The sequence below is a fragment of the Telopea speciosissima genome, chromosome 7 (assembly GCF_018873765.1).
Source record: "Telopea speciosissima isolate NSW1024214 ecotype Mountain lineage chromosome 7, Tspe_v1, whole genome shotgun sequence".
Classification (NCBI taxonomy): Eukaryota; Viridiplantae; Streptophyta; class Magnoliopsida; order Proteales; family Proteaceae; genus Telopea; species Telopea speciosissima.
In genome coordinates, this window is record NC_057922.1 from 19,960,711 (window position 1) to 20,101,369 (window position 140,659).

Here is a 140,659-nt window from a genome sequence, read left to right on the forward strand (position 1 = left end):
CCTAAGCTCGACCCAACCCTGACTTAGGGCCAGAAAAATCCAACCCTGACTCGCTCTCAAGGTCTGGTAGGGCTGACCCTGATTGGCCCTGATCATGGGAAAGGAAAAGGAAACACATGGGCTGAAATGGGCCAAGGAGAAAATTATCAATTTTACGTAAAATAACACTGTAATAAAATATATTATATCACTTATTGTCTTCATATATATATATTATATAACAAAATATGGGTGACTTTTAAAATTTATAATATGTATATTATATTTATATATAAAAATATATATTTTATAATATAACATAAAACAGGGTTTGGGTGGACAGGCCAAACTTGCACCCCTAGTACTTCCTCCTTGCAAAACTACATATTCACTATGTTGGTTAAATAGATTCAAAATAGTGATTCTCTCTACCCATGTATGCTTCTTGACATTTATACAGAAGTGTGATTTTCTCTACCATGTATGCTTTTGGACATTTATACTCCTGAACTCCACCATCCGCCTCCTATCTACATGTCTAATATTCTTCACCCTTCCCTGCAATCCAACCCCAACGATGCTTCACCGCCACTTCTTCTTCTTCCCCGCCTTTTCACCCACCTTTCCCCTGCCTTCTTGCCCCTCTCACCCCTACTTCAACACCGCATCCCCGCGACCATCCCCACTCTCCTGCTCCTGAAACTTCTTCTTCAACTGCCCTCACCCACCCTTTCCCTGCAGCCCCAGCCCTACTCTGTCCCCATGACCACCATGCTTTCCTTCTTCTTCAACCGTTCCCACCCTTGTCCCCGCATATTCTCACTCTCAAATTGGCTGGTGCCACCACCATCTCTCACAAGTGGAATTGTTAGCTTTTCATCGCCCAAAATGACATGATGGGTAGAAGAAGTTCCTTGAGATCCGACTCAAATATGCAATTGAGTATGATGGATGAACTCTGATAAAGTGGGTCTGCGAGGTAAGAGAACCAAGACATGGCTCAGTATAGTCTCGACTATGAAATTGGTTGCAAATGACTCGAGATGTCACACCAATGGCACTCAAGGGGTCGTTCGCTTGTCTCAATTTTTTTCAATTCCGCTCGGCGCTTGTGGTTGCAAAGTCTGTTGTGGCTAAGGATATTTAGAGGGCCGTTGTTGCTACGGTTGGTCCTCTCCCTCATCAACCTATTCACCATCACCACCACCGGTGATCCCAGCTTCATCTCCAAGTTTCACTGTTGCTACGGCTGGTCTTCCAGGGATCGTAAGTTTTGTTTCGATCAAATAAAAGCCATTGTTAAACTTTGTGCAACCCTACTCCTTGAGCTCGCAAGTTCTATCCTTGACATCTCTCTCTCTCTCTCTCTGAGTGCTCTGCACCTTCGCCATTGTTTTTTTGTTGTCAATGAATGTATTGCGTCTTTTTTGTATTTGCAAAGAGCAGTGGGCGATGGTAGGGGCAAGTTGCAGGTGGCGGTATAACAAGGGGACGCTTGCGAAGAAGGGAGAATAGAGGCGGGGCATGGTTCAGGGTGCAACGTGAGAGGGGTCAGAGTTGCAGCAACAGTGGGGTATGCGGAGAAGCGAGGATAGGGGTGTGGAGTGCTTACGGAGAAGAGAGAATATGGGTGGGTGGGTGGGTGGGTGGGTGGGGTGGGTTCCAACAAGGGGTGGGGGCCCTTAGGGTAGGGGTGTCAATGGGTCGGGTTGGGCTGGCTTGTCCTAAACCCTAACCCAACCCTAGGGGCCTTAACCTAAACCCAAGCCCAACCCAACCCTACCAGGGCTTAAGATACCCTCAACCCTACCCGACCCTGCCAGGGTTTTCCCTATCCCGACCCGACCCTGATTGACCCTGACCTGTCTTGGCCCTGAGCCCCTGATGTTAAATAAATAATGCTCTATGAATCGTTGAGAAAAAACCACAAAAAACTCAGCAGATGGGATCTCTCCTCTTGGTGGACTTGGTTTCATTGTTAATGAAAGAAAATTCCACAAAAAACTCAGAAGATGGGATCCCTCCTTTCGATGGACTTGGTTTCAATGAAAATTAAGATAGTTCAAAACTATACAATGAAAAGGTTCAAAACTTGAGTTTAGATGAAAAAATTAGACCAAATTAGAGTGAAAAACTTGAATGGAGAGATACATTCAAAGTTAGCGGAGGAATCAAGAAACAGCCTCAAATAAACTAAGACTGCAGAAACAGAAAAACAATCGTGGAGGATTGAACGAGATGGCAAAATAAGAGTGAAGTTGGGGATTTTCATTTAAAGAAATGATCCCACAACAAAATAAAGAAGTTAGCCATTTAAACAAAGAACACACAACGCACAAACACTGAAACCCAATTCACAAATTAGATCAATAAAAAATCATAAGAAAAGGGGGAAAAAACTGAAATGCTTTTCTAGCAAAGAACTATCAAGAGGTGGGAGGGACGCTTCAGAGTTCAGGCTTCAGTACTTTAGCCTCCCCTCCAGCAGTTGAGCAGCGGCGGCAGCTTACTCGTTACTCCCTTCTCAGTTGAAAGAAAAGTTTAAAAATTAAAGATTAAGCTGATGGCCTTTAGGGTTTGGCTTTACAAGCCCTAAGCCCTAAGACCCTAACTGCCGTATTTGCCTTTACCTTAAACGATTAGGATGAATGGAATCATCAAACATGGATGATAGGGTTGTTTTGGTCTTTTGATTTTTGACTTTTTTTTTTTTTTTTGTTTAGGGTAAAGAAGAATAATAATATTAATATCTATATATTTATATATTAAATTATATATAATATATATATTATATATTTCTAAATAATACAGGGCCGGGCCGGGCCGGGCCAAGCTGAACTCGGGGATTAAACCCAAACCCGACCCGACCTTGCCAGGGCCAGACTATTTCTAAACCCAAACCCGCCCTTCGGGCTGAAAAATCAAGGTCCGGACCGGGCCGGGCTCAGGGCAGGTTCGGGCCAGACGGGCTTTTTTGACAGCCCAATGCTGGGGTGGCTAGCGGGTGGGGTGGGATTGCATAAGAAGAAGAAGAGAAAGGGAGGGGAGGGTGGGCTCTTGGGTCGACATGATTGTGGGGGTGGGAGGGGTTGCAAATGGTGATTGGAGAAGGGGAGGTGAAAGGGTAAAATCATCAAAAAGTATATTTGGTTGGGGAAGAACAATGTTTTGTCTAGTTTTGTAAACTCAAACTCCATTTTGGGTAATTTTTTTAAGTAAAACCTTAATTATATAATTTTGTAATGCAAACCTAAAAATGTGTAATAATGTAATTTCCCTTGCAAAGTTTGTTCAAAGGTTGATCTAGAAATCCCTTTTTCATATATCAAGTTTTGGCTTCATTGAAGTTGGCCAACTAATGAAGTGGTATATAAAAAATTTATAAAAAATTCATGAATACAAAGAAGGTCCATGACAATGCTTAGACTAGTAAAAAGATAAACGGTAATAAATGGAAGTGTATATGGTTGATTAAATATGGAATTTGACGAGTGGCCAATCTAGATTGGTTAGGTGAATTAGTCTTTACACAACTCTTACTCATTACTCCAATTAAGTTCAAAATGGTAATTAAAAGGCTTAAGTTTGGTTTCAGGTCAGCTTCAAATCGAATGACCAATCCTATTATTAGGTTTAGTGACCATAATATGACCCATTGAGGGTTAACTCGGTTGGGGGGAGGGCAAGGAAAGTTAAATGAGTTGGCAAGGGACATGAGAAGAATGGGAAAAGAGAAAACATGAAAGGTACTCTCACCTGGTCATATGTTTGGCAATTTGATTGCTTTGTGTTGACCATATGTGATCACTTAGGCTGCATTTTATTCGTTATTAAATATTTTACAAAAAGACTAATTAAATAAAGGGAGAGGGCTCCTGGAAAAGCACCATCATAGAGGCAAATGGGAGTGTGCACGAAAGTATCAATAAGGTGAAATTTTCACCTTTCATGGGGGCAGGGTGGTCATTTCGTGTCCTTTATGTTTGGGCGCAAGGGCCACACTACTTTTTAGGGTTATTTTTTTCTTGATTATATATAACTTTTATTATTTTTTCACCAGTTGACAGTTTTTTGGCATAAGTTTCATTGTAAATGCTAATTTGATTGTTTTGCGTTGACTACATGTGACACATAGTCCTCCATGCTTGCTAATAATATTAATAGTAATGATACCATTATCATTTGGTGAAAAAATCATGAATTTTGAACTAGATGTTTATTTTACTAGACGCCAATACCTTCTTTTTTTTTGGGTACTGTCCAATGAGAATTTTTTTTTTTTGGGTACAAGTCTAATGAGACTTTTAAGTACAACCACAAGAGGAAGAGGGAAAGTTGAATTTGTGACCTATTCGGAGCCTACACTCAAAAAACAAGACACCAACAATTGAATAATCAATTTTCCTCCACTTGTATCTAGTTGGATTACTTTGATATGTAAACCCTTCTAAGACTTCTAGTATAAACTATTGACTAAGACTTGATGGTTTCTACATGCTTAATTAACTTACTTTATAAACATGTTCGTAACCTCTCTTCTCTACCCATGTCAAACTATGGTTGTCTTATGCCACAACGTAGGTTGAACCTTCATTTACTTCGAATGTATAAACGAAAGCGCATCCTTAACTGTACTTTAGGGGTAATAAGGTAAATCCACCAGACTAGTAAAAAATCATTCTTTGCAAGCTTCTATCACCACTACTACCTCTACACCTACAGTCCGTTTGCTATTCTCTTCGATCCCTCCCATCAATGTTTTTGCCCCTCCACTCCCAGCTATTCCGTTTCCACTCAATGTTATCACCCTTTCAATGAATGTGTCGTCAATGTTGGAGGAGAAACCATGTAATAGCTATTAGACATAACAACGTATAGAATGAGAAATCGTTTGATAACCACCTATGCATAAATAAATTTCATAATATTTTTGACAAATGGCCCAAATCATGAAAATTCAGCATTGAAATTAGTTTGTTTTTGTGGTTAAAGAAATTGGCCCAAAGCCCATAGATAGTTTTAGTGGTAGGTGAAGAAATTCTCCTATCACCCATCTTCTTTTCCAATTCAACTCAAAACTACAAGTCTAGTTCTAATTTTTCATCCCCCCGCCCCCCCCCCCCCCGAAATACAACATCAATTTGCGCTCTATGAATCACTAGGAGGGACTGCAATTTGTTATTATAAAGTCAATTAACCCAAGCAAATTGTTACAACACAAGGCAATTATTCCATCCCCAATAGAGAAACCCTTGATAAAACCATTACCGGCCTGCAATTTTCTTTTTAATCCTCCAGATGCATTGTCTCTGTCCTAGCGTCTACCCCCGAATGGCCAAACCTGCCTTTGGAGGATTAAAAAAGAAGAGGTGCAGGCCGGTTACAGTTTTGTCAAGGGTTTCTCTCTTGGGAATGGATTAATTGCTTTGTGTTGAAACGAATTGATTGAGTTAATTGACTTTAATTATTATAACAAATTGTAGGCCCTCCCAGTTGATTCCTAGAACACAAATTGATGTTGTATTTTAGGAAGAAAAAAAAAATAGAAGGGAGACTTGCAACAATAGAGGTTGAAGAAGAAGAATCCCATCTTTTGGTGGTTTTGATTTAATTTGGCAAAGAAGATGGGTGATGGGGGCATTTCTTCACCTACTACCACTAAAACTATATATGGGCCTTGGGCCAATTTAAAACAAACACCTAATTTCAATGTTGAATTACCATGATTTAGACCCATTTGTTCAAACGGGGGTTTCTCATGGGTCTGTTTTGATATCCTTTATGATGCAAGTGAATGTTTTAATGGACTAGCGTGAAACTTAAGCAATAAGTCCACCTTGATCTTGCAAAAAGAAAAACAAGCCGCTAAAATCGATTCCAAGTATTTATTTCATATTATATTGCCAGGATTGTGAGATTTTCTACCGATCTGAGGGAAGCAAAAGTTGAGAGACTTTTAAAAGCTTTCTAAAAGAATAATATTTTGAGAAATTTACAAGTACTTTCCCTGCGGTACTTTAATTATAAATCTACCCATGAGTTTTGAATATTTATGCATACTAATCAAGTTAGGTGTAACTTTTTTATTTTTATCCTCCCAAAGGCGGTGCAGTTTTTCACCGACCCTTATAAAATAAAATAAAAAGGTTTTTGTCAAATGCCCCCTAAAAATGCTTATTTGTCCAAATGTCTCCTTATAAATTTTTTAATTGTAAACTTTCCTTTACTTTTAAAACTTTGTAGCACTTTGGTTCCTATCGTTAATTTGAAACGTTAAATGTTAGTTTGAAGGTATTTAATGATCAAAATGCCCTTACGATAAAAATCTACTAGGATTTAAAAATAAAACGACCAAAATGCCCTCATCTTCTCCAGATGGTTTAGGGTTTGAAACTGAAAATCAAGCCCTAAACCATTTGGGGAAGATGAACCCTCAAATCAAAACTCCAAAATTGAAAATCAAACCTCCAAAATTCAGACTCGCCAGCCCAATCTCTACAAGTAACTGCAAAGATTGTTAATCCAAAGAAGTATGAACGTGCTAAGCACCTCAACATCCACTGCAATCCCTCCATTTCCGTCACCCACTACTACTACTACTCTTGCAAATTCTAGAAACTTAAAAAACCATTCTCTAAAGAAACTAAAACCCATCAACCATCATTCTCTGCTCAATCGCCCTCGCCTTCTCCACCACTCATTTCTTCCTTGCTAGTTCCCTGCTTGAATCTCCATTGGTCGCAAATGCCTGAGGCCTTTTCCAAATGCCCCTAGTTCGACTCAACAATCGGTAATCTAAGACACTATCTAGACTCTTTCCTCTATCAATCCATCGATCATGCCCAATCTCTGCAAGTAATTGCGAATTAGGGGAGTTATATCGTTTGGCTAATTAATTCACATGAAGTTCATCTCTAATTCTGAAAAAAAAAAAACAAAAAAACAAAAAGTACTATCTGGTTCGGGCTGGCGAGTCAGAATTTGAGAACCTTGGGATAATTAATACGAACCTAGTTGCAAAGACGTCTATGGATAGCAGTCTCTCAAAAACCATTGTAGGTTTGCAACCAAAGACTTAAGAGGGGAAAATGCTGACTTTATTAGATTTAACTTTCTTGGTTGTCCTTCATTTTATATTTGAGACTTTGAGTTTATAGAACAGAGAGACCCGCTCGATCGAAGTTGAATTCTCGGGGAGATTTGAAAAGGGCCATATTCATTTTGGAGATTTGATTTTAGGGTTCATTTTTCCCAAATGGTTTAGGGTTTGATTTTCAATTTCAAACCTTAAACCATTTGGAGAAGATGACGGCATTTTGGTTATTTTATTTTTAAATTTTGGTGGATTTTTTTCAGAAGGGCATTTTGGTCATTAGATACCTTAAAACTAACATTTAACGTTTCAAATTAATAGCAGGGACCAAAGTGCTACAAAGTTTTGAAAGTAAAAGGGAGTTTACAATTAGAAAAGTTTTAGGTAGGCATTTGGACAAATGGACATTTTGATGGGGCATTTGACAAAAACCCAAAAAAAAAACCCACCTAAACCCTAACTTCCGGTGACTGAAGCTATTGTCTCAAACCCACCCTGCTCCCGTCCTCTTCTCCGTTATCTTCCCAAATCTTGATTGATTGTTGAAAACTCCATCGAAACTCGAAAGCAATTGCAGCGGCAGGAGTCTCTCTCGGTTCGGCCAGAAAACTACACCTTCTATTACTTCTTTGTGTTTTGATTTCATTCTTCCTGAATGCACTGATCCGCGCCAATTTGTCTTTGCAGAAAACCCTTTGAGCGCTAACCAAAATGGCATCATCAGAATCAGTAGACCCACCTAAGACCCCTTCTCAGAATGACAGTAATGACACTGAAACCACCGTTGTGGAGGAAGAAGGGAAGACTCTGAGCAAAAAGGCGGCCAAGAAGGAAGCCATGAAACAGGAAAAACTAAAGCGTCAACAAGAACAAGCAGCTGCCGCCGCCGCTGCGAATGCTTCTGAATCTGATCCTCTTGCGGGAAATTACGGAGATGTTCCTCTCGTGGACCTGCAATCGAAGGCTGTGAGTGGTCGAAAATGGACGCCAATTGAATTGCTGAACGAAGATTTGAAGGATAAGGAGGTTTTGATTCGTGGGCGAGTGCAGACCACCCGTGCTGTTGCAAAAAGTATAGGGTTTGTGGTGTTGAGAGAGAGAGGTTTTACGGTGCAGTGTGTCGTGACTGTCGCTCCGGAACTCGTTAGTAAACAAATGGTAAAGTTTGCGACGAGCTTGAGCAGGGAATCTTACGTTGACATTGAAGGAATTGTCTCAGTGCCTGAATCTGCAATTAAGAGTACATCACAGCAGGTAATTTTCAATCCGTTTAGTTCAAGGGATTTAGTATCTATTTTTGAGAACACAGGACAAGTGACTCTTCTTTTTACAGGTGGAAGTTCAAGTGAGAAAACTTTATTGCGTTGGCAAAGCTATCCCAAATCTACCTATCAACATTGAGGATGCTGCCCGAAGTGAAGCAGAAATTGAGAAAGCTTTACAGGTACTTTTGTTTGATTTATATTGTGATCATATCTAGTAAATTTGCTGTAGTTTGCAGATAACATGCTTGATGCATTTGTAATAAGCACACACCATATGTTGTATTTTATACCTTACCCATGTATTTTGCATATTTTCATGTAATAATGTGTAGTATTGCATGCTGTAATTTATTCTTCAATATTTAGGCTGAACTGTAGTGCAATGTTTCCAACACTGGTAGTTCTATTGTCTCTGAATTTACTAACCATCATCCTGATATTTTCGGTGTCGATGTTTGGGAAATATCCCAGAAGCGCAGCAAATGTTTCCAATGTTTCTGGCAGTGGAAAGTTCCATTGCTGTGAACACCAAGAACATTCAGAATGCTTCTTCCGAACATCACCAAGCTGTACCTTAGTGTATGAGTTCACAACAGTTGTTACATTTGTTGGGGTCTTTTTCCCCTTATTAATGAATCTTCAACTGAATGGTGCAGGATGGAGAACAACTTGTTCGTGTTAATCAGGACACACGCTTAAACTATAGAGTTCTTGACTTGCGTACACCTGCCAATCAAGCGATTTTTCGTATTCAATGTCAGGTTGAAAATGTAAGTGCATGTCTTCTAGACCAGTTGATCTTCTTGTAATCTTTCAATTTTTGCAAGTTAGTAGTCTTGCTTGTCCACATAATTGAAACCTCTTTGACATGAAAATTGAATTAAGTGAGTATGTATTTACTTTTGATGCCTGATTCTTGGTTTTTTGTTTTTTGGTGAACAAATATGCAAAATATATGATGGGGAGGGGGGGGGGGAGCATTGTTAAATATGTCAATGAAAAGGAATATACATTTTTTTTGAAAGCAAAGATTACGTGGTTTGTTATTAAAATACTTGTATGTTTGAGGAAGGTACTCCCACTGCTAGTATGCTAATAATCTATAGTGCGACCAGGTAAGGTGGATCACTACTGCATGTAAATTCATTTAAGCTTCATTTTTTTCCAGTATAAACCATGTAAAAATAAAAGTTCAGCTAAAATATTTCTAAAAGAAAAAGATTTTACTTGAATTTTTTTTCTTCTTTTTTGCGGTTTCTACTGGTTACACAGAGAGTATTGAGTGACAAATTAGACCGGATGTGGTATATCCAGAGCTGTTTTTGAATGTGTGTGGGATCTTTTCCTGTTCTTGAACATGTTTGGATTGGTCTTGCTGGCCACCGTCCCAGCCACAAGAATGTGCTAATCCACCTGGTCCGCGGAACTTGGATAAGTTCTCCACAGAATGACGAGCTTCTGAAGAACAGTCCCTTCATCGAAACAGGTCCCCGGCATCTGAGGAGTCCGATCATTACTAGTGGTTATGAATCAAAGAATGAAGTTTGGGAAGTGGGAGGGTAGTGCAATATTAACCTCTGTACTGATCGTGAAGTAGGATGGTTTTTAAAACTGGAGTTAGTTCCTGCCACAGGAATGTGCTAATCTGCCTGGTCCGTTGCACTAGAATAAGTTTTCCATGGAATGACATGGTTCTGAAGAACAGTGCCTTCATCGAAACACGATCCCTGCATCTCAGGAGTTCGATTATTACTAGTGGTTATGAATCGAAGAATGAAGATTGGTAAGTGGAAAGAAAGTGCAATATTAACCTGTGTACTGGTCGTGAAGTAGGATGGTTTTAAAACTGGAGTAAGTTGGGTTTGTAGAGGTAATTGCTTACTGCATGAATAATCTAAGATTAAAAAAGTCTGTGAAACATTACTCAAACTAAAATATGTGAAGAGTTTTTCTTAATGTGTGCTTCAAATGATTGTTCCTTTTAATTAGTTGTATGAAACTGTGCCACTACATGGGTCACATTGGCTACTTGATTAAACAAACAAAACATGATTCCCTTGTGGCCTTTAGAAGTCTCAACATCCAATCGGCTTTTGTATGGTGTCCTCTGTTCATCATCTTTTTCTTCTTCCTGGGTCTCGACAATCGGTTTGTTGACAGCTCCTGGGGTAAAATTTGAGTCAATTGAAAATTTTTACAGATGCTTGACTTGGAAATCTTCTTACACATGGTGGTTGAATTGTACTTCCCAGAAGGGCTCCAATTTTTTTTTCTTCATCTATGCATGTCTTCAATCCTACTATTCAGGGAACGCCGGAGGGGGGGGGTTAAGCATCAGAATGTTATTTTGCTTCAAGGCTTCAAGCTTTGAGGCATAGTTGTCAAGGCGGTTAAGCAATCCAAGGCGCTGGAGGGGTGTCTAGGCACTTAGGCAACAAGTCGCTTAGGCGACAAAGGCGCCCCCAAGTGTTATTTTTTATTTTCCCCTTTTCTAACATTATTTAGTATGCTACAATATATACCTTATATCATCAAAAATCAACATTAAGCCTCCTCAAGTCATAAAAAATCAACATTAAGTCACATCAAGTCATAAAAAATCAATATTAAGCCACATCAAGTCATAAAAAATCAGCATAGAACTAGAAGACAACAGAAATGAAGAAGCATGCTATTGAAAGTTTGAAACAATCAAACATACAGTTTGTTTATACTGTTTTTAGAAAATATGATCTTATCTATAAGTAGTTAAATTGTTCTCGATTTAGAGAGATGTTCTTGTTCTCTAAGGAGTTTGGCTAGTGAGATGATTTTATTTTTACATGAGACTTTTAGTATTAGGTAGAGCACAAAACCAACTTTCCAACAAATCCAAAATTGTTTAAATCTGATTTATATTGAAGAAGTTATGTTCCAGGCAAACCTTATTTGGTATGCGCGAATGTTGTCAAAATCGCTCTAAATGAAAATATTTTTTTAAATATCAAAACAAATGAATATTTTACCACACTTTTGGTTTTTAGCATTGTTTTACCATATTAAAATTTATAAAATTTTTAGCTCTGAGAAAAACCCCAACATTAGAAAGTTGAAAATTTTACCTGCTGTCGAAAATCCAGTTTTTGTTTTTGAACGTGTTGACTCTTTATCCTTTTGGAATATGATATGATTTTTTAAACTATTTTTATTGGATTCAAATAGGGGGTATTGTTTATTTATGAATAATATCTTAAGTAAATGAAATACCAAATATAAAAGCATTTACTTAAATGATATTTGGCATAAATAAGGGCTAATACCGGGTTCGATACCAATAAAAGCCAGTGCAAGGCACCTTGCAATAAGGTGGAGATCGCCTAGACCCCAACAAAACTGCCTGGACGCTGAGGCGCTGCCGCCTTGACAACTATGCTTTGAGGTAGAATAAATCTTCATTCTGTTGTGGATCACTTTTTGTTGAATTGAAGTCACATCATTGTTGACCTTGCTACAAACTGTGTGTGATTCTGAAAAATTCTAGCTTTCATGTTGAACCCAATAGCAACTCAAGGTTCCAGGAATTACCTGCAATTAATCATGGTGGTTTGGATTATAGGTTGGTCACATAGGTGACCTGGCCACTTCACATAGAAATATGACAGAAATTGAAGATGCTATCATGCTAAAGGTTACACGATGAATTTATAACACCTTGTGGGTTTCCTGCCAAAGTGTAGGTATTCTGAGTGTTTATGTGTATGTTCCAGGCTGCTACAAACTTAAAAAATTGTAATGTAGCAGGTAGGTCGTAGTTGAATTTATGAACCTTCATGCAGTTTATATGATGACAGAGTTTGCAAAATTAGTAAGTTGGGTTCAACAAGTGAAGATTCCTACTCCTTGTTGGTCCTGAAGGATAGAGGAGGCTAGGTTAGCGGAAAGTTGTTTATTGGTTCAAGGACCCAGGGTAACCTATCTTTTTCAGGGTAAGAAAGGGTAGAGAAAATGCCTCGAGATGGTACATTGTCATACCTGATATTCTTATTCCTTATGAGATAACTGATGGTTGAATTCCACAGTGCTTCATAGATTGTGTCCGTTGTTTGCATGCTTGTCGATTGTTCCTGGGGGGTATAAAGTGTTTTTTATGTTGGAGTAGACACTGTCTCTTTATGAATGGCCTCTCCCATGGTTGGTTATTAAGTTTTAACATATGGATTTAGGTTGGTCATGAAGTTTATGAAGTCTTAACTGACATTGTTAACAATTTTTGTAATTCTGGAGTGACTTGGTGTGCTATTTGGGTAATGTAGTCCTAGGTGGCAAGGAGACCAGCTAGGAGCCAAGCAAAAGGATCTGCTATGAACAGGCAATCCGATTGGGCAGAAAATGGGATTTTAGTCCAAATTAGGGTTAGGGTTGGGTTAGGGTTAGGATTTGAATGGTTGGTTTTGATAGGCAGGTGTAGGGGAAGTTAACAGTGAAGGTCTAGTGATAGATTAATGAATGGAAGTGTGATAATTCAAGTTGCAACAAATTAGGGTTCGGGTTTTTGAAAAGATGAGGGTGAGGGGATCTAGGGTTTAGAGATGGATTTAAGGCAGGGGCTTAAGGTCGAGTTCTCTTTGAGAGAGTCACTCGGCCAGGGTATGGTGGGTTAATGATGGCTGGAAGTGGCTGGGTAGGATTTTAGGGTTTTTGGTAATTAATGGAGATGAGTGGAATTAGGTTTCAATGATGGGATGGGCCTGAAGTTAAGACGAGTGGAGGGAAGGTCGAGAGGGTTCTGTGGTTCAAATATGGTTGATTTCGATGGTGGAATTGATCTGTGAGTGAATTAGGGTTCAGGTATTGGAGAAAATAAAAAAGGGAATGTTAGGGTTAGGCTGTCGAGGGTTTAGAAGTAGAGGATTGGGGATGGGGTTACCTTGGACTTACTTGAAGATGCAGGGGAATGTAGGCAGCAGCAGCGACTTGAAGAAAAATCAAATCTTGCAGCAGGATACTTGAGAGAGAGCTTGTTCGAACCACCCGGGCTTCGCACCGCTAAGTGTTGATTAGATCAAAGGTCCAACATGTAGATTATCTAACCCTAGACTTATTCCTAATGAAAGAAGCCCAGTTTGGTGATAAATCTGCATCATTGGGGGTTAGGCTGTGAAAATATATTTCTTGGAGTTATTAGAGGATAATAGACCTCTTTCCTTTACGAATTGCCCTTTCCTGTAGTGGTTTGTTGTTCCTTGGTGTACATGGTCATAGATGACCTAGCCTCTTAGAAACCATTATTGAGGTGTATGATGCTAAAACTCACAAGTTTAAGGGGGGAAGGGTGCTAACATATATTGCTTGGGGTTTAGTCTTTCCTCTATGAATTTTATTTCCCGCAATAGGTCGTGGTTTCTTGCAAGGTTTAATATTTCGCGATATATCGGTAACTCAGGCCTAACGAGATATCCGAAATATCCGAAATATCGTGAAATATTCCCAAAATATTGCATTTTTTTTGCAATATTTTGGGGGTCCACCTCGGGGGTTATTTGGCCATATCTAGGCCTGAAACTTCATGGACACCCTTATTTAAGATAAATAAACACATTTAAACCATAAAATTTCAAAAACATGAATTGAAATTGGTGTTTTGGGCTTGCACCCTTGATTGACATACGGTCGCCGACCCTAATGTATAAACCTTGGTTAAATACACATTGGTTAGGCAGTTAAATTCTTAAAGACATAAAAGAAATGTAAACAAACTAATTAAAACTAATAAGACATAATTCATAATCATATTCTCATAAACTCCATAATACATTAATTGTCAATAACTCAAAAGTTAAAACTCAATAGCTCAAATGCTTAAAGCCTTAAAGGCAATACAGAAAGTGTCAAAGTCACAACTTTACAAGTTCACAAATTACAACTTATAAGTTACAAGTGCTAATAATAGTTGCTGTGCCTTCCTGGATCAATCTCACTCATACCCCACTGGAGTCGACGTCCATTGTTCTCTGTTTGAAGGACATATGTGGACCACTGTATAGAATTGGAGAAGAAACGAGTGTAGTCATCCACAAGTGTCATGTAAATGGAGTCATCAACATACTGTAGGTATCCAATCCTAGGATATAAACTAGGGTTACCAATCGATCCAGTCAGTGAAGAAGATGATCCACTTTGTGATATGATGTTCTTGCCCGCAAGAGGCGTTGGCATTGGTGCATGTATGGCTTGTGAGGTTGGTAGCTAGTCCCGCTAGGGTATGCAAAGATGTCATCTACAAAAGATGATCCAGTATGTCCCTGGGACTGGGACTGATAGTCATAATCCCCTACCCCAGTAAACTGCCCATATGATGATGATCCATTATCCATATGGAGTGGTATGTGCGTCAAAAGATGGGGCACGCCAATGTCCAGTCGGTCCTCCCTCCCTATCACCCATACTCAAACCACCAACAGAGCTAGATAGGTCATCAATGTCCATGTGATCAGGTTGCAACTGTGTTTGTCGACCCCTACGCTTCTTGCTGTATGGTTGTAGGGGGCGTCCTGAGGGTGGGGGTGCGGGGGCACGTGCTCCGTGGTCCGTATCTTGTGTGGCATGATCAAACTGTCTCTCCAGTGAATCGGAGTGGCTCTACAGGCGCCGTATCCTGGCTTACCACATAATGCTCTCGCATGCCATCAAATTCTTCACCAGCATTACCACCACCAGCATCACCACCACCAGCATCACCATCACCACCACTAGCATCACCATCACCACCATCATCATCATTTGAGGACTTAGACCAGTCTTCATCATCAGCAACATTGCCACCAGTGGGCTGGAATGGTATGGGTAAGGCTTCCCGTGCATGTATCTGACCCTCGTCAGCTATATACTCATCCACATCAGCACCAATCTCAGAAGCTTTCATGGGGTCGGGCCTACCTCCCTCCTCATCCAACACTGGCTCACCTTTATCCCTCACCCAATCCACAATAGGGTCCTCATCGTCTGAGTCAACTTGAAAGATGTCAGCGAGATCAATAGTGCCCCTCTGTCCCTCATGTCCCATGCGTATGTGTTGCAGTTTCAGCCTCAAGTTGTAGTGCACATACACCATGTCAGATAAACATTGAGACCCCAATCTGTTGCGCCTCTTGGAGTGGATGAGTGCAAAGGTACTCCAGTTCCTCTCACAACCAGATGCAGAACATGTTTGGGCAAGGACTTTAATTGCTATTCTTCTTAAGTTCTCAGTCGATTCCCCATACAACACCCACCATTCAGCTGCATTACAAGTTTACAACAAAAAAGACGTGTGTCAAATGTTGTTTCAACTTTCAAATTTCAATACATATGTAATTTAAAACTTAAAAGAATTACCAGCATCACCACGTGCTCTGCCTTGTATCGCAGCCTCAGTTCCAAAACTTCCCAATGCATCCCTAAATACCTTGATCTATACCCATGTGGAAAATTAGTAAGTACTTCTTCACTACTTGTTTGAAAGCATCAATAAGTTGAGTTTCCAAATGAATTGTAAGACTCACCTCATTGTTGCAAATTGCTTGTAGTGCACCATCTGGCTCCAACTTCTTCACTACTTGTTTCACAACATCAATAAGTTGAGTTTCCAACCCAAGCCTATTGTTATATTGATACTTAGGTTCAAGTAGTATGCTGAAATATGACATATAGAATAGAAATATTGTCAAATGCATAGGTAATTAGTAAATAATAATACTATGAATTAGTAAACATAAAACAAATTTACTCACCAGCCTTATGCAGTGGATGCATAAGTCGATTCTCCCAGCGAGCATTGATGATATCTAAGAAGTGTTGGCTACTGCGAGGAGCCACACTGTAGATACTATCTTTCATCAAGTCTATTGCAGCATATAGGATTGGCATGGTTGGGCCCTTCAGAGTGGAGTCAGCAACATGTAGAACTTTAACTACTGGCTCCAAAACTTTCACCACTTTGCTTAGTTTGGTCCAGAAGTCCTCAGATGACATCGTTGTTTGTGCTTCCCTCCCACTTGCAGTCTTGGAACCCTTCCATCCAAACTACTCCTCAAAAGCAAACATACTTCTCAGCCCGGCCTTCTTTGTCTCAATGCTTTTGAGAGCAATGTAGTTGGTGGCAAATCTTGTGATGCCAGGCCTAACCAAGTCACCCCCACATTTTTCCCTCGATAGATTGAGTGCATAGGAGTGGTTGTATACAAAGTTGGTGACTTGTCTTGCACTTTCAACCACAGTCTTCACCAACTTTAACTTTCCCATATCCTTTAGTATTAAGTCAATGCAATGGGCTGCACAAGGAGTCCAGAAGAGCCGGTACTTACTATTGTTCATCATCTTCTCACCGACTAGCTTGAAGCTGCTTCCATTGTCCGTTACAATTTGGACAACATTCTCAATACCCACATCTTTTTCCACTACTTCCTTTAACAATCTATAAATATATTTTCCATCCTTTATCTCTTTGGATGCATCCATAGATTTGAGGAACACTGTCCTCCCATCACAATAAACCATGAAATTGATGATGGACTTTCTTGTAGGCCTAGTCCATCCATCTGCCATTATAGTTACCCCATATATCTCCCACATACTCCTCATCTCACTAATGTACTCATCAATCTCACTCTTTTGTTGAGGTAGATAAACATTCATTACCTCATATGGGGTGGGCCCCTTGAATCCTGGGCCAGCCTCTGCAATGGTATCTATCATGGTATCATAATGGGGGCCTTGTGCAGTGTTTGCTGGGATGGTATGGTATAGCATCCACTTAGCTATTGATTCTTTAACCAATCTCTTCATCCCCTTCCATGATCCTTTGATTCTCGGGTTGATTGCTTCCTTTCTTCTTATGCAATTTAGGATGAGATGCTCGATGGTGGTACTGATGCTATGCTGGTAGAGGTGTTGGGGTTGCCCTCACACTTTGTGATCTTCTAAAAGGATTAAAAGATCTAGAACCTCCAGAACTGCCAGCTCCTCCACTACCCCCTACTCTCTGTCTCTGCTGATCATCTTGAAAACTTACTCTACTCCTTGAAACAGTCCGCCTAAAATCCCTAGCCTCCTCTGCTATTTGTATGTAATCAGGTACTGCAATGTCCTCCTCCTCATCATCATCAGAGGAGTTATCATCATCATCATCATGGCATCGTCTTCCTCCTCCCATCGAACTTCTCATTATATCCTCAAGTTATTCTCTTATCCTTTGCTTGTCAGCCTTCCTCTTATTCTTTCCCCTCAAACTATCACCAATCTCCCTAGCTACTTCAGTAGGGACCATATGACAACCTACAACATCTTTAGATCCTTCAGTCAGATGTTGTTTAAGTCTACTGAACCCACCTCCCATAAATTGCATGTGACAATAGTTACATATAGATTTTCTCTTATCCCCATCAATGGGAGTGCCATGTAACCATGCAATGTCACCCCTATGCTGGCTGGCTGGTCTCTCTTGTTCCCTCTGTTCTCTTCGTTCCCTCTGCCCCCTTTGTTGACTACTTTCCCCCACCTTTTGCTTGCCCTTCGCACGTTGTCTATCACGATCCACCATAATGATACTTGTTTACTGCAATGTAAGTAACACAAATAATTAAAAAACTTAATGTAGATGCACTTCAATTGACACTTTTAGATTACTAATACACTTGTATAGTTATTTAATATTTTTCCCCTAACCCTTATCTTTTTCACATAATTAAAAATAATTTTTTATATATAATGTTAATATAAGTATTGACCTAACACAACAAAACCGAAAATTAGTAAACATAATATACATGTAATGCATTTCAAAACATGTAGAAATAACTTTCATATTTTTTAAACTTAAAACTCATATTTTTCTTTATTTATTTCTGTTTTTTTAAATTAATTAATTATTTTTCTTAATTTTCGAAAATTAAAATAATTATTTAAGAGCAGAAAAATAAATCCGATACCGTGAAGCTGTAGATCGGCCATTTGTGTCTAACATATATTTAATTCATTACCATCTAAGTCATATTACCCCTAATTATTTCCTATTTTAGTTGTAGGAAAATGAATTTTTAAAACCAGAAAAAAAAAAATACATATGGAAAAAAAATTCCGACACCGTGAGGCTGTAGATTGGCCTCCGGTGTCTAACATATATTAATATCATCAACATCCAACAACATTTGTACAAAGTATTTAAAAAAAAAAATAGTTTTAGAGAAATAGAATTTACCTTAAATAGTAGAAAAATGCTTGGATGATGAGCTTAGATGACCCTCCGATGAGTTTCTGGCGATAATGCGTCGAAACTATGAAGATCAATGCTTGGAGAGTGGAAGAAAATCAAGAAGAAGAGAAGAAATGAGGAGAAGAGGAGGAAAAATGAGTTCTGTAGAGGTCTCGGTCGATAACGAAATATGGTTCTTATCACTAAGTGTCACGTGATCTGTTAAGTGAAAATGGAGTTTTTTTCAATATCTCGCGATATATCGAGAATTTACCGAGATATCTCGATATCTCACGAAATATCGACCGAAATATGTAATTTTTTCATTTCGGTTGGACATCTCGTCTCGGACAGGTCGAAATTACCGAAATATGGCGAAATTTCGCCAATATTTCGTGAAATTTTAAACCTTGGTTTCTTGGATTACATATAGGTCATAGGTGACCTAGCCTCTTAGAAACCTGTATGGAGTTCCATGGTGGTAAAGCATAGAAGTTGGACCCCATATCTGCTTGATTTATTATGGATAGGTGTGTGATCAGGACTGTCAATGGATTGGATTTGATCCGGATGTAGTATTCTGATTTGATGAGGGCTTACCGATAAGGGTCTGATTCTATTAGTGAATATATCGAATCTGGATATACCTTGCTAGTTTGGAGACACCTTTTAGTAATTTTTCCTTTTTTTTGGTCAAAGAATACCATTGTCTTGTGATTTTCTTTTTTTTTTTGGGGGGGGGGGGGGAGTCCAATTGTAAGATGTTACATAATTATAGTGGAATGGGTTCAAATTGAATATTCGGATCCATATTGGATTCAAATTTGGACCGCCATGTGCTTGATCCATTGGATTATTGGATCAGCTCCTTACTGATTGGTTTGGGTTTATAATAGGAGGATCCAACTCATAATTGTCAAGGCATCTCCTAGGCGTTCAGGTGCCTTGGTCGCCTAGGCGGGCTCCTTGGACACCTTGTTGGTGTCGGCCTTGCAATTGGACCCCCTCCAACGCCTTGGGTCACCTAGACATTGTGACAACTATGATCCAACTCGAATCTGACCTGTTGAGCCCTATGTGTGATGTAGATCCAAGCCCCCTCAATTTGAAGAAACCACTCTAAGCATAGGGTCATAGTAGGAGCCTTAGAATAGTTCTATACTTAGTTTTATTTTTAAGTTTTTAATTGAACCGGTTCAAATTGGTTGCATCCAATTGGTTCAATTTAAGTTGGTCTAGTTTAAGTGATTTAATTAAGTCTCTTTTATTTTAAGTTACTAGGGACAAATAGGTCTTTTTACCTTTTAAAGTTTAAGTTGTTTTAAGTTTAGCTACTCTCTTACACGCTTTATGAAGGGAAGTTTAAATTATATTAGGATTTTGGCCCTTAGGTCCTTATTAATAGAAAACGTGGGAGGCTCCCCTTACATAATTCAGTTTTAAAAAAAAGTATATTTCGTTTGCTGCTGCCATTGCTGCTGCTGTTGAACTCTACATGAGTTTGCCTTGTGAGTAACATCAAGGTGAAGGGCTGGTGGATCTCCAGACTCCTTGCATCTTGTAGATAGGGAGGTTCTTCTTCAAAGCTGTCTTCATGGTTGCTGCCATTGAAGATCTTCTTAAATCAGTAAGTTATTTACTGTTTCAGCATTCCCCTCTTCTTCTTAATCCTCCAACCCAAGCCTCACCTGCCCTAATCGATCCATATTGTCTCCTCCATTAAAAACCCATCGATGCCCATAAACCCTAATTGTTCTAGAATCTGTCAAGCCTTATTCCTCCATCCAACTTCAACCAAATTTCAATCACAGTCCCCTCTAATCTCCTCCTCCAATCGACCTAGCTTGCAGCCCTATCATAACACTCAAAACCCTAATTCCTCCTCATCTCTGTAAAACCCCAAAACCCTAAAATACAGATCCTATACTTCCAGCCATCAAAACCTAACCAAACTTCGGTCGAACCACCCCCTCACTGCCCTGGACACTCTATCCAAAGCCCTTCTCCAAATTATCATCCTAAACCCTAAATTCTCCACTTTTCCTAATTTCCAAAACCCGAAACCCTAACCCTTATTTCTGAAAATTTTAAATTTTGTTTAAACCTTGTTCAAACCTACACTATTAGCTTCTCCTAGACCTGCCCACTAAAACCATATAATATCCCCATTCTCATAAATCTAACCCTAGGTTTGATCTAAAATACCCCAATCTGTCCCAATCGGCCAGCACCTTTGTGAGGGTCTGATCTACCTGGTTCCTAGTAGGTCTTCTACGTATCTAGGACTACATTAATGTGTGGTTGCGTTTTTGTATGTTTTGGGTTGTGGAGTGGGTGGGTTGAAAATATAATTGCTTTATCCTTTAAGGTGGAGAGGACAATTTCCTATTCACAAATGGGGTTTCCAACTGTGGAGCATGGTTTCTTGAATCATATATTTGTTGTGGATGAACTAGCTGCCTAGATTTCTGGATGGAAATCTAGGATCATCTAGCTTACATGTTGGATTCCCCTGATGCCCTAGGGTGCTTCTTAGCATGTTTTTAAGTTGATTCTTTGGAGTTTGGAAGGATTGGCATGTTGATATCTGGTAAGTAATTTTGAAGTTCTTTAAAGTGACCCTTTCTGATGGTTTGAAGTATAGTGATTAATTCTTTTGTTTTAGTGTAAAGAGGGAAATTGCAATTAGCTTATTTTGTTGGTCTAATGGTTGGTACCTTTTCCTTGATGTCATAATTCATTTTTATCCACTTCCACTTTTAGTAGGGTGATGTTCTTTTTTAAGTGTCAAAAGGGGGGCAAATGGATATTATGGATTTTGCATTATATGCATGGCTGGATGTATTTATTTGGAGGGTTTCCTTTGTCTGAGACTGTCTTTTTTAACTACCAAGTTCTTATTTTAGACTCATCCTGTATCCCAATCCCTCAAAATTTTCTTTGTATTATACTCTTTGTTTTGTCTTGTAAATAAAAACTTATTGGCTGAATCCAGATGCGTCATGTTGCAGATATTCCGGCAGTTTTTGTTATCTGAAGGGTTTGTTGGAATTCACACACCGAAGTTAATAGCAGGTTCAAGTGAAGGTGGTTCGGCTGTTTTTAAACTGGACTATAAAGGTCAACCTGCTTGCCTTGCGCAGTCACCTCAGCTTCACAAGCAAATGGCAATTTGTGGCGACTTTGGGCGTGTTTTTGAAATTGGTCCTGTTTTCAGGGCAGAGGACTCTTTTACACACAGACATTTGTGTGAGTTTACAGGTCTTGATGTTGAAATGGAGATCAAGGAGCACTATTTTGAGGTAAGGTTGGAACTGAGATTCTTATTTGTGGATCTGGAATAAGAAACTGGCACCATCCACCTTTGTAAGAAACTGTGTTAGGGCCAGTAAACCTGGATTCAAAAGTCCTTGGAACAGTACTTTGTCAAGTGATGATATATTATGTTCCACTTGGGATGTTTATCTTATAAACAAAGGTCCTTACCTGGTTGAAATTCAAATACTTCTGTTAACCCTAAGTGGTAAAGTTGGCTTAATTTTTGTCTAACTGTCCATTTTAGGCTGTTGGACTTCATGTATATGTAATTAAGGAATTAAGGAACTGAACTTGTTTGTGTAGGTAATGGACATTGTGGGCTGCTTATTTGTTGCAATGTTCGACAATTTGAATGAGAACTGCAAAAAGGAGCTTGAGGCTATTGGAAGGCAATACCCGTTTGAGCCTCTAAAGGTTTATACATTTTTTAACATCTGAAGCTTCATACCTAGGTTGTGAAAGGTTTCTTTGTTGTTATTACATACTTATGGTACTGATTTCCTTTTTGATGTAACAGTACTTGAGAAAGACTTTGCGCCTTACTTTCCAGGAAGGAGTTCAGATGCTCAAGGTATGGAGATAGAATTTGTTTTTTTTTAATATGAATTGAGGTTGACCTCCTGAATATGAGCCTTTTGGCTCAAAGGGATGTTAGAATGTCTGGACTCCTCTGATTTAAGAAAGGGAAACTCTTAAATATTTTGCTGATCAGGGTTGTCATATATGTGCTGCTTCCAAATTTTCTGCGAGTATTACCAAAAACAAATTGTGGAAGTTTTAATATTATGTCATGCTTTGTTTAATCACTTTATTTATTCTGCCAATTCATGATTTTCTTCTTTCAAATCCAACCCAGCACCTTTTTTTTTTAAAAATGAAACCCAACACCTTAAAAACAGGTACTATTTGTGGTTACTCTTTGTTTAGTCCCTTGCACATTCCATCTACTGTAGTCCTAATTCCTCGAAACCAAAATTTCTCTCATTATTCATACTCTCTTTGCTGGATTGTCAGACCAGCCAAACTCATATGCCAAGTGTTGGTTTGAATTCCTCAACCAACTTCCCTTTTTTGTGCTCCAATGATTTCTTCTCTATAATAGTAATATGGTTGTGCTGTTTTGCGCAGGAAGCTGGTGTAGTAATTGATCCTCTAGGTGATCTAAGCACCGAGGCTGAGAGAAAACTGGGTCAGTTAGTATGTGATAAGTAAGTGATTCCCTCTCTCTATCTATGTATCTAATCTATCTGTGTCTACCTATTGTCCTTTTAACTACATGTTATGGTTAACCAGATTTTGCTTATTAACATAGGTATGGCACCGAGTTCTATATTCTTCATCGGTATCCTTTGGCTGTTCGACCATTTTACACCATGCCATGCTATGATGATCCGGCATACAGTAATTCGTTTGATGTCTTTATTCGAGGTATTGGGAATTTCACTAAAAAGTTTTAAATGCTTTTATTATTCTAGATCTCTGATATTGATTGTAGTCTCATCCTTTAAAAAACTTCGACCATTTTTTAACCTGCTGCTTTCTTGTTCCATCAAGAGATTATATAGATATGACAGGTTTTATTTTTCATAAAGTATTTCTTTTTGTGACCCACATAGTTGTCAAGGTGTGTCCTAGGCGTCCAGGCACCCAGGCGTCTTTTGCTGGAAGGGGCGCCTTGGTTATTTTCCCCTCAGCCATCACCTTGGATCTCCTTGTCACCAGCATCTTTTGGTGGAAGTGGTGCCTTGGTTATTTTCCCCTCAGCCATCGCCTTGGATCTCCTTGTCACCGGTTTCGAGCGAGACAACTTGGTTTCACAGCTGACCAAGACGGAACCTTAGGGGAGTTTAAAAAAATACCTAGTTTGGACCAGTTTCGACCAAAAAATACCAAGTTTCGACCAATTTCAACAATCCAGTTTCGGTAGTTTCGATCAGCCCATCACATGTCGAGTTTTATCGAAAAAGTACCAGGTTTCGACCAGTTTTGACCAAATTTCGGTCTCTGTCTGGTCAAAACCTAGGTCTACACCGAGTTCTTTATCCTTGCCAACAACTGATCAACAGCACAGGAAGGATCTGTTTACTTAATGAAGCAAAACCACCAAACAGAATCCAGACAACTCCAGAACCTAAGGGAAATATTTCTTCCAAATCAAGGAAAGAGAAAACAACAGACTCCTAAAAGGTGTTATGAAATCTGTCCAACAGATGATAAGATTCCTCTTGCCGTCCTTTCCTTTCCTCTACTCATTATTGCTGCATGCACCCTATTCATTTCATTTTTTTAATAGCCCTACGGTTTAAGACGTAACGTGTATAAAGTAAACATAGAAAAGTAGTTTTTAAAAATTCAGCCTCCATAATGTATTACTGGATTTGATTGCTCAAACCAGTAGCCAAAAAAGATCTTTAATCAAAGGATGATTCAAAAGTTGGGATTGGATAGCCTGCTGAAAGTTGCAGCCTAATAAGGGGACATAAAATAAGTTTATTGGTTGATTCCTAGTTGGGATAGGAGTGGGGGTATTATGGTAATTAGGATACTGAAGCAAGGGTTGAGAAGGAAACAATAATCTATCGATCTCAGAAATAATGTAGGCTGAAATAAATAGCTTACTTGGGGATGAAACCAGAATCGGCTATGGTTGAAGGTCTGAAATTGTGCTTTAACGAGGACAGGTGCAGAATGGGAAATATGAGAATATATTCAAATCAGGCCACTGGAATTAGGTCAAATTTGAATCATTCTCCAAACTAGGGTTGATGAAGGTATGATGAAAATCTAAGGTCAATCGGGTGGCTGGTTTGCTTAATCCCGAAAAACACCTATTATGTGATCTTCTAGAAAGGAAGGTTCAAGTTGCAGGTTTGAAGGTCTTGACTTGCTTGTTAATGGATGAAGAAGAGGATATAATAATAAGAACAACAGAAAATAACACTCGGGCTTCACACCGCAAGGTGGTTCGATGGATCAAACACCAACCTACCTTGATCGCACACAAGGGGTTCCTTGATAAAACTCAAGGGATTTCTTCAATGGAGGAGGAGCAGCAAACAAGAAGTATCATGCTTTCCCCTTTACAACCTTATATAAAAAACTCAAAAATAGACACTAAAAAGGAAAGGCCTAACCCAATCCTTAACCAAGTAGGAATCCTAAATTGACTAGGAAAGTAAATAGTAAGGAAACAGACTCAAAACATGGCTGGGCTTATAGAATCCTAATCCAGTCAACTAAAATACTTAATAACAATTACTTGCAACTTAAATTGAATCACATAGAACCGGTTCAACAATTGAACTAATCCAAAACAACTTAAAAATGGCCTAAGTAGAAGAAACTAAGTGTTAATAATAGTAATCCCGTATGCAGCCTTAATACCTATAGTTTAGGCCCATTAAAGTAGCCTATTACATTGAAAACCCATTGGACTAAAGGCCAGAAACATATATAACCCCAACCCCTAAGCTTATTTCCATTAAACTAAGCTTCTTTTGGTGATGTGTCTGCATCACTCCACTGTGTTTCTTTCCTTGCCCTTTAGCCCGGTGGTGAAGTCTCCAGCCGGTGATAGTGGAACTTGGGATCAAGCTCCCCCTGACTTCTCCACCCCCCCTTTCTTTTCCTGGGGGCTTGGGGTTGGGTGTGGAATTGATGAACCCATTTTCCTGGGTAAGGGAGAGGTGTGCAAGGAGAGGGAAGTGGTAATGAAAAGGGATAGTTTTTTTTCTCTAAATTATCAAACTATTCTTATCATTAACATTAATTAATATTGTCTTAAAGTATTCATCCAAAAAAAAAAAAATATTGTCTTAAAGTGCATAATGGGAAATCAATAAAAAGGGGTCTGGCTTCATCCTTAAAATTACGCCCCTTCCCTTAATATAATAGTATGGATTATATATTCCTATGGCATTCTATAACATAGAAATGTGTCTGACTGTCTGCTGTTGTACTCATGCCAAAGCAATTGCGAACTTTGTTAATGTTCTTTTGAAATAATAAGGAAAGCTATCTGCTCCTTTTACACTTCCACTGATTAATATTTTGGGTTGATTTTTCTTGTCATGAACCTGCAGGTGAGGAGATCATTTCTGGTGCTCAGCGTGTTCACATACCGGAGCTTTTGACTACTCGTGCAGAGGCACGTGGCATTGATGTCAAGACGATAACAACATACATTGATTCATTCCGGTATGCTTGGCTATGACACATTCATTTATTGATTTTCCATGATGTCCACCAGTCAAAACAAACTAGTTTTCTGGAGAATTCAGAAATGCATATCTAATCTTTTATATACTCCTTTTCTAAGGTAGTTTTATGGACTCTTGTATAGTACCTACTCCAGTCCCTAACTAGTATGTATTTGACTCGATCGGTTAACATGTATATCACATAGTCATCTATTTTATTCTGCTGGAGGCTCTCCTCTAGCTCCTGCTGTGGATACTTTCTGCTTCGGTTCTGCTTCCTCGTATATTTTCTAACTAATGGCTTAATTTGTCATTCTTTTTTGTAACATTGCTGCAAGCTCCACTACCTTGGTTTGGCAAAAATCTGCATCTTATTTAGCAAAGCAAGAGACTGTTAAATATCCTTATTGCTTTCTAAAATTTTGCTGCATCAAGCAGTATGCATAATGCCGTCTTATTTTTGTTCAATAAATTTTCCTTAACAAGTATTTTGTTGAAGTATTGAATTTCATTGGGTGAGAAGTTGTGTTAATTTTCCTGTTGATGATTGAGTGAATTTTGGAATGTTGATATTAAAGTGGTATTTGTTTTGAAGATTATGTGATACTTATGACTGTTAGTACCAAAATTAAGTTGTTTGGTTGCAATGGGGGGAAAGTTGGATTCCCAATACTTTTCCTGTCTTGCCCTTGATGGCACTCTGTTCTCCCACCCCTCTTCAAAATCCCACCAAAATTTGTGGGACTTTGTGGAATTCACTGGGAGAGTTACAACGGTCACACAAACTCTCTCTCTCAAACACCCAGAGCACGTCAGGTTTCAGAAGTTAAGGGAACATCAAACAGAGCATAGACAGCGACTTTCCGGAATGTTGGAATGGGGCGATATAGACTATTTCAGGAGATGGAGGGTTCAGATTCGCTGGCCTTGTGTGGTTTGTGTGGAGCTGAAGGAGATGAATGCTGAGGAGCAGCAGCAAACGATTGCTGGAGACCATAAATGGAAGAAAGATGAATCACCCTAAAAGGAAGAGATAGAACCTGCCCTCATTACCAGAAACAATTGCTAACTCAATTAATGGAAGAAGACCGGAAACGATTGATCCTAAATCACCGTAAAGGGAAGAGATGAATTACCTGGCATGTTACTTCATCAATTATCTCTGGTGTGCCCAAAAAAAAAAATTGGCATCGGGGCACCTAGGGTATGTATGGCAACCATTCTGTATCAAAAAATTGGTTCCGAGTCAGAATTGATTTTTTCTATTTCTGGAATTTTGGACTTTGGAGTAATTCTGTACCAACAAATATTGTATGGTAAACCTAGTAAAAAAATTAATACTGCTATTACAGAGAAAAGGGTTTGGGTTGAGGTTTGAAGGAATCAAAGCAAAAGAGGGGTTAGTTCTTTAAAGTGCACTTCTATAAAGTCCGATCGCGAACATAAATCATGAAATTGAAAACAGATTAAGGGCAGTCGATCTCCATATGAAAACTAAAGCAAGCAGTACTTCAGATGGTATTAGAAACACTTGGAACCCTAACCAACAATAAGATGAGATTTAAAGCAAAGAAACCTGAAGTGACGGAAGCGATAGACATGCAGATGATATGCAAGAAAACCCAAAAACGGAGGAGAAATGGAAGTGAGCTCAACCGCAGCTTGGATCGATCATCATATTACGGATCTTATTAGCTACTCAACAAGAAGATCAAAAAGGGATTAGAGAGAAGAATCAGAAGTTACGAAAGTCTAAATTATCAAGAGAAATGATCACTCACATAGGCTCGACGACTCAAACGGCTCGGCTTGCTCACAAAAATATAACAAAAGAGAACTTCACGAGGCGAAGCTAATAAGACCCATTTGGATAGAAAATTCGGAACTGCTTGAGTAGAATTCCAGTGCGCAAATCGGTAGAAACCCTAGGTCTTCTAGGGTTTTGATGGGTTGGATGTGAAGGGCTTCTCGATGCTCGCACGAGAGAGAGAGAGAGAGAGAGCTTGTCTATCTTTCTTTTTTTATATGTTTTTTTCCAAATTAAACTTTATCCGCGAAAGGAAGCTTCTCTTCTCTTCTCGGTGGCGAGTTGGAGCTTCAACTTGAGAGTTGCAGAGGTCGAGTTGAGAAGATGGGCTCGGTTTTAGGTTTTGTTATGTTTTGATGGTAAATTCCATCAATGCCCCTGATTTACTTAAGTCCATGTTTTTTCACCGAAAAATTGGTAGAATCAATTCTAAATGGTGTTTCTCAAAAGCTTGCCAGAATCCATTATATCACCCGGTCCGTTTCAAATAATCACAGAAACGGACCGGACAACCCATACATAATCTGTTTCAATTCTGCCCCCAGAATCAGGATAAACACCAAAATCCATTTTTTGGAAGGTTACCATACAGATCCCTAATTACCCACAAAGAAATTTGTGCACCCAACAATTACCAATTATAATTTCAAACATTGTTGCGGTTGTTGACCACTGCCTGCGCTAACACAAACAAACCACCCATCAGCAACTGTAAAATTTATTTTAATCTAAATAAACAGTAGTAGAGATGTTGCTGTTATTTGCCTAAGCACAAGTGGCAGTATGATGGAGAATCTGGTTGGTCCCACTGTAGGCACCTGCAATTGCATTTAATGTACTTAGCCCATCGACAGTGTATGTAACAACGCAAGTATCGACGCCACGAGCAAGGGCACACCTATTTGGGAAGGGCTTGACCACCGCCTGACATGGTTAGATCACCCGCCTCCCGATGATCTATCTGCAAATTCGTTGGTTGATCCATCTGCTTATCCCTCCTCAAAAGGGAATGATGTCCAGATAAAGCCAGTCTGGCGACTTCCACCTCATAGGCTGCTTGACACCCAATGAACGGTGGTACGGTGGAGGCACCGTGAAGCGAGGGAGCTGACCGGAGAAGAGAAGTAAAACTAGTGAAGGACAGATCATCACTGGAGCCTCCGTCATTGGTGGTAGCGCAAACTGAAAAGTTTCTTCATCGTGGCTGAGGAGAAGAGCAGGGGAATATGATCCAAAGGGATGAGCTTTTGCAGAAACAAATGGTGCCGCCTCCATTTCCCAAATTCAGAACCACTACACAGCTGAGGAAGGTGATCGTGTCGAATCGCTTGAAGACCCTCTCAAGCTCTTCCATGTTCTCTAGATAAATTGCCTCTCTCTCTCTCACTGTTACGTGATTGGCTTACCTATCTTGTATGAGATAAGAACGGTAGACTAGGGAGATAATTTAGGAGATAATTTGGCTTAATTAGGAAGTAGCCAAACCTCACTTCTCACAAGATAAAATATAGGAATTTTGGGCTCTACGGAGGAAGCCTTGCCTCGCCCTCTAATCAGAGAAATTTTAGGAAATCCAAGATATTCTTCATTCATTCAAGTTGCTAATACATAGGTTGCAAAAGAATGCAAGTTGCTAATACATAGGTTGCAAAAGAATGCAATTGTTACATAACTGATACATCACCACTAATGCTTAGTTACAACTTATCCCACTCACACACTACTCTACATGCATTGACTTACCCTATACTTGACTCAACCACATCTATCCATAACCACAATATGTAACTAATGTCCATAACTCACAATAATTGCTACTACTACAATTGGCACGTAACATTCCTTCCCCCTTGAAATTATCCTTGTCCTCAAGGACAAACCAAAGTGGCCGTTGTTAGAACTTCTAGGGCCTGGATTGATGTAGATCCCAAGACTAACCGTTGTTAGAACTTCTAGGGCCTGAATTGATTTAGATCCCAAGACTGCTTAGCATCACCAAAGCCGGCCCATCGAACCAGTCTCTAATGGACCAGAACTGGACCAGCTCGAACCAGCCTAGCTGGACCAGATAGAGTCAGCCCAGCTGGCCTTCTAGAAGACCCAAGAGTGTGCTCACGATTTTGACAAGACTGGTCAAAGACCAGTCAAACTCCTAGCTGCCTAGTTTCTAATTTATTTAGTTTATATTTTAGTGTCCGTCCTTCTTTAGAAGGTTGGATTATAAAGCCTTTAGTAGTTTCTAAATTCAGTTAGTTTCTATTTCCCTACTTTCTACTTTCAGTTAGTTTCTATTTTTCTACCTTCCATTGTGTAAGTTTGCCTAAGCTATCAATAGGCCCCTATTGTAAGGAAGGATCACAATTTAATAAATCAAATTTTCAAGCCATGCTTGCCATCGGTTATGGGAGAACATTCCTTGTTCAACAGCTGGGATAGCTGTGGGTGAGAGACCCAGGGCTGAGAATGCCCATCTAATGTAGTCCTAGAATAGAAATTAATCCCACTAGGAACCAAGTAGAACCAAGCTTAGGGTAAGCCTGCTGTTTAGGGCTGATTAGGGGCTGTTTTAGGGCAAAATTAGGGTTTACGATGGGAATTTGGGAATGGGGTTTATAGGGTTTTAATCTGCAGGTTTAGAGGGTCATTATGGTATAAAAATATCTGGATTTGAACAAGTTTTAATTTCCTGCAGAAATTAGGGTTAGGTTTCGGGTTTCGTAAATAAGGTAAACAACTAAAATTATGGTCTAAAGTAGGATTTAGGGGCAGGGGTTAAGGTCGACTGTTAGAGGGGCTAGGGGGAAGATTCGGTTGCAATATGGAAGGTTTCTGATGGCTGAATGTGTCCCAGCAGAAAATTAGGGTTTTTAGGGTTCAATGGAGAAGAGGGATCTTAGGGTTTGGCTGGACAGAATGGGCAGCAGCTAGGGTCGAGTGGAGATGGTGATGAGGGGAAGTTATGGTCCAAATCTGATCAGATTCCAATGGAGGAGCAGATCTGAATCAGAGTTTAGAGTCTTCTAGGGTTTATGAAAATAGGACAGAAGAGAAAAGGAATTGATTGGGGAAGGGAAGAAAGGATAAACAGAAAATAATAAATTCAAACTCACTCTCGAATCCTCTAACAGCAGTTTGAATGGTTGAAGGATGAAGCCACCTTCGAAGAAAGATCCTCCCAGCCGTCACGGCGTAAGGAGTCAACCGGATTCCACCAGTCCCTTTCCACCTTGATAGAACCACAAGGATGCACACTCAACAGAGCAAAACTCAACAGAGCAGGGTAGCAGCTATGGCAGCAAACAAAAAGCTTTTCATTAATCAAATTCGTGTTCAAGGCTTTGCCCCCTTACAACCTTATATAAAAGACTCAAAAATAGACTTTTACTCTAAAAAGGAAAGCCCTAACCCAATTCCTAACCTATTAGGTAACTTAAACTGACTAGGAAACTAAAATAGACTCAAAATAGAGTCCTAATGACTTAAAAACAACTTAAACTACTTAAAATAAAGAAGATTCTCTACTAGCCAATAGGATATAAGAACCTCTTAGCCAATAGGATCACTTCACTTAAATTAGACCAATTGAACCAATTGGATGCAACCAATTTAAACCGGTTCAATCTAAAAATAGGAAAATAAACTAAGTATTGGGCTAATCCCGTATGCAACCTATATGCCCCTAGTTTAGGCTCATTAAAGTGGCCTAATACATAAAAAACCCTTGGGAACAAAGGCCCAACATGTATATAACCCAACCCTAGGCCTATTTCTAAAGAAATAAGCCCTATTTGGTGATCATTCTGCATCACCATCCCTACCCCCTTTCTCCTATCTTCTATCACCCTCCTCTATCTCGACTTCCCTTCTCTTTTCTATCTTCTGTTCTCTGTTGCTGTTTGAAGATTTCTGCCCCCTGCAATTATGACTGCTGCAAGCTCCTGTTGCTGTGCAAGAAGGCTCCGTATAATTGCTGTTGAAGATCAATTTTCAAGATTATTTAGGCTACTCGAACCTTACTGAACCTGGGCCTTGCTTACTGAATTCGATCCCCTGTGATTTCTAATTCTGGGATTCAATCACAGCAGGTTTTGGGAGTTTGTTCTATTCTCTAAGAGGGCCACTCGATCCCTGCTGGGACCCCTATCTGCTGCTCCTATTGCTGCCTGTGCAAACCTTACACCAGATTTGAGACCCCCTTTTGTTCTGTTGTTGCTGCTATTTGAAGCCATACTGTGAGTAGTCTAATTTGCCTTCCTGATTTGAAGTTTATTCTCAGATTTGACTGCTTATCTTTCCGACTAAGTCTGAGTTTATTGGAATTTTAGGACTATTATTAGGACTGTTACCTTCAGTATATAGTCTTACATTATTTAAAGGCTATGGATCAGCATATGGGACCCACATCATGGATCATATGGGAAATTCGAGGTCAAATATCTTTTAAGTGCTGGTCCAGTCTTGGGTCCATTTAGACTATTATTGGGCCCAGCGTCATGGATGAAATGGGAAAGTTATCTCTTCCCCTTGAATTGTTCTTGAAAAAGCATATGTGCACTAGGATGGTGGAAAAGCATGTATTCACGCTCACCTTTCTTGCCAATAAAAGTTAACAATCCACAGAGTCTTGAAATCCCAACAACAAAATTTGCAGTAGCTTCACCAAGGGCCTTCTTAAACGCCTGGGGTTACAAGTGATCCACCACTTCACGCATCTGTAGGAAGAGATCTCGATTCACCATTAATGCTGTTGGAATGAGGAAGTTCAAGCTTGTCCTGTTTGGGTAGCACTAGAATGGAATGTCCGGTCTAAGTAGACTCATTTTGACCGTTGAAGCCGGCTACCAACTGCTCAAGGCGGGTAAGCATCGCCCATAGTTTCTCTTGTCCGATGACAAGGGATGCCACCTTTGCCTTTTAACCTACTAAGCTTTTGCTCCTCTGCCATGTCTGGCTCTGATACCAAGCTGTTACGTGATTGGCTTACCTATCTTGGAAGAGATAAGAACGGTAGACTAGGGAGATAATTTGGCTTAGTTAGGAGGTAGCTGAACCTCACTTCTCATAAAAGAATATAGGGATTTTGGATCTACGGAGGAAGCCATGTAATAAATAGGAATGCAACCGTTACATAACTGGCACATCACCACTAATGCTTAGTTACAACTTATCCCACTCACACACTACTCTACATGCATTCGCTTCCCCTATACTTGACTCGACCACATCTAACCATAATAACCACAATATGTAACTAATGTCCATAACTCATAATAAGTACTACACTACTACTACTACTACTACTACTACTACTACAATTGGCACGTAACACACACGCACACACACACACAGGCACACATTCCCATCCCTCCCAACCAAACGAATTTGGGGTGAAATACTACAGTGGTTCTCCTTTCCTGCCCTTACTCTGTTATTCCACCCCACTATGCATGGGACCATTCCCTTAACTATCCCATCCTATACTCCCCTGCAATAAACACAGCCCAATTAAATTTGTTGTTTCATTGAAATTCCTTGTTACTTAAATTCCAGGTTGACAAATTCAATGGTGTTATTTGTACTTTGAACATGATTTTCTAACACGGTCTGCAACAGGTATGGTGCGCCCCCGCATGGAGGATTTGGAGTTGGGTTGGAGCGTGTCGTGATGCTCTTCTGTGCTCTTAACAACATCCGCAAAACATCGCTTTTCCCTCGTGATCCACTGAGGATTACTCCGTAGAATTTATTTCTCCTTTTTCCATGTCACATTTTCATTGGATTCTTAATCAATATTATGATGGATGTTAACATTTTGCTTTATTGTCAATTATCTTTACACTACCTGTCTTCTGGAGATTATATAGTTAATACTAGCTCAACATACACCAAATGGTTTTCATTTTGCATCTTCATTTTAAGAACACTACAGGGCAGGACCTTTTTTGAGGGCGATTGCTATTGGATTACTATAGGGTGGAATGCTTTTGATTCTTCTGCAGCCCTTCAGAAACGTTTCTTAAACCCATAAATTCTTCTCGCTGAATTATTTTCCAACAGCAGAAAATGTTCCATGAAGGTCCTTTTGAGGCTATGATTTTGTGGAGATCAATGCATATAACCCAACAATGATCTAACAATTTTGATGAAGTGCAACTGTGACAATATAATAAAACCGCATCCTTTGGCACTTGGATTTGGTTTCAATTGTGAGGGCATAATCGCAAAATTTCTCCATCAAGTGCCAGCATGCCATATACCATTGGATTTGCTTTCAATTGTGAGGGCATAATCTCAAAATTTCTCCATCAAGTGACAGCATGCCTTGTACCATCTTGTGAGGCATATTGGTTATTCCTAAGCCAACCTCCCCGGCCAAGGGCCAGAAAGAAAAGTTACTCATTGGCTCCCCCCTCCCTCCCGCCTTTCTTCAAACATTAAGGACTTCAGCTGGCATGTTGTCATAAGTGGCCAGGCAATTTGGTTGTACAAATTCCTTCCTGTCCTTGTCTAATCCATCAATGTCAGAAACAGACAAACCCGGGAAATTTTGGAGTTTGGGATTTAGCTGGAATAGAAGCAATTGAACAACTAAAGATGGGACCTAAAAATGGAAAATTTTGGAAAAGAATCTAAATTTGACCAACATGAACATACGAACCCATTTCATAAGAAGGTTCCAGTACTCATTCAAGCCGGCAAAGCCTTACTCAAGTCAATAACCATTCTCATGTATATGTAGGAGACGTGGATAAAGTATCCCATATTCCCTATTGAGCTGTATGGGAGAGCACATTACCGTTTATGGGCTAAATTTGCAGATGAGGAGGTGAGGTTCACTACTTAGAACTAGGTTTAAATATCATTCTTTTTCTCCTCTCCAAATCATATGACTAATCGTTAAGTAGTACTTGTTCTTGGGTAGTTGTTGCCGGAGATTCAGATGGCTTTCAGTTCCACTGGATATGATCAGATGAAAGCGGTAGCATCAGCAGCAGAGGCTTCAGAAGCACTTGAAAGATAGAATGTGGGGAAGAGATTCTTTGGAGGAGAGAGATTTCAGTTTGTGGATGTTGTGGTTGGTTGGATTGCTTATTAGTTCGAGATAATTGAAGAAGCTGCTTGTTTCAACGTATTTAATTCCGAGAAATTCCCTTCATTCATGGATGAACAACTTCTTTGAAAGCTAATGTCATTAGAGAGAACCTTCCACCTTGCGATGATTTGATTGCCTTTTTCATGATCTTCGACAAGTTAGGGTGGTAAGTACTAGTTTGATCTACCAACACATTATAAGGAAGCCAATTTGATTGTCATGAAACGACATGTTCTCTTTATTCGTTTACCTATTTGTTTTTTTTTTTTTTGTTGGTAGAATCAGTTTTTACTTATTCAAATGAGGCTAAAATTATTAGTCTATCGTTGGAAAGTAAGTTCACATAAGAGATAGCAAAAATGGAAGACTCGACGTTAGCTGGAAGCATGGCCGATAATCCAAATATCTACTATCATACATGTTGGATATGTGTGTCCATCAAACTCCATTTTAGTTGCATTATTATTTTATGTGTTATGTGTTGTTCTAAGGTTATATGTTAAAGTTTCCACAACTAGGGATATTATTGGGTATATTATTTATAGGATTATCACGTTGTATATTTCTCGGAATGTGATTCAAGAATATTGATGTGAGTATTCATATTGTATTTGTATTATACACGATCGAAGTGAGGGTCTTTTATGGATCACCTTCAATTATTAATGCATAGTTATTTCTATGCCCACATACCCTACTGCTATATTTATATTTTGTGCTTCTTGGTATGCTAATGGTTGATGCCTGCACTGGCTATATATAGGTAGGCTAAATTCATGATATGTATTTTGTGCTTCTTGGTATGCCTATGAGAACACATTATAGGATCATACCATTTAGATGACACTCAGTATTTTTATTTTTGGTAAAGATGACACTCAGTATGAGAGATTGCTAAATAGTATTCGCTAGGGAGGAGAGAGAAACACTACATAATTTTTAGCCTATGAATAAGGTTTTTTTGAAGTTCCCAAAATTGCCTCTCTCTCTCGTCTCTCTCCAGGCTTTGAGAGTTAGGGTTTGTGAAACCCTAATTTTGGAAGAGTATATCCGCTGCATTTGATCTCCGTTGCCTATGCAGTGTAGTCAATTCGAGTGTTGCAATCTTTCAAAAAAGTACACTTCTGGGTTTTGTGATAATCCTAAGCCAATCTTGTATTTATTTATTCAAACATGTATTACAGGTTCTACATTGCGGAGGTGCAAATTTTTTTTTGGGTATTCTCCACCGTCAGCATTACTTGAGCCATTTTAACCTCACCCATCCTCAACTCTTCTATAGCCTGTTAGATTCGAAACAATGGTACATGATCCGAGGCACCAATGAGCTAGTGAAATGGTATCAAATATGCAACCACACGTTCGAATTTTTTTTTGTGGTAAATTATGCAACCACATGTTAGGAATCTTTTTTTTTTTTTAAATGGAATCGAAAATGAAAAGGGTTGTGAACTTTGCAAGTTTACACTTGGCAAGCTATTGAAATGTTGGAGGGACTCCTCACTTATACTTATTGGTCAAATTTTAAGAGAAAATGAGCAAATACTATATGAGTTAAAAATGTCTCTAAAGTTATAGAAAAATATGAAAATAACATTAACCTTCGTTATTCTATATTAGAGATTTATGACATCCTTTTAACTTTTCATGACTTTGAACCATTATTTGATCTCATTATATAAATATATATTCCTATTCGACAAAACATTTACCAGTGAGATTGGTGGAGGATTGTCTACAAGTTGAATTTACCAATGTCACCATTTCTTGTCACGTGGCAAATGGTGAACTTTACAAAATTCACTTACCATGGTGAATATTACTAGATTAGGGGATCGACACACTGCCTGTATGATGTGTGGAATCTCCCATGCCCAGCCAATGAGAGCACAGGAGAGAGTTCCAAGCGGTTCATATACAAAGGGACTCACATGTCAAGAAAGAAAAATAGTATGAGAGGGCAAATGATGTGTAAATAATTTTCCCATATTAATATTTTTCTTTGTGTTTGAGGACTAGGGGTGTCAATTGGTCGATTTGGACTGGTTTCTATTTGATTTCACTGGTTTCGATGTGAGAATGAGTGATTTCAATTTGATTTCAGTTTCATATTGGTTTCTCTTATCAGTTTGCTATGGGTACGTTATTGGTTCAAGTCCGGATCCTCTACTTCCATCTACCCGTACTTCTATGTGCGCCCTACACACAATGGGGTGCACAAAGACTGGCTTACCCCTGCCCGAACGCCTTGCCCGAGTGGGGGTAAGGCGGTCTTTGTGCACCCCGTTGTGTGTAGGGCGCACATGAAAGTAGGGGCAAGCGGAAGTAGAGGATATGGATATTATTGGTTCAGTTTACCATGCAAATGTATTCACAAGTCTTAAAAAATATGTTTCCCTTTTTTTTATTATGAATTTTAGATTGGTATCGGGTTTTTTATCGTGTTATATCAATTTAGGTTTGGTTTTGGTCTGATTTTCTCAGATCGGTTGATGTCTTATCGGTATGATTTGGGTTCGGTGTTGAAAAACCAATCCGAAACATGATCCGATAAGGTCATTTTGGTTTCGGTCGATTGGTTCGGTTTCGACGATTCACGACAACTTTTGTATAAGACAGATTTATAAAAGTTTCAAGAACACAGAAATTTATAACTTCTGGAGGATGGACTTTCACCTCAGCTTATTTTTATGGTATGATAAGAAGAGAAGTGTTTGGAAGGGTTAGGGTTTTTTTGGGGGGGGGGGGGGTGGGGGTGGTTGTTGAAGTTTGAAGGGTTGAACCCACATTTTGGGCTTATTGACAGTCCAGCTTGGTTAAAATGTGTTTCGCGGGTTAAAGTAAGAGAGAGAAGAAGAAGACGACTTGCAATCTGGGTGAGGGTGAATGAGAGAGAGAGAGAGAGACAGAGAGAGAGACAGAGAGAGAGAGGTCTTCAAATGGAAGATAGAAGGTCCCATGGGTAAAAGACGAGTGGACGACTGATACAGCAAAGAATAGAAGAAGAATATGTCATCCTCCATAACCTTACAACAGCAAAACGCCATTTTGTGCAGGCAGAAGAAACAAAACCCATCAATCTTCGAAGGTCACAAGAACAAACCCACTAAACAAAAGCAACTGGAAAACAGAAGAGGGCAAGAAGAACAAATAATCAAAGAGAAAACCACTTTTCTCCATCGCTCCTTATCTCTTGGCTTAATTGGTTCCTGGGTTTCTGAAGGGAGAATGAGTTTTGGTCAAAGATTGGACTTTTGATTGGTAAGGCATGTGGATTGGGGACCCATATGAGTTCATGGGCTAAGTAGGCTCTCTTGAGACTCGCGACTTGAGACTTGGGAGAGGCTTTGGAGTTTCAGTTAGGAGACTGTTCAGGTCTTCTGTGGTCATGATGAGCAAACTTGAAATGGTAAGGTTTAACCTTCTATATTCACTTTTCTATTTTAAGAAATATAGTCATTTTGTGCAGCATTTGCTCCAAATTCAGGTTCAGTGAAATTGATAGACTCAAAGATTGCTTATGTTGGTTAGTTTCAGTTACTTAGCTCTACTGATGCAGCTAATGACAATCTTACCAAAATTGACTCTTGAAACTCTTAATCTTTAGTATAAATATATCTTCCTGAATAGATTACACCTTTGTACTTATATTGCGTGTTACAAGGCAGTTCTCTTTGATCTTTTCTGCTACAATTTGCTTAAAAAGGGTTTCTATTTGATGTAGAGAGTAGGCAGTATGCTGCTGGCTTTGAGTAAGCTATAGAGTTCTCTGAGAAAGCTAGAGTTCTTGTGAAACAGAACCAGTTCATCTGGGAAGGGTACTCCAACACTTACAACCGGATATTTAAGGTACTTTTTAGTGTTGATTATAAATTTTTTTTCCGGATCATGTATGGTACTCAGATTTCTTACATTAACATATTAATGACTTCTAGCTTTACCTTATAGAGTTGGTTCTGTCTATGATAAAAATGCAACTTGGGCTGTGTGTGTTCCTGCATCTGAATGTTTCCCTTGAGATTAAATAGATCCATCTAGGATACTGCAGTCATTTAGGGTAAATATCTTTTGGTCCAAGTGCCATTAGCCTACTTCAATTAAGCTTAGTCTAGATATTAGTTAGGAGTTGGTATCTTTGGTTTTGATTTGAAATCACACGTATTGGTCAGTACATCAAAGTGCTTCCAATTAGTCGAACAAGATTTGGAATATGAACTAATTAGGCTCTGATAATTAATTGGAATGTTCACATGTATTGATTGATACAGTAAATGGTCACAAGTAGCTGAAAAGATTTGGAATGTAAGCTTTTGTAATATGTTGGCACGACCTTGTAACCCAAGATTCACCATAGTTTCTCTTTAGGGGAAGATTTTTGAGACCTTGTATGCAAATTAGGCTTTTGCATTTATGTTGTCTTAAGATCAATATCGGTCCTATCAAATTCCTTTGTCATTGATGAATGATACTTCATACTAAAGGAGAAAAGCATAGAACTACGCATGTGAAGATAGAACAAGTGAATGCAGAAAGGGATTACTTCTATGATGAAAAATCTAACTTCAATTTGCATAACATTCCTATGCATTTACTCTCTATCCAATTGGCATTGCAGTTTTATTTTCCTTTACCTTCTCCATTTTGTCATCATCTTTGGTAGTTTCTTATTTAGTTAAGCAAGCTTGGGAGACACAAACCATACCACTGCCATTCTCTCAGAGTGTTTTTTTAGTTAAACTTAAAAACTATATGTTTGGTGGAGCTTGCTTTGACATGCATTCTCCTGTGGAGTTTGTTCCATGTGGAAGACTTGTAGATGGGAATTGAAGTGTTTTCAAATCAGCCAAGCACAAATGCAAGGGCAGAATCATAATTTTGATGGTTTTTTTATTTTTTTATTTTAAAAGTTTAATTTTTATCATTTCTTGTGTCCAATTTATATAATCCTTTGTATATATTTCTTTTATTAATTTTTATTGGATAAGGATTAATGAGTTGGGTTGCGTTGAGTTTCTTTTCATTAACTTGTTTGGCAAATCAAAGTCCTAGTCTGATTTGGAGAATTCTTGGTCTAAGTTGGAGCCATGCCCTTCAATAATTAATGCATATGTGAGAGACTTTCTATTTCATACTATCCAAAGTCTAATATAAAAAAATCTGATCTTGTGGACTATTCTTTTTCACAACTTTCAGTGGTGCTGATGAATTGCCTCTGATGCTAGAGATTGTTGCTGATCTGATTCCTAGGTCTGAGGGTATAAGACTCCTCTATTATTTCCCTTATCTTGTGGAATTTTCTTTGCTTGTATTATTTCTGTGCCTTGGTCAATTGCTTCTGGTTAGACTATTACTTGGGTTCTTTTCTATATGTGAATGGTAAGTTGCTTGGACCCTGTCCTATTATTTCTTTTAACTTCCCTCTGGATGGTATTACAGTCCTATAACGGCATTGGTTTTCACGTCTTAATTTGCAAATATTGATCTTCTTATCTCATGAACATCTTACTAGTCGTAAGCTTCATTCTACTGTCTTTGCTTCCTTTATTGGAATTAACAGTTTCCTCTCTAACACGTAAAAGTACTATTCATTCTTAATAATCAATATACTTTGGTCCTACATCACTTGCATTTGGAGTTGCAGTTTTCACACTGCGGTAAGTGATGTGTCCCCAGTTATGGCTCTCTTCATATTGTCTTTCTATTTGGTAAGGAGGCAAGGCCATTTCATTTTGTTCCATCTAGGACTGTTGATGTTGTTTAGCTTATGCCTTTCTTGAATATCTAAGAGTTCGAGGTGTTTGGTAGTGACTTAATATAAATGGTTGGGCAAGGTAAATCAAGTTCTTTGTGGAAAATCATGCATTCTCATCTCACAAGAGTTAGGTGCTGTTCTATTCCTATTAAACAACATAGAAATTTTAGGAGTCTTTACTGCAGTTCCAGGTTTATTCTGAATGATTTAATTGTAAGGTTGCTGCCACTGAAATGGCTCTCACGACAAATATGACCTCAATGAGAAGCTATTGAATCTCATCTCATAACAAGTGTGATCTCAAGTAGAAAATTACAAAGATGGTTGTATCTGCTATAGTCTTACCATCTTAGTGAACTTTAGGGTTTGATTTCTTTAGTTGATTCTAGTGACTTCTCCATGAATATTTTAAACCAAAAAATGAGAATGCTGGTGAGTCCTTAGCTTCTTTTGTACCCACCACCATGCGTACTGTTAGGTCATCATACTTGTAGCCCTTATGGCGTCCTATATGTTCTATGGCTAAGATAATTAGGTGAGTACAAGATGCACAACTGTAAGTGTAACCTCATTGTTACCCAAATTAGAATAGTAAACCAAATGAAGTTATACTTTGATGGGGGTTAGTTCTAGGTTGTGGATTGGGTTTGAGCTCAACGAGAACCTTAGCTTGGGTTGACCAATGATGCTTGGATTTCAGTTTGTGCTTGAATTTTGCAGAGCTAACCAGTTCTTTGGTATGCATTGGGTTTCCCAATCCATTTACATCTATACTGGTTAGTATATATTTGCATCTGAATTGGCCAAGGACAATACTTCAATAACATCGTATATAGTGGAAGTGTCTTGTACGAGTCTTGGTTGTAATCGTCTTCATTTTTTCCAATTTTTTTTAATCAATTTTCTTTTATCCCCTCCTGCGATATATTATATCTAGGACTTTTTATCTAATCAAACTTCCTGATAAAGTTTGCAGCATGTCTACTTTGCAAATATTTCCATATTAGGAGATTGCGTGTTTGGAAGAATTAAAATTAACAGTGATTATACACTCAATAGTGATAACCATGTCCAACCTGCTTTTTTGAGTGGATTCTCTGACTACGGATGACCTTTGCCGATGGGATTCTGTCATCTGGGTAGCTACTTTGTTTAGATAGTCCTATTTTTAGCCTTTTTCGTTGGCAATGTGAGTCAAATGGGACTCTTTATGGTGTACCTCACACTTTGCAGCAATATTAGTCTTAACCCAAGCTTACCTGACCTAAAGCTGAATTATTCGAGGGTATAATAGTATCTAGGTTTGTGTAAGCATGGGTTTGAATGGTCATCCTGCCTGAATTGATCCCATCCTTACCACATCTTTACAAGATATGGTTACACATCTTTATAAGATATAGTTAGTGAATCATATTGTATAGTTTTAAATTCTCTATTGCTCTCAGAAATAAATATTCCCTCCTAATCATCTTTTGTAATTCTATTTTAAGATGTCAAAAGTCTTGGCAGATCTTGGACCATGCCTGAGAGATACATTGGGTGATCCTGAAAGGCTGAAACTACTACTAGTTTAAATTGAGTGAATGTACATATTCGTGAATTTGATCTGTTACCTGCAATTTGGGGAAGTAATCCATGTGAGAGACTCCATTATAGAAATACGAGTAATAAAAAGAAGTGGCTTGGCTGACAATTCAAGTCAGTCATCATATTGAACATAATGAGCGCGCTATGTTCTGGACCTACATAGATAGCTACAACTGTTCAATGGCCAAGGGTGTACTGGATGATGTAATTACTAAATTTGGGAGAAATATTTAGGAAATTAACTTAGTGTCCATTCATGGGAAAGCAGTTTAACTAACTTGGTTCCACATAACGCGTAATAAAAAGAGAAAAAAATAGAGAAGCCCTTTGGTTCAATTACAAATTTTCTACGCCAGCCAATGGATGTTGCTTGTATTCCAACTTAGTCAGGTTTGTGGTGTTTCTTACTTTCCTCTTATTGCTAAGTTTTTTCAGAGGATTCTCTGATTTTGTTTGCCCATTTTGAGATAGAGTGATCTGATTAATCTGCATGTTATATAGATATAGGAGAAAGCACATCTAGAAATTAAATTCTTAAGTTGGTGTTGATTGCTAATAAATTAGTTGTTCATGAGTGGGCCTCCCGGTAATTGGTTAAGGGTCTACCTATGAAAAATGAAGGTGGTGTAGGAAATTTTGATTTCCTTTGTAAACAAAGTTGATTGTAGTGTTTCCCCATTTTTGGTAGAAGAGTTCTTTTTCTTTAACTCTTTCTTTACAATTGAATATTAAGTAATGGTCTACTGACAAATATCAATAAAAGCATCGATCCAGTACAGTTCAAATATAACGAGTCGTAGGATTGTCATCACATTATAAATATAATTTTCCTTTGTTTTCAGGTTGTGATAGTACAAGGCTGGAAGTATATACAATGGTTGAAACAACAAAATAAGTAGAGATTCATTCAATAAATTCACTTTCCACAGACGACAATATAATTAGGATCGAACCTTCTTTGGGGAACAAAGGGATAGAAACCCTAGCATAGTTAGCTTTCTTTGGTAGGCTAAGTTTGCTTTCTCCCCTACCACCAGAAGTTTCAAGGTTGATGTGCAACAATATGATTCTTTAAATAGCTCTTTGGAATATGCAAAAGCATGAAAATTTATCTGTGGTTCTCAACACCCCCCCCTCTCCGCCAAAAAAAAAAAAGAAGGTAATTTCTTCATATTCCATCTTGCCTTTTGACTTCCTTTTGTACTAACACACCTATTCTGTTTATTTCCAGAAGCTTAGGATAGACATCAAGATCAGAGATGCATCAAATAAAATCTAGAAACTTTGCTGAACTCCTTTCAGAGTCACTTCAATCAGCTGATGAGGTTGTTTCACTTGCCATGGATTCTGAAACTGAACCAGAGATTTTCAATGAATTCGCTGTTTTTGTAGAAAAATTATCATTCATTCTTGACGATTTAAGGGATAATAGCACAGTCATGGACACACTGCCCATCCAAAAGGCCGTTGAGTCACTAGAGAATGAGCTTACGCGTGCTAGGACTGTTATTGAGTCTTCCCATTCAAGAGCATCGGCTAAACAGGTTGAAGACATTACTCATCACCTGGGTAGATGTCTAGGTGTCGTGATCTTGGCAAGCCTTGATGTGTCAGTTGAGATTGAAGAAAAGTATGGAGCTTTACATAAAGAAATGATGAGTGTGAGATTCAATGCAAGTGTTGAGCAGGAATTGGAGTTTGTCAATGACTTGGAAGTGAAAGGGCAGGAGAAGGCAATAGCTGTTCTTGATATTGACAATATTGCATTGCAGCTCAAATATGGAAATGACGAAGAATTCAGGCTTGCACTTTCTGGACTAAGATCACTAATTATTGATAAGATTATTCAGAATGAATGGGTAAACGGTGAAGGTATTATTCCAATTCTGTTGAATCGATTGGCTTCTAGTAACCGGAATGTTCGGTTGAATATAATGGCAATATTGAAAAGCCTTCTAGTGGTGAATGATGAAAACAAGGTAGATAGAAGTAAATTTTACTTAAGCACTTTTTTTCTTAATTTATGATTGATTTTTACTAATTTGTCAGCATCTAAGATTGCTTCTTTATGTAAAGGAGAAAATGGTGGATATCAGTTCCTTGTTGACATTGGTGCGTTCTTTGACTCGGGATGTTGAAGAGCGTAGGGAAGCTGTTGGGATCTTGCTGGCTCTCTCAGAGGTCCCAGCAGTCCGCCGAAGGCTCGGCAGAATACAAGGTTGTATCCTTATGTTGGTTTCCGTGCACAATAGTGACGACCCAAATTCTTCACACGATGCAGGGAAATTGTTGAATGCTTTGTCAAGCAACAATCAGAATGTTCTTCTTATGGCAGAGGCAGGTTACTTCAAGCCTCTTGTAGAATACCTGAAGCAAGGTACTTATAGAGCTGTTTTTCAGCTCTTGCATCTAATTTTTTCTTGGTTCTGTTGTAACTTTTTTATTTAAAATATCATCGTGACCACATTTTCTCAGACCCCGCAGTGGCGGGAGCCTTGTGCATTGAAAACAGCCTCTCTGCGAAGCAGGGATAAGGTTGCGTACATTATGACCCTCCCCACACCCTGCAGTGACGGGAGCCTCGCGCACTGGGTATACCCTTATTGTGACCATATTTTCTGGAATGTGTAAAAGGTGCACTACTCCTTGGATATGATTCTGACCAATGGATTTTGTGCCGTGTCTCACTGTGTACTTAAGATGTGTACTTAAGATACAACTGCTTATATACGTAGGTATTTGTTAGTGACATTATTGTGACCTTAAATTCTTGCTATTCCTGTTCTGTTGACTTTTAGCTTCACAGGAATAAAAGATAAGATGGAGAAAGGGGCAGATTTGTAATTTTATAGTTATAGATTTCACAATTTATACAAGACCAATTCTAGCTTAGGGTAGGATAAATATCTCATAAAATTTTCAGCTCAATGAACGTGAATAACAAAGAGCACTTTGCCTTAGGTGCCTCTGCAGTCTGATATTTTAATGTTGCACCTGGCATGTGTCTCTTCCTTCTTACAACTATGAATGTACCCTTTAACCTTAGGTTAAAATTGCCACATCGAGGTTTCAATGATACAAGCCAGCTAGTTTAGCTATGCGTTCAAGCCTAATGGAAGCACCGTAACAGAGACTTGACTCCATAAACCTACAATTTACTTCTCTTGGGTTAATGGCTAAAAAATCTTTAAGTCTCCTGTTTCTAAGGGCATTCTGAAAGCATTGAATGTGTTAAAATTGACAAAAATCATGTTCCTCCTTTCATCACCTGTTGGATGTTGAGCTATAGGGAATTAAAGTGTATGTATGGCACTGTATCCTCATTTTACTTAGTTTACTGTGAGGTCCCGATACTGTAATTTGTGTGTTCCCTTTATCTTGATAGTTAATTATCAGAATTGGATATGAAGTCATCTTGCTAATAATCACCTAAGTATTGCAAAATTATTCATTCGTCTGATTAAACTCTATACCGTTTATTTTCAGGTTCTGATATGAGTAAGATTCTTATGGCAACAGCACTTTCAAGAATGGAACTCACCGAGCAGAGTAGTGCTGCTCTTGGTGAAGAAGGAGCAATTGAATCCCTTGTCAAAATGTTCAGTTATGGAAAATTTGAAGCCAAGCTCTCTGCTTTGGGTGCCTTACAGAATCTCTCCAGTTTGACTGAAAATGCTCAGCGTTTGATTAATTCAGGCATTGTAATGACTCTGCTCCAGCTCCTTTTCTCAGTCACTTCTGTGCTTATGACCCTCCGAGAACCAGCTTCAGCCATTCTTGCTAGCATTGCCCAGTCCGAATCTATTCTTGTAAACCCAGACATAGCACAACAGATGCTTTCACTTCTACACTTGTTCAGCCCAGTAATTCAGTGTCACCTCTTAAGAGCACTCAACAGTATTACTGGCCATTCCAATACATCGAAGGTTAAATCCAAAATGAAAGAAAATGGTGCATTTGATCTTATCCTACCATTCTTAACTGACGGAAACACAGAAAGCAAAATAGTTGCCTTAAATTTACTGTACAATCTTTATAAAGATTCTCCAAGAGAGTTCTCTGAACAACTTGAAAAGATTCACCTCAATGTTATAATAAATATTATATCAGAATCAGTGTCTGAGGAAGAAAAAGCTGCTGCTCTTGGATTATTGAGTATTATCCCCATTGGCAACAAAAGGGCAACAGAAGTTCTCAAAAGGACACATTTGCTTCCCATTCTGCTCTCATTTCTGGACGTATGCATGCCAACTTCAACACCCACAAGGAGGTGGTTAGTCGAGAGCAGTGCAGCTATATTGATTCGGTTTACGGTTCCTTCAGATAAGAAACTTCAGCAACTAGCTGCAGAACATGGTGTGATCCCCTGGCTTGTGAAGTTGCTCTCGATGGGGTCACCCACTGTCAAATGTAGAGCTGCAACTTCATTAGCTCAGCTGTCACAGAATACTCTTTCTTTAAGCAAATCCAGAGCATCAAAATGGCTTTGTATGCCTCCCTCTCTAGATGCATTTTGTGAACTCCATGATGGCTACTGTTTTGTCAAAAGCACGTTTTGTCTTGTCAAGGCTGGTGCTCTCTCACCACTAATCCAAATTTTGGAAGGTGAAGATAGAGAAGCAGATGAAGCTGTCCTTAGTGCCCTTTCAACTATCTTGCAAGATGAGATCTGGGAAAATGGAAGTAAGGCTATTGCCAAAGCATCTGGTGTTCGTGCCATCATGAGAGTTCTTGAATTAGGAACTGTAAAGGTCCAAGAGAAAGCACTTTGGATTTTGGAAATGACTTTTAGAATCGAGGCTCATAAAGTACAGTATGGTGAAGCTGCTCAAGTGTTGCTCATTGAGCTTGCACAAAAGGGATCTCCAACCTTAAAATCCACAATTGCTAAGATTTTGGCGCATCTTGAGCTCTTGCAGGTGCAATCAAGCTACTTCTAATATGTTTGTATTTAGGTGTATTAATTTTGTTGAGATGAAATTATTTCATGATTGTTTCTATTTTTCCGATTGTTGTTTTTCCCATCTGTTGGTTCATGACTAGATGTGGACATTTGTAGATCTCCTGTGTAATAATTAAGTAGTTAACTGAAAGTGTACATGAAAATGATCTGATTTGAGATAAAAGATGGGGATGGTGGGGGAAAGCATCATCCTCTTTCCGCTAATCCTTACTGCTTGTGGGATAGTGTGAGTTTTCACTGCAATTTCAAATTTTTTCAGGAACTATTTATACCATAGAAATTTGAATCACCAACCTTTGATGTGCTAAATATATAGATTTCTGGGGAACATCAAAGGTTCAATTGCAATCTTGACAGAAGAAGCTATGAACATGAATGTTTGGTGGCTTCCCTCTGAACCAGAATTTTACTAGGAAATTTGTTTCCTCCCTGTTTTTATTGCTTCCAAACTCTAATTCTTTTACTTCTTCAATGGGTGCTTGGGTTACTAGACAGTCGGACATAATCAGTAAGAGGACTGTCGTATTGGTATCCTCCTATGTTTAGCAACTTCTGACTGAAATAAAATTGTAAGTTTTGGAACTACTGTTGGATCTAAATTGGTTCCCTGGTATTGGTAGATTCTATACTTACTAATACTACTGCGGAATCTAGTAGCTACCAATATCAAAACAGGGATTACTGCAAATCACAGATGAGGTTGTCTATGTCCTTCAGCATTCAGTTCAATGCTTTTACAAAACTGGAATGGCTGGTTGACTTCCAATCCTAGAAACTAGCAAATCAAACCAATAATAGTCATGCTAACAATCCAAGAGTTCTACCAATTGTATCAGCATTTATGCCAGGAGTAGAGGGGGGGGGGGGAGATCGAAAAAAAAAAAAACTACTATAATTTGCAATCGAAAAACCTATTATATATAAATCTGGAGAGTTTTCCCCAATTCATGAAGTTTTGGGTAGCAATCAAAGGTTTTAAAACTTGGGATCAGGTTGGTTGGGGGATTGGCCAATCCCTCTCAAGATCGGATGATGCTTATCTTCCAAATCCTCACTGCTTTAACTAATATCTGTGTAAAATCGGCCATGAACTTGGATTGGCAAATCCATCTCAAGGGATTATTAGTAGCGTCGGTCAGAATCGGCCTGAATCAATCTGAACCAAAAAAATCAAGGACAAAACGACTGCAATCAGATCGCCAATTCTGACCTCAAAACCATGGTACCCACATAAAGTGGAAGCTATTCAATCAAAACCTTGCCAAAACCTAGTAAGTTTCGACTGCAGGTATCAAGGTCCAAATGACCAAATTACCATCCCGAAACTTTTGGAAAATCCAATTTTAGGCCCTCCAAACATATTGGAACCCTTAAATTGTAAAAAGCACACCCAAAATGGTAGTTTGGCTTCATACCCTAGGTTGGTAGTGTATGTTATACACTGTTATATACTTTTACTAATATAACCTATTCTATTCAGAATTTAGTACTAGAAATCTAGAACGTACATAATTCAATTAAAACAATTAAAATATGCATTAGAAATGAATACATAAAATTAGAAACCATTTCATAATTTTCAAATGTGTTACATGGTCCATTACAAACTTTTTGAACGGTGAAGAATACAAGCAAATTACATTGGACCCCGCTACTCATCTTACACTCCTAGTACCACATCAAGAGTTTTGGGAAGAATCAAAACCATTAGCAGATTGTTGTTGCTGCCGAAGCAAGTATCTTCCAATTGTATCACATATATTGACCTCATCATCGTTACGCTAGAACTCAGATGAAATGCTCAAAATCCTCTATAACAACCCTATAAATGACATCGTCAACACATTGGAGGTACCCTAACCTAGGGTATAGATCTTTGAATCGTAAAGAACTCGATCGAGAGCCACCATAATTAGATGGTGGATGCGGAGCCAACATCAACATATATGGTTGGCGGGCCGGGTGTGAGAAGATGTTATGCACAAATGACAACCCACCGTGTTACACACCCAACACTTTGTTCCATAAATATATGAGAGTGATTTGACTAAAAAAACCACAAAAAAAAGTGGCTTTCTACAAAGTTTCCCTCTTTGGAGTCAAAACTATCGAAACTAGCGAAATGGGACAAACTTTCGAACCCATGTCATCGATGCCATCCATTTTATTCAAAGGGTTTGTACCGTTTGGGCCAAAACGATACCAAAACCCAAAACATGGTTGAAATTTCACGAATCTTTGTAAGACCCAGGTATCGCATCTAGTTTGTTGAAATCGAAAAATTTCATAAAATTTTGGTCATTTCGACTGAAATTTTGAACATTATTATTATTATTTTAAAAAAAAAAATTGGTTACTGGTCTAAAAAAACCTAGAAATTTAGGCTCAAATATGACTTATGAGGATTAAAGAAAATGCTTAATTGGGGGCACCTAGAGTATATACAAGTTGGTTTCCGTAATAGTTCAAGAAACTAGTCTAGAAGATGGGGCTAATATGAGACAGACCAATTGAAGACAGAAAAATTCAAATAAACTCATCATTAGGAAAAAAAATTACCGAACTAGGAATAAAAGAACTTAACAGATCCCCAGTAAGTAGATGATCATTTTTTAGCACCGCTGGAAGCAGTAGCCTTAAAATTGGATATCGATTAATATTGAAACTTAATGCTAGAGGGTGCAATTTGAATAGGGGCATAATCAAAACCTATAGAGCAAGGGGTTTAAATTAAGTCACGATATCAATTAGGCTTGGTGAACACAGGATGAATAGAAAATAAGGTATCCGAGGGGGTGGGGGGTGGGGGGGAAACAAGAACACATGCAGATTTAGGATTTTTTGGGGGCTGCAGCAGATTGAAGAATTGAAGAGCTGAATAGTGCATACCATAAATGAGAATGAGCATTAAGGAGCAGAACAATATTAGAGAAAAGAACCAAGAAGAAGAGAATGGATGGTAGGGGAAAGAGAGAGAAAAGATCTTACCATAAAGAGGAGAAAGAGAAAGAGACGTAGCTGCAAACCAGTTTTTGACATAGCCAAATTCTTTCACACCAAATCTCACAATTTCATTAATCATAATACTTGAGATTAAACAAAATATTACGATATCTCCATCTACTTGAACAATGAAAGAACTAACAAAAGGACCATCATGCCATGGAAATCAAAATGTGAAATCGGATTTTTCTCCAAAGCATTGTAATACTACATAGAACCACCTATATGGTTTAACAGTGAAACACTCATACAAGGTCATGGTCCAGATATCCTTACCTCTAGCAATAAGACATTCAATGAGTTGCACTATCTGCAGTCGTTGTGAGTATTGAATCTCACAAGTTGATGCATGTCCTAATAGAAAACACCACAAGATCTTGGCATTATTAGTTCCTACTGTTGCTGATCCTTTGTCTAAATTGTATTTCTGCTTCAGTGGCAGTATTCCATTTATTAAGCACAACCACCCCAAGATTATTTCAAAGGAATGTAGTATCAAAGTATGAGTACAATTGCCTCCATGGAACCAAATTATACCACTAATAAATGGTACTCAACATTCAATCCATAAGTTATACAACTTATTTAAATTTGAGATTTTAAAAGGAGAGGCATCCATGCATTAACACTATAAAATACTAGAAGCCTGCTCTGGAGGACTTTTATGAGAGGAAATTTTTTTCATAAAATCCTGATACCAGCAACATGGAACACTATGAATAATATATATCAACCAACCCGCTGGATTTACTGGAATCAAAACTAATTGGCAAAAATCAGCAAAAATAGACTTTTAGGCTGACTCTGCTTCTTAGATAAAGAGCCATACCATGAAGAGCAGGGTTTTAAGTATTGGTAGTTATCGTATCATATTGTATCGTATCAGCCAATATGTATCGGTATTGATACTTATTTTTCAAAAAATGTTTGTATCAACCGATATGGGGCCGATATGGTACTGATACAGTCCGAAACGGTCTAATACAGGTAAGATACGCATCCTTTAAACCTGCAAAACAGAAACTGTGAGTGATATACGAAGCTGAGAGCAACCGAAGGCCTTGGAAACATGTTTTTCTCTTTGATATGTGTTGGAGGAAATCATCTAACATAAAAAACGACTCTAACCTTCACCATTCCAACAAGTTTTGGTGAGATGGATCAAAATAGATTTGGGCGCAAAAGTGGTAAAGTTGCAGATCTCTTTTTTTTGGTGCTCAAATCTCTTTTCTTCTTAACTTTTTTTTTGTTATGCATCGCTAGATTAGGTAAAAAGTAAAAATGACTCAAATCCCTGCATCAAGCTGGTATGCATTTACATATTGCATAATTATGTTTCAAAACTATATGTTCTATGTATTATAAGGACATCCATGCATTTCTTGACCATTTCCATGTGTATCTTTAGCTTATATTGTGTCTCTCCAATACGATACGTCTCTTAAAATCACCCCTCCGATACGATACCTGATACCGATACTTAAATCCTTGATGAAGAACACCGTATGGAAATGAAGATGGTGTAGGAAGTCGTCCATGCCTGCATATGAATACCAAAACATGAATCCAGAAAAAACAAAGTTATGACATCAACAATGCTAATAAGGTTGAAGACAATGACATTAGTTTCAACAACCCTCCCCCCCCCCCCCCCCCAAAAAAAAAAAAGAAGCATAACAATTACAAGAAAAAGGATTTTGAAGACATACCAGTCTTCAACATGCTCAGACTACATCAAATTACCAACCTCTCATTCATGCTAATCAGCCGCCGTGCACAAAAGATCCACCTTCTTCAGCCATATGGCAGCAACTTGCAGTTCATAGGAGTATAACTAGACATAACCAAGCAATAGAGGAACCTAAGAGATTGAGTCAATGCCTTTGAATGGAATGATATCCAGTTCTCGCCGTATACTGGCATTCACAAGGCCTCCATTCCTCTCCACCCTATATGTCAACTCCTTCTGTCTTGCAGATGGAGCATCAGTGTAAACAAATTTCCCTTTGACTTGATGCCCTGCAAACATTTTACACATACGTGTTCCCAGATTTCCTAGCCAGTGGCTGACCAACCAACACCCTCCAGATACCTATAAAAATTATAACAGCCAACTGCACCATCTAAATCAAATTCAGTCCAAGCATATATCCTATAGATTTCTGAAATCAGGTATACACAACTGGAGACTGAGGCCACACCTTTAATAGGTCTTGATCCTCTTTCTGACTCAATTTCACCCTTACGTTGCAAGAGAGATCCTCATTCTCTGGCACTGGCATAACATCAATGTAAATTGTGGAATTCTCATCTATCTCATCCCTTATTAGCATCTTCGACAGCTTAGTGACCACATTCTTCTGCAGCCAAAACTTTACTGGCTTGGCGCCAAACTCCTTTAGACCAAAGGAATAATCAGTTTCCATCCATCACATAGAACTCATTCCCCTTTACCAAGAGAGGAAGATAAAAAGATAATGAATATTAAAAAAATATTTTTATTCCCAGTAACAATCTTATTTATATGATTATCTTAATCTTGAGGGGAATATAATGCACTCACTGGATGATAGGCCATAGCTGCTACTAAGTCCAATGCATCTTCAGAAACAGATAAAGCCACACCTCTCTCTGCCAGATGACTGGCTACATCCCTCAGGTGAAGCCTAGCAACTTTCCCCAACCGCTTGGGTGAGAGGAAATTGAAAATTATGACATCATCCAAACGATCTAGCAACTCAGGCCTAAAATGCCTCCTCACCTGAAAAACTTTAAAAATTAGAAAAACATAAGAGTCTTGATACAGCCTTCACACATCAACTCACATTTCATTCAAATGATCATTGCTTGAAATTACACCATGTGATTCTTCATGAAATAGAAGGATTGATAAAGAAAAGAACACTACAAATTGAACATTGATGTTCTTAGTTAAATTATATTCATTTGAGGTTTTTGCTTAATTCCTTGCAATATAACTATTCTCAATCAAAATATGAAAGTTTGAATCCTTTTAAATAAAATGCAACAATTAAATATTGAAAAATTAGTTAACATATGAGAAAATCAAGTTGGAAAGTCCATTGATAAATCTAATAAAAGGAGCTCCCCCCTACTTACCTCTACCATCACTCGTTCTTGAGCCCTCTGCATAGTAGTTTGAAAATTTAATGGGGCTAGGATGTGTTTGGCTCCCACATATGAAGTCATAATAATGACCATGTTGGTGAAGTCAACCATCCTTCCTTGCCCATCGATTAGATAACCACGATAAAAAACCTGAATGAGAGCTTGGAGAACAGAACTGCTGACCTTCTCAACCTTGTCAAATAGGACAACACCATGTGGCATTGTTCGCAAAGCTTCTATAAGATTATCACCATGTATGTGGCCAGCATACCTAACAATTTCCAAATACTCAAGAACAACAAAATGAGAGTATTAAAATGAAAATCCCTCTACCATATACTGGATAACTAGAACTTGCACTACTCACCTTGGAATTGAACCAACAAGTTGTGAAACTGACTCCCGTTCAACATAGTCAGACATATTAATTTGTATTAACAAGTTTTCATTGCCGAAAAGTTGCTCGGCAAGGGCTCTTGCTAGTTCTGACTTACCTACACCTGTCAAGCCCACGAAGAGGAATAATCCAATCACCTGCCGAGTTTGACACAATCCAACCCTAGACCTCAATATTGCATCTGCAACGGCATCAACAGCTAAATCTTGTCCCACTACTCTTGTCTTCATTCTCTCCCCAAGGCTAAGCAACCACTCTTTCTCTTCAATACCAAGACTTATCGCAGGAGTGCTGGTCCAATGGCTCACCATCTACATAATAAGGAGCAGCATTTAAGATACAATTTAACATTTCTTGAGGACAACAAGATGATTCTCTTCACTAGATAAGAAATAAACATATGCTGTAATCGGATTAGAAAGAGATATCTGGCTAGCATTTGAAGAAATGGTTATGATATATCCCACCCCTTGTTAGCATGAAGTTTAAACATGAAAAACTTAAAAGGACAAACAATTGTATGCTGAAACACAAAGACTGCTACTTGGAAACTGCCAGCTAATAATAAAAAACCAAACATGAAGTCAACAGTGTAATACCAAGCATTATGCCAAAGAGGTACCACATTCTTTAAATAGTCAAGTTGTTGCTAGGGAGATTTTAAATAATCACGAGTTTGACCTCAACCAACTTGCAATAAGTGCAGCCTGTCCCTAACATTGTAAGAACAGCAATGCTATCGTCAACATGTCCATCCTTCAACCCAAAAAAGATTCAGAAAAAAGATCTGAAACATCACATGCTGCAAGTTCAATTTTCTGTTCACTGCCCAACTTCCTGTCTGATGCATATGTACCAGATTCTAACAGTGTACTTAATATAATAAGCTGTATATTTGATGGATGATTCACTGTGTTTACACCTTTGAGTGGCAAAATCCCACAAAATAGGAAATTCGAAAGAATTTTTTCAATACTCGAACAAGAAAAATAAATAGGGGTAGAAGGAGAGAAAAACATAGCATCAACACTAAGAGATATAGGGAATAAAGCTTTACAGCTGGGTGAAGAAAAGTGGAGCCAAAAGATTCTTACAAAGAGAGGTGATTGTTGAATCCTCTACATAGGCTCATATACTCCCGAACTCAAAACTCATTAACTTTTAGATTATGTGATTGCTATACCCAAAACAAAAACAGATGCAAATGTTTAAAGAAGCTGACCCTCTTTAAAACAACCTAGAAAAAGTGCCCACAACTTTTTATCCTTTTAGAAAGATCTTGAACTGCTGAATCCAGAAGCACCACCCCCCAGATATACTTAAACCTTCCTTAATTTATAAAGGATTATAGCAATATTGGCATCACGAGGGCCATATATTGGAAAACTTTCTAATCAAATCGACAATGTTTTTATGATTTTTATTGCTCTCGAAACACAATTCCAATAAGATTGCCTATGACTGTCAATCCTCATTTGGGGTGGGGGGTGGGGGGGGGGGGGGGGGGGAAAGAACCCTGCAGCAATTTATGTATTGTTATTTGTACAAATTATTCTGTTTCCTGCGATTAATAACTATAAATAAATGCCGATACAATTGCATAAAAGAAGGATCTAAAAGAATAAGAAAAGCTAATAATATTTGGCAAGGTGTAGAAATTATTAATCTGAAACCTATAACTGGATCTATCTACGATTTTTCCTTCAAGAACCCAATAAAATAGAACGCAATGACAAATTATAGAGGCAACAAGAAAGCATGAGATTATAGTTCTACAATGAACTTGAGTAAATCAGAAACCAAAGCACAAATTAACACAATAATTGTATTAATCTATGATTTACCACGACAAAAATCAGAAAAAAGGGGTTTCAAGATTAATCTATAGAAGATTACCTGATAGAAAAATAAAGAGAGGGTCGCCTGAACACAGTATTTAGAGGTAAATTGCAAGCAATCAAGATCAAGACTCAAGAACAATCTATTGTGACTAATGTGGATGATATTCGGAATTCTATTGATATCTTCATTTTGAGAATCGGAGTGAATAAGAAGTTAAAGGAGAGAATAGCGGGAGAAGTTGAAGCGTTAAGTGCTCTCCATTCTCTCTTTTGCATTTTGGGGCGGAAGCTAAAGAGGGCTGTCGGGTTTCAGGTGGTGGTGGTGCCCTACTTCTTGGGTGGTTCAAAGTATAAGAGAGAGCATCGTATTTCCCGAGGTTTTTTGAATGAAAGTAGAAGTTTTGACCATTGGTCAGACCAACGGTAGGTTCAACATCATACGGTTGAGCTTAATCCACCTCAGATTGCTACTCATCATCCATTTTGGGCGATGTTTTTGAGTCAATGAATTTGCTGCAATATGAGACGTTGGATCTTAATATCATATCGTAACCAGACGATTAAAGGTAGAATGCTACAACATTGACCACAGTTAAAATTCAAGGGAAAAGCTCCACTTTTTTTTTTTTTCTGTCTGTTTTGGGTAAATGCTAATTCTCACTTGGGTAGGTTATAAAAGTGTTTAATCTATGGGCAAGTGTGATCCTTGCGCGCATATAAGGGCCAATGGGAACGTATATGAAAGCATCAACAAAGGTGTCATTTTGCATTTTATGGGTTGGAGCAATCATTTTATCCCCATGTGTCTTGGCACATACGTCATGGAATCTGTTTATTGTCGATGTTTGGTTCCCCAAATAGTCCATGTGCCCATTATTGTAATGGCATCAATAATAGGATTATACAGTAATGCTGGAATTTTAAATATTTTTAAATTAATGGTCCAAAATAATGTTCTATTTTGTAAATTGTTTGTTAGATGATTATATTTTTTCTTAATAGAACTTGAATATGTATAATTATTCGAAGACATGTTTGAATGGTCAATAGACATATCTTGTGAGAAAGATGCATTTAGACATGTCTTTTGGAGACAATTCCCATTGGTTTGTTTTTGTTTATAAATAATATAAATAGATGGGAAACCGATCTCAATCTTCTCTCGTTTTTCCTTTAACCTTGTTGAACCACCACCTCCAACCCTTTCTTTATCCTACTTAGAGAGTCATATCATGAGCTTTCTCAACCTGGTTCTTGTGTCATTATTTGTGATGGGAGTTTTATGAAGGACTCCAATGAGGCATGTTGGGTGTCCACCATTATTTTTGATAAAAAAATTGTTACTTCTTATTTGGATTTTAGTCATGCAAGAAGCGCTCAATATTCAGAATCAAGCAATGCTCCAATTATTGCAAAAAGCAAAATCATTGGGAGCCACAACCATAGACATTTGAATTGATTGTCAAGAACTTGTAAAGTGGATGGAGCATAGTACGTTTAACTGGCCGTGATAGATTTTCACATTATTATTATTCATAAAGTATATAATTAAGTTGTTATCTAAGGTCTGTGTTTTAAAACAGGATAGAGACCATACATCTAGGGTGCATGACTTAGCATCTTGGACTAGAGTTGGAAAAATTAGTGGAGTTGTAATTGACAATCTTCATACTTTAATTTATTTCTATGAGAAGTAGTTTTCTGTCAAGGAGTGTGGCTTACGCCAACATTCCCATGTGTCTATCTCTCTCCTCCTCAAAACAAGGGGTATAAGTGTCCTTTTTAAATCAAACAAAGTTGATACACTCTCCTTCAATTGGTGGAAGTTGCTACATAAGAGATAATTCATATACTCCCTTGGTGAATTACTTTTTACTAAATGGACCAAAACCAATTAACTAGACAGATTTGTTAGTTCTAGTCTTAGCCGGCCAATAGAGTGATTAGTATTTGGAATAGAATAACGTCAACCGATCAACCAATTAGGACTGATCGATTCAGAATCAATTATGGGGACTTTATTTATGATAGATTGTAGTAAGTGAGCACTTGATCAACGCGCCAAGCATGATCTTCCCCTGACCGTGCTAAACGGGAGAGCCTTGTGTACTGGGTACAGCTTTTTTTTTATGTGGTCCAATATTTGAGCTAAAAATGCTATCTTTGAGCTTAATTAGCTCATGTTTTATTTTCAAGCTACATTAAAATAAGTTTGAAATGCCTAAAAAAAAAACTTCAATAGGAAATCCTTGAAAATCACTGGAAAAAAAAATCTAAGTAGGTCATATATAGTTATGATAAGTCATCAAACTAGACAAATGGGCTAATTATGAGTAGAGACGTAACCGAATCGAATATGAATCGAGTGTGATCGGAATGCTCAATTCATAGAAGGAACAAAGAGATGTACATCAACAAGAAGGTAATTCTAGCTCTTTTTTCTCTAACAGGATGATGAACTATGGTCATGTATGATTAAACGGTCGATACTTCCTTTCTAAAAAAGAAAAATCCAGAAGGGCCATCATCAGGCAACAAAGCTAGCTTCACAGGGCCTGCTGCACCTTCTTCAACAGTAAAGATCCCAGTGTTGTAGTTAATGTCAGTTTTAACATAACCAGGGCAGACACAATTTATGCGAAATTTGGGGAACTTCCTTGCCAGAAACCTTGTGTAGGCATTTATGGCTGCTTTGGATATTGTGTAGGCAGGCCAGCCTTTGCTATCCTGGGAGAAATCCTTTAGAAACTTGTTCAACACATCATCCACTCTTTCTTCTGTGAGGCCATCCTCATTGCTTAGCACTTCTTTGGCCCATGGGTCAGTGACAAGCTGCAACAAAACATTCCTTTTTTAAGCAATTTCTAAGGAATGCATTCAAATTTCTCAACAAAGTTGAGTTTGTACTCAATCTATACCTGTAGCTGCCCTAGAGATGATGAAACATTAACAATTCTTGGCGAATCAGATAGCTGAAGGAGGGAAAGAAGTGCTTCAGTCACTCTTTTGGTGCCGTAGTAGTTTGTTTGCACACATTCATTAGTGGTTTCATGGGTCTGTATTGCTAGTTCACTTTGTTTGGCTAGACAAACTTCGACCTGCATCAGTAAAAACAGTTCATTTTGATTTATTTTTGGGCAAGTGAAGTTTAGTCCTCAGTTAGGTAAAGACACAAACATGTCACAGATGGAAATCTCATTCTAGGAACTCTGTTAAATAACTTCAGAAATCTGAAGCGCAGAAGGTCAAGAAATAAATGCCAAACTGTTTTGATTGTAAGTAGAGACTTACATGACCTTCTACTGCCTTCACGACCCTTTTAGCTTCATCATTTAATACAAATCCAGTAATTCCATCATTGTTCACCTGCAATGAGTTTCAACCTACATCAGTCTGAGAAATTTAATCAAGATGCAGGATTTCAACATGTGAGTTCTATTGATCAAACAAAATTGATTAAAGTCCCAAATTTTACCAAGATATCAAGTTTTCCAAACTGGGTTTTGATGAAATCAGCCAGGGAAGCAATACTAGCAGGGTCCATCACATCAAGCTGATGAAAAACCACATGAGAGAGTCCAGACCCTTTGAGTTTCTCCACAGCTTCAACACCCCTCTTCTCATCTCTAGCTGTTAACACCACTATAAAGCCAATAGTGGCTAACTGGCGACATATCTCCAATCCAATCCCCTTATTGGATCCTGTAACAACTACCAATCTGTAACAGAGCAGTAGAATTTAGATCAATTGGTTGAAGCCTTATATGGGTTTCACAAGAAAGAATTAAAAAAAAAAACAAGAAGAAGAGCTGAAATCATTACTTCTTTGTTGCAGAATCTGTGTTGATTTCTGCCATTTTGGTGGATGATGAATAAGTGCTCTAGATGTACTGTGTGTGTTAACACATTCACTGATGTACCCCGGGTAAGGAGTTCATGCTATTTATATTATGAAGGAATGGAAAGAAACCTGATTAAGAGCGGAAGTGGCACGCCAGGCATGATGCCAGTGAGATAATGAGATGTTGACATTGGGGTTGGTTTCCTCGTGTCATTGAGGTGAGCCCACACCACATAAAGCAGGGCGACTTCAATGAATAGAGGTGATGATAGGGGGATTTTCATCCACTCGAGACTCGAGTGCACACTTAAGAATCCAATCGTTAAAACATGGTCAGTTTAACGCATGGCTTTTGCTGTGCTGTAGGATATGTATTAATGTACCGCACACCTTCGAGTTTCGACAGAGGATTTTTATTTTCTTTTCACATTGTGCTTCCTTTCAATACTTTAATCACTAATGTTGTAATTCATAAATGATAAAAAAGACAAGTAGAAAAAGAAAAAGAAAACGGTTACCTAACATTGCCCATAGCTTTGTCATCATATATAATTTTCATGTACCTCCATCAAACCTCCAATGATCGAGGTACGTAATTATAAAAACACTTGTCAATTTTGAAAAATTACACATGCCCTTTACTTTTGTAAAAAGTTAACAAATGCACACATTTTATTAAATTGAGATTAGAATTAAAAGATAAATTGACCAAATTATCCTTGTGAGATGAATTTAAAAAAGAGATAAAACCCAACACCATCTTTCCCAAATCGTTTAGGATTTGAAAAAAAAAAGGAAATCATATCTGCAAGTCTACAACTCATCTTCCCCAAATCATGACTTAGTGGTAGGCTAGTTTGGAGAAGCCAGTAATCCTCTATCTCGTCGTTAGTTGGTACACTCTTCCACCCTCTTTGACTGCAACTTGGAGCAGACGGATTGACGATTTAGCGCCAACGCCTTTCAGATCAACCTGCAACTCTTCAATTGAAACCTCTCTGTAAGTGAAAACCCCTAATTCTAAGCCGATACACTCCTACACCCTTTATTTGATATGCATTTTTGGTTTTCTACCTATTCTGCAATACGAAAGGGATATAGTATGATGTGAGCAATGACAGGAACCAAGAATTAATGATTGGTCTATGATCATGAAATATAGGGATTCTTGATTCGGATCAACTCCTGATTTGGTGCATCGATTACAGAACTCCATAGGGACAGGGTGTCGGAGGTATCGTGTAACAAACACCATAGCCAAGAAGAGCGAGGCGGTCAGATCCTTATTAATTAATTATCTCTTCTTTTAGTTCTCCACAAGCCAAGAGCTCTCAGATGAGAGATAAATAAGCGCAGAGGACTCCGACACTATCACACTACCTTGCTTGCATGAAAAAGGGTTAAAAGGAGCCGGTTGGGTGGAAATTCCGCTCGATTCTTATTTCGCTTTGTTCTTTCATCCCTGCTTTCAGATTTTAATTAGGGTAAATTATACTGTCATCCCCTGAGGTTTGTATTAAATACAGAACAACCCCATGTGTTTCTAAATTATACAACCACACCCCCTTAGTGGACGGTGTTAAATAATACATTTTAAATACCAATTCTGCCCTCTTCTAAAATAGAAAAACCCTTTTTACTGTTGTCTTCTTCCCCAAATTTGAAGGTGCCTCCATGGCTGACCTACAACTCCACTGCATATGTCATCTCTCCCTCATCTCTTCTCTCTCTATTCTCTCTCGGATTTTTTTTCCCGCTCTCATTCATTCGCTATTAGCCCTAAAAAATCTGCAAACCCAATTTTCTATTCCCTCTCGCTTACACCCGTCTAGATGCCCCGATCTTCGTGTCAAACTACGACCATGAAATTCAATTACCGAACCTAATTGAAATCCCACCAAATCTTCTTCCAATCTCACTTCTCCATCCATCCTCTCGAAACTTAATTGGTCATTCACCATCTCCATTTCATAACTGAAATCATCCAATCCCATTCTCTTTTCACAGTCCAAACCGAAACCTCTTATTTTCCTTTTGCCTCCTGGGCCGACCCACTTCATCTCTTTCCTTCCACTAATTGAACCCTTTAATCCATCCCCTTCTTATATTCTTCTTCTCTTTCCTTCCACTAACAAGAACCTCACTCACTGTCTCTCTGATTTTGCTTTTCCACTTTAACTCCCAACAATCATCACCACCGAACCCTCTCCTTCTCTCTTTCTATTTCTTCCATTTTCCTTCCACTACATGAGAACACCCCCACCAGACCTCACCTCTTCCCTTCTACTAACCAAAATCTTACTCGAGAAACTCGTCTTATCATGATTCATGGGGTAAAGTTTTTGACGACAAAGGTGGTAAGGGAATGAAGTCGTAAGAGCAGATTCAATTACCGAAAGAGATTTAGTTCTTCTCCAACTCCATGACGCTTTTACCTTTCGTGAGCATTTGATGAGTAAACAATCGCTTGTCTTCCGGCTAATTCCAGTGAGATTTCCCATATGAAAACCCCGAAGACTTCGCCCAAGGATATCAGTCATTTGAAGGGTAAGGATTTTGGTCAGATTCATCAAAGAGGAGAATGAATTTGAAAAAAAATATTGCAACGGACACTATGCTTTTCTCCTAAGTCTCAACAACAGACACTATGCTTTTATAGCAAAGGGTGTGACCGAGAGAAAGAAACAGGGAATGGGCGAGACATTGATGGAGGTGAAGAATCAAAACTACAGAATGTGAGCCATGGAGAGGGAGTAATGAGAGGATGGGAAGGGGAGAGAAGTGGTGAGGGACTCCTCCTGCTCGCGAGGAGTTGCGGGTCAACGATGGAGTTGCAGGTATTCATTTATACATCTCTGCTTTTGCAGAATGTTGAATAAAAAATTTGCAAGAGACACTATGCTTCAATAGCAAAGGGTGTGAACGAGAGAAAGAAAGAGGGAATGGGCGAGAAACTAATGGAGATGGAGAATCAAAACTGCAGAATGTTAGCGACGGAGATGGAGTAATGAGAGGATAGGAAGGGGGTGATAAGCTCACACCCCTAATAGGGGTTTATTAGCCATTTTATGTCATGAATTATCAACACCTTAACACTTAACGGGAATGATATAACGGAGTGGCTGACTATAACAACTAACCAAAACTCGGGGTGTGGTTGTATAATTTAGAAACACAGGGGTTGCTCTATATTTAATACAAACCTCGGGGGTGACAAGTGTAATTTTCCCCAAAAAACCGATATGGGGAAGATGAGTTGGTTTTTTCTCTTATTTTAAATCCAACTCACAAGGGCAATTTGATCAATTTACTTTTTAATTCTAACGGTGTTAGTCCCAATTTAACGGAATGAATGCATTTATTAATTTTTTACAAAATTAGAGGGCATGCATAATTTTCCAAAATTGATGAGTATTTTTGTAATTACGTGATATCTCAGGGGAGGTATTTCTCATTTCTTTATATACGTTAGAAAGAAAAAAGCCACTGTTTAGTCAAATCGAAGACTGAGCAAATTCATGTGATGTGTTTCTAAATCAAGGATGGTAACCATGGTTTTAAGTATTGGTATCGTATTGTCCGTATTGGGTGATACGCACCAGTTTTGCTAGTGATCGATATCGATTCTATCGATATTATATCGGTAACACGGTACAGATAAGAGGTAAACTGGTTAGAAAACTCATTTTAAAGAAAATTCAGGGGTAATTTTGTCCAATACAACCAATCTAGGCAGATACCATACCGATATCGTATCGGTTTTACGGGTTGCTGATACCCGTTCCGATACTGTGCACTAAAACCATGGGGGTAACTAAAATTAGAACATATTCAAGGGAAAAAAAGATGCTTTGAATGATGATTATATAGAGTCTACATGGATCGGAGATTCTCAACTTCTGAAACTAATCTAGCTAGGAAACCTAATCTTATTTCTTGTTTTTTCATACTCAACATAATCTAATTTCAATAACAATGGAACTCAAAATTATATAATTCTATTACCAATTGTGGCTTACTTTATTTCCTTATTAGAAGAAAGATGCTCAATACATAGACATCTAGGTAACTCCAGCTCTCTTCTCTCTAGCAGGAAGAGGAACAATATATGATCATGTATGATTAAAATGTTGATACTTCCTTTTGCGAAAAGAAAAGGCCAGAAGGGCCATCATCAGGCAACAAAGCCAACTTCACAGGACCTGCTGCTCCTTCTTCAACAGTAAAGATCCCAGTGTTGTAGTTAATATCAGTTTTAACATAACCAGGGCAGACACAATTTATGTGAAATTTAGGGAACTTCCTTGCCAGAATCCTAGCTTGTGTAAGCATTTATGGCTGCTTTGGACATTGTGTAGGCAGGCCAGCCTATAGCTTCCCTGAAATCCTTTAGAAACTTGTTCTAACACATCATCCACTCTTTCTTCTGCCATCATCGCTTAGCACTTTTTTGGCCCTTGTGTCGCTGACATTCTGAAACAGTAGAACATTCTTTTAAGAAATGCAATCAAATTTCTCAACAAATTTAAGTTGAGTTTGTGCTCTATACCTGTAGCTGCCCTAGAGATGATGAAACATTAACAATTCTTGGCGAATCAGATAACTGAAGGAGGGGAAGAACTGCTTCAGTCACTCTTTTGGTGCCGTAGTAGTTTGTTTGCACACATTCTTCAGCCGTTTCATGGGTCTGTCTTGCTAGTTCAGTATATTTGGCTACCCAAACTTCCACCTGCATCAGGAAAAACAGTTCATTTTCATTTGTTTAGTCTTCTGATAGTTAAAGACACTATCATGACTAAGGGTGTCAGACGGAAAGATCCTTATCGGTTCCGCTCATAAGGGGTTTAACTAAGGGTGTTAATTTGGGATTGGAACCGGGAACCGTCCCAATACCGTCCCGCTAAAACCCTGTACCAGACCGTCCCATGTACTGGTAACTGATTTTGATACCGAATGATAAATGGGATGGGAAGGTTCGGGACGGGATTTCTAACGGTACCAGATCGAAATACCAATTAGGTGACCGGATGGTACCGAAACTCCTAATACTGTTTAAAAAGAAAGAGTATATAAGATCTTTTTTTTTTAAAAAAGAAAAAAAGAAAGGGTATAAGAATTACGACTCATTAAGGTTTCACTAATTGCCTTTTGAATACGAAGAGGAACAACATGTCAACAGCCGTAGTTTGAAGTCTCTCCTCACGTAACCTATTACAGTGCTACTCCCTCCTCCCTCGACCAACTACATCTACCAGGTTCTTCCTTTTTCACTTCGACTTGCATACCATACTACCATGTGTGATAAATAGAGTTTTGTTTGGAAAAATCAAACAGAAAACACAACGGGATTCTTTCATTTTGTAGAGATTTAAAAATGAGAAGCTTATTACATATGATCTTAGGGAGTTTGAAGAAGTAAAACTATGATTTCATAATTTAAGTTGCTTTATAAAAAGCAGTAGACAACTTAGATTTCATGATAGTGAAAAATTCCACAAGCACTAATAAACCCGCCTTGTTAGAAACAATTAAACTTCTTCTCCTTTTTTACGATGCCTAGAATCGTTTAAGAACCGGTACCGTCTCGTCTCGTCCCGCTAGTAATCGGGATTGGGATCTAGGTTTGGTCCCGTTAACTAAATGGGTATTGGGATTGACACTTTTAATACCGGTACCGGTACCGTCCCGTCCCAAATACCGGGAACCGTCCCAATTGACACCCTTAGGTTTAACCCAAAACCATCTCGTTTACCAAACGATCCTAAAACTAGGATCTGGTTCGTTTAATAATGGGACGGTCCAGTTATGGCTCTAAGCACTTGGAAGTCTCAAACCATCAAATATGCATACAATTCCTAAGTACACAAAAAGTTGAATATATTCCTAAACATAAAATAATCAAACATCGATTCTTAATAATACTTAAAAAAAATAATAATAATAAATAAAAAATAAAAAATAAAAAATCTTAAGAATACACACTCAACTAAGCCCAAACTAAATGATAATCCATAGTTTTTTTTTGTAATTACAATATAACTCTTATATAAGTTATAACTATTAAGTGTCAACTAATCTTAAATAAATAATTTAGCCATGTTAAATAGGTCTTAGTAGTTTTGGTTCTAATCGATTCCTTATTGGGCTTTCGGCTCTAAAACCGTTGGGAAATAAGCTAGCTCCCAAAACCATCCCATTTAGTAATGGGACGGGTTGGTTCCTGGTTTTTGTGGGACGGTTCTGATTCTGGACTCAAATTGACACCCTTAATTCATGAGTCATGACATAGGTGGAAAATTTCATTAGTCTCTCTCTCTTAATCACGTTGAACTCTAAAATGCCATGATCATTCTATGAACAATTTTTTACAAATCATGAGTTTGGTTTAGAATCTAAAATCATCAAGCATATACATAGTTAATTGATTAAATTTGATAGAAAACTAAGAGTATGTTTTAGGATCACAGTTTGTGAAATAACTTCAGAAATCTGAAGTGCCAGTGTTCTGATTGTGAAGTAGAGACTTACAGGACCATCTACTGCCATCAAGGCCCTGTTAGCATCATCATCATCTAATTTAATTCCAGTAATTCCTGCATTGTTCACCTGCAATGAGTCTCAACCAACCTACATCAGTCTGAGAAATTTAATTATGGTGCAGGATTTCAGCAAGTGAGTTCTATTGATTAAAGTTCCAAATGTTACCAAGATATCAAGTTTCCCAAACTGGGTTTTGATGAAATCAGCCAAGGAAGCAATACTAGCAGGGTCCATCACATCAAGCTGATGAAAAACCACATGAGAGAGTCCAGAGCCTTTGAGTTTCTCCACAGCTTCAACACCCCTCTTCTCATCTCTAGCTGTCAACACCACTATAAAGCTGCCAATAGTACGTGGCTAACTGGCGACATATCTCCCCTTATTGGATCCTGTAACAACTACCAATCTGCAACAGAGCAGTATAATTTAGATCAATTGGTTGAAGCCTTATATGGGTTTCACAAGAAAGATTCAAAAAAATAAAAATAAAAATGAGAGAGCTGAAATTATTACTTCTTTGTTGCAGAATCTGTGTTGGTTTCTGACATTTTGGTGGCTGATGAATAAGTGCTCGATCCGGTGAACAGTATTTATATTATGAAGGAATGGAATGAATAGTTTGATTAAAGAACGGAAGTGGACGCCATGCATGACGCAAATGCGATATTGAGATGTTGATTCGGAAGTCGTTAGGAACCATCTGGAATTCTGGATGGGAGGTTTGTCCTTACATTGCTGTTAAAAATTGTGAAAAAGAAAAAGAAAAAGAAAAAAAAAACCAGCCACACATTTTTCTTGGGGAAAAAGTGAAAAAGTGTTATCAATGGTTACATAGGAGATGATTTTCTCGGATATTGAAAGTTCTTTAAGTTTCTGAACTGAAAAAAACATTTGGAAATACCACCAAACTTTTATCACATGTTGGTAAGGAGGTTCTTAAATCTATTGTATTTTTATACCAAATTATATATATATATATATATATATATATATATATATATATATATATATATATATATATATATATATATATATGCATTTTAAACTCCCAATATCACATCATAATTGCCTTCAACGACCAACGACAAATTTCTTTTAGAGATATTATTCTAGTAAACCAAGTCCGGTGGGTATAGTGGGAGCTTTCCAAGACTCATGGAAAAATACTTCATGAACTGAAAAATGGTCATACCAAATTCCATGCTATTTGATTGAGCTTGGTTCACCTATTTTCACAACATTTCATCATTATCTACTATGACTCTTCGACTATGGCTTGGATCCTTGCCAGAAGGGAGACTATTTATTCTGGTGTATTTAATATATATATATTTTTTGTTATCAATTGTTATATTACACCTTCTTTGCATGTTGTGTGCTTCTTTTCTACACTAAAATCAATAATGTTTGGAATTCATAAACCTAAAGAAAAGAGACGTAGGAAATGAAGAAATAGGTTTACCTAACATTGCCACTAGCATTGTTACCATATATTCTTCTGTGATAATTGGATAAATTTTGAGTTTAATTAATTTCTTTATATACATTAGAAAAAAAAAAGCCTTAGTGTAGTCAAATGGAAGACCAGACACGTTCATGTTTTGAGTTTCTAAATCAAGGGAAGATAATTGATGTTATGGGTGCAAGTTTGGCCCTGAAACTCGAGCCTACTTTGGCCCACCCTGAACCCAAACAAGGTCTAGGCTGAGATACCTTGACCTTAAGGGCCGGTTAGGGCTGAGAATTTCTAACCCTACATCAAGGCCTGGCCGGACTAGGGTTGAGACCTTGAATTGAGCTTGGCCCGGCCCAGCCCGACCTTATCTTCGTCTTCTTCTACTTTATTTCTTTTTTAAATTTCTTCTTCTTCTACTCTCCTGTCTGGCCTAGTCCTTGCATCTTCCTTCCCCCTTCCTAGGGTTAGGACCAATCAGGGTTAGCTCGGTCTAGCCCTGAGGGCAAGTTAGGGTTGGATTTTTTTGTCCCTAAGTGAGGGCCAGGCTGGGTTTAGCCTAGGCCTAGTTAAGGGGACTCAGGGTTAAGCTGGGGTTTTAAAAAGTCCGACCCAACTTGACCCTGTTGCAACCTTAATTGATATAAGAGCATTTTTCAAGAAAATAAAGATGATTTGAGTGACGATTATGTAGGATCTACACGGAGATTCTCAACTTTTGAAACTAATCTAGCTAAGAAACCTAATCTTATTTCTTGTTTTTTTTTGTTTTATAATCAACTTAATCTAATTTCAATAACAAATGAAACTCAAATTATATTATTTTATTACCAATTGTAGGTTACTTTATTTTCCTTATTAGAAGAAAGATATGCTCAATACGTAGAAGTAACAAAGAGGTGTACATCGACAACAAGGTAACTCCAGCTCTTTTCTCTCTCACTGGGGAAGACGAACCATGGCCATGTAGCAATGTGATTAAAAGGTGGATTCTTCCTTCTGAGAAAAGAAAAATCCAGAAGGGCCATCATCAGGCAACAAAGCCAACTTCACAGGACCAGCTGCACCTTCTTCAACAGTATAGATTCCAGTCTTGTAGGTAAAGTCAGTTTTGCAATAACCAGGGCCAACACAATTTACACGAAATTTGGGGAACTTCCTTGCTAGAATCCTTGTGTAGGCATTCATAGCTGCCTTGGACATTTTGTAAGCAGGCCAGCCATGGCTTTCATTGAATTCCTTAAGAGACTTGTTCAACACATCATCCACTCTTTCTTCTGTGAGACCATCCTCATTGTTTAGCACTTCTTTGGCCCATGGGTCGGTGACATGCTGCAACAAAACATTCCTTTTAAGGAATTTCTAAGGAATGCATTCAAAATTTTCAACAAAGTTGAGTTTGTAGGCTATACCTGTAGCTTCCCTAGAGATGATGAAACATTAACAATTCTTGGAGAATTAGATAGCTGAAGGAGGGGAAGAAGTGCTTCAGTCACTCTTTTGGTGCCGTAGTAGTTTGCTTGCAAACATTCTTCAGCTGTTTCATGGGTTTGTCTTCCTAGTTCCTTGCATTTCGCTACCCAAACTTCGGTCTGAATGCATCGGTAAAAACAGTTTTTAGTCTTAATTTGTAAGATAATTTAAGAAATTTGAAGAGCAGAAGATCAAGATATGAATACCCAAGTGTTTTGATTGTAAAGTAGAGACTTACAGGAGCATCTAATGCCATCAAGAACTTGTAATCATCGTCATTTAATATAATTCCAGAAATTCCTGCATTGTTCACCTGCAATGAGTTTCAACCTCCACCACTGTGAGTTCTATTGATCAAATTATATTGATTAAAGTTCAAAATTTTACCCAGATATCAAGTTTTCCAAACTGGGTTTTGATGAAATCAGCCAGGGAAGCAATACTAGCAGGGTCCATCACATCAAGCTGATGAAAAACCACATCAGAGAGTCCAGACCCTTTGAGCTTCTCCACAGCTTCAACACCCTTCTTCTCATCTCTAGCTGTCAACACCACTATAATGCTGCCAATAGTGGCTAACTGCCGACATATCTCTAATCCAATCCCCTTATTGGATCCAGTAACAACTGCCAATCTGCAACAGAGCATTAGAATTTAGATCAATTGGGTGAAGCCTTGTATGGATTTCACAAGAAATAAAAGGACAAAAAAAAAAAAAACCAAAGAAGAGAGGTGAAATTATTACTTTTTTGTTGCAGAATCTGTGTTGGTTTCTGCCATTTTGGATGATATGTGCTGTGTTGAACTGTGTGTACTAAAACATTCACTGATGTAGCTCAGTTAAGGAGTTCATACTATTTATATTATGAAGGAAAGGAATGCCCGGAATGAAGTTAAGTAGAACGCCTGGCATGACGTGAGTTGAAAAAAATTTGATCAATTCAAAGAACAGAAGTGGGAGGACTCCAGGCATGACGTGACTGGTATAATGAGATGTTAATTAGGCAGTCGGTTACCTGGTCGCGTGTGGTGCGCAGCCTTAGGCCAAGACACAAGATCATGTGAAACAACCGTGTCCTTAGAGATTTTTGCTTTTTCATGAGAGCATGACAGTCATTACGTGCAATCCTTTGTCCAGGCATAGGGGTCAGCCCGCGGAAGCAATGGTAGCGTTCTTTCTCCCAAATATTATTTATGGGTTTAAGCACGCTAATCGGTCATGCTCTATGCATGGCTCCAACGCCTAGTCATTGTAACTACCTAACCGCCTTGCCCCCATGAAAAGGCGGAAATCTAATGGAGCAAGGCGGTTATGTGTATAGGTGTTGGAGCCACGTCTTCCTTTTCCCATCATTTATTGAAAGGTAGAGAAAAAAAAGGGTATGAGATCGATGATTGGTTGCATGGTCTCTACAACATCGTTTGGACCAATGGAAAGGGCGTCTAGTATCCACTTAGGGGGCAGGGTCATTATTTCACAATGCCTTGTGAGAGGGTATAGGGAGCACCACCAAGTAGGGATCTTTCTCCACACCCACCCCTCCCCAAAAAAAAAAAAAAAAAAAAAAGAAGTGAGAAGGCGTAGTATGCCATATATTTAGAGAGCCTTTTTTCCAAAATCAAACTAAAAAAAAGACTGAGCACAACACCGACATACAACAAGCTAGTGCCCACTATGCCCATCCCTTTCTTACCTCCTTTGAAATGACCCCCTGTCTGCACCCCCCATTGGTGTTGCCACTAACTAAATCATACATGGGTGGCGTGCGTATCCCTCTCCCAACAAAATATTAAATAATCCATAGAACTATAGAGAGGAAATACTCTTTGAAAAGAAATAGACAATTGAAAGTATAAAATATAAATGCAACAAATGAGATGATGTATGATTAATTTTTTTTTTGGTAAATAATTTATGATTAAATTAAAGTTTGAAAATTGTTTACATGGCTAAGTCAAATCATTCCCAAGGTATCTAATGGTTAAAAAGATCACATTACCCTTCTATGAAACTATTAGGTCCACAACCTAAGAATACCCTCTATGTTGTGAAACCTAGAGATACTTATGTAAAATCACCATTGCATCAGCAAGCCATCCACAAACCCAGAGAACCTTATGTAAAATCACCATTAACAAGCCCATTATTGAACCCTGGTCCAGCCCATAAAGCACAGTTTCCAAGTGGTTTAGGTATCTCAGGTAAGATAGCCCCATATCGCAAAACAACAAAGATTGCTTGGCTTAATCAAATAACAATTGCAAAGTATTATTGTCTCTTCGGAGACATCCGATAAAATTGGAACGATACAGAGAAGATTAGCATGGCCCCTGCGCAAGGATGACACGCACAAATCGAGAAATGGTCCAAATTTTTTTTTTTTTTCAATTTTATTGAAATTCCCTGCGAAGTTTAGCATTTGCCTCGTTTTTTTCCGTTAATCTTCTTCAGGAATTCAAACCCCCTTGATTGTCGGTGATCTAGCCATCCCCTTTCTCTCGTCTTGAGGTATTTTCAGAGCTTCGAATCGTTTCAACTATGTTTAATAAACTGTAAATGAGTTTGAATTTTGATTATGTTGAGTTCTAATTGTAGACAATTTTCGTTATCGTCTTCCATATTATTCTGTTTCCGTTTGTGTCTATCAACTTTTTACCCAAAAAAAGTTTAATTTGTGTCTATTAAAACTCCCACCAGATTCTTTTCAAGTCTGTTATCCTTTGAATTGGCATCTCTATAAGTCGTAAGGTCATAGTTCTTAAACTGTAAGTTCATGTAATGTTCTATTGATTCTAGTCTAACTACTTGTAAGCAATGTTCTATATATTTTTTGTTCTGTCGAAATTGCTGTCATGTTACTGTTAAACTCATAAAACAAGTGATCCTGAATAGATTTGTATATATCTTGGTTTTATATGGAGAAACAATTATAGAGTGCGTGGAAACAGAATAGGGTTCTAAATGCACACACATGAGCTTTAAAACAAGAAACTTACCGAAAATATGAAGAGAAACAGTTGTTGGGTATACTGTCTGCTATTGTGTCTGCTTACCTTCCGTCAGTTCTGTGTCTCAATGCTGTGATTTGAATGGAAAACCTTCTCTAGTTTTCTTTTCATGGTATTGAACTTTGTTACCACTTCAACTTTTGGCCACAAAATTATAAAAACACCATTATATGCTTTCCTATCTTGTGGTTAGTATGACACTGGTTTTCACTAACTACTTGTCGTAGAGGACCTGCACTCACTTTTATGAGATCACCCATGCCAAAATTATTTTATTTAGGTAATCTCAAAAAGTACTTTAAGATAAAGTGCAGGAAAATTCCTATCATAGGCTCATGTACAAAACCTGTCTCACCTAGTAACAATAATTATTTGTTTTGGACACCTATCCTTCGTTGTTGGAACTGACCACAATAATGGATTGATTGCTATTCTGAATTTGATAAGTATGCTACTGACAAACAATCACTGATCCATTGGCCGCCCAAAAAGTTCTCAAATGCTTCTTAGGTCATTCATTTCCATAGTAGCAGTATTTAATCCTAAATCATTTTGCCATCTGGTGAAAAAAACCCTCACTAATTTAAGTCTTATTTAACTAATAATTTTTAAGAATATTCAATACTTAATTGCAACAGGAAATCGTAGTACTAAGAGAACCATAAAACTAATATTCACAATTGTACATGTGGCTAGGCTCGCATGATCTCAACGATCTAAATGTTACACATTAGCTTCCATGTCGCAATACACCCCTTCATTTAAAACCTTAAAGCCTGTGATACTTTTAGAAAATACTTTGCTGAATTTGTTTTCTTTATCAAAGAAACATGATTAAGAATTGTCTTCTGAAAATGAGTTTTAGTGAGTTAATCACCTAATTTTTTAAGGCCCACCTGACAATGTCTTCTATTTCCATGATTATATAGCCCATGCCAAAATTTTCTTCCTCCTAGATTGAAATTTTTTATATCAAATAGAATAATTTAAATCTGGGGAAAATTTGAGATGGTTAGAATTTTTCTCAATATATCTAAAAAAAAATCAGTAGGATACCTGTCACACAAGTCTATGTAACAGACTAGTAGAAACTAACTCCCATCATTTCCCCGTTGTTTACTGTTCCAAGGTTAGTATTCTGTCCGTGTTATAGGCATCCTTATTCTGTTATTCCTAGTTAACAATTTCTGGAGCGTAATTTTGTGACAGGTATCGCTGGGGGACCTTTTCAAAACCATCATGAAGACGTGCTGCTATTCTACTCAGGACCCTAGGCTTCAAATTCAATAATGGTAGGACTCCTTTGTTGGGTTAGCTTGGTTCACCTCTTTGGCTACAACTTGGATCTATACCAGTTCTAGTGAATCGTCAAGGCTACATAGTCTAATTAGGAGAGCTTGACACATTTCTACCTGGTGGAGTATTTCATTATAGAGGGTCTGAGATCTGACAATTCTTTTGCTGATATATTGCACCAAGGAGATGCAAGAAGCGCAGTCTGTGTTTTGTGGTTAGTATCTTATATTGTTGTTTGCTTTTGCTTGTCCCTCTCCTCTTCCCCCCCCCCCCCTACATTTTCATTAATAAAGTTTCTATTTATAAAAGAAAAGAAAGGGCAAAAAATAATAATAAATAAAAGGCTCAACCTCATACTGTGTTTCTTTCTCCTTTGATAATACAGTACATCCTTTGAGCTACTTTTCTTTACATGTGGAAAAAAAGTACTTGCATAGTTGCATGGTCAAACTCATGTTCTGCTTTTGAGTTTCTAAACCCATGGAAGCTAATTGAGACTTGAGTATATTTGAGTGAATAAAAGATAAGTCCAATGACCCTCATGTAGGGTTTACATAGAGAGGATGCAACTTGAAACTACTATAGCTAAGAAACCTGTTTGAATTTCAACAAGTCCAAATCAAACTTATTTTGTTCGATTTCCAATTCTAGGTTTTATTTATTCCCTTGGATGAAGAAAGATGCTCAATACATGGGAGCAAAGAGCTGTGGATCAACGGCAAGATAACTCCAACTTTATTTCTCTCTCATGAAGACTATCTATGACCAATTTCGATTAAAGGTTCCTTCTTCAAAAGTATAGTCCCCAGTATTGCAATTAAGTTTCAGTTTTGACATAAACAGATCAGACACAATTTATGTGGAATTTGGGGAACTTCAGCTCCGTTTGGTAACATTTCTATACCAAATGAATATTTCTAAGATTTTGTTTTTTGGATTTCTATTCTTATGGAGTATTTCTGCAAGCTAGAAATGCATTTGATGACATGGAAACACTTCTCTCTTTCCTACTTCTCCTCTTTTCTCTCCAAACTAGATCACCGAATAGGTCCAACCCACCAATGATCAACCCAGAACAACAGCAAAGACACAATTAGGAAACGAAGATCAATAACCAAAACCCATCAACCAAATCCAATCAAATTCCTATTGGAATCTCACCTTTGGTTTCAGATCGGCATCGTAGTTGAATTTCCAATTGTGGTATTAAGAAAATGAGGGGTTGCAACTTCAACCAAGAAGCTCGACACAGTCAGAAAAAGACGATGAGTGAACAATGTCTTGAGGAGCCAAGCTTCTGATACCACCAGGGAAGCCATGGTTGTTGGGAGACCAACACATTGTTGGGTTGTTGAGACCGCCTCTCCATTAGGGAACGAAAGTGAAGTCTGCACGGGTTAGCAGCAGAACTGTGAGCAGCAGAAGAATATTCAAACCAAAATTATGATTAGATGAAGATGGCAATGGTCTGATCCCATAAAAGTGGCTTATTACATAGAAAACCCATGGAATCTAAGGCCCAACATGTATATAACCCAACCCTAGACTTATTTTTAATAAAACAAGCTTATTTGGGTGATGAATCTGCATCATGTGTTGTACACAGAAACCAAACCAGATCACCGAATAGGGTGTTCTGATTAACTGAACATTGAATTCTAATATCCTTCTTCATAGTTGGGGAGATGAGAGAGACAATTGAGAGGTAACCTTACCATAAATTGCAGTGAGAATCCCTTCTTGAGAAACCCAAGCCTCTAACTTCTGTTCGCTATCAATTTGGTCATTTTGCCACAGCTTTGCACCATTCCTTGCCAATAGCCAATTGAGTTCTGAATTTCCTCAATTGATACCAATTTGGAAATTTTGTTGGGCAACGATTGCTTTGAAAGTGCCTTGGATTTTTCATATAAACTCATTCTAATGGTTGTGTTTCAGAGCTGTGTTGCATTTCCTGGGTAGTGGGTCTTGAATTTTCATTGAACAGAGGGTGGGTTCGAAAGGGATTGATGGAGGAATTACAAGAATATTCAAAATTGATGGAGGGATTGATAGAGAACCACCGTTCCAAACATGTTTCTGTTCTAATACTGTTCCTAAGGAACCAAAAAAAAAAAAAAAAAAAAAAAAAAACAGAAATACTCCAGAAGAACGTTACTAAACAGACCATTCCTTGCCTGAATCCTTGTGTTCAAAACTGCTTTGGACATTATTTAAGCAGGCCAGCCTTGGCTCTCCTTGAAATCCTGTAGAAACTTGTTCAACTCTTGTCCACTCTCTCTTCAGTGAAGCCATCTACATCACAGCCATGCATCAGTGACAAAGTGCAACAGAACAGCTTTTCTACAAAAATGCATCTATATGCATTATTAACTTCGTTAATTTTTCAGCAGGGAAGAGAGTTAGTGTTAATATTTTTAGCCGATGAAAATGATCATCGTTCCAATAACTTGGATCAGATTTGTCGTGGCCAATCTTAACCCAGATTGTTATATGTGAAAGCTATCCACTAACAGGATCAGACAGTTGAATGTGAAAATCACACTGAACTCTAGCCTAAAGCTTGTTGTTTGAACCAGTATTGGCCTGTTCAAGGCCCAGTATGATCACCCTCTGGATTTTGACTTGATCAAACTGATTCTATTTCTGATCAGATAATTGAAACCATCTAATGGTTCTGAACCCAGCTCTGTGGCATGAACATTTAACCAGCCAATCTAGCTGCTATCTTCATGTCCCTACCATCCTTGCCTTCTGTTCTCAATCCATTTATCTGTTTGGAAAAATATATCTTGCCTCACAGTAAGATGAATTTCCATCCTCCCTTTTGACAAAATGTTGACATGTGTGTCTTGGAAACTGTTGTAACCAGTTTGAGCACCGTGATGTACATCAAAAGTTTTAATTAGATTCATTTTTTGTTCAGTGTTGTTTAAAGGCAGAGGAATAATGATAATTCTTTCTCCCATTTCGTTATGTTAGAAAAGCTTCTCTTTCTATCTTTTCTAGTCAAGTCAATTGGACTAGAAAAATTGAATATTGAGAAGAACATGGACTAAAGAAAGCAAAGTTTTCCAATTAAAGGAATGGAAGAGCGGAAACAATGAGGGTCACTAAATACAGTTTACCAATTACCAATACGATAACCCAAATTAAATGAGCTCGTAGGATTGTGTTATGTGCCTAATGGGGCTCGATCTAGTGTATGGGCATTAGATTAGGCCAACCTAGTATGGAATATGTTAAAGGGCTTGATTTAACCCGTTCCATCAGCTCTGGAGCTTTTGGTACATTGGTCAAGTACCTGGCAGATTGCATAGAAATTTTTTTGCAATGTTCAGTTTATAACTGTAGTTGCCCGACAGATGATGAAACGTCAACAATTCTTGCTGAATCAGATAGCTGAAGAAGGGGAAGAAGTGCTTGACTCACTCTTTTGGCACCATTGTAGTTTGCTTGCATACATTCTTTGGCCAACTCATTGGTCTGTTTTGTTACTTCATTATATTTGGTTGACGTAGGTTCAATAGCCTGGCTGGATAAACAAAATATCCAGTTTGGAAGCCTAGGCTGAAGAAATCCAGGCTTAAATCGGGTCATTGAGTCCAGAAAGGGTAGAATAGTCGTTAGGTGGTAATTTGGGTGTTAATATTGTAAATAATTGTTAATATAAATTGGTTTTTAGTGGCTGTCCATCAGTTCTGATTAGAAGTTTTAGTTTCAGTAATTAAATCTTTGAGTTAGATTAGGAGTCTATAAAGGCTGGCAGCAGGTAAGTAGGAGATCTTCTTTAAGTTAGATTATTTTATTCGGTTTCAGATTGTGATGGAGTCCAGGAGTCAAGTTATAAATTTTTAGAAGTTATTTATGTAATCAACCGCCTCCCTCCCCCATTGAAGCAGTTTTTTAAGCTTAGTGCCGAGCATGCATGAGTGTCTTGAAGGCTTTTCTTTTAAGTTAGATTATTTTATTCAGTTTCAGATTGTGATGGAATCCATGAGTCAAAGTTATAAATTTGTAGAAGTTATATATGTAATCACCCGCCCCCCTTTGAACAGGTTGATTTGAGTAATAGAATTTCAGTTTTTTAAGCTTTGTTCTGAGAATACATGAGTGTCTTGAAGGCTTTTCTGCTGGCTGATTCTGAGATCTTCTTCTTCTAGTTCTTATCATCTGCTATTAATCCTCATCCCTTCTTATTCTTCCCGAGTATGTTCTTCTATCTACTGTTTTCTTCTTAATCTCTCTTTTTGAGCATATTGATCTGGTAAACTTAATAGTGCTTTCTGATTCTGAGTTTAATCTTAGAATCTGATCATATTTGTTTCATTGACATCATTATAAATCAGTTTGTCAGTGCTGATTATAAGTTTCTGCAGCATTTAGTTCTTGCTTAGAGCTTTAAAATTAAGCAAGTTGGGTTTCATGATTTTCATCTATTATCAGATTTCTGATTTCCAAGATTTACACATCAATTGATAGTAGATCTGTTAATCCTCTACGCTCTGACCAAAATTTCAGCTTTATGTGACCACTATTTCGTGAGCTATTTGATTTCTTGTATTTTCTGTCAATTCTTTCCATATTGATTCTATTAATTTTGAATGGATCGCGGCCCTTGATTGTGGTTCCAGCATTAATTTGCTTCTAGATGCAACTCTAGAATTCTGAATAACATCATTGGTTGCTCTTACTTCTGGCTGCATCTGTAATAGGTCAGTCTTTTCTTTTGTTTTCCCCCCTTCCTTCTTAACAAGTGCATTTTTGTCCTTCTGTCGGCTAATACAGTACCGTGGCACAGAACCTCGGAAGGCGGAAGGGATTGATTTAGTCCGGCTGTTTAAGTGATTTGGATCAATATAGAAACTGAATCACTCAATCAAGAGAATAACCCACTCTCTACTCTTGACCTGCAACACATAATATAGGGCTGGTCTCAAACATGAGAGGCCAGCCCGATGGTTAGACAGGGTGGGCTGGGGCATGGGGGCATTGCTCGATGGATTAATTACTAGGCCAGACTAAACCCACCCAGCCCATCCAATTGCCTTCCTAATATTTTTGTGGGCTTGCACATGCTGGACTAGGCATCTAGGCCTGAAACCATCCTAACCCAAGCCTCCGGAACTTGCATCATTGGCAGTTGCCACTCTTTTAGATAACCTAAAATCATTGAACTTATAAATAGTGAGATAAATATGTAGGAATAGGGTCTCTTGTTTTAACGTAACCATCTTGTGAGAAATGCTCAAATACAAAGTGCTATAGGTCAAGACTGCCTATATACTGCTATACGAAGTGCTATAGGTCAAGAAGGATTCTGAAAGATACCAAAATATCAAGCTCTATGGACTGTGTTTTGATAAAATCAGCCAGGGAAACAATGCTGGCAGGGTCCATCACATCCTGCTGATGAAAAACCGCATCAGGTAGTCCACACCGTTTGAGCATGTCAATTGCTTCAACAACTTCTCATCTCAGGCTTTCAATACCATTGCACCATTAGGGGTGCTACCAAGCAACATATCTCCTATCCAATTCCCTTGTTGGCTCCTGTAGAAGCCAACCTATTGTAAAATAGTGGATGCTTTGAATAACTGGTGCAATCCTTCACTGGGTTTGGTTAGAAATCTGTCAAAAGAGCTGAATCAGTTAACTCTTTGATACGGAATTTGTTTTGAAATCTGGCATGTTCGGTGATTAGAAGTGATAGAGATGAGCACAAAGGTATGGACAGAATGTTCCATTTGTTCACTATGCAGATGTACTTAGGCTATGGAGCCTATGTAAGAAATGAGGCGAAAAATTACTTAAAGATCTTAAAGAGGAATGAATACATATATATGTTAGAACTTTGATGCTGCCCGAGTTGGGAATTTGTGCATGCTTTCGAGTGTACTTAAAGATCTTAAAGAGGAATGAATACATATATATGTTAGAACTTTGATGCTGCCCGAGTTGGGAATTTGTGCATGCTTTCGAGTGCTCTTATGTCATTGTTGACGGATCAGTAAACCGGACATTCCAACCAGTTTGAAACTGGAAAAACTCATCTGTGTAACAGTTGAGAGAAAACTGGGCCCTTGTGGTCTTGATGTATTGACTAAAGCTTGTATGTTGTTAAAACAAAAGGAGGAAAAGAAAAAGACTGTATTCTGATTCGGATTAAAGGCGTGAGCTTCTCCTCCTTCTTAGTCTAATCTGGAAATCCGTGACTAGATAAGATTTTGGATCTTAATCCTGGCTGGGTCTCAGTTGGACAGTTAACCCTATGGTTCATTGTGTTTGGTAAAGCTTCTACACTTTTGAGAAAGGACCAGAGTTTTCCTTCCCTTGGTTATGGTCGACTATTTGTAAATAGAGGGGTAAGACCAGTAGAGTACAGCCATCAACAGTTCTATCACTGAGGTGAAGGAAAACTTCCCCCTTGAAAAAACAGTTAGTAAATGACATCCGAGGTATCCAATGTTTGGGCGTCCTCATCTTCTTACGAAAGTATTGTAATCTACGCTGACGCTTATAAAGAAGTCAAGGTCAGCCTTGATCGCTTTTAGCGTATCAACACAAAAGGGGTGGACCAAACATAATGGACTGATTGCACAATGGCAGAATGAATGTGGGTAAAGCGGCCCTCCAAGGAAGCGAAGAGAAGCGAAAAGCGGGTTAGGAGCAAAAAATAACCAAGCAAGCAACGGAATCATCATAAGAAGTGCTGGAAAAAGGCGCTGCTCCCATTTCAAGCGCTGGTAAGAGGAACTGTTCTCATTCATTCAACGCACTAAGTAACTTGCGCGCACGCGCTCTTTGACCATTCATCCTTCAATATTTTGATGAGGTATAGAATTCTTATCTGAGCTCTTTACCTACCACGTCCTAGAGTTCTCGTTTGAATACTTGAAAAGGTATAATTCTATCATGACATAATGGAAGCATATTAGATAAAATCAGTTTAGCAGATAACCTAGTGAATGTTCACCTCAACAAAATCACTCAACACAAACATTGGTCAAAGCAGTGATCTTATACCAATTTCTATGTATTTTGTGAATTGCCACTCTGATCGACACTAAAAAGCTGGATCTATTGCACTGCGGTGTGACCTTGTGAGCGCAATATGAAGATGTGGCAATATTCAATAGTGCTCGTTTGATTGTACTTCTTTTATTCTTTCTCAAGCTTGACATCGTTGGATGTTCACGTCCACATCCACGTATCAAGCTCACAAGACCATAAATGATTTTTATCCGTTAAACAGAGGTTGCTAAAAGTATGAACTGATCGTGTAGTGAAATCTGCTTACATTTCTTTCACGATGAGTGATCATCATTGATTTGGGATTTTGGATTCCACTAAGTATTGTCGGCTTATGGATTTTATAGAGAAAAGTAAAATAAAAACAATTAGGGGTGCTGTTCTCAATACCGCAGCGTGGCCTGTGCCTGGGCGCAGGCTAAGAAGATCGAAATTTCAAAATGTTTGAAAGAGGCGGCGGGTTGATGGACACAAACAATACGTCAACGTATGTTAGGTTACATGTGGACCTTTCCCAAATCCTGCTAGACGCGGAGCTTTGTGGCTTGTGCACTGGGTGGGTATAACCTTTTTTTGTATGTAATTTTGTAATCTGAACCCGATATTTGGTGATCGAGTAAGACTATGCAATGAACCCCATTAATGACACATCTCATACGTCATTCAATTAAAATTTCCATCCAAAAAATCGTCCCATAAATCTTTCGAGGTTTGAGTGTTTGACCCAACATTGGAAAAAACAAACCCTTGGGTACCCCTTCCGGGTGAGACAAAATACACAAGACACATGTGGGTTCCTCTGGTCCAAAGAGTTAAAAGGTTAGAACTTAGAAGTGTCCCTTCGGGTTCTCTCTCGTCTCTCCTCTTCTTTTTCGTTTTTTTGAAATGGGACCGATAAAAAAAATAAAAAACCCATTGTACACCCTCCAAATCTCTCGTGTCTTGGTTAAACCTAGAGTAAAGTGATAAAAGTCATAAAACTACTAGATTATCCTCAATTAAGTTTCTCAAATTATTAGATTATCCGTAATTAAGTTTTCCTTTACAAAAGTAAAAGTCAACTAGTTTGGATTACTAAACTAGCCAAAAAAAAGATGCTTATTGCATAAATGCTCAAAAGGTACATATGGGGTTCAAGGGTTTACAATGATTTTACAGAAATGTCCCTTCTCTTCCTCCCAAATTTTTTTTTCTACCCTTCTCCTTTGCGATTCAGGACACAGGACAAGGGCATATGACTTGGCAATGATGTCGTCAGCTATGGAGATCTGATTGCATCAACAGTGATTCTCCACAACCCTCTGCTTTTCTCCTCTCCAGCGGTGCTTTATTACTCTCCTTGTGAGGGTAGTAGAACCAGCAACACTGGAAGACGAACGTGGAAGAGGGTGAAGAAGATAGAGAAGGTTAAAAATGTAAAAAAAGCAACTGTGTGAAGTAAAGGTACTCTTTTGACTAGTTTTGTAATACCATTTTTATTCTAGTTATTTTGGTTAAAATAAAGATTGGATGGATAATTTTGTAAAGTCAAACCTATTTGTAAATAATCTTGTAATTTTCCCTACATGTTTTACACCGTTTGGCCACCTGATAATGTGACTCTTTCTTTTTTCTGTTTTTCTGAGGTAGGATCCACCCAATATTGGAATCTTTCAATTTGGATCTTTTACTGTCGAGCTGCACGACAGGACCGTGTTGCCCAAACATAGTGTTGCACGCAATATCCGCCTTACCCCTGTCCAAACGCCTTGCCCAAGTAAGGATAAGGCGATCATTGCACGCAACACGATCCTACCAGGCAACTCGACAACAGAGGATCTGAATCCAGAATCTTTTCATTAGACAATTGTATCATTTGTGCTAGCTGAGAGAGAGAATATCATGGCACCCGTTTTCATTCCAACCATTCAGATGATGACATCCACATGGTGGGATCCACACATAGTGAATGCCATGTGGATGATTAGAACTCATTTCGTACACGTAATGGGAGCCCGCCTCTGTGATGTCACTCCATTTTTAGCCCCTAAGCTTGTGAGCCAACCCTCCTAGTGATCATACCCTCTTCGTGATCAGAGTGTGAGACCCCATGTGGAAAGGTCACGACATGGGAAGAGGATCCGGACGGACTGGGTATAGCGATATAAATAATGGCAAACAAAGCAGCCCACAGCAGATCGAAGAAGATATGGCAAGCATTCCAGTGGTATCAATGGATGACTCCAGAGGCAGAGGCATCATCCCCTCCCTTGGCATGGGCACGGCAGTCTATCCCTTCGCTGCTTCTGAAACCATGAAGTCAGCCGTTCTCCATGCAATCCAACTAGGTTACAGGCACTTCGACACCGCCTCTATCTATCAATCAGAGCAGCCTCTTGGTGAAGCCATCAAAGAAGCCCAAACCTTGGGCTTCATCAAATCAAGAGATGAGCTTTTCATCACTTCCAAACTAGCTCCTGTTGATGCCCACCATGACCTTGTCCTTCCAGCTCTCAAAAACACTCTCCAGTACTTACTTATAAACAAAACTCAAATCTTTTAATTAAATTTTTTGTACCTCAAAAAAATCTTCCTTTCTAATTAGCTGTTTCGATCTGTGTAGGAACCTTCAATTGGAATACCTTGATCTCTACCTCATCCATTGTCCTGTAAGTCTGAAGCCAGGGAAAAATGAACTGCCCTTTAAGAAGGAAGACCTTCTCCCTATGGATTTCAAGTCTGTTTGGGAATCAATGGAGCAGTGTCAAAAGCTCGGCCTCTCGAGATTAATCGGAGTCAGCAACTTCTCTTGCAAGAAGCTCCAAGATTTACTTCTTGTCGCGAACATCCCTCCAGCTATCAATCAAGTGAGTTTGTTTGGATCTTTTCTTAATTGATTATTTTCTGTTGTGAAGAAACAATACAACCAATTATTGAAGTTTATAATTAAGGATAAGAGAAGGTTATGTATTCTTTTTTTCTTTTTATAAGGTGGAGATGAACCCACTTTGGCAGCAGAAGAAGCTGAGGGAGTTCTGCAAGGAAAAGGGAATACATGTTACTGCTTACTCTCCCTTAGGAGCCAAAGGAACACCTTGGGGCACTAACAGAGTTATGGAGTGTGAGGCTCTACAAGAGATAGCAGAGGCAAGAAGAAAGACAATTGCTCAGGTGAGAATCAAGGCTAGACTCGCTTTGCTTTGTACAAGATGTACAGAATATATATGATTAATTTTAAGTATTACTGCCGCCTAATCTTTGGACAAATTAAGTAATAGGAGAGGGTTTTTCTACAAGGGCAGTGTAAGAAGGAATCTACTACACTACAGTCAATGAGGAATTGGAAAATGGTATCATCTATATGGGGCTCACATGGGGGCCATGATCAGAAGTTTAGGAGAGAAAAATGTCAGTATAGATCCCACTCTTTAGGGAGATAGAAGGCTGATTGTTCTTGTATAGGTAGTGTATATTCCACACAGTCATCCTCATGGATGCATTAATGATCATTGATGAATTTTAGGCATTTAAAATTACTTGATTATTAAATTAATTAGATTTTTTTATTTTATTTAAATAATGGTTGAATAGGGTAATTGTTTAGATTTATCAAAAATAATTAAATCTATTAACAATTAAGATAGATTATCTCTCCTATATTTATATATATTCTCCCTCTCCCTCTCCCTCTCCTAATTAAGATAGATTCTCTCCCATAATCTCCCTTTCTCCTCCTTTGGGTCAAACTCCATTAACTGCATCACCTACCTCCATATTGGGTGTTTGATCATGATGTTAAGCAGTTATGCACGACTTATCAAAAGTGAATGTGAAACTCTCCCATAGGTTATTAAACACAAATATAATCAAAGCATAAACGTAAGTGGAGAGTTTTCCTTCACCCACAGTTTCTCTTCACTCCTAAGGTAAGAGAGGGTGTTTGGTCATGGTGTAGGTGTTAGTTTGTGTCCTATAATTGTCATTTAATCCCACGATCGATCAACTAAATTGGCAGCATATGCTCATATAGTATTTGCGTATTTGCGTCTTTGGTTGAAAAGTAATGTTTAGATAACAAAAGTACTATATATGAAGCGAATAAATGAGGTACCTGCATAGAAAAGAAGGAGAGAGGATTATATATAGAGTAATAATTAATGATGAAGACATGTAAGTGACCCTTGGCCTTACGCCCTTTGCCTCTCTCTTTCTAATCGCATGAATGAAAATTAATGGAGAAGAGTGATTGCGTGTGCCCCTACACCTTATCTTTTTTATCTTGATATTCTCCCTTCTTCCATTAAACTATAAATTAGGAATTTGACTTCCCCGTCGGTCGGGGTTTAATTTTCAAATTTTCTGTGTTAAGAAGAAAGATAGAATTAAATGAATTATGTAGTTTTTAATCTCTCCATTAAAAAATGTGTGGAAAAGACGCTACCTGGTTGCGTGTGGCATGCAGCTTCTATGCCTAGGCATAAAGCCACACGAAATGAATGTCCCATAGAAATGCAGAAATCCCAGAAGGCGTGACTGTTATTTTGCACAACCCCGTATCTAGGCATAAGAACCACACACCGCACATGACCAGGTAGCATTCTCTTCTCCAAAAAATATAAACTAATAGCTTACTAATTCATGGTATAGGTTTGCTTGAGATGGGTGTACGAGCAAGGGGTGAGCGTACTAGTGAAGAGCTTCAACAAGGAAAGGTTGAAGGAGAATCTTGAGATCTTTGATTGGGTGCTAAGTCAAGGGGAGTTGCAGAAGATTGATGGTATTACACAAAAAAGAGGGTCCCAGTTGTTAGAATTGAGCTCAGAAGAAGGCCCTTACAAGTCCCTGAATGAGCTTTGGGATGGGGAGATAGCGTAATAATCAGAGAGATGATCATATGGACTTGCTATATGTATGCATTTATATGTGTGGATCTTAAATAAAAGGATGGATTGTTGATCCTATATGGTTTTGATCCTAATTAAGGATATAATATATTTGATAAGATATGAGTTAGCTCTTCACTCCAACTCTGCATCCCTCATTTCACCTTCACCAATCAGTCAATCAACTTCAATTAAATTCCGTTGTATTCAAATTGTTGCAGTGCCTCACGAATTGATATGTGAGGAGATGTGTAATTTCATTTTTGAGCTAGTGTTGTACAAAACTTTTACCTGAAAAGTCATTTGTACTGAAATGACCTCTCTACCCTTTGCAAAAATGCGTATAAACATACAAAAGCATATATTTAATACTTTGTCTTGGGATAATGTTCTCTATCCCCTGTGTGGCTGTGTCTATATCTCTCCTCCCTTCCTTTGAAATGACTTCTTTACCCCTTAGAAATGGTTGCACCACTTTGTCTTGACCTGCCCCACCTACTATATGGACTGGTCTCAGACAAGAGATCAGCCCTGATTTGGGCATGGCCCATTACTTGCCTCAGCCCAAACCCATATTTTTGTAGGCTTAGGCATGCTGTGGGCTGTGCATATATATAGCCTGGGATACCCTATTTCAACGGATCTAAAGCCCAAGTTTGCCCACTTTTAAGAGAGAGAATTTTAGGCTTAGTCGTAGATCCTCTGTTAAGACTCCCCCACTGCTCAGCCAGAACCAGCCCACAAAACAGAGTTCCCAATAGTGGATTTGGCTTCTCAGGCCAAAGACTACTTACAGGAAGAGAGTCCCACACCGCTAACTTCTTAATGGCGTGCTTTAGTTTATCAAATAACAGAAGCAAGAGAGTGGTGTCTCTTCGGAGACATCCGATAAAATTGGAACGATACAGAGAAGATTAGCATGGCCCCTGCGCAAGGATGACACGCACAAATCGAGAAATGGTCCAAATTTTTTTTTCCAATTTCTTTTCACCTTTAATTTTCCCAAATCCCTGCGAACTTTAGAGTTTGGCGGTTATTGTTGAGATTGATTAATCGTTGGTGTTTGGCATTTCCCTTTCTCTAGATTTTAGGTATTTTCAGAGCTTCGAATCGTTTCATCAATGTTGAATAAACTGTAAGTGAGTTTTAATTTTGATTATATTGAGTTCTAGTTATAGAGAAATTTTCTTTTTCGTCTTTCATGTTATTCTGTGTTTCGGTCCGTCTATTATAACTCTTACCAGATTCTTTTCAAGTTTGTTCCCCTTTGAATTGGCATTTCTATAAGCCCTAAGCACGTAGTTCTGAAGCTTAAGGTCTGTCCATAGAGAGCAAATTCTGGAAGAAGATAAATTTGATGTCCTTGCTTGAGTTTAACTTAAAAATTCGCCGGAATTCGGAGGTAATTTGCGATAGTAAGAATTTTTTCTTATTGTCTTTCATGTTGTTCACTTTGTGTTTCTGTATGTGTCTAATATTTCTCACACCAAGTTCTTTTTCAAGTCTGATCCCCCCCCCCCCCCCCGCTGAATTGCCATATCTTTTAACTACCTAGTTCGGGAACCTGAGCTCTGTCTATAAAATCTAAATTATGGAATATGATAAATTGATGGACCTTTTTGCAGTGGAATTTTGAATTTCACCAGGATTTGGAAGATAAATTTGGATCATCTTTTAATGTTCCCGTAAAAGTTTAAATTTGAATTAGCCAGAAAGCTCAGTATTTCTTAGGCTTGGATAGAGGTTTCATCAATAAGAACATGTACTATGTAACTGATGGTGTTTACCATCTTCTCATTATTTTGCGTTCCGAGTATTTCTTTTAGAGCCTTAAAACAATCAACTAGAGAATTTCTAGAAGCTTGGAATTTAATGGCTTACTCTCTTTGTTTCCTCCAATCTGTGCTGTAATCCTGTGGTTATAGTACAGGTTTTATCCTCCAAGATCTACTTTGTCTCTCAGAATTGCATTTAAAAAAATTGCCTTCTGTGGTGTTTGAAACGTGGAGGAATTGATCAAACTTGAAATACATTCGAAAATTGGAAAATGAACTTCTAGGGCCCCACCTCATTTAGGTCTTAAACCTCAATTATCAAATCTATTGTCTCTTTGTTGACACCCCTAACCTATCAACCTTCAGGAAAGTCCCATTATTCTGATAGGTAGTCAATAGGCTGACCTCTAGCTACCAGTGGTCTCTCTCCATGGTGGCTTTTGACTGATGCAAAGAGTGATCTATATTTAATCTTTTGTAGATGTATAGCCTTTCTGGTTTTTTTTTTTCCTTCCAGAAATTGGAATTACTCCAACATCTTGCTTTTGAGTTCACTGATGATTTTCATGAATGAGCCTAGCAGGTAGTAAGAAGACCTTTGCTTTGGATAGGGGAGGGGTTGTGGTTCTAGGTAATTTTTCTTCTGAGGCTGTGCCTTCGCCTTTTCTTTTTGGGTGCTTCAATGATTTATTCTCCTGAATTTAAATGCAGACTTTTGGTCTCTGTCCTCTTCCCCCCTGATTTTTAAAGTATTATGATGATTATTACAAGGATGAAAATCTAGTTGGTTATAAAAAGATTTACTTTATCTATTAATCTGAGCTCCTTGTAGATCCCCCTTGCAAGTTCATTAATTATTCTCATAGATGGGTTGAACAAGTGAGAAAAGCCTTTTTCTTATTTTATGATTTAGGTGTTTCGAGTGACAGTTGGGCCTAATTGGATGAAGGTTTCCATCAGCACAGATGTTAAGGGCCAAGGCTGGTTGTGAGCACGGATCGTGTCTTTGTACAAGTACCATCCATTGCCCTCCAGGGCCAATCACATAGAATCCACTCCTCCTATGGGTCCCACAGTGGATTCCATGTGATTGGCCCTGGAGGGCATTGGAGGTACTTGTACGAGGACACAATCCGGCCTCGCTGGTTGTAGCCAGATCTTAGTATGGAATCCAGCCTCCACCTGGGGGGGAAGGGTTGGGCATGTTAGGAATAGTGGTTCTAAGTGCACACACATGAGCATTGAAACAAGAAACTTACAAGAAATACGGAGGGAAACAATTGTTGGGTATACTGAATCTGCTATTGTGTCTGGTTACCTTCAATCATTTCTGTGTCTCAATGCTGTGATTTGAAAGGAAAACCTTCTGTAGTTTTCTTTTAAAGGTATTGCGATTTAATGTGCATGGAGTATTCATATATACCTTGAATGGTTAACATTTGGAGTTCTGAATGAACTTTTTTGCCACTTCAACTGTTGGCCACAAAATTATAAAAACAGCATTATATGCTTTCCTTATCTTGTGGTTAGTATAACACTGGTTTTCACTTAACACTTGTTGTAGAGGACCTGGACCACTTCTTTGAGATCACTCATGCCAAAATTATTTTATTCAGATATTCTCAAAAAATATTTTAAGATAAAAAGCAGGGGAATTCCTATCATAGGCTCTACAAAAACCTGTATCACCTAGTAACAATAGTAATCAGTTTTGGACACCTCTCCTAGGAACTGGCTGCAATAATGGGTCGATTGCTATTCTGAATTTGATTAGTATGCTACTAACAAACAATCACTGATCCATTTTTTGGCTGCATAAGAAGTGCTCAAATGCTCCTTAAGTTATTCATTTTCCATTGTGGCAGTATTTAATCCTAAAGCGTTAAGAAGAGGACAGGCTCTCTCATTTCCCACCTGTAAGTTCCCTCTGCAACCTTCCCCCGCCTGAGAGTACCCTTCTGTGGGTGCCTGCCTCCATGGCTGCCCCCCTGGCTTTGTGTGCCACCAACCAGACTTCCCCCTCCCATCCTATCCCCTCCTCTCCCTGAAACTTCTGCCCCCTCCCCTTCTTCCTAGGCAGGTGTGACTTAGAGCTCTCTCTTTAGCCAGGCGCCTTCATCTTCCAGAGAGGGTCTCTCCCTCCATTTTGTCCCAGCCACCATCATTGGGTCCTCCAAAACTGCTCCCTGCCCATAAGGCTTCCAAATGGCAAAATGCACTGGTAGGCCACTTTATTGGAAGCAGAGTCTCTCCCTCCGTTTTGTCTCAGCCACCATCATTGGGTCCTCCAAAACTGCTCCCTGCCCAGTTGGTCTTCTTGCCCATAAGGCTTCCTAATGGCAAAATGCACTGGTAGGCTACTTTATTGGCAGCCAACCTTTGACCTTTCTAACATACAATACAATTTCACTTCACGGCATGGCAAACAAAAAAAACAAAAAAAAGAAAGAGCTTTGCTCGGTTGGCCTTCCTACACTGATGAAGGCCTCCTCTCTCTTCTCTTAAGTCTACAAGTAGATGTTATCAAAAAAAAATCTACAAGTGGGTGAGAACGGTTATCTGTACCAGTCTCATCTTTTTCTAAAAAACACAGTAGATCTGATTTTTGGCAGCCGGGAAGTGAAATAGGCTCCTAAGCAGTGGGAGGAGACCAGGGCTGTAGCTCGGACACTCTGAAACTGATCCTTGAATGACTAATCCCTGACTAGGTTCCAAACTCTTGCCCTGCCCTGTCCAATTGCAAGAGTTGGGAGTCAGACTTTTCCATAAATGGCCTCGCAGAGATTGGTCGTTCTGATGAGTAGGATACCAAGTCAAACGAGCAAAGTGAATTCTTTATGTTTTTCTGTTTTTTTTTTTTTGGATAATTTAACATCATCAAGAAAAAAAAACTACAGAGGAATATCCTGAACTACAACCATACAAAACTGACAGACTCCGTTGTTCCTTGTAATGAAATCTTAATCAGCAGGATATAATTTATATCTTCTTTGATGAACACAAGTATTGACTATTGAAAGCAATCAAAGCATTAACTCTTGCAGCTTGTGCTATAGCTTCGAGTGCAGTATTACTGGAGCAATTCATCTATTGTAATATAATCATATGTGTATCTTTATTGAACTATAACCATCCTGTAAGTTTTTTTCCCCCTTTTTTTGTGTGTTGGGGGAGGGGGGAATCTTGACTGTTGTTAGAACTGATCAAAGGTACCTCTCGAACCTTTCAAGAGTGCTGCATGCCTTCACCTGTACTTTATACCTTGACCCGTAGTACACTGGGAGGTTTGATAGGATTGACATAAGCACAGTGATTGCACCACCAATAGACTTGTAATTTCTTATCCACCCCAGCTAGTCCTACAGAGAACCTTCCACTGATGGATTCCCAGAAACAAGTGTCTTCTGGGTTGCCTCCCAAGGTAGCCCTAAGTATTTCAAGGGCCAATCCTCTCTCCCACAGCTTAACATAACAGTACAATGTTCCTACTCCATCTCTTCATAGGTGATTCCTGCCAGTTTACCTTCCCCTCCTTCTTTCGAAGTCAACTTCTAGTCCTGAACTGCATAAAAAGTTTTTGGCAGGGTTTTTCAGATCAATGGTGTCATCTGCTAATTCCAAGTGTGATATCTTAGTTGTGTTCTCCTTGTCTAATCTCTCCTTTGGCCCATTCCCCAAAATTAAGAAATGAATTTCTTTTATACATCCATATCTTTTTGTTTTTCTGGATAAAAATTGTTGGATTACTGGGTTTAACTTATTCAATTTTGGGAGAAATTGGAGTCACAGGAACTTGTCTGGAATAAATTGTGCCATGACTTACCTAAGTCGAGCTGAGTTTCTCATGAATCATGAATTTGCTCCAAGTTCGTTAAGCTTGCTGGATAGTTGGAGGTATTTTGGGTTAATTTGTCATATTTTATAAACAATTAAATTCCAACACTCAATAACAAACCATTTTAACTTTCCATGAATTCTTTCTATTATCCTTTGTCTCTCCTACTTGAGTATTGCAACCAAAGAATCAATTTGTTTTTTTGGTAAGAACCAAAGAATCATTGTGTGTCCACTTGTCTCACTCTAATTGACAGACAGCACCATGAAAAAGTTTTTAGTACACATTGAAGAAATCTTAACATCAGACATGGATTAGGATTAATCCACTACAATCTCCGTACATTTAATCACAACTTGAAATTAACTTTGCAAGCAACCTAATCCAGTTTCAATAACCGAATATAGTAAAAATTTTATGGTTCTAGCAACAATTATAGCTTACTTTATTTCAAATATTTTGAATACATAGAGGAGTAGTAAGCAGTCTATATAGCTCCAGTTTTGTTCTCTCTGAGTATAATGATGTTCATGTAATTTTTAATCAAAAGGTGGACACTTCCTTCTGGAAAAAGAACAGGCCAGAAGGGCCATCATCGGGCAACAAAGCCAACTTTACAGGACCTGCTGCACCTTCTTCAACAGTGAAGTGACCAGTGTTGAAGTTAATCTCAGTTTTGACAAAACCAGGGCAGACACAATTTATACGGAACTGGGGAAACTTCTTTGCCAGAATCCTTGTGTAGGCATTCATGGCTGCTTTGGACATATTATAGGCAGGCCAGCCTTGGCTTTCATATTTGAAATCCTTTAGAAACAAGTTCAACGCCTCATCCACTTTCTCCTCAGTGAGGGCATTTACATCACCTAGCATTTCTTTAGCCAATTCATGAGGGGCATTCTGCAAAAAAAGCACTTTTTAGTTTTTCAGAAAAGCTTCAAAATTAACATAAAAACATCTGTTTCAGTGTCTCTCCATGGGCATGTATATATGTAAAGCATGTACACGAGCAGACTTATCAAATCCAGATCTAATTTGTAGTCCATTGAAACCATGATATAGGTTATTAGAAACTTAGCTCTGCAGTCTTGATATTCCCTATCACCTTCTTTTTGTTTTCATTCAACTTATATTTTAGAAAAATAAAAAAAATACCATGACCCACAAGAGGATGAAATTTCTGAATCTATTTATAAAATGTTAAAGGTTTACTTTAGAAATTAAGTAATCTATTTAACCAGTTTGCTCAAAAGGGCTTTACACCAAAACAAGAATTTTCAAAAAAAAAAGAAGAAGCCTTGAACTCTTCTAATTCCCTATTTATTGTCTTCATTGGTTGCTTGAGAGATAAGGATAACCCCCCCCCCAAAAAAAAAAAAAAAAAAAAAAAAAAGAAGAAGAAAGGCAAACTAATTCATGTGCAAATACAGTAATTATAGTCCATACCTGTAATTTTCCTGCAGAAGAAGAAACATTGACAATTCTTGGCGAATCAGACAGGTGAAGAAGCGGAAGAAGTGCTTCAGTCACACTTTTGGCACCATAGTAGTTCGCTTGCAGACATTCTTTTGCCAGCTCAGGAGTTTGCCTCACTAACTCCTTGCATTTGGCTAGCCTAACTAGCGGCTGCATTGATAATTAAAAGCAGTTTAGTTTTTTTTTTTCGGTGCAGGTTGTTGAATGTTGCAAAGGTAACCAATTATCACATTTGAGACCTTGGTTTGCCATGTTACAAAGCATCCATGCCCAGCTCAAGATCAAATTTCAATCCAAAAATGCATCCAAAATTGCGAATTGTTTTTTTTTTAAAAAATATGGGCTGGTCTCAGACATGGGAGGATCCATGTAGCCTATAACTCATTAGTTGGAAAAATCTATAGTTGAGTTGAATTGATATATATTTCATACATTAGAGGATAGCCCGATTACTAAAGGGAATAGACTTGATCATGGCCCAAAAACTTGATGGGCTAATACAATCTCTTGGGCTCAGAGCAGATCCTTCAGCCCACTTCCCCATTGACTCAAATCAAGGTTATAAAACTTGGAATCGGACATCCAGTTAGTCTCCATCAATTTCAATGGTCAAAATTGGTTGGACAAGAGAAAAATAGAATCAAAGAGGATAAAACTCTTTAGTTCTTAGATGTTTTGAGTTTTTGTTCCAAGAATTTGTAGAATTGGCAAACCTTTAAGTTTTCTTCAAGGATGTCAATCTGGGATAGGGACCGATTGATTAAAAATAGGAGCCAATCAGAACCGATTGTTAATGTTCCAGTTCTGATACTAACCATTAGAGTGATTATCAGGGTATAATCTATCTTTTAAGAAACTATAGATTAAGTAAGTTTTAAATACAAAGCAGAGACTTACAGGATCATCATTCACTGACTTCAGGGTTTTATAACCATCATCATCTAATGTGGCTCCAGCAATTGCTGCGTTGTTCACCTGTAATTAGTTTTTAACTTAAACCAATCAATCCATTTAATCCAGATTTCAGGATTTCTACAAACTGGTTTTTGATGAAATCCTCAATCACAGAAGTAAAATAATAAAAAAAACAGAAATCCAGATATGGTTGTAAAACATACCAAGATATCAAGCTTTCCAAATTGGATTTTGATGAAATCAGCCAGGGAAGAAATACTAGCAGGGTCCATCACATCAAGTTGATGAAAAACCATATCAGACATTCCAGACTTTTGGAGCTTCTCAACAGCTTCAACACCCTTCTTCTCATCTCTGGCTGTCAACACCACTGTTACACCATTAGAGGCTAACTGTCGACATATCTCCAATCCAATCCCTTTATAGGCTCCTGTTACAACTGCCAATCTGCGATGTATAAAACAGGGAGAGAGTGTTTAGATCTTGGTTTAAAACCTTAAATGAGTCTCATTAGATACCCATCAATCAGAAGAACTTGAGATTTATTACCTTTTTGTTGCAAAATTTGTGTTGATTTCTGCCATTTTGAATGGAGTGAGGACTTGAGATAAGCTGAGCAAGCTTTAGGTCGGAGTCTTTTTGGAATGCAGATATTCATATATTTATAATAAGCACAAGTGTTGACGATACGTATTCAAGACAAAGTAGTCAGGAGGAGAGAGAATGTAAGAGAAGAGAGAGCATTGATCATGCTTCATTAGTTGATTTGAGACATGATTCAGGACTTGAAACTATCTAGAGTGAGGAGCATTGGGCATGCTTTGGACTTGGAGAAAAAAACAAAGAAACATTATACCAGCAGATCATTTAGTATTTCTTTGCCATGTGTCTTTTCTAGGATTGTATATGGATAAAGGAGCATTAATAATTAAGTGCCAAAAGAAGCTTCAATAAAGATGTATAGAAACATAATGGCAGTTCCAAATTTATTCTCTCTCAAGAACATTACATTTAACTAAAATTCAATCAAAAGGTTGATACTTCCTTTTGGATAAAGAATAGGCCAGAAGGGCCATCATCAGGCAACAAAGCCAACTTTACAGGACCTTCTGCACCTTCTTCAACAGTTAAGTGCCCAATGTTGTAGTTAATGTCAGTTTTGACAAATCCAGGGGTTACACAATTTATGCGGAATTTTGGTAACTTATTTGCTAGAAATCTTGTGTAGGCATCCAAGGCTGCTTTGGACATTATATAGGCAGTTAAGCCTTGAGTTTCCAATAAACCCTCCTTCAAATCCTTCTGAAACTTCTTCAGAACCTCATCCACCCTCTTTTCTGTGAGACCATCTACATCACTTAGCACTGCTTTCGCCCAAGTATCAGATATGTTCTGCAATATAAACTCAATACCAAAATGAAGAAGAAAGAAATCAATACAAATTAAGTTAGGGAAAAGCATTAATGCGTAGATGTCAAAAATGGAAATGATGCTATGGAGTTGAGTTCGGATTCTTAATGAAACTTTTAGCAGATCAAAATTTTCACAGAATAAAAACCTGGTATTTGTAATCTATTAGACTCTATAACTTTAGCCTAGACAAGCCAGAGGAAACATTAACAATTCGAGGTGAATCAGATAGCTTAAGGAAGGGAAGAAGTGCTTCAGTCACTCTTTTGGCTCCATAGTAGTTTGCTTGCAGACATTCCACTACAGACTCAGGTTTGCCTCGCTAATTCCCAGAATTTTGCAGGCTTTGCCTCGGGCTGTATCAGTGAATTTAAGCAGATCAGAAACCAAAATCCTTAACAAGCTGCTGCTTTCTGTGAATATTGCAGAGGTAATGGATAAAATTTCAGAGCAAAGACTTTACAGCAACTGTCATCAGTGCCTTCTGAGCATCATCATCTAGCATGATTCCGGAAATTGCTGCATTGTTAACCTGCAATTAGTGAGTTCCAACTTATCCATCAGGAATTTCTGCAAATGGGTTCTGAGGAAAATTCGGTGCTGAATCAAAATTAAACTGATTGAGCTGATGGGTTCCAGAAGACTACCAAGATATCAAGTTTTCTAAACTGGGTTTTGATGAAATCAGCCAGGGAATCAATACTAGCAGGGTCTATCACATCAAGCTGATGAAAAACCAGATCAGACAGTCCAGACGCTTTGAGCGTCTCAACAACTTCAACACCCTTTTTCTCATCTTTGGCTGTCAAGATCACTGCTACGCCATTAGAGGCTAACTGTCGGCATATCTCCAAACCAATCCCTTTGTTGGCTCCTGTAACAACTGCCAATCTGCAATGAAACTCATAATTTTTAGATCAAAACTCAAATGGCTCTAATTGGAAACTCATCAAAGTGAGCTGAAATTACTTCTTTGTTGCAGAAACCGACATTTAGGATGATAAGTAATTGACTGAAACAGGAGAGAAAATCTTGTTCTAGCTATTACAGATTTTTCCAACTCCATATATTTATGTAAGGCAAAAACATCTCCCTTGTAACAAGGTTTTTCGTCGACTCTGTTTCTATTATGAGTCAAATCATCTCGGAATCAGTCCGACTCTGCCAGAATCTGCCGAACTTGTCTCGACTCGCCTAAACTCAATATGGCAATATGCTATCAAGTCGAGTACCCACTTTACAAAGAAAAACAAAAGCAATGAATCCAAGATTCTTTGCTAACTCGGGACCTAGAGGAATCGAGTAGTTTTAGGAATCTAACGCTCAGCCCAGGGAGTCACGTAATTAAGGAATTTTAAAATTGATAATAAAAGAGCAGTTTTTGTGATCAGCGACACATTATCCATGGTCTTATCCTACATATAGATAACATTTAATTTTTGTGATACATCTTTATCATCCCCAACACATAACGGTCATATTCAACACACTATGCTCATCTCAACAATCAGTCCCTCCTTTCACCCTTCATCTCTCAATCTTACCTTCCTGCAAGTTGAGAGTGAAGGATATATAGTGTTGTACAAAGTAAATTGCAAGAATCCTTTGATAATACTTCAATTCAAGGATCAAAGATCTAGAGATCTCAATCAAATTAATTCGTTCGAATCATAATTGGAACATACAAAGGTGAATGAAGAGAATTAAGATCCAGACATTCATGGAAGTGTGAGAGTGAGTGGGAGAGAAAAAACAGATCTGAATCCTTTGGAGGAGTGGGAGAATTTTTCATTCCAATTCCTCCTTCGCTGTCCCCTTTCCTCTTATTTATAGCCTTCTCCCTTATTCCAATTTTCATAGTGCATTTCCAAGAATGCCCTTTCCAGAATCTTGATTCCCTACTCTTGGGCTTACCTAACCTTCGTTGTAGTAGATCTTTTACCCCTTTCTTCTGTTTATCATTCTTTTCTTGATTCCTTCTTTCGACGTGTCCTCACATGATTGAATAATGAGAAATTGTTCATATCATATAATAAAGGAGGAGAAATGCGGACAACATTTTGTTTGTCTCGGGACTTCTCCAGTGATGGAGGAATGGTGCTTGTGGTTTCTTGCAATAACACCAATGGTGTGATTGCTCGCATTAACTGAAATTAGGTCAAGTCTACAATGATTTGGAATCGATGGCTGACGTGCATGATAACGTCTGGGTGGCTATGGGTGACTTTAATGCTATTCCTTATCCTCATGAGCGTTGAGGAGGTAACACCATTCTTTTTCACCAAATTTTGTTGTTTAATTCATATTTATTATCATGTAAATTGGAAGATCTCCCACATATTGGGGGTACCTTTCACTTGGACAACTAGTCAGTCAATGTGGGAGCCACATGCAATAAAGACGAGCGAAGTGGCTAATGCTCATTGGCAATGTAATTTTTCCAATTTTAAAATCATTCAACTTCTTTGTTGTGTTAGATCATTGCCTTATTCTATAGCTCACGGACCCAGTTTCTATGGATTTTCCGTCTAAACCATTTTGATTTGAACGCCACTGGTTAGACCATCTTTTATTTCCTATTCTTATTGAACTATTATGGTTTTCTCCCCATCAGAGGCTCTACAGGTAACATATTACCATCTCACTTTTTGCATTCTTGTACTTCCTATTTCACACACTTCTTCACTCCTCATCCTTCTCTCTCTAATATTCTATAGGGTTTAGTTTAGACCTTTTTTTAATTAATTAAGTGCTAATGGCATTGCCCACCTTCAATCTCCAATCACATGTGAAGAAATTAAGTCCATAGTCTTCTGTCTACCAACTAATAAAGCTATTGGCCCTGATGTTATCCCAATTGAGTTCTATTGTCGATGTTGGGATCATGTGAACGCATGGAAGGTGATGCCACACGATTCGTATGTAGAGGAACCCACATGGTCAAAGAGGAGAGAAAGTATTGACAAAAGATAAAGTGTGAGAGCAATGTGCACGTGCGTATACATCTTTTTCCCTTAAATTTAATTACAAACAATATTATTGAAGAAAGAAAAGGAGGTAGACAAAATGAGAAAGCCTCTTGTAGACATTAGACTGATGGGAAGCAACATAGATAAACATAATCATCATCAAGCTCTGTGATTTTTTTTCCCCTGTTCTTGTGTCGATTAAAAGAATTGTAAAAATCCAAAATTACCATCCTGATGTACAGATTTCCAGTTATGTTCCTAAAAGGGCAACTAGGAGCATTAGTTTCCCCCTGTTTATTATAAAGCATCATAATTAAATTATTTTCCCATTTCTATCAATGGATTTATTCTATATTCAGAATGCTTCTGGTAATGGCTTGCCTTCAAGAAATGCATTGAACAGTACAAACGATCTCTCTGGTTGTGAGAATGGAGCTTTATGAGAAGCACCTCTAATGGTGGCAAAGGATAGGATATCACCATACACTTGTGTCCATCCACCAACCTGAAAAAAAAAGCCAACAATATTCTGTAACAAATAGCATAGAAATCTAGACTACAAAAACTTCATTTTTTTACCACCCTTTTTCTCTCCCAATTATTCGAAAATGCATTAGATTAGATGTTCTAAATCAACCTTGATTGCAGATTTGCAGTGCAGCCATACTTGAATTGAAACAATACATTGGAATTCTTGGGCTTTGGCTCTATATAATTTCAATGACAAGAAAATTTTCTATTTAAACAAGTGAATGAAAGAAATCAATGAAACCCAGGCAAGAAAATCAGAGGAAGTCTTTGAAAGTTCTTAAAAGTTATGCCCAGTAGCGTAACCTGTTTTTGTGAGAACCAAGCTCTATAAGTCACAGTTGTGTTGAGTCCCAATTCATCTGCCAATCTGTGGACCAAAGTCCGACTCCCCGTTAATGGTATAACAGAGTCTTGATCTCCACTATAAAGGACATTAAATATGTATAATTAGCTACAAGAAAGCCTTTATTATAACATCAAAGGAGATCATGAATGAAATTAATGTGATGCAATTGTTGAAGTTCAAACAAAATCACTCTCTATAGTAGAGTGATATCAAGGAGTGTTTCTACATCCCTTCAGTAGACTGTTTTGGATACTCTTCATTCAAATGTACAGAGATTCATTTCCAACATTTTAGTTCACCTCATGCTAGCTAAACTGCTTGCAGGTAGAACTGATGTTGAAACCAAACAAGATACTCATAAGGTAAAGACATAAATCCAGTGTATTTGGCTTAAGAATTTACCTGTAAACCATTACTCGAATCCCAGATCTGACAAGTGACCCCAAGATATGAATTGTTGGTATCTCTAAGTTAAGCATCTGATAGTGGACAACACTAGAAACAACTGGTTTTAGAAACTACTAACTGTAGCTATTAAATTGCAGAAATCATCTAATGTGAATTTGTAGCAAACTCTTTTATATGAGAGAAGAGATACATACTCACTGCAAGAATTCCATCTGGTGATACCCACAAGGTGAGCATGAAGAGCCTTTTGTACGTCGTTCTGGTTTAAATAGTTATGTGTTTCATCATCTACACAGACATCTATTTTATCTTCATATTGCTGGAATGGAATATCAAATGGCCAGAGTCAAAATATAATGCGAAAAGGAGAGAAAAGAAGTAAATAAATCTTTAAAGAAGAAACATTAATTGATTAAACTCACCGAGCGAGTGAGAGCCTTCGATTGTGATTGAATAGATGATAGACAGATATCAAGTGTGACATCATATAAATCAATGTAGTCACGAGTAATTTCTCCATACACCTGGTTTGCAATTCCGGCACAAACAGGGGAAACAGTGCCTCTGAAATACTCACTTTGGTAGCGAGAGTAGTTACAAATTGTAGTGAAGGCTGTGTATGTTGAGTCTGATATCAACCCATGTGACCAGAAATATATAGCCACTGAATTGAAGTCAGTATTATATTCCAAAAGAGGATTACCCAGCTGAAATGGAGAAATTAATCCTACTATTCAGCTCAAGCAATATATAATTGGGGGAAAATATTAAAGAAAGGAATAACCAAGTAATCATCTAAGCTTTTTGTTTAGAGTTTCTTTATGGAGCTCACAGATATGCCCTTCAGATTGAACAACTTCTCCTCCTTGTTTAACTGAACAATGAGAAGTGCGAGTTGTGGAACATAATGGCCTGGTTATAGAAACAAATTCAGAAGGTTATCTCTACTATTCTCTGTTTGATGACTAGAAGAGTGATTAGTTAAACAGTACCAGCATAGCTTTCTCCAGTGATGAAGAGATCTCTATTCTTATATTCTGGAAACTTGAGAAACCAGCGCTTAAGGAACATGAGATTGTCTTTGGCTTAAGAACAGAAAGAAAACAATGTATTAGAATTTAGAACCTATGAGATTCATACATACATTTTAGTAAAGAAGACATCAGTAGACACCACATCACAATTGATACTATATGCTTTTGAATGACTGAATCATAGTAAACAAATAACATGAAACAAAAGAAATTTTATTGAATCATCATCCATTATTATATGTTTAGCCCAAACATATATTTCAATGGTTTTGGAAAATTTCATAAATTCACAATTTCTGAATTCTCTGTCATACCAGTCATCTCGTCGTCCACCATTTTATAGTAGGAGGCATTGGTAGAATATGAAAACCCAACACCTGCTGGTGACTCAATGTATAACATGTTTGCTTCTGTAAATAAAAGTGAGATAAAATCAAGTCAATTCTTTGGGTAGATCCTTTATCTGCCTATAAATCAAACCTAACAAGAAACCCAAAAGAGAAAAAAAAAAAAAAAAAATTGGATTTGATACCTCTGTTCCAGCTATACTCATTTCTGATTAATATGTCACCACTTGGTCTAAAAGGTCCATGCTCAGAGAATGCCCCTATTCCAACAGAAGAACAACCAGGCCCTAAAAAGAAAATTAAACCCAGAAACCGTACATGATTTCACATATATAAGTTATTAAATCTGTGATAATCAGATATGATCAAGTGGAGAAGGAAACTCTATCATACCTCCATTGAACCAAACAACAAGAGGTTTTGAAGCTGGGTTTGTTTCTGCCTCAACAAAGTAGTAGAACAGTGCTCTCTCTTGCTTTTCATCCACAGTGATGTATCCTGAGAACTGTTGGAAGCTGACCTTTGGTTGTCCTGGCAACTCACTGATTCTATCAGTCTCTGAGGAAGAAGTTTCTAGGATCTCAGCTGATATGAATAGTTGCAGGAAAGCTGCAACAACTACAGCAATGACCACCGATAAATGGAAGTTCATGGTATCAGTCTTTCACTACAGAGTACAGAGAGAGAGAGAGAGAGAGAGATGTTTGATTAGTAGTTGCATCTTGTTAAGAATTCATGAATAAATCATTCAGAGTAGGAAATTGGTACAACTGTGTTTGCTTGACTCATTGGTCAGTCACTTCACTGTTGATAAAATAAGAGAGCCTAAGGCCACACAGCCAAGACCAAAGAACCAGATCCGATGTGAATTCATGATGGACTTGAGAACATAGTCACCTGAAGTCCCTATCCAAACTAATCCTAAAATCCCCAAAGCGTGTCACAATGGCCAAAATGGATGGAGCCCTAAAAAAGCCAAAATGCGGGACCCATACCATGATTTCTGATCTTTCAAAAAAGCATGGCTTTTTTCTTTTAAGGGCTTAAAAATGAGGGCTTAAAGCCATGGGCTTTTGCCGTTGGCCCAGTCTAGACAATGTATGTAATGGATTATACAACTAACCATGTCGGTTATATATGAATCTCACACATAGGCTTGGTAAAGGTTTCAAAAAACGGAACGGGGTTCTGCTGAAAATGGAAAATAATTGATGGGAATCGGTTGCAATTGTTTGGATCGGTCAATGCCGATTCCATTAAGAATCAAACGATTCAACGAATCCAATTCCTGGTTTTGGTTAGCTTAATTGTTTGAGCTAGGGTTAGACTCTGCAGTGGGGAGCCTCGTTCACTACATACGCCATTTTTGGTTTTGTTTTGTTTTTTTTTTGTTTTGTTTTGTTTTTTTTTTGTTTTTTGTATTGTGTTACATATTATTTCTTTACATCTTCTGTTTCTTAGTTTTCATATGATCTAATGGGCCTTTGATGTGCTTTCCTTTCATTATCAATGCTGGGTGTTGGGCTTAAGGTCGGTTGTGGAGGTGTTGCTTGCATATCCTCCTCCAAAAGGAGTTTACAATCCTTGAGAATTATATATTTTAATTAGGGAGAATGTTCTCTGTGCCGCAGCGCAGGCTGCGCCCAGGCACAAGGGCAGCCTGTGAGGGGGGCAGGGTGGTCATTTCACCCACCCCCATGTTGCCTAAGCATAGCCTGCGCTGTGGCACCAAGAACAGTGCCCCTTTTAATTATTACCCAAAAATAATAATTTATGCTAATTTCTGATAACTACATACATAAATTCAACTTGCTCTAGAACACTCCTTATTTTTCATTAGTTTAAACACCAAAGTGGCATATTATGCGGGTTGGGTTCTTCTATAACACGATAGTGTGTAGCACACATCCAACGACCCTATATGCTCAGGCACGCAATCCAATACCCTGCCTCTACCATTTCTTTTTGATAAGTGAAAGAAGTTTGGTATACTAGGACCAGGCCTACTACAGAAACAGCAAGGAGATCCAATGTTTAAAACAAGATTAGTAGATGGGATGTGGGGCCATTCTTGTTTGGTTTACAGATGTAAATGACCAAGAATCCAAGATAATATTTTTTTGGGTAATTTACACATACCACCCTTGAGGTTTGACGAAAGGATAATTTTAACCCCTCAGTTTTGAAAAATTCTACGTACCCTCCTGAGGTTTGCAAACGATAACAAATAAGCCCATTCTGTCAGTTCATGACTAACAACGTTAAAAATTTAAAGTGAACTGACAAAATTGCCCTTGTAAGAAAACAAACAAAAAAAAAACCTGCAACTCATCTTCCCCAATCGATTGGGGAAGATGAGTTGCAGGTATCCTCAAAAGTCTCTGTGGATTCGAATGTCAAAAGTTAGAGAAATGTTTGCAGGTTTTGTAGGTGGACACATAGAGGCGACAAGAAGGGTTGCAACGATTAGTGTGAGGAAGAAGATGGTGGTTGTGGGCTGTGCAGGTGTGAAGAAGGTAGAGGAGGAGAACTAATCGAGCAAAGAGAAGGGAGGCTCTTGAGATTGCAGCAGTAGCAGCACACCGGCGGGGACTTTCCAAGTCGCAGCGGTGACGAGGTTGGACGAATGATACGGTGGCAGCCAAAGAAGATGATGCCTTCATTTCAATTTCACGAATCGCAATGGTGCCCCAAATCGTTTGGTTTGAAAGCAGATAACCTCACCAAACCCATTTTTTACCAGGTTCATAGAACATCAAAGAAGCATTGAAGACTTAGAACCGTACAAACCCTATTCTTCCTAATAGCTACAGTTCCTCCGTTCCTCAAAAATCCGCTAACAGTTTCAATCCTACTTCCACCAATCCCTCTGTAACCTATTAAATTGGTAAAAATTGAAAGCAAAAGTTATAAAAGGTGGACAAAGAAGAAGCTCACAGATCCGACGATGTACAAAGGCTGTATGTCATTCTTCGGCCGGAATCCGGCGAGAGGGTGGTGGAAGAGAAGCAATCTCCAAAATTTGGACATCGGTGGAAATCTTTAGTATCTCTTTTATTTTTGGAAGTGTTATCCATCTCTTCGTCTTCTGCAAATCGCAAAATAGGGTTTTCATAAGTGTCTGAAACTTGCAACTTCACCATACACTATCATTATACACCATCCTCATCCTCAGCAGAACTCAGCAAATCACAGATAGGTTTTCTCATAGTGTTTGAAACCTACAACTTCACCGTCAATGTCCATTCCTAAGGAGCTCTACCCTAGTCAGGATGCATGATTTGCTCTACGAAGAAGAGATAGTAAGGAATCCGTTCAGCTTGAAACTATGGTGGAGGTATCTCATCGCTCGGAGCAAAGCGCCATTCAAGAAAAGAGTTGTGATTTAGGAGAGAGCTCTCAAAGCCCTTCCTGGGAGGTAACTCACATGTCATCCATGAATTTGGCAGCAACCATGACACTGGTGATGAGTAATCGATGAACATTGAATGAATTGATGGGCAACGAGGGTTGCTTCGTGATGCGGTTACTGATACAGAGCACGCTCGCAGGAAGACCGTGACCGCCATGGATGTGGTTTATGCTCGTAAGAGGCAAGGCAGGATCCTTTATGGGTTTGGAGGTTAGGGTTTTTCAATATCTGTGCTCAGAAGCAGAGGCTCGGAATCTGAATCTCTGTTGAGTATATCTAGCAGTAGCTTTAGTTCTACAGGAAGGAAGATTTGTTTCAAGATACCTGCAACTCATCTTCCCCAGTTTTTTTTTTCCCCCCTCTTGGAGGGGTATTTTTGTAACTTTATCCTTTGATTTTAACACTGTTAGTCATGAACTGACGGAATGGGTTTATTTGTTACCGTTTGCAAACCTCAGGGGGTACACAGAATTTTTCAAAACTGGGGGGTAAAATTATCCTTTCGTCAAACCTCAGAGGTGGTATGTGTAAATTACCCTATTTTTTTGGGTAAATTACACTGCCACCCCCTGAGGTTTGTATTAAATACAGAGCGACCCCCTATGTTTCTAAATTATACAGCCACACCCCCTGAGTGGACGATGTTAAATAATACATTTTAAATACCAACTTTGCCCTCTTTTAAAATAAAAAAACCCTTTTTACTGTTGTCTTCTTCCCCAAATTTGAAGTTGCCTCCATGGCTGACCTACAACTCCACTGCATATGTCATCTCTCCCTCATCTCTTCTCCCTCTATTCTCTCTTGGATTTTTTTTCCCGCTCTCATTCATTCGCTATTAGGCCTAAAAAATCTGCAAACCCAATCTGCTATTCCGTCTACTTTCACCCGTCTAGATGCCCTGATCTTCAGGTCAAACTACGATCGTAAAATTCAATTACCTGAACCTAATTGAAATCCCAGCCAAATCTTCTTCCAATCTCACTTCTCCATCCATCCTCTGAAACTTAATCGGTCATTCACCATCTCCATTTCATAACTGAAATCATCCAATCCCATTCTCTATTTCACAGTCCAAACCGAAACCTCTTATTTTCCTTTTGCCTCTAGACCGACCCACTTCATCTCTTTCCTTCCACTAATTGAACCCTTTAATCCATCCCCTTCTTATATTCTTCTTCTCTTTTCTTCCACTAACAAGAACCTCACCACCGAACCCTCTCCTTCTCTTTTTTTATTTCTTCCATTTTCCTTCCACTACATGAGAACATCCCCACCAGACCTCACCTCTTCCCTTCTACTAACCAAAATCTTAATTTGAGAAACTCGTCTTATCATGATTCATGGGGTAAAGTTTTTGACGACAGGCAGGGTAAGGGAATGAAGTCGTAAGAGCAGTATCGATTGCTACAAATTACCGGAAGAGATTTAGTTCTTCTCCAACTCCATGACGCTTTTAACTTTCGGAGCATTTGATGAGTAAACAATCACTTGTCTTCTGGCTAATTCCAGTTGAGATTTCCCATCTGAAAACCCCGAAGACTTCGCCCAAGGATATCAGTCATTTGAAGGGTAAGGTTTTTGGTCAGATTCATCAAAGAGGAGAATGAATTTGAATAAAAAAATTGCAATGGACACTATGCTTTTCTCCTAAGTCTCAACAATAGACACTATGCTTCTATAGCAAAGGGTGTGACCGAGAGAAAGAAACAGGGAATGGGTGAGAAACTGATGGAGATGGAGAATCAAAACTACAGAATGTGAGCGACGGAGATGGAGTAATGAGAGGATGGGAAGGGGAGAGAAGTGGTGTGGGACTCCTCTGTTCTGCGAGGAGTTGCAGGTCAGCGATGGAGTTGCAGGTATTCATTTATACATCTCTGTTCTGCAGAATGTTGAATAAAAAAATTGCAAGAGACACTATGCTTCAATAGCAAAGGGTGTGAACGAGAGAAAGAAAGAGAGAATGGGCGAGAAACTAATGGAGATGGAGAATCAAAACTGCAGAATGTTAGCGACGGAGATGGAGTAATGAGAGGATAGGAAGGGGGTGATAAGCTCACACCCCTAATAGGGGTTTATTAGTCATTTTATGTCATGAATTATCAACACCTTACCACTTAACCGAAATGATATAAACGGAGTGGGGCTGACTGTAACAACTAACCAAAACTCAAGGGGTGTGGCTATATAATTTAGAAACACAAAGGGTCGCTCTGTATTTAATACAAACCTCAAGGGGTGGCAGTGTAATTTTACCTTCTTTTTTTTTATTCTAGAGTAGTAGTGAGTGGGAGGATGTTGTGGACTTTTTAGTGAGAAAGTCAAAGAGGCAGGTGGATATTTTCTAGGGATAACTTGGGGACAGAGGGTGATGATAATGGCACACAAGGAAATTTCATTAGATCTGAATCTGTAGTTTCTACTTTCTACAGAAGTCATGCATGGGTTTGTTTGGAGCCTGGACAGATAATGGATGAACATTTGGAAAATAATGAAAACCAACTGGCTAGTGAAGCATGTTTTGATCAAAAGAGTAAACTAATGATTTGCAGTTCAACCAGTCTTGTTAATCAACTTGGCTCCCAAAAATATTTAAGGGAGAGGGTTGGACATGCCACCAGTTTTTGGTAAGCTAGCAACATGCACCAATCAAAGGGTTGAAAACAAGAATGCAAGAAAATCTTTTTTTCAGAGGGGGGTGGGAGCCCAGCCTTTACCCTTTAGTAAAGTAGACTTATGTTGTGCTTGGGTTGAGACCATGGTTTGAGGTATCGATATCAAATCCCCAGTATTGATCTTGCGAGATATGTATAGGGATGGATCTGTAAGATTTTCATAAGGTGGACTGGCATAGTCCCATTTTATTTTAACAAAATCGATTTAGTTGTGTTGATGGGACATACATTAATGGTGCGAGTCCAGTTACTATGTGTGGACCTAAGGTATTGTTTCCTTAATGGGAAGGAAACCCTAGTTTCTTTGTAAGGTTGATCCCTATCCTCACCACTATAAATAGTTGTCACTGGCCCATTAAGTGACTAACCAAAAATGAAAACCTAAAGTGAAAAAGTGGAAGATGGGAGACCAGACCAACGTTCGTGTGCGACAGGAATCGTAAAATGTATTCGGTTTCGACTTCTATAACTATGGATCCAAGTACGCCAATCACACCCCTAGATTTATTTGTATGGTCATTGATTTCCATGAATGTTCCGCATGGATTATTCTATCAGGATCAACCAACTAATTGATATAATGAATAAGCATTCTAAATAACTTGTACATGTAATCTGAAACTGAAACTGATATTAAAAAGTGGTACAATTCACACAAAGGTTGTTCATTCCCTTTCAAATTAAGTTACAAGCTTGAGCGGTGAAGCCCATGAAAGAACTCCTTGGCAAAGGCATCCATTACCTGCTTTTCAAGAACCAAATCAAACTCAACTCCACCATCCATATCACGGCTCTCTCTCATAAACAATGCTCCCGTTCTATCGTTGGATACCAACTCCACCTTCTTTGGTCTCCCCCACCCAAAATCTGTCTCATAAATCCCAAAACCCATCACTCCAGCAGCTGCAAAACCTCTCCTGGACTCTAGTTTTAACAAGTTTGAAAGAACATTCTCCATACCTCTCAAAACTTCTTTTCGCAGTCCCTTCATCGCCTCCCTTATCAACTCTGCTGCCACACCAACTCCATCTCCTCTCATCAAATCAGCTCTCTCTGAAGTCACAATACAACCTCTAACACAATTCCCAAAGTATGTTCCCGGTATAGGTGTGTCAAGCCGAGCCCTACAATCCACATTTATGGCAAGACGTGCCATGCCCATGTCGTCGGACTTGATCACTTTACCTTCTGCTTTAATCAAACAGACCCAAGCATAAGCACAAGTTGCCACAAATGTTGATAGACGAATTGGGAGTTGTGTCTTTTTCTCATACACCTTGCGCTGATCCAAGATCATCAACTCCTTTATCTTCCCAACATTGGCTGGATTAACCTGAAACGTAGCTCGAACCATATCAGGTTGTAATTTGATATCCATCATTCTTAATCTTCGATTCCCTGCATATTCTGATTCAGAACCCATGAATCTCACTAACTCCTCCAAGTATGTCTTCTCGATGTCGTTGGGGTCCTTAATCACAGTCCTGTCCAAGAATGGATGGAACTCATTCGATAGCGATGCTTCTCCTAACCTGGAAATCAAAGCCCATATCTTCATGAAATGGGTGAGTGCTCTTCCGTCAACGATTGAGTGGTGAATCGTGATTCCGATGGAGATTCCGGAATTAGGGAAAACAGTGACTTGGGTTGCAGATACAGGGACAACTGATGCTGATACAGGCAAATGAGGGACGAGAGGATGTAATTCTTCTGCATCTTTTGGATCGTTGCTGGAGAGATGGTGGAAGTTGGCATCAGATTCGGCTACGATGAAGGAGATGGAGTCACCATCGACATACTTGACCATGGGTTTCGAGGAGTCAAGGGGCCAGGAGAGATTTCCTGCAAGATGGGTAGCAATTAATAAGGGCGAGAGAGAGAGTTTGTTTGATGTGAGGAAGGAAAGAGTGAGTGAATTGAGCGAGTGGTTGGGGAAAATCATAGTAGTAGAGCAATTGAGGGGTTGGCAATGATAACCAAAGTAGATCAAAGAAAGTGAGAGGGAGAGTGGTGAAGGTAGAGGTGATTGAGCCTTTTGGAGGGCCTATTCTGCATGACTCGATCACCTTCACCGGCTTGCTTGGTGCCATTATTGCTGGATGATCACTAGTTGCTACTTAGTGCTGCTAAAAGAGTGTGAAGATGATCTGAAGGTTAGACACTCTGTCGGTGAGAGTCATGGAGAGGAGGGGGAAAAGCAAGAACTTCGCACAAATGTTTGATTAAAAAACTGGTACTGAAGGCAACAGTCATTTCTGGCCACTAACCACTGGTATACCGGACAAGTATTATTTCCTGGAACATAAGAAGCTAATAGGTGAGCGGTGAGCGTCACATCACTGTTTTAGAATCCCAGAGAATCAAGAGTGTGATCGATCTGGGTGGGGTGAGGTCGCCATTTCTGCCCCTCTTATGAGAGGAACTTGCGCATCTATCGGAGCAGAAACCTGAGAAGAGAAAAATTCCATCTGTAGATTAAAAAACAGTAAAACACCATGCCTGCAGTTGTACCTGATGGTTGCAGTTACGCTTGACTCTACCTCTTAGGAGAGGAAGAGTAAATCAGTAAAGATATAAAATATAGATCCTAAAGATGGTATTTTATTTGAATAAATTACACGTCACCTCTTGATTTTCAAACGAAACTCAAATCACTCCCTGATTTTCTTGATTTTAAAACAAAACTCAAATCACTCCCTGATTTTTTTAAAATACTCATTCGTCCATCTCTACAATAATGGTGTTAGTCTATTGTTACTTATTGGTGTGAAAGGACTATTTTATCCTTATACTAAAATATTAAAATTAAATTTACAATACTACCTTTCAAAATCTATGTTTGGATGTCAAGGGTAGTTTAGGGATTTTTATTTATTTAATTGGCTAACATCGTCACTTAACAGCATAAAACTAACGGTAGAGACTAATTTGGCATATTGGGGTTTGATACAAAGGGTGATTTGAGTATTTTAAAGTATCAAGGAAGAAGAAGAGGTTAAGGGTGTCAAAACCTAGCTTGAACCGATAAAACCCATCGAAAAAACTTGGATCGAACTGAACTGATTCTTATTGGATTGATTTTGGACTGGGGTATGAAGGGATCGATTGAAAATCGGACTGCACTGAATCGAACAATATCAAAACTGAAAACCAAACTGAATGAAACCGGGAAAAAAAATTAATTGGATACTCAAATGAATGATTTGATTTGATGGTATGCTTCATTTTGTGATTCCAAAATTAGTTATTCATTGATTTCAATATTAGTTATCTTTCCTTTACAATTAATGATAAATAATAATATGATTTGTAATAATGATTTCGCTATAAATTCTATTTATCCATTGATTTTAATATTAATTATCTTTCCCTTACAATTTATTCTTTTTTGTTCGGATTACAACATGAACACATCAAATTAATTTTTCTATTTATTGTTGTTTACTTGTTTGACATGGGGAAAGAGAAATAAAATGTTTTTATAGAATCTTTCCTCACTAATAAGTTATGAATGTAAGATTTTATTATGGTTCAAACCAGAAAACAAATCGATCAAACTGATATTAAAAAACAGAGATAAAACAAAATTGCACTAGACTGAAATTGAAACCAACCGAAAACCAAAGTTTTTTAACGGTTTCATTTAAGTCTCAATCATTCTGAGATCAAAACTAGGTTAAATCGACCGTTTGACACCCCTAGAAGAGGTAAAAGTTTTTTTACTTTTTTTTTGTTTTTTTTGAATAATTAAAAAAGAAAGTTGGAGTAAAAACGTTTGAATAAACAAATAGACAAATAGACAGTAAGTATAGAAGAATGATAGAAATTTTCCCAAAAATCAATCATCCATTGTAATTTTCAATGTTATATACCAATCCATAATGTTGACCACACACAACACTTGGTGATTTGAGTTGTTTCAAAAACCAAGGGATTGTCTGAGTTTCATTTAAAAACCAAGGGGTGACTTATAGTTTACCGTGGCAAACAATAATGATGACTGTCTCCCACCACATTATTGGGTTCATTGTCATATACCATTCCAAAACACTGTTCAGCTTTATCTGAGGGTGAGTGATACGAGAACGTACGATAATGGATGTAAACCACTCAGATGGCATCCATCATGAGTGGGTCCATAATATTGGCTACACACTTGGTTCTCTAATTTCAGTGGTCCTAAAAATTAAACATCTTCAACTGTTTTAAAGTTTTTCTCTAGTACAAGTGTACAACATGAATTATGACAGTCTTCCACCACACTTCAACTGTTCATTGTCATATTACCAGTCCATAATGTTGTTCACATGGATCTGAACCGACCGGACAACATGGTGGATTCCCTCTGGTCGGCTCACACCCTTGGGACCCAGCTCGAGTGACTCCGTGTGTTAGGAATAGGATCCCACTTCACTTTTGGACGTATTTTGTATTACAATTTACACGAATTTTTATTTTTTCCTGTACAGCACGGTGTTGTAACGCATCGTACAACGACTGCAGAGACCATGTACACCATATGGGATCCGTTGTGTCACATGGTCTCTGCAGTACCGCACGATGCGTTATTACACTGTACTGTAACAGGAGAGGATAACGATTCAATTTACACACTCATTTCAAGTTAACATCCAACATTAATAATTATTAGTTTGGAAGATGCTGTACATGCGGGGACTCATGCATCACTCTTCTTTTTCATTCGGTTTAATAATATTTTTTAAGTGAAAATTACATCCTTCTCCCCTGTACATTAATGGCCTAATTAAACATTCCTTCCTTCGACTTTGTCCAATTACACCCGGACCCTCTTTGGCTGATGGTATTTAAGGCCATTCGAAAATCGGAAATGCAGAGCGAATGAATCATGAAGTCAAGCTGGCCGGGCCGTTTGCTGATTCTGATGTCAATGGATATTCGAAAATGTGCATTTGATCCTCATTCATATCCGTTTAGGAAAATCCAAATTTGCTCAAAAACTAATTGAATACGAGTATACCGATTATTATCCATCGTTTAGCAATCCGACGGTATTAAAATGTTTGAAATATATCTGTGTCCATCTATCCAACTAAATTACCTTATTGGATTTTGTTTCTTATTTTTATAATTTTATAAGTAGACAATGTGATTCTTTTTCTAGATTTTCTATTGGTTTATATATATTGTTTTATGCATTATAATACATGGAATCACATATCTACTAAAATAAAAAGTAATAAACGTAAGAAAATAAAAAACTAAGAAGAGTAGAAGAAAGGGTAATTGTTGAACTCTCAATTCTCAACCCTAATCCTCATCAACAAAACAGATAGAATATTATCCGAATCCATCGGATACGAATATTCACTATCCAATCGAATTCAATCTATTTACATTCTTAACGGTGTTAGCCTGTTGTTAGTTATAGTTAAAAAAAGACTATTTTACCCTTACACTATTTTCTTCTTCTTGCAACCCCACTCACCCAACGCCTTTGCAATCCCGTCCCATCATCGACGACATCATTGACCTCACTGCCACCACCGGTATCCATTCTGGTTTTGCGGAACATTCATGATGGAAGAGGCTTGGGCACTGGAACATTCAAACAAGAAGTAAAGTAAAATCAAGAATAAAATTACAAGCTCTGCCTCCGTCTCCTTTCTTCAATTCCCTATTCATATTAGAATGGATGCCTTGAATTACAAAACATTTTCCGTTGGTGCTTTGATCACAAACCCCTCAACTGCCTATAATCTGAGAAAGACAGCATGCTAGCTGATCCGATTGAGGGGGAAAGAAAAAAGGTGAGCTTATGTGTGAATATGGAGTACTCAGACTCGTTATATTAGGATACGATAATTAAGTCTCATTCTTACTGCTCGTTATATTAGGATAATGTGGCCTAATCGAAGATAGCTTGACAGCTGTAGCCAACTATTTAAGTGCATTTTAGAAAGACATGAAAATTCCATGGGAATACATTTTATAAGGTGCCAACGTAATATATATGGAAAAACTAATGGAAAAAAAATTTGAATAAACAACATTAATTAATTGTTGAGCTATGTGCTCTACATTCATAGTGACAACAGCCCGCCAGCGGGTAGTCACCGGCGGGCGTGATCTCGCGATATTATGATAATACTATATATATATATATATTATATAGTATTAATATATCGATAATGTCTGAAACAGTTCAATTGAAGGGATGAATAAACAACATTAATTAATTGTTGACATGCAAGCTATGCTTTTGGTACTCAATACATCATCTTTAAGAACAGAAATTTTAAAAAAAAATGGAACTTTAGATATATCAATCAAAGAGCCTTAAGGCCCTTCAACTCATTGACAACCACTGAAGCAAAGACATCCATTTCCTTCTTATTGAGAGCCAAATCAATCTCAACTCCACCATCTAAATTACGACTCTCTTTCATAAATATAGATCCCGTTATGTCATTTGATACAAATTCCATCTTCTTTGGCTTTCCCCACCCAAAATCCAACCTATAAAGTCCAAACCTTGGTGACCCAGCTGCTGCAATAACTCGCCCTGTCTCCACCCTTAACAAGTCTGAAATTCCATTCTCTAGACCTCTCAAAACTCCTTTGTCTAATTCCCTAATCGCCTCTTCTATCAACTGTGTTGCCACAACAATTCCATCTTCTCTTAACAAATCACTTCTCTCTCCAATAACCACAAAAGGCCTTATACAATTTCCAAAGTATGTTGCTGGGATTTGAGGCTCCACCCTACCCCTGCAATCTACATTCATCACAAACTGAGTCCGATTGGAATGAGTCATGTTGTTGTTAGGCATAGACTCGTCAATTGCCGCTGCGGCTTCTGCTTTAAGCACGCAAACCCAAACGAAAGCGCAAGTTGCCATGTATGTGGATACATGAATTGGTCGATCTGCTGGTAGAGATTTTACAGGGTAGAACTCATCCTTAAAAGCTCCCACGTGGAACCCCAACATTTGGTTACGTCGAGTCAGGATCCAATCCTTAAGTGTCTTAAGGTTGTTTGGATTCAGCTCAAACGTAGCTCGAAACATGTCCGGTTGGAGCTTGATGTCCATCACTCTTAAGCATCTATTTCCAGACACCGATTCTGACCCAATAAATCGGTCTAACTCGTTCAAGTACTCCTTCTCAATGCCATTAGGGTCCTTGATTACAGTCCTGTCCAAGAATGGAAGTGGCTGATTTGGATCTCCTAACTTGGAAATCAAAGCCCATGTGAGCATAAAGTGGGCATATGCTCTGCCATCAATGAAGGAATGATTAGTTGTGGTTCCAATTGAGAAACCTGAATTTGGGAATAGAGTGACTTGTATTGCTAGCAATGGAACAACTGGTCCAGATGATGGCAAGTGAGGGACAAGGGGGTGGGATTCATTTGCATGTCTTGCATGGTCGCCGGAGAGAGAGTTGAAATCGGCGTCGGACTCGGCTATAGTTAATGATAATGAGTCGCCGGAGATAAAACGGATTATGGGTCTGTAGGAATCATGAGGCCATGAGAGTTTGCCTGCAAGAGGGTAAAAGTGGATAAGAGTGGAAGAGAGTGAGAGTTTGATATGGGGAAGGAGAAATTGGGTGAAGTGAGTTGTTGGGTAAGGGTAGTCATAGAAGAAAAGGATTTGGGGAGGTGGTAATGGTAACCAGAGTTGATCGAAGAAGGTGAGAGGGATATGGGTGAGCCCTGAAGGAACAGAACCCGGCGGTGGAGCGACTTGGCATTGCTCGAGCACCTTCACTGCTTTGTATGGCGCCATGAAAGTAATAAACTGAAGGAAATTTAAGGAGCAGCAATATCAAGTAGTAGTGCCTGAAATTTCAGGGATTGGAAAATTTGTCTCTTATAAATAAACACAACCATCAGGTTCACATTGATTAAAAAACACACATGTGAATTTGCAGGTTGGCCGGATAAGTGCCATATCACCCAACTCATCAAGGCCCAAATTCAAAATAAACCTAACTTTAGAAGATTTTTTATTCGTTTTTAAGGAGGAAAAAAAAAATTTCTTTTATGGGAGCATGAATGGTTGAGAGAGACTTTTCCATAATAATAATACAATAATTCATGAATTGAAGGGGATTGTTTGGAAAACCATTGCAATCCAAAATGGTGCCAAAGCCGTCACAAAGTGTTTGGTAGGTCAACAACTCGATCACCAATGGGAATAGAGACTTTAACAACTTATGTTTACATTGGAATGGTTCCTCAGAAGAAACTAATTAAATTAAAATTTAATTTATTTGTACATGTGGGGCATCTTTTTTGTTTTTCCCTTTTTGGAACTAGTGGAATGAGGTCATGAGGAGTTTTAACAACACTTTTTTCATTCTATTAAAAAAAAAAAAAAAAAGAGGAATAATTATCTTCTCCAATTTGCTGTCTGCTCCAATTCCTCTAATAAGGGGAGTGAACCCCACCTTGGGCAATGTGTTTGGATAGGGGGTAGGATGATTTTCTCCCCTTATATGAGGAATTGGAGGAATTGGAGCAGGCAGCAAATTGAAGAGGATAACGATTCGTAACAAAGGATTTTTGAAATATTTGAAAATGTTTCCATTTTATTATTTTTAAGAGTTATATTTGTTTTGCATATATGTTGTTATTTTTTTTTTTTTAGTATACATGTTAAATGATTGGATTTTATCTTTATTGGAAAAAAAAATGTGTTATACTAAAACAATAAAAATTAGAATGCATTTCAAGTCAATTTTGCATTATCAGGTGATAAAAACAACTATTTTTATCATCCGATAATACGAAATCAATTTAGAATGTATACCAAACATTGCCTAAAGATTCCAATTTCTTTCTATACAAACTTTTGTTATAACAAGATTTTAATTTTATTTCAAAATTTTTCCCTTTATTTTATGGGGCTGGAATTTCCGTGTACTTTTTTGCTTATCCTTTAGTGAGGCTAAATGTCCCCCATAAAAGAAAACTTGTTATTGCCTTTTGTACTTTTCCCTTTCTTTTTAATTTATTCTCCATTCATCCAAAAGTAGACCCAAAAAAAAAATAAAAAAAACTGAAGAGAAACTGCCCCCGACCAAATGAAGAATTCCTTACACAATTACAATGCCAATTTGCTAGGTCATGAAGATAATTAATGGTTTTTTTTTTTAATAAAATTTTTATTGAACATTAAGAAGGAGGCAAACAAGCCTAAAGACGGACCGAGATCCTCTGCAGTACCGGCGGGGTGGCAATGCACATCCGACGGTACAGCAGAGGCCACATGGCACACATGGCCCACATGGTCTCTGCTGTGCCGTCCGATGTGCACCGCCTCCCCACCATGTATTGCGGAGGATTTTATTTCCCTAAAGACAGACTAAAGGCAAACAAAGCTAAAACTTAAAAAGAGGGAGTCAATCCTAAAACAAATTGGCGAGGACAACAAACCACTCGCTCACCCAAGAGAAATAATAAAATTAGGCTACAGAGGATCTGTGAGGCGCACTAAGGGGGTCCTTATCCTATTTGATCATCGGGGGATTTCAGCATATAAACCAAGGCGATCAAGAGCCACACGAACCAACAGAGCCTCCTCCTCTACAGAAGAGAGAGATGAAATTTTTTATAATCCCACTCCTAACTCCTTTTCAATCTGATGATTTTCTACCTCGCATCCACTGCCTTAACACCAAAATCTCCATGCAAATAATTAATGTATACAGATCGAGTTCCTGGATTATATTATATATCTAACAGAGAGCAGATCACATTAGAAGATTTCCATTTAGTGATCAAATATCTTCATTCATAGGAAACTAAAGTGACAGCTCTTGAATTGTTCAAATTAAATGGATAGTGGTGGGCCTGGTGGCAGTAGGTAACTAGGTACTGGTCATCTAAAATATGAACAGATCAACTAAATAAAATCGTGCGATTATTGGGTTTATTTTATCCTTTAAGAAAGCAATCGCTTTTTTTGACTTCAAAGAGATTGAATTATACATCTCGGAAGCTTCTCACTTTTATCTCTTAATTTATACAAATTAATAAAATTAAAATATTAAACTTATATCTAACAAGGGTTATTGGGAAGTTGTGTGGAAGGGGAGGAGGAATTATATGCTTAAAACAAAAAGGAGGATCCATACGTAGTCACCACATGTGAAAGCTAGCACAAGTCTCATATATGAATTGGTTCTTCTTTGTTGTGTCGAGCTGCCGAATCCTTGAGTCTCCGAAGATCGGTTGGATTCAGTTCAAACGTAGCTGGAAACATATCTGCTTCGATCGAGTTCTTGGACCCAAATTCAGTGCCCATGAAGAATCTCTCTGACTCATTCAAGTATATCTTTTCGATCCCAATAGGGTCCTTGATCGATCACAGTCCTGTTCAAGAATGGGAGTAACTGAGTTGATACCGATTTATTGGTATCTCCTAATTTGGTAATCAAAGCCCATGTGTTCATGAAGTGGGCAATTCCTCTCTCTACCATCAATGGTTGAATGGTTATTTGTAATTCCAATGGAGAGACCGGAATTTGGGAAAAGGGTGATTTGTATTGTTAGCACAGGAACAACTGGTCCAGATGCTGGCAACTGTGGAACAAGGCCGGGGTGAGATTCATTTGCATCTCTTGCATGGTTGATGGTTGCTAGCTAGAGAGAGAATTGAAATCCATATCAGACTCAGAGATTATTAAAGATACCGAGTCACCGTCGACGTAACGGATTATGGGTTTATAGGAATCAATGAGGCCATGAAAGATTTCCAGCCAGAGGGTAGAAATGGATAAGGGTGCAAGAGAGTGAGAGTTTGATTTGTGGAAGGAGAGATTGAGTGAGTAGAGTTAGTGGGTAATTAAGGGTAGTCATAGAAGTAGAGGCATTGTGGGTGGTAATGGTAACCATAGTTGGTTAAGGAAACTAACATTCAAATTGGATTAGGTTGCATGTTGTTTGATCCCCGGTTCAAATTAAGTCCTCACTAACATTTCTCATCACAACTTGATGAATTCTCATCTTTAATAATAATAATAATAATAATAATAATAATAATAATGGAAATAGAACGTTATCTGTGCATGTGCGGTGCGCTGTCCTTGTGCTCAGACACAGGGGCACGTGAAATGACCGCTACACCCCTGATAATTTTCACCTTTCCATGGGAGCACGATAATCATTTGACACACACCTGTGTCGGCATCACACCACACGCATCCTGATCCAGGTAGCGTTCTTTCTCCCTATAAAAACCCATGCACTTTCCTCTTCTCAACCTCTCATAAATTAAACCCTAATTATCTTCTTACCTTCTTGAGCATCTCAATGTAGTATTATAATTACTATTCTATAAAGAAAAAAATAAACCTGTTCAAGTTTCTATAGTTCGATCTGCAAATTTTTTTTGGTGATATTTATAGGTCGTATATACTAAACCATACCCACTACTGATCGATCTGTCCCTCTTCCTCCTCCCCCTTAATGATTGACGAATCAAATTCATATCAAGTCAAATTCAATAAATAAACCCCCAGTTTTCTTGATTACGTGCTTTTAGAAAAAACTGACCAATGCCCATTGAGTTTATTTTTGGTTTAAGCTTCAAAAGCTTAATTATATTATAAATTAAAGTGAAGCCCCCACCTGTTTCTTAGCACATCCAAATTAAGTGAGAATTTTTATGCTAATTCTCTCTCTCTATATATAAATATATGCATGCACATTATGGTTTTTCTTCAACAGTAGTTAGCTCAAGAATCAATTCCTTTTTAACACTAATAAATGCTTTCCCAAAAATTGACAAGAAGTATGATCGAGTGTCCTTATACTTGTTATATGAACTTAGCAAACCCTCCGTAACCTAAAAGAAATAGCAAAACCCCAATAAGAAAGTTGCACGCCTCTCACATTTTTTTTCATACATTAAATAGTGGCATCCCTTGCCTATGGTACAAAACCTAATGTCACAAGAAACCTTAAAAAAGAGTGTAACAATTCCAACTAATTATTTGAAAACAAAAAACTTATGCAGAGATAATACTATGTTGCTCGCTTGAAATGGAATCTCCCACAACAAGCTAATGTGGTGGTGCACAGTTCGTATGCATGGGTTTATCATTAACTCACACCCTATTGTATGCATAGATTTAGGTATCAATATCGTATTTCATCAAAAAATATATATATATATCGTATCGTCTGATACATATTTATATAGACCACATCCGATACCAATACTAGACCAATACAATATTGGTGAATCAGTTGAAATGCGAAGATTTTGGGTGAAAAAAGTGGGATTTTTATTTGGAATCGATCCGACACGGATTGATATGACTGATCCATATCGATATCTGTAGAGACTTATACAAAATCCCGATACTAGTTACAGTCCCTGATTGTATCAGATAAAAAAAATACTTTTTCAGTTCAATCAGAAGGTCAAATCCAAAGATTGAAGAAATTCTCTCATAACCATGGGTGAAGAGAAATTGGATCCTAAACTTAAAACAAACGAAAAAGGATAACCAATAAGAAAGAACCCAAAGTAAAAGGACCTACATGGCTATATCTATTCTTTCAGCCAAGTCATTTGGCTTGTGTGTTGCATGACACAATCTCAATTGACCTTTCCTCATCCTGCCCTTTTATTGGTATATTTTGTAGTTCCCTCAAATGAATTCATTTGTAGTTCTACTAATTGTATTCCTTCCACCTACTCATGTCAACATCACTATTTAACACCTATTAGGGGTATATGTTGGTTCGGTATTGCTAAAAGCTTATGTAATCCCATAAAACATCACTAACCTTCATTTTTGGTCGTCAAATTTCTGATAATATTGTGAAATATTGTGATAAGTTTAGGAAATCTTTCACGAACTCATAAAAAATGTAAAGTTGGCTATTTTGCCTTAAAATTTAGGGTAAATTATACGTCACCCCCTGATTTTCAAACGAAACTCAAATTAAGTGAGAATTTTTATGCTAATTCTATATATATGTATATATACATGCACATTATGGTTTTTCTTCAACAGGCTTATCTCAAGAATCAATTCCTTTTTAACACTAATAAATGCTTTCCCAAAAATTGACAACAAATAGGTTCAAACAATAGACCATCAATAACAATAACACTATTAATTAGCTCTCTTACCAGGAAGAGAAGCCCTCAACTCTCAAGTTTCTCACCTAACCCTTTAATTCATAGTCTAATATCTACTTCTTTCTTCCATTCATGAATGTGCTCTTAATTTTTCCCAAAGGTTTTTGCCCCCCCCCCCCCCCCCCCCCCCCCCCCCCCCCCCCCCCCCCCCCCCCCCCCCCCCCCCCCCCCCCCCCCCCCCCCCCCCCCCCCCCCTCTCCCCCTCCCCCCCCCCCCCCCCCCCTCCCCCCCCCCCCCCCCCCCCCCCCCCCCCCCCCCCCCCCCCCCCCCCCCCCCCCCCCCCCCCCCCCCCCTTCTCCCCCCCTCCCCCCCTCCCCCCCCCCCCCCCCCCCCCCCCCCCCCCCCCCCCCCCCCCCCCCCCCCCCCCCCCCCCCCCCCCCCCCCCCCCCCCCCCCCCCCCCCCCCCCCCCCCCCCCCCCCCCCCCCCCCCCCCCCTCCCTCCCCCTTTTTTTTTTTTATTTTTTTATTTTAAGATATGCCCAATTATCCAATATTATTTAATGTAAGAGATGATAAACTTGATCTGATGGTCAAGCTCCAATAAAACCATCAAAATGGTAATTTGCTTTTAACTCTTGTTGGGTTCGTTTACTTATTTCCATCCTTCTCTCTGATGATGAATGGTTATTAACTTAGCAAGTTGACACAATAATTGTGACAAGTGGTGACTACTCCATCAATCGAAGTCAGGTGATCCCCTGTTGCCACATTTATTCTAATCTGTAAACTCAAAGTGATTCAAGTCAAAACCCTAGTTAGCAAAAAATCGCGTTTAAAACAGCTTTGTCGTTTTTTATGATTTTAAACGTGTGTTCTAGTTTGTTTCTCAAATATACGGTAAAAAAATGGCAATCGGCATCCTTTTCCGTTTTAAACTCATTTCTTCTTCTTCTTCTTCTTTTTTTTATTTTTGATTTTTGATTTTTTATACAGAATGGTTTTGCGCCCACATTGACTCGCTTAATCAATCTTATTTCTCTCTCCCAAACTCTGATTGAGCAGATTTTTCGTCAACATAAAGATGACTTGAAAGGCTACATTTCTCATGATATTATTTTTAACTCAAGATCAATGCACGGACCTTGAAATTTAAATACAAACTGATGCATCTACTGAAAAGGATTTCTAGAGCGATGACTTTTAACTCCAATTGAACATGCATCACTCCATGAGTTTGTTTGCTGTGTTGACAATAATGAGTAACACCATAATCAAACCACATTGCGCAACAAGACTTTGGACATTATTGTGTATGAATTGAAAATTGATATTGGATGATATTAGATGATATGTCTTGAAATTTACAATGAGTTGTGAAATATATATAGATTATTTGGATCTTACAATCGTTTTCAAAATTAGAAGCAGGTATTCAAGTAAAAATTCCTTGATTTGTATGAAAATAGTGTTTTTTTTTAAAAATATACACGTTTAAAAATCATTTCACTCATTTTTTGTTTTTTACTATTTCTCTGTTTTTTTTTAACCGTTTTATTTGACCATCTGTTTATAATCTTTTATCTTTTAAAACCTGTATCTTTCTAACTATGGTCAAAACTGAATCAGTTGAATCGCCTAATCCAAGTTTCCAGTTGATTTGTTATGTCATAAAACTGTAGCAGTTCATTCCCATGGCGACACCCAATTAACTATTCATTGCGACATTTGTTGTTTAATTTCCATGTTTTTTTTTCTTGCAAGAGTGTTTTGACGAGGAGGTTGAAAAGACATTATGGAGTTTGGAGGAAAAGCAAAACTGACTAGGTATTAGGATAAGTGATTGAGTTTAAGTGAAATTTGACATAAATGTTAATCCATAATATTTGCCTCAATTCCCTCAATATATATATCCAAGATCTAAATTGCCAGATTATCCGGAAAATTATCACCTCAATATCTCAATTTGCTTGTCTGTCAGTTTCCTCAATTCCTTTTAATGGAGGGACGTGGACCTCACTCGGGTAGTGTGTTCAGGCAGGGGGTAGGGTGGTCATTTCCGCTCCCCTATTAGATGGAATTGAGGAAATTGAGTGGCAGATAAATTGAAGGGATAAAGATCCGTGGGATTAATCATGGAACTTACCACATACTCTTAACTTAGATTGTTATTTTTCTTTTGCTGATGGGATGTTATTGTGGTTGCAGGTTCTTTTAAACATGAATAAAAAAACCATGAAAGGGAACCTACAATTCAACATCTGCCCAGAAAAATTCTATCTTAAAATGCAGAGGATGGGTACCAAGAAACACAAAGCATTTGGTATAGCTAGGGGAAACAAACATAACCAATTAAGACCGAAACCATCCAATTTGTGAGCTATAACAAAAAGTATATTTTCATGTTGTGTGGTCCAAGCAAGGAAAACCCATATTGTTTATAATCCTTTTTGAAATTTAAAAAAAAAAAAAAAAAAGGGTTATCTTATTATAACAGAGTTGTCCTTGAAAGAACTTTTCTCCTAATCTTGCATTCCCTTGGAGCCCTCCAAAGAGAAGAAGACCCTACTAACCTTCTCTTCTCAGTTGGCAGTGCAATGAAGTTCTTCCAGTCTTCAAGAACAAGTCTAAGGTCATGGACCTTATTCTCAATGCCAACACAACAGTTTGCATGCATTGTACACACTTTGTTCATATCCTTACTTGGCTGACAAAATCCCCCAAAGCAGTTAGTGTCCAAATACCTTATCTGCAACCCTGTTGTGGTAACATTCTTATCATTTTTTATCATTTCAAAGACAGATTGATCATGAGAATTGGGATACCAAACCCTAGACTTGTACCAGTACTTGTAGAACCCAATTGATTTCAAATTTGATTTAACAAAGATGAATCCTCCATTGGCTTTGTTGTTTTTGTCTGTTGGATTACCTTTATAATAATCACAGGCAATTGTAATTTCAGTTTCAGCAGTGAAATGGAAATGGGGAAATGGGTCCCTGAGCCACATCACATCTGCATCCTGCAATATTCAGCCCAATAAAACAAGATAAGAGATGGAACCAATTCACTGATCATATGAAACACAATTTCATACCGTGAATGCGAAATTATAGCCCAATTCAAGAACTGTCCTCAAGAAATCAATCCTTCTCCAGATAAGCTTGAGGTAGTCTTCACTCATGAACCTTTTCTCATCAGCAAAGTCGACTCCTGGGGTAACGAGGTAGTAACAGTGGGGGTGTATGGACTTGCACCGATTAAATGCCTTGTGATCTACTGCAACAATCACAATGTGGTTTAAGAGAACTTTGGTTCCTTCTCCGATTCGGAAGCTCTCAAGGAAGAGATCTATAACAGAACCAGGAGCTGCCCATGCTTTATTCATGGTGGTGATTATGACAGTCTTGTTCACCATGGAAGCTCTCTTCAACACAGTGGCTAGCTCATTGCATTGATCTCCATTCTGTAATAACATAAAGCAAGAAAAAATGAATTTATAATGTGAACAACTCTAATGAAAAACATCATCAGTTCATGGCCCAAAATCTTCTATTGAGAACTTGAACTCCATCTCCACCAGGTTTTTCTAATTGGGGTCATAGATTTCCTTTTATTAGTTTACGGGGAAAAAAACGCTACTTGGTCGTGTGCGACGCACAGTTCCTACACCCAGACATAGGGTCATGCGAAATGACCGCCACACCTCCATGGAAAGGAGGAATCCTAGAGAGCAACAGTCACACAAAATGACTGCCACAACTCCATGCATTCGGCTCCTCTCCTGCGAGCCCAATGCTGGGGAGTGGGGATGCGAGCCTGTGTGGGATCAAGTGCACATCCCAGTGCGCTCAGCAGTCCAGCGTCATTGGATGCTTCCATGGGCACTCCCTGGGCGCTGGGGTCACAGGAGAGAGAGGAGCCGAATCCGTCCAAAATACCTTCCCCTGCGCCTCTAAAACCCCGGGTTGAGAGTGAAAGTATCATTCATCGTTGCTTTTGGAAAACCAAAAAACTGGAAATCGATGTCCAATGCGGACTTAAAGTACTGAAGTGCTAAACTCCTACCACAATTGTGACCTAAAATTAATTCATTCCGCAGGCGACGTTTGTTACATAACCAGCTGAATCCCACAACTCATGAGAGAGAGAGAGAGAGAGAGAGAGAGAGACTTACAGATTGAGGTCCGAGAAACTGTAATGTGGTCCTCATCATGAGGTTTGCAGGAAGATAGAAGACGAAGCAAATAACAAACAGTAAAGCAAAGAAGAGAAGAGGCTTAAACCACTTCAACTCAGCCATCGGTCTCATTTCTTCGCTTGTCGTCTTTTCTTCTTCCACCTTCAAAATTGTAGATCAAAACCCAACCCAATGTTCTTTTCACTTCCTTCGAACTTACTATTTTCGTCGTTATCAAAAAAAAAAAACGCTTACTATTTTCGTCGTGCGTATCTCTACATTCTTAAAGCGGAGAGATTACGAAAACAGTCTGAAGTCCAAATTGGAAAAACCATAAGTGCAATTAATTGGTTTTACACTTTTACCACAAAAAAAAAAATAGAGACTAAGTTTCCCTCCATTTATAGAAATCGGTTCACCCACCATTCTAGGAATCATAAACCCCTCTTAGGTTTTCGTATGTTTCAAAATATCCTTTCAATACCTTTACTTGCCCTAGATATCCCGCCCTGCAGTGAATGGGATCCGTGGGTGGATGGAAACTCTGTCCAAAAAATAAATTGCAATTAATTGGGGGGATTATTTACCAAAAAAATAAATAAATAATAATTTGGGGGATTCTTTTTTAGTAGCTCATCTCTCATGAACAGTACCAGATTAGGATGTTCATAATTAACAGTCTTCCGTATGCGTGGAATCCGATCCTCTCCAACACCGTCAGCGCATCCAATGCACATTGGATAGTTGGGCTCTATCCTTGGGATGCATGCTTCCCTCAGCTTTTCGATGCATGCTAGGCACACTGGCGCGCTGGAGAGGTTCTAAATCCTCTTATTTAAAAAGATTTATCGATCTGGATCCTCTCCTACATACGTGCATCTGACAGCTGATGCACCTGGCATAGATTCCAACTCCAACATACTGTCAGTCGTTGATGTGCAATGGAAGGGTTGGCACGCCGAATAGGATATGAATCTTCTTTATAAAGATTTATCGATCTGGATCCTCTAGCGTACGTGCATCTGACAGTTGTGCGCACCTGGCACACATTCCAAACTACTGCCAGTCATCGATGCACAGTGGAAGGGTTGGTGGAGAAATAGACAAGGGAGGGGGACTCGGTGGTGGAATTGGTAACAGTGGAGGAGTTGGAGGTGGGCTTCACGGTGGTGATGGTATTAATGGTGGGTGGCGGTGGTGGTGACGATAGTGGTGGTAGTATTGGGTATCTACATTGTAAAAGAAGATGATGATTTGGGAAAGATGAGGGCATTTTGGTCTTTTCAAATTTTAGCAAATAGGTCAGGGCAATTAGGTCTTTTAAAATTTTAGAAAAGATAAACAAAAGGGTAGTTTGGTCATTTTCAAGTATTTAACGCCTGGTGTGGGCTTAAATGGCTTTAGGGAGGTAAAATAGGGGTGGTACGTGGAATTTTCAAGGGGTGTGTGTGGACTTGTCAGAACCTTAAGGGGGCATGAAAAATCTTCCATGCATTTTAGGGGGGGTATGCGTATTTAACTCTTTTGAAAAAGAACCCCTTCTCGCTTAGTTTATAGAAAGCTGACGGGAAGGAGTAGGGGTGTCAATGGGCCGGTTCGGGCCAGTTTCGGTTCGGGCTTTTCGATTTCGGTGTGACTTTTATAGAAACTGAAACCAAACCATTAAGAAATGTTCGGTTTCGGTGCGGTTTGGTTTCGTGTCGGTTTCAGTTTATGATAATGGGTTGATATCGGTTTGGATTCGGTTTGGTACCGGTTTTATATAACTAGTAAGATCCGGTTAATGCTAATTTTTCTTCTCTTTCTCTTTTAAGTACATAAAATATTTCAAATACAATGCATCTTTGTATCCTAGTATCCTATGTCCTATGGCCTATGGATACAACTGGTTGGGTAATCACTAACAAAGGATATGAGATAAAGTGAGAAACTATCACAATACATTTAGGGGGCAATGGGGCATTAGGCATTTATTGATTTACTTATTTATCGGGATAGGTCGGTTCGGTTTGGGTTCGGGCCTAACGGTTTGGGCTACCGGTGCACCGTCGGGCTAGCCCAAACCAAACCAAACCGTTTACCTCTCTGGATCCACAAACCGAACCCGAACCATTAAAAGTTCAATCCGATGTGATCCGGGCTGGTTCGGACCGGTTTCATCGATTCAGGTTGGGTATTGACACCCCTAGGAAGGAGGTTTCCTCCTTTCTATTCTCATAAATAAAGTTTGCATTTCCTTTTGATAAAAAAAACAATTAAAAGTTTTCACATTACAGGTGGATCTTAGGGTCGGGTTTTCTATTTACCCAAAATAAAAAAAAAGGGTTGGGTTTTCTATTATGATTCTTGTTCTAAGGCCAAGATTGACACTATGGTGGTACAGAGTTTCAACACCAGATATTCTCTCGTAATCTCATTCTCTATTTTCCTACTGCCACGTAGCCACCCCAAAATCCATTCGAAATCAACCCAAAAATCCCACCAACGACCCCTCTCCCTGAAGCAAAATTGTGGAAGAACCAAAACTTGGCAACTCCATCTTGACCTCTGTTTCGCTGATTAACTTCAATGGCTTGCGCTTCTCAAGCTCTGATTTCTGCAAATACTTGCGCTTTTCCATCTTCCAGGTTCTTGAAGAAATTACACAAAGGGAAGGGTAAGGATGTCCTGTTCACAATCCGAGCTTCATCCGCTTCTAATACTGAAGAATCTGACTGCAATGCTGAAGAATGTGCCCCTGATAAGGAGGTAAAGTAAAATTTCTCCTTTTGTTCCAGATTTTGTCTTTGAATTCTAAGTATCTTTAATGTTTGTGTCTCGGTTTCAATTCATTCCTTGAGTCTAAGTGTAAAATGTGTACTGGGTTGTGTTTATTGGTTTAGAAGAAAGAGGAGGACTAACCAGATTGCAAGATTTACTGGTGTCAATGTTTTCTGGGTTAATTTAATGTGTCAATCCCCTTCTCCCGGATTGTTGGGAAGAAATTTTTATGGATTGGTTGTGTTTGTATATCTATAATGGGCGGATGGGTGCTTTAATGGACTACTGTTTGGGGGTTATTAAAATATGGAAGAGATTTAGAGTTTCTTAATGATTGTCTAGTGTTTGAGTTGTTATGATTGAATTTCTGGTTGATTCAACTGATTGTGGATTTGGGTCAGTAAATTCTTAAGCTATGATTCAACATTAATCATTTGAGTGGCTTGGAACTTAAATTAATTCAGGCCACCATAGGGTTTGATTTTAAATTTATCAACTTGGTTCTGCACTATGTGGTTTTAGGTATTTGATTTAAGAGTGGCAAATGTAGGTTGGGAAGGTCAGCATGGAATGGGTAGCAGTTGAGAAGACTAAAGTGGTTGGCACATACCCACCTCGTAAAAAGGGTTGGACCGGCTACGTCGAGAAGGACACTGCAGGACAGACTAACATATATTCGGTGGAGGTAAGGTGTTTCTGGTTTTCTAATCATGAAAGTTTCAGTTCCCATACCTTCTTTTTTCTGTGTTCAGCAGCATGTTAAGGGAAGGAGTTAAGCAGTTTCAAAGGTTGTGAGACCTAGTAGACCATGTAACACTTTTGGATTGGTAGTGAACAATAAAATGAATAAAATAAATTTTGATGTCATCTCAAAATCTCCACCAGATATGATACAGCCTGTATCCAGCATGCCAGAAAGGAATGTTTTTATCAAATGATTGACATAAGTAGCCAAAAATTGACAAGGAGGGATGCCTATCTTTGCTTAGAAAGCTGAAGACCAAGATGTCTTTGTATTGTTTGTTTATTTATTTATTTTTATGTCGAAAGATTGATCTTGCAGTTTTATACACAATATTATACCAAATGGAAGAGCAGCAAAAATTAAGTTGTTCCTCAGGTAACCAGTTTGGTGGGTCTTAAAGGATAACAAAAAAGAACAATGAATAATTTAGAAAATGCCAAGTAAGATCCTTGTAGGGTGAATTTTACTAAATAGATGATTCAAAGGGCCCCTTCAGAACCATGACTGAATGCTGTTAGTCGCGCACAAATTATATACTTCTTTCATTAACCTCTGTCAAAATCTGATTTGCTTATTGTCAGTAACTATTCTACTTCTTAATCTAGTGTTCGGTGATCAGAGTTTGACACTTATGCAAGTTGTGTTTACTCATCTGAGGTAACCTTGTTCTAGTTGTTTATCAGTACTAAACCGTCACATAAGTTTCTTGCCTGATTTTTCTACCATATGGTAAACCTTGAACTACCCAAAAAAAAAAAAAATCACCTGAGGCCATTCAGATCATATAGTTCGGGGGTAAAATGAAATTTACACCCTCGAGTAATTAACTTATGTTCAGAAGTCATCAAGAGAAGGAGAGATGGTTAGTAAGTTTCAACTTTTCGGTAAACTAGTCCTTATGCATGAAGATGATAATTTGATTATGCATGCAGATGATGAATTAGTAACATAATTATGTCATAATACAAACAGAACTGAATAAATGTATGTCTATGTAACTGCAAATATTTTCTGACATTTTACATTCATATGTTTGTCTCAGTCTACCTACGATTAATGGTACACAAGTGTCACAGTCTTACACATATGTCTATGTAACTACAAATATTTATTGACATTTCACATGCAGATTTTTTTGTCTCAGTCTACCTAAGATTAAGTGTACACAGAGTCACAGACTTCTTTTCCTTTCATGTACACCTCCTTTTGGTTCTACAATGAGGATGCTTCCTGCAGCCAGAGAGCTAACATGTTACACATGGTTGGAATGGAGTGGGGAATGAGCTTCCTTGGTCTACTCTTTTTCTTCCTTTTCCAATTTTTCTTTTCTCATCTGGTGAATACCGAAATTTCTCAGTGGTTTGTGTTCAGTACAAACCCAGGTTTATTGTACATCTCAGAAATGCTTGAAATTAACCAAGCAAAAAATTGTTTTATAAATCTCCAATGGGCTAGACTGTGAAGATGCTTGCTTCTATGAGCTGAGCAGCAGTATGAATGTGTGATACAGAAGGTTGAAACAAACAAGCAGGTGTTAGAAGTGAAGAAAACAATTTTTATTTCTTCACTCATTTAACATCCCCCCCCCCAGGCAATTTTATTTTTCCTGCTTTAACTGTTAGGTGTTAGAAGTGAAAAAAAATAACTGTTGGTGTTATTTTTCCTCCACAAACCCCTAGTTTACATACATATTGGCGACAAGAGATCACTGCTTGGTCGTGTAGCCCCTGCACCAGCACGGCCAATGAAAGTGTGTGCAGGGGCATCTGTCTGAATGGGATTTTTTATTTCACTGGAGACTGAACGGTCATTTTGCATGCTCCTGTGTCTGGGCACAGGAACCACTTGACCAAGCAGCTTTCTTTTTCTCATATATTGATTACAATAAGATTTTCCCATATTTATACATAAAGTTTTTCTGTGCTAGAAGATGGATACAATTATTATGGTCATGTAATTGAGCAGTTCCTTTTTTGGGAGAGCGGCGCTGGGGAGAGGGGTAAGAGGCACTTGTAAAAACCAGTTTGCCATGGGTTTTCTGTCCTTAAGTCTAAACCGTGGCCATGGGTATCCTATTTCTTTTAGCACTTGTATACTGCACCTAATACTTTTAATTTGTACACCATTTGCCAGCCAGTAGTCTATGTAGCAGAAAGTGGAATCAGCTCAGGGACTGCAGGCACTTCTTCTGAAGGATCCGAGAATACAGCAGCAATTGCTGCCGGCTTGGCTCTCATCTTTGTTGCTGCTGCTTCTTCGATACTGATACAAGTTGGTAAAAACCCCCCTCAAATGCAAACCTCGGAATATTCTGGCCCATCTCTTAGTTATTTTGTCAACAAGTTTAAGTCAGCAGAAATCATTCAAGCTTCAATCCCAGCCCAGCCTGAAAATTCTCCAGCTGTAGTAGAAAGTTCTGCGCCTGAAGTTCCTCAAGTTGATGTTGAATCAAATGGTCAGCCAGAGTCTCCCACTTTGGATGTAAGCAATGTGTCTTGAACAAGTAAAAATGAGACTTGGTTAGGTTTGTATCATTCAGGGATTTTGTATACCATTAACACATGCCTCTTTATATGAGAATATACATGATTTGCCGCAATGATATGTTGACTCTCTAAAAGCATTACAGACTCCTTTCTTAAAAGGAGAAGCTTGCCAATGTAAATATTGTGTAGTTATCGGAGAATGCAGAATGTATATCTTAGCATAGTGCAGTACGTACACAGACTGACTTTTCTGCTTGAAAATTGGGTTTCCTATGGTAAATCAATCTTTTGGATGTAATTCTTAGCACTAATAAAGTTATTGGTTAGACCAGGAATCCAACATTGACCGAATTCATTCTTGTTTGCTTATACCCAAATTGATTCATGTTGGCAATGAGAAGAACTACATCTTACTTGCCTTAAATTTTAGTGTTAATTTGATCTGTTATCTGTGTGTGCTATGGTTTTCTCTGTTGGAAGGGGAGTGGGGTTGCCACTGTGGTAATGTATTCAGGTCGTCAGGAGCTGCACAGCCTGCATTTCACTGCATGCAGGCTCATGTAGCTTGGTTGTAATGTGCTGTTTTCTTAGAGATAACCTCAAGCATGAAGTGCACTCTATTTGTTGGCATGGTTGTGCAGAATATAGCAAATGTGGTCATCATCCTAAAACTTAAAATCAGTTGGGAATTGTTAGAGAATGACTGAACTGGTAATGTGAGTTACAGACATTATACCTAGATGTTTCCTAGGAAAGATGACATGCAATAAGGCTTTCATGCTTGGTTCTTGTGGAGGACCCTAGAGGTTCCTGCCCCAACACTTGGAGCAACCTGAGGCACTTATGCTCTATCCAGTGAGTGATACTTCTCTCTCTCTGCTCTACTGGCCTTCTGGGATTGTGTTTTCTCAGTAGAAGTGCCTATTTATCTGGTCACGTTATGAGAAACTACAGAAGTACTACACCTTCAAGCCACAGTTAATTGGTCACCAACTGCTGTTATTCAAGAGTGTCGAACTTTAATAAACCAAACTAGCAGAGTGATGAAAATGATGGGACTCACTAGGTTACATGAGACATTTTTTCTCTATACAGTGTCATGCCTCTCTCTCTGCCTCTCTGGGCTTGTGTCTTCGAACTCGAAGTGCCTCCTCATCCGGTCACATTATGAGCAACTACAGTAGTTCAACACCTTCAAGCCATGGTAAACTGGGCCATCAACTGAAATGATTCAGGACACGGTTGATCCTTGGCAATTTCTATGTGTCTCTGTCTTCTGCCCTTTTGGAAAAACCCTCTTGTCTTCCTGTGTCCAATCCTGTGATTGGTGTATACCGCTAGTTTTCAATATATTGAACTCGCTCCCTTATTTTGTTTAAAGATAGCAGCATATCCAATCGTCTCCCTTATTTTATTTTAAGGAAAAACTTCTCCACCAAAAGTGAAATTTTCTCACATAGATTTTTATTTATTTATTCTCTCTCCTATGCTGAATATGTGGGGCCCATATAAATGATACATGACAAACCCTATAGCCCTCTATATTTTCTTAAGGTGGTGGTGTGTGATATTTAGGTTGTTACATGTCACATAAGGTTAAGAACTTCTATCTTTGTCACAACTTGCCAATGGGCCACACATTGGTGATTTATCATGATAGAAGAACCAACAGCAAGGGAGAAGTTTTCAGAAATGAATCCAAATTAATAGAAATTTACCAAGAATGCCACCAAATTCTATTAATTATGAAATGTCATTTTTCTTACTTCCCATGTTTGTTTTTTTTTGCTTAAAGGTAACCAGAAAAAATGTTATGGAGGTACACCATCAATTATATAGATCCACCCTACTTTTATTCAGACTAGCCGCGTGTGTTAGGGAGTGTTATCTTGTAAGAAACAAAAGTGGACTTTTATAATTATATAGAATGTCTAATTAAAATGGAATTTTATATAGTTTAATCTATAAGATTCTCTTGCACATTGCGGCCTCATAGTTGTATAAAAATTCAATTCTCTCTCGTTATCTAATGAAAATTTCATTAACAAGTAATATATAATTTAGTGGTAATGCACGTATCTAAGCTTAGTGCATAAAAAAATTTGTTTAGATCTACATACCTATATTTTTCTAATTATAACTTGTTTGACCCAACTTTTTATGGGGAAAACAAAGTTCACTAGTTAGGTTTTCCTGCGCCCCATACAGAAGGGGAGGTAAAATGACCACGCCACCCCTCCTATTGGATGTCTCTACACAGTCTTCATTGATTTTGCGTTGGTGTAGGAACCTAGGAACCATGTAATCGAACAACAAGAAAAATCTGAAGACTAAGTTGAGAGAGCCTGATACTAAAGATTGAGTAAGAAGGACAAGAAGTGCACGTACAAGATGAACATAAGAGAATCAAACCTGTGATCTCCTGTTCCACAGACACTCTACTAGCAAGGCACCGACCAATTAAACAAGCAATCAAATTACGTAAAAATCTTTATCGAATTCATCACGTAATTAGCAGTTGATTTCTAGTCCACTTTGATTTTGCCACATGTCAATATAGTATTCTAAAAGTAATTTAAAAACTCAAATATGTTTATGGACTATTGAAGTCAAAAGATTCAAAACCCATCACATGATGGAAGTTAAATTCAACGTATAACTAGTTTACAAAAAGCTCCCATTTATCCAACAAACAAAATAGCCAAATCACTAGTCCATGTGAGTGAAATAGGTGCAATGCCATAAACCATTCACTCAGCAGAGCTCGAAATATTTTCTCATTTTATAAATTGAAGATAAAACAAAAGGCAAAATCTTTGGTTCTATTTCTTTTTTTTGTGGCCAAGATGTAAAAATCTTATGGTCAAAGATTTCATACACGGTCGTCTAAGCATGTACGATCGTGTCCCCCCTCACAAGGAGTTAGAAAAGTCATAAAACCCCACTCCTATTTTAATGCCTTGAAACTCTCACCCTCTCATATGCACGGTTTACACAGCCGTGTATGAAAATTGTCCCCAAATTTTATCAAAATAAAGGAAAAAAAAGTCAGTGGGGAACCTATCAAACAAAAAAAAAAAAAAAAAAAAAGTCTGTGGGGGGGGGGGGGGAATGTGTTCCCTACGCTTAGACATAGAGAGGGTAAAATGACCTCCATAAAAGGCAAAAATATCGGCCTTGTTGATGCTTCCGTGCATACTCTCATTGGCGTGCATAGAGACTACGCTTCCCAACAGAGAACTCTTCCCCTATACAATATTGGCTCTAGAAAAACATCCACTGAGAGAGGGAAGATGTACAAGAAAAGAGGGTGATTTGAGCCATCAAACGTGAGATAAAAAAAAAAAAAAAATCTAGAGGCACCTTTTGCCAAACCGTAGGCCTCCCTAATAGAGTCTTGAGATACATGAGAAAAGTATACTAAGCAAAAGAAACTATAAAGCTACACTATATCATCCATAATAATCCTCAAGGCCCAGCCAAGGGTCGAAACAAGCCCATGGAAAACCATGATCAATAACAAGAACTCATAAGATATCACTAGCAAGGTTCTAAAACTCGGGTTTTGATTAGATTTCGATCAGCCAGAAACCGAGTTCGCCTTGGTTTCGACTATATCTCAGTCAAAACCTGAAACTTTCTCTAGGCTAACTCGAACCTTTGTTTCGAGACCCAGAAGTTGTTATTTTGCCCGATTCTTGTTGTGCTGTCTATTTTTGACATTTTAAATCCAATTAATACATTAGTTTCACATAGAGAATACTAAAAATAATACTTGTGGTTTTGATCCAAGTTTGATACTGTATATTATTCTTGGATATGGTATTGGATAAGGTTTGACCGAAACATAACACCTTCAATAGAAATCAGATTTAAGTAATCTTGGATTTGTTAGAAAGCTTTATTTTTCAACAAGTTCAAGATTGCATAAATCTGGTTTATATTAAAGGAGTTATGTACCAGTCAAAATTAATTTGGTGTGCGCAAATGCTGTTAAAATTGTTCTGAATGAAAATATTTTTTTGGACATCAAAACAAATTAATATTTTATCGCACTTTTGGGTTTTAGCAATGTTTTACCATATTAAGATTTATGGAATTTTTAGATTTGAGAAAAACCTCAGCATTAGAAAGTTAAAAATTGCACCTACTACCGAAAATCCAGTTTTTGTTATTGACCTGGGGGTTAACTTTTTTTTCTTTTGGAATTTGATTTTCTAACTATTTTTATTGGATTCAAATAGGGGGTATTTGCTTATTTATGAATAATATCTTAAGTAAATGAATTTACTTAAATGATATTAGGCTAAATAAGTGTTTGTCCTAGTTTCTGGCCTAGTTACTGGCATACTTAGGTATCTATACTGATTTCGAGTCAGGTTTCCCCAAGTTTCGATGGACATAAGTGTCAAAACTTGCGAAATTACCAACATCTCAATCGAAACTAATCGAAACCATCAAATTCCGATCGAAACCCTGGATTTTTAAAAATCACCCTTCAACTTGTCTCAGAAACCTGTGAAACCGAGTTAACTCAATGGTTTCAACAGGTTTTGATTGAGTTCTTCTTCCTTGATCACTAGTGAGGTGACCTGAAGACTCCGACCCAAGAAAACCACATCTAGAATTGTTTTGACATCAACGAAAGAAACATAGTCTAAAGCTAACCTTAAGTTTAGTAGAAGAAAATATCCAAATTCAATAGATCGTGGTAGATCATAGGAAGTTTAGCATAGAGTGACACTAAATGAACCACTCCCTAGAATGGGTCGCTCGATGACCTGGCTTGGATTGCTGTCAAGAGTCAAGACACCTTTTGTTTTTGTAAGAAAAAAAGGGTGCTCCTTGGTAGTGATCATAGCCCCCAGCAAAGCCCCCATACGACGGCAGCGCTGCCGTATGAACCAACGAGCGATAGTGGGGCTTGCCAAGAATCGGACCCACAACCAGTCGACTCGAGCGGTGATGGGACGATGGCTTGCTTCCACTAGGCTACCAACCCCGTTGACGAGTCAAGACACCTGAGGGCTTAAGGTGGTAATTCTTGGAAGACCAACTTTAAGATTGATCCCTTAGTTTTTTGGGATTCTATATAAGCTATGGAAATATGTTCTTTGTGACGTGGGTGGAGGCTGCACTCAGACACATTGGAGTGGGTAAAATGATTGTCTCGACCCTTGAATGATAGAAATGTCAATCCATGTGTTTGACAGCCTGTGCTGCAACATAGAGAACATCAACCCATAAGCTATAAAGTAAATGATCGAATTTTCTTAAACTTAAGATCAAATTTTTTTTGTAAGATTATACTCAAGATTAGGCCTGTAAACAGTTCGGATTTGGCTCGGATACAAATCGGATGTAATCGGATTTGGATATTTCTTGGTCGAATACTGATACCTCTAAACGGATTCGGATGGATTCGCATGCGGATCGAATTCGGATTTTCGACCATCCGTTTACATCTCTGCCTTGTGTAACCTGAACCTTCCTCCCCCTAGTGGATACAATTCACTCTCAATACATAGTTTTAGATCATGATTATCTTCTCCTCATATTCTAGAATCTGATGAATTTTCAAAAACCCTCAAAATCGTCATTTCTATAATTTTTAAAAATTAAGTATTCGGATTCGGATTTTTATCAGAGTATTCAGATTTTTTTTGGGATATCTCTAATCGAATACGGATGCCTTTAAACGGATACAGATGCGGATCGAATTTGGATTTTCGATTATCCATTTACAGCCCTACTCAAGATCAATGGAGCATCCACATAGTGAGGGGATTGAATGGATGTTGAGGGTATCGCACACAGGAATGGGGGTATTATCAACTTCATAAATAAGGGGAGAATAGAATAATTCTAGGATTCTATTCACCCCATAACGGCGTGGTGAAAAAAAAAAATTTCTCCCAATGAATGGATAAAACCATCAATTTAGCTGACTTTGCCAGTTTAGTCTTAATAATTTCCGTGATATTGACACGTGGCAAGATTTCCCCCACCCCTTCATCAGTTCCTATAGTACGAATGCCGCAAAAGTTAGTTGCGATGCTGCTGTGCCTACTAATGGTGGAGGAGGTGGAATTGACATCTTCATTCGTAATTACCTTGGAGAGCCGATTAGCGCAATACCTGAACCTATGGCTCTTTCAGAGGCTCTCGAAGGGGAAGCTTGTGCGGTTAGAGCGAGTTTGCTTTAGGCGTTGGATAGAGGTATCCCTAATCTGGTTGTTGAATCGGACAGCGCGAGTCCCTTGTTAGGATTTTGTTAAACACGTCTGATCAGCCCCCCCTTCTCTTATTTCTGGAATTGTTTCGGATATAGACCTGTTGGCGTCATCATTTGAATTTTGTAACTTTTTCGTATTAGACAGAATGACCACTTTCCAGTCTTTGGTTCCATGATTGCTGTAATCAGGAAGCCTCATGCCCCCCGCCCTCAATAAGATTCTCATTTACCAAAAAAAAAAAAAAAAAAAAGTTTAATGCAAAAGTATAACTTGGTTTTTGTCAAGGTCATTAGTCTAGTCAGATTTGATTTGTCGAAAAGCTATATTCCTGTTGGCTCTCTTCCTCTAAAGATGCATTAAGGAGGGGAATAATTGGTCAACTTCAGTTGTTTTTTCAAACAGTCCTGATTCCATAGACCATCCTTAGCTGCTCGGTAACTTGGCAATTGTTGGATTGGAATAATATGTGGGACCCTCCACTATATAATATTATAATCAATTGTTCGAATTTTCTTCCCCTTACCCAAAAAAAAAAGACAGTGATTCCATATTCTTTGTGGATTTTTTTGTTATACTATTGAAGATATATATATACCTTAAAGCCAATCTTTTTAGAGTCTTGAAACTTTCTTTCAAACAGGTTTAAACACTCTAAAAGAAAGGTACAACAATATCAGACATCAAATGAATTTCATCTTGATTTTAAGCTTATCCCTATATTGTCAATTCTTTTTGAGCATATCAATTTACCAATTATATTCTTTCTTTTTATTTGAAACTTATTCTCTGATTGGGAAAGTATAAATGATTATCAGAGAATCATTTGAATAGTCTTAATTCATTGATCATTTCAAAAAGGATGGGCCCTCACCAAACAAGGAATTTTACATAAACTCCAATACTCCACCTTCCTACCTAATCGATATCGGATCGATGATATGATACAGATAGAGGGTAAAATGGTCAAAATTTGATTTGATTCGTGAGAGAATCAACTCGAAGACTCTCACATTCAGAGCATCTCCAAGACTCCCAAATGTGAAAACCCTAAAACAAAGAGAATCAAGTAAGAGACTCACATCTTATTAGACTTTCTAGGAATAAATACCCTAGTCCCAAAATGGAAGTTACCCCAAACCCTAGTACCATATTTGTCAATTCCACAAACCTAACAATTGACATCATCCAAGATTCCTTCCTAATTTGTCATGTAAATGCATTTTCAGACAACTAATAGAGATCCTTCCAAGAAAGAGAGCTCTCATGCCTTCATAATTCATCTAACTCCCTCAACCCAACAAAGAAATTTTCACAAACCATTTAACACACTATATATCTGTCAATTCCACAAACATCACCATTGACACCAACAATCTTCTTACCTAATTTGTAATGTAAATGAAAAACCAAAACACAACCTGAGAAGAAATTCATTTGATTCTTTGATGATCCTTCCTAGAAAGACCACCCTAATAATGACTTCATAGTCCATACCCAGGCAAGCCCAAAAAATGAAATTTTTGCAAAGCCCAACACCATATTTGTCAATTCAACAGAATCAACTATTATCACTATTCAAGTTTATTTCCTAATTTATAATGAAATGCATTATAGATCTGAGAAGTTAGAACCAATTAAACAGTCCATCATCCCACAAGGAATCAGAGTAATGGCTGAAAATCCCCAAAAGGATTTTTCACAAACTCAATGCCTAATCTGTAATTTCCAAACACACACACACACACACACTTTCACTGTGGACACCCCAGCATCCCTTAAAACCCGGAAAACATTGAAAAAGAAAATGAAAAGAAAGGAATCAGCATAAACAGTTCCAAATATAAAAAACCTGAAAAGAAAAGCTAAAAACAAGATCCACCTCGAACACCTCTCCCCCCTCTTCTCTCTCTTCCTTCTCTGTCTTGTCTCCTACTCGTCCTCCCTCAACGATAACAGCAGGAGCAGCGACAGCTGAAGAAGATCAATAAAAGCCAAGCGCTGTAGGATTCAAGATTACCCATTTCGTATCCATGATCAGATTATAAAACCCAATACCCAAATAATGAAAGAAGAAGAACCCAATTGGTTCTCTCGATGGGAAGAGGAGCTCCCTTCCCCAGACGAGCTTACGCCTCTTTCCCAAACCCTAATCACCCCAGACCTCGCTCTTGCCTTTGACATTCGAAACTCTAATAGCCCTCAAGGTCAAGGTCCACCACCACCACCACCACCACCTCCTCCTTCCTCCCAACCCCTTTCTGCCGAGTTCGACTCGGCCGAGTTAGGGTCCGCCACCGCCGGAGACGAGCCAGCTCGGACCCTTAAGCGGCCTCGCTTGGTATGGACACCTCAGCTGCATAAGCGCTTCGTTGATGCAGTTGCCCATCTCGGGATCAAGAACGCAGTCCCCAAGACGATAATGCAGTTGATGAGTGTTGATGGGTTGACTCGGGAGAACGTTGCGAGTCACTTGCAGAAGTACAGACTTTACCTCAAGCGGATGCAGGGGCTGTCTGCGGGTAACGGTGGTGGTGGTGGTGGTGCCGGGGGATTGTCCCCCACTGACGCTGCAACGGATCATTTGTTTGCGAGCTCTCCGGTTCCAAGACAGCTCTTGCATCCCGGCCCTCCGGGATCAGATCACTTCTTGGTGGCGTTGCAGCAGCAACACCAGCACCAGATGGCAGCAGCGGCGCTAGCGGCACAGCAACAGCAATTTCATCAGAGGCAGATGGGGCATTTTGGGTCGCCGCCGGGAGGGCAATTCGATCACGGGTTTTTTTCACGGCCGGCTGTGAATAGGATGGGAGCGGCAATGCCGGCGCAACCGCCAGCGTATGTAGAGGATTTGGAGTCTGCTACAGGTGGAGGAGGTGGGAGGACGGTTCTTACTCTGTTTCCTACTGGGGATGATTGAAAGCCTTTGGTAATTATCGCCTTTCTCTTTTGGTTACTTGTTGGGTCTTGTGGAATTTAGTTGGAGTCTGGAGAATTGGGGGCTAATTGGGTTTGGTTCAATCTAGGGTTCTAGTTATTTGTTGTAGTGGTGGTGGTAGTAGTAGTTGTAGTAGTAGTGATAGTAGTATTAGTAGTAGTAGTAGTAGTTGCTGCTGTTGTTGTTGTTGTTAATGTTGGTTACAGAGGTAAGAATAAGGATGCCGTGGAAGTCAAAATTTCCTTTCCAGATCCTAGAATTGCCTATGCTCTACACTTCTGCTTCGGTTGTTGACTGCTGGTTCAGATTCTGGGTGCCTTAAGTGATTACAGTTGGTGGGTAATGTCATTCCAGAGATTTATTTGCAGTGTCTGTCATGGTTTGCGTTCTGCTAATCATTTTTGGGTGACTGATAATTTTACTCATGATGTCACGTATGGGGGTGAGTGGTTTTAAGCTTGTAAAGACCATAATAACAGTGTTGTGTTGGGGCCTATCTTTATCTCTTGGGGATTAATTTATAGCTGCTTTTTTCATTATTAAGTGCCAACAATTTTCCTAGAATTTGAGCTTGTGGGTATGCAGATGGTGTTAGAGGGTGCAATTCAGTTTTGAGAATGCTTCGGAGCGTGTTGGTGTCCATGTCATAATCATAAGCTACTAAGTTTCGGGGAAGTTCCCTCATAACTGTGTAATCTCATTCTTATACCTTGATTTAATTTGTTATTGGTAGAGGAGAGGGATTTGAACCATGGCATTCTTTCCAGTTGATGTAAATTGTGTGATTAGGAGACCCCCTATATTAGGGGGAACTTGTCAGAGAATTCTGATGCTATTTAAATATTAAGTGTAATTCAATGCTCTAAGAATTTCAGTTGTAATGTGAATTTTCTAAATTGATCAGCTCATTCACTATCTCTTTGAAGATCTTGTTTATTTATGCATACGTTCTTGCAGGAATCATAAAAATAAGCCATTTAAGTGAATAATCTTTGATCTCTTGAGTGAGTATAGAGTCCTGTTGCTTCTGTTATGCTTGAAGTGCAACTAAATTTCCTTCAAATATTATTTGGAATTAAGAACACAATTATTACTTATTTATTAAGGGGAGCAGCAGGAAATGGAAAATTGCTCCATCCATAAGCAAACCAAATGGATGATGATGAAACTGTTAAAGAAAATTCAATAGGTAGGTTACCCTTCACTGAAGAATTAGTTATTAATCCTGAAAACAAGACCCCAGCCTTTCTATAATATTGCATTGTCTTTAAGGGAGCTATCTACGGTTTAAGTCCAGCTGATGACTAAAACCCTGAAGGAGGACTGAGAATTGTGAATTAAATAGCTCTCCTCCTATTGCCTTAAGTAGGTAGGCAGGGTGTTGTTTGACAATCTCTAGAGCTTCCATCTGTGCAAGGGTTCCCAAGCAAGCTACCATCAAATCACTGATTTGTAACTTCTGAGGATGAATGTGATTTTCTTGTTCCAAGTTTCAACTTAGGTGGTGTTGTAAAATTATTCCTGATCATCTTTGTTCTGATCTCATTGAAAACTTGGGAGGGCTTATAATTAGCAGTGTAACAGTTAAGTTGGTTGGCAATAATGTGAAATCTAATGTAATTAAGCTGGGCATGAAGCCCCTAACAGGCCAAGCGGTTCAGTTTCATCCTCAAATTGTTGCAATATAACTAGTGGGGCTATTTATTGTCTAATATATGACCAAAACAGAAATATCTGAACTCTGACTTACAGTAGGCTTTCTTAACTGGATGCCCATGTTCTATGTTCTGTTTTTCGATCCTTTGGAGTTCTTTTAGGAGACAGCTTACGATATTCTGTATACCTTTAACTGAAGATCATTTGATAAGTTCTAGCTGTCAAGGGAATGCAAGATGAATCTTGATATAGAGTTGTTTCTTTCTTGGAAATGGAAAAAAGAAAGAGAAACAAAATCTACCTA

General features: G+C 38.5%; 13 protein-coding genes, 1 long non-coding RNA gene, 2 other non-coding genes and 2 pseudogenes across 19 annotated transcripts; 7 read left to right on the top strand and 11 right to left on the bottom strand.

Moving 5' to 3' along the window:
- Positions 1-7,702: 7,702 nt before the first annotated feature.
- On the top strand, positions 7,703-33,685 carry LOC122668962 (aspartate--tRNA ligase 2, cytoplasmic-like). Its single transcript, XM_043865562.1, has 10 exons — positions 7,703-8,326; positions 8,406-8,516; positions 8,994-9,107; positions 21,556-21,846; positions 22,166-22,276; positions 22,380-22,433; positions 22,991-23,070; positions 23,175-23,290; positions 25,945-26,059; positions 33,482-33,685. Exons 1-10 carry the CDS (start codon positions 7,784-7,786, stop codon positions 33,606-33,608), a joined length of 1,662 nt encoding a protein of 553 aa, XP_043721497.1. The 5' UTR covers positions 7,703-7,783; the 3' UTR covers positions 33,609-33,685.
- Positions 33,686-37,891: 4,206 nt separating this feature from the next.
- LOC122669130 (U-box domain-containing protein 44-like) lies at positions 37,892-47,467 on the top strand. 2 transcript variants are annotated; one of them, XM_043865811.1, is made up of 5 exons: positions 37,892-38,370; positions 38,686-38,810; positions 43,532-44,279; positions 44,377-44,677; positions 45,787-47,467. In XM_043865811.1, the coding sequence occupies exons 3-5, from the start codon at positions 43,560-43,562 to the stop codon at positions 47,238-47,240; spliced, it is 2,475 nt and encodes an 824-aa protein (XP_043721746.1). In that variant the 5' UTR covers positions 37,892-38,370; positions 38,686-38,810; positions 43,532-43,559; the 3' UTR covers positions 47,241-47,467. The 2 variants fall into 2 exon arrangements, with proteins under 2 accessions (XP_043721746.1, XP_043721745.1); XM_043865810.1 differs by lacking the exon at positions 38,686-38,810.
- Positions 47,468-51,991: 4,524 nt separating this feature from the next.
- On the bottom strand, positions 51,992-54,215 carry LOC122669132 (chaperone protein ClpB1-like). Its single transcript, XM_043865813.1, has 5 exons — positions 53,763-54,215; positions 53,387-53,666; positions 52,830-53,027; positions 52,450-52,662; positions 51,992-52,380 (listed from the first exon to the last, which is right to left on the bottom strand). Exons 1-5 carry the CDS (start codon positions 54,101-54,103, stop codon positions 52,297-52,299), a joined length of 1,116 nt encoding a protein of 371 aa, XP_043721748.1. The 5' UTR covers positions 54,104-54,215; the 3' UTR covers positions 51,992-52,296.
- Positions 54,216-58,080: 3,865 nt separating this feature from the next.
- Positions 58,081-66,602, bottom strand: LOC122668335 ((+)-neomenthol dehydrogenase-like). Its single transcript, XM_043864919.1, has 5 exons — positions 66,528-66,602; positions 59,109-59,352; positions 58,930-58,999; positions 58,552-58,787; positions 58,081-58,465 (listed from the first exon to the last, which is right to left on the bottom strand). The coding sequence occupies exons 1-5, from the start codon at positions 66,560-66,562 to the stop codon at positions 58,109-58,111; spliced, it is 942 nt and encodes a 313-aa protein (XP_043720854.1). The 5' UTR covers positions 66,563-66,602; the 3' UTR covers positions 58,081-58,108.
- On the bottom strand, positions 63,471-66,359 carry LOC122669136 (annotated as a pseudogene).
- A 1,666-nt stretch (positions 66,603-68,268) lies between the features above and the next one.
- On the bottom strand, positions 68,269-69,811 carry LOC122669135 (salutaridine reductase-like). 2 transcript variants are annotated; one of them, XM_043865815.1, is made up of 5 exons: positions 69,686-69,811; positions 69,328-69,574; positions 69,179-69,253; positions 68,880-69,059; positions 68,269-68,814 (listed from the first exon to the last, which is right to left on the bottom strand). In XM_043865815.1, exons 1-5 carry the CDS (start codon positions 69,718-69,720, stop codon positions 68,446-68,448), a joined length of 906 nt encoding a protein of 301 aa, XP_043721750.1. In that variant the 5' UTR covers positions 69,721-69,811; the 3' UTR covers positions 68,269-68,445. The 2 variants fall into 2 exon arrangements, with proteins under 2 accessions (XP_043721750.1, XP_043721751.1); XM_043865816.1 differs by having other exon boundaries at positions 68,309-68,799; positions 69,686-69,735.
- Positions 69,812-71,214: 1,403 nt separating this feature from the next.
- Positions 71,215-71,317, top strand: LOC122670174. The gene has a single exon (XR_006334151.1). It is a non-coding gene; the product is annotated as a U6 spliceosomal RNA (small nuclear RNA).
- Positions 71,318-82,462: 11,145 nt separating this feature from the next.
- On the top strand, positions 82,463-85,165 carry LOC122669134 (non-functional NADPH-dependent codeinone reductase 2-like). The gene is made up of 4 exons (XM_043865814.1): positions 82,463-82,785; positions 82,880-83,123; positions 83,248-83,427; positions 84,904-85,165. The coding sequence occupies exons 1-4, from the start codon at positions 82,466-82,468 to the stop codon at positions 85,129-85,131; spliced, it is 972 nt and encodes a 323-aa protein (XP_043721749.1). The 5' UTR covers positions 82,463-82,465; the 3' UTR covers positions 85,132-85,165.
- Positions 85,166-86,008: 843 nt separating this feature from the next.
- LOC122670175 lies at positions 86,009-86,111 on the top strand. Its single transcript, XR_006334152.1, has one exon. It is a non-coding gene; the product is annotated as a U6 spliceosomal RNA (small nuclear RNA).
- A 5,173-nt stretch (positions 86,112-91,284) lies between these two features.
- Positions 91,285-93,809, bottom strand: LOC122669138 (salutaridine reductase-like). The gene is made up of 5 exons (XM_043865818.1): positions 93,690-93,809; positions 93,344-93,587; positions 93,138-93,200; positions 92,196-92,375; positions 91,285-91,649 (listed from the first exon to the last, which is right to left on the bottom strand). The coding sequence occupies exons 1-5, from the start codon at positions 93,722-93,724 to the stop codon at positions 91,293-91,295; spliced, it is 879 nt and encodes a 292-aa protein (XP_043721753.1). The 5' UTR covers positions 93,725-93,809; the 3' UTR covers positions 91,285-91,292.
- Positions 93,810-94,101: 292 nt separating this feature from the next.
- LOC122669137 ((+)-neomenthol dehydrogenase-like) lies at positions 94,102-95,596 on the bottom strand. Its single transcript, XM_043865817.1, has 5 exons — positions 95,520-95,596; positions 95,198-95,441; positions 95,014-95,082; positions 94,699-94,906; positions 94,102-94,532 (listed from the first exon to the last, which is right to left on the bottom strand). Exons 1-4 carry the CDS (start codon positions 95,540-95,542, stop codon positions 94,859-94,861), a joined length of 384 nt encoding a protein of 127 aa, XP_043721752.1. The 5' UTR covers positions 95,543-95,596; the 3' UTR covers positions 94,102-94,532; positions 94,699-94,858.
- A 2,106-nt stretch (positions 95,597-97,702) lies between these two features.
- Positions 97,703-100,875, bottom strand: LOC122669131 (serine carboxypeptidase-like 45). Its single transcript, XM_043865812.1, has 10 exons — positions 100,579-100,875; positions 100,371-100,472; positions 100,153-100,248; positions 99,797-99,889; positions 99,637-99,716; positions 99,227-99,511; positions 98,999-99,123; positions 98,799-98,891; positions 98,354-98,471; positions 97,703-98,024 (listed from the first exon to the last, which is right to left on the bottom strand). Exons 1-10 carry the CDS (start codon positions 100,835-100,837, stop codon positions 97,875-97,877), a joined length of 1,401 nt encoding a protein of 466 aa, XP_043721747.1. The 5' UTR covers positions 100,838-100,875; the 3' UTR covers positions 97,703-97,874.
- A 6,080-nt stretch (positions 100,876-106,955) lies between these two features.
- On the bottom strand, positions 106,956-108,394 carry LOC122667489 (annotated as a pseudogene).
- Positions 108,395-112,546: 4,152 nt separating this feature from the next.
- On the bottom strand, positions 112,547-114,091 carry LOC122667488 (phenolic glucoside malonyltransferase 1-like). Its single transcript, XM_043863767.1, has 2 exons — positions 113,268-114,091; positions 112,547-113,174 (listed from the first exon to the last, which is right to left on the bottom strand). Exons 1-2 carry the CDS (start codon positions 114,045-114,047, stop codon positions 112,584-112,586), a joined length of 1,371 nt encoding a protein of 456 aa, XP_043719702.1. The 5' UTR covers positions 114,048-114,091; the 3' UTR covers positions 112,547-112,583.
- A 7,754-nt stretch (positions 114,092-121,845) lies between these two features.
- LOC122668336 (uncharacterized protein At4g15970-like) lies at positions 121,846-123,660 on the bottom strand. Its single transcript, XM_043864920.1, has 3 exons — positions 123,535-123,660; positions 122,455-122,823; positions 121,846-122,379 (listed from the first exon to the last, which is right to left on the bottom strand). Exons 1-3 carry the CDS (start codon positions 123,658-123,660, stop codon positions 121,846-121,848), a joined length of 1,029 nt encoding a protein of 342 aa, XP_043720855.1.
- A 2,318-nt stretch (positions 123,661-125,978) lies between these two features.
- Positions 125,979-129,686, top strand: LOC122667487 (protein MAINTENANCE OF PSII UNDER HIGH LIGHT 1). Its single transcript, XM_043863766.1, has 3 exons — positions 125,979-126,285; positions 126,848-126,982; positions 129,176-129,686. The coding sequence occupies exons 1-3, from the start codon at positions 126,106-126,108 to the stop codon at positions 129,539-129,541; spliced, it is 681 nt and encodes a 226-aa protein (XP_043719701.1). The 5' UTR covers positions 125,979-126,105; the 3' UTR covers positions 129,542-129,686.
- On the bottom strand, positions 128,234-128,413 carry LOC122667490. The gene is made up of 2 exons (XR_006333802.1): positions 128,301-128,413; positions 128,234-128,268 (listed from the first exon to the last, which is right to left on the bottom strand). It is a non-coding gene; the product is annotated as an uncharacterized LOC122667490 (long non-coding RNA).
- Positions 129,687-137,523: 7,837 nt separating the features above from the next.
- Positions 137,524-139,613, top strand: LOC122669204 (transcription factor MYBC1-like). Of its 2 annotated transcripts, none has more exons than XM_043865900.1 (2): positions 137,524-138,690; positions 139,285-139,613. In XM_043865900.1, exon 1 carries the CDS (start codon positions 137,827-137,829, stop codon positions 138,679-138,681), a length of 855 nt encoding a protein of 284 aa, XP_043721835.1. In that variant the 5' UTR covers positions 137,524-137,826; the 3' UTR covers positions 138,682-138,690; positions 139,285-139,613. The 2 variants fall into 2 exon arrangements, 1 of the variants encoding a protein (XP_043721835.1); XR_006333980.1 differs by having other exon boundaries at positions 137,528-138,801; positions 138,845-139,613.
- Positions 139,614-140,659: the final 1,046 nt, after the last annotated feature.

Coding starts and splice junctions, on each gene's coding strand:
- LOC122668336 (XM_043864920.1), bottom strand. CDS start 123,660: ATGGCTGAGTTGAAGTGGTTTAAGCCTCTTCTCTTCTTTGCTTTACTG. Junction 122,824..123,534: donor AGTTTCTCGGACCTCAATCT/GTAAGTCTCTCT, acceptor ATGTTATTACAG/AATGGAGATCAATGCAATGA. Junction 122,380..122,454: donor GCTATAATTTCGCATTCACG/GTATGAAATTGT, acceptor TGAATATTGCAG/GATGCAGATGTGATGTGGCT.
- LOC122669137 (XM_043865817.1), bottom strand. CDS start 95,542: ATGTCGGTTTCTGCAACAAAGAA. Junction 95,442..95,519: donor TCGGTTTCTGCAACAAAGAA/GTAATTTCAGCT, acceptor GTTTCATTGCAG/ATTGGCAGTTGTTACAGGAG. Junction 94,907..95,013: donor AGGCACTGATGACAGTTGCT/GTAAAGTCTTTG, acceptor TCACTGATACAG/CCCGAGGCAAAGCCTGCAAA.
- LOC122669130 (XM_043865811.1), top strand. CDS start 43,560: ATGCATCAAATAAAATCTAGAAACTTTGCTGAACTCCTTTCAGAGTCA. Junction 44,280..44,376: donor TGGTGAATGATGAAAACAAG/GTAGATAGAAGT, acceptor CTTTATGTAAAG/GAGAAAATGGTGGATATCAG. Junction 44,678..45,786: donor TGTAGAATACCTGAAGCAAG/GTACTTATAGAG, acceptor GTTTATTTTCAG/GTTCTGATATGAGTAAGATT.
- LOC122668962 (XM_043865562.1), top strand. CDS start 7,784: ATGGCATCATCAGAATCAGTAGACCCACCTAAGACCCCTTCTCAGAAT. Junction 21,847..22,165: donor TCAAGGAGCACTATTTTGAG/GTAAGGTTGGAA, acceptor TTGTTTGTGTAG/GTAATGGACATTGTGGGCTG. Junction 23,291..25,944: donor GTTTGATGTCTTTATTCGAG/GTATTGGGAATT, acceptor ATGAACCTGCAG/GTGAGGAGATCATTTCTGGT.
- LOC122669138 (XM_043865818.1), bottom strand. CDS start 93,724: ATGGCAGAAATCAACACAAATTTTGCAACAAAAAG. Junction 93,588..93,689: donor ACAAATTTTGCAACAAAAAG/GTAATAAATCTC, acceptor TATACATCGCAG/ATTGGCAGTTGTAACAGGAG. Junction 92,376..93,137: donor GTTATAAAACCCTGAAGTCA/GTGAATGATGAT, acceptor TTATCAATGCAG/CCGCTAGTTAGGCTAGCCAA.
- LOC122669131 (XM_043865812.1), bottom strand. CDS start 100,837: ATGAACTTCCATTTATCGGTGGTCATTGCTGTAGTTGTTGCAGCTTTC. Junction 99,890..100,152: donor GGTGGACGACGAGATGACTG/GTATGACAGAGA, acceptor TCTGTTCTTAAG/CCAAAGACAATCTCATGTTC. Junction 99,717..99,796: donor CACTGGAGAAAGCTATGCTG/GTACTGTTTAAC, acceptor TTCTATAACCAG/GCCATTATGTTCCACAACTC.
- LOC122668335 (XM_043864919.1), bottom strand. CDS start 66,562: ATGTCAGAAACCAACACAGATTCTGCAACAAAGAA. Junction 59,353..66,527: donor ACAGATTCTGCAACAAAGAA/GTAATAATTTCA, acceptor GCTCTGTTACAG/ATTGGTAGTTGTTACAGGAT. Junction 59,000..59,108: donor TTGGAAAACTTGATATCTTG/GTAAAATTTGGG, acceptor AACTCATTGCAG/GTGAACAATGATGGAATTAC.
- LOC122667487 (XM_043863766.1), top strand. CDS start 126,106: ATGGCTTGCGCTTCTCAAGCTCTGATTTCTGCAAATACTTGCGCTTTT. Junction 126,286..126,847: donor AATGTGCCCCTGATAAGGAG/GTAAAGTAAAAT, acceptor TGGCAAATGTAG/GTTGGGAAGGTCAGCATGGA. Junction 126,983..129,175: donor CTAACATATATTCGGTGGAG/GTAAGGTGTTTC, acceptor ACCATTTGCCAG/CCAGTAGTCTATGTAGCAGA.
- LOC122667488 (XM_043863767.1), bottom strand. CDS start 114,047: ATGGCGCCATACAAAGCAGTGAAGGTGCTCGAGCAATGCCAAGTCGCT. Junction 113,175..113,267: donor TTAAGACACTTAAGGATTGG/ATCCTGACTCGA, acceptor GCAGATCGACCA/ATTCATGTATCCACATACAT.
- LOC122669134 (XM_043865814.1), top strand. CDS start 82,466: ATGGCAAGCATTCCAGTGGTATCAATGGATGACTCCAGAGGCAGAGGC. Junction 83,124..83,247: donor TCCCTCCAGCTATCAATCAA/GTGAGTTTGTTT, acceptor TCTTTTTATAAG/GTGGAGATGAACCCACTTTG. Junction 83,428..84,903: donor GAAGAAAGACAATTGCTCAG/GTGAGAATCAAG, acceptor TTCATGGTATAG/GTTTGCTTGAGATGGGTGTA.
- LOC122669132 (XM_043865813.1), bottom strand. CDS start 54,103: ATGGTGAGCCATTGGACCAGCACTCCTGCGATAAGTCTTGGTATTGAA. Junction 53,667..53,762: donor CTTGTTGGTTCAATTCCAAG/GTGAGTAGTGCA, acceptor GGAAATTGTTAG/GTATGCTGGCCACATACATG. Junction 53,028..53,386: donor AAGAACGAGTGATGGTAGAG/GTAAGTAGGGGG, acceptor AAAGTTTTTCAG/GTGAGGAGGCATTTTAGGCC.
- LOC122669135 (XM_043865815.1), bottom strand. CDS start 69,720: ATGGCAGAAACCAACACAGATTCTGCAACAAAAAA. Junction 69,575..69,685: donor ACAGATTCTGCAACAAAAAA/GTAATAATTTCA, acceptor GCTCTGTTGCAG/ATTGGCAGTTGTTACTGGAT. Junction 69,254..69,327: donor TTGGAAAACTTGATATCTGG/GTAAAATTTTGA, acceptor AACTCATTGCAG/GTGAACAATGCAGGAATTTC.
- LOC122669204 (XM_043865900.1), top strand. CDS start 137,827: ATGAAAGAAGAAGAACCCAATTGGTTCTCTCGATGGGAAGAGGAGCTC.